Genomic DNA, 144,179 nt, shown 5'->3' with positions numbered 1-144,179 from the left:
AAAAAAAAAATAAATAAATAAATAAAAAAATAAAAAAATAAAAAAATAAAGGAATGGAGAAATATACTTTATTCAACGGCATACATATATATGACTCAATATTGTTAAGATGCCAATATCCCCAAATTGATCTACAGATTTAACATGATCCAAATTACAATCTCAGTCGGCTTTTTTATAGTAATTGAAAAATTGATTCTAAAATTCATATGGAAATGAAAGGACCTAAAACAAACTTTTATAAAGAAGAATGAAGTTGGAGGCCTAATGCCACCTGACTTCAAGGTTTATTATAAAGGTACAGTAATCAGGACGGTGCAATACTGTCATAGAGATAGAAAAACAGATCAATGGAACAGATGCACTCTGGGGAGAAAGGATAGTCTTTTTAACCAATGTTGCTGAAGCAATTAGATATCCCTATGCAAAAAAAAAAAAGGTTCTTTAATCTATACCTCACACAATACAGAAAAATTAACTCAAATGGATTATAGGCTTAGATATAAAACCTAAAATTACAAAACTTCTAGAAGAATACGCAGGAGAAAACGTTTATGACACTGAGTTTGGTAAAGATTTCTTAGATAGATACCAAAAGCACTATGCCTTAAAAAAACATATTGGTAAATTGGACTTATCAAAATTAAAACTTCTTTTTTTTTTAAATTCTTTTTTTTCTTTTTTTTGTGAGGAAGATCAGCCCTGAGCTAACATCCATGCTAATCCTGCTCTTTTTGCTGAGGAAGACCGGCTCTGAGCTAACATCTATTGCCAATCCTCCTCCTTTTGTTTCCCCAAAGCCCCAGTAGATAGTTGTATGTCATAGTTGCATATCCTTCTAGTTGCTGTATGTGGAACACGGCCTCAGCATGGCCGGAGAAGCGGTGCATCGGTGCGCACCCGGCATCCGAACCCGGGCCGCCAGTAGCAGAGCACGCACACTTAACTGCTAAGCCACAGGGCCAGCCCTAAAACTTCTTTTTTTTAGGAAGAGTGGCCCTGAGGTAACATCTGTTGCCAATCTTCCTCTTTTTATCCTTTTTTTCCCTCCCCAAAGCCCCAGTACACAGTTGTATATCCTAGTTGTACGTCCTTCTAGTTCTTATATGTGGGACGCCACCTCAGCATGGCCTGATGAGCAGTGTGCAGGTCGGCACCCAGGATCTGAACCGTCTAACCCTGGGCTGCTGAAGCCGAACGTGCGAACCCAATCACTGCACCACCGGGCCAGCCCCAAAACTTCTGCTTTTTAAAAGACACTGTTAAGAGAAAAAGACTGGGAGAAAATATTTGCAAATTGTATCTGATAAAGGATTTGTATTTAGGATATAAAAAACTCTCAAAACCCAACAATAAGAAAACAACTCAATAAAAAAATGGACAAAAGATTTGAACAGATGCTTCACCAAAAAAAGTTTCTGGATGGCAAATACGCACGTGAAAAGATACTCAACTTTGTTAGGTAATAGGAAAATGCAAATTAAAACCACAAGGAAAACCCACAACTTTTGGAATGATAAAAATATAAAATTTTGACTGTATACCAAGTGTTGATTAGGATGTGGAGGATCTGGAACTCTCATACACTGCTGGTGGGAATGTAAAATTGAACAAACACCCTGGAAAACAATTTTGCAGTTTCTTAAAAATTTGAATGTACACCTGGCATATGATTCAGCCATTCTGTTCTAGGTATTTACCCAGGATAAATGAAAACATATGTCTATACAAAGACTTGTACATGAATGTTTATAGCAGCGTTATTTGTAATAGCCCGAAACTGGAAGTAACTCAAGTGTGCATCAACAGGTGAATGGATAAACAAACTGTGGTATAAATAATACTCAGCAATAAAAAGGAATGAATTATTTGTGCATGCTGCAACATGGGTGAGTCTCAGAATTATTATGCTGTGTGAAAGAAGCTAGACCAAAAAAAGAGTACATATTTTACAATTTCATTTATAAAAATTCTGGAAATCACAAATGAATATATAATGACAGAATGCAAATCAGTGGTTGCCTGGGGAGGAGGAGGAGGAAGGAGGGATTTCAAAAGGTCACGAGGCAACTTTCGAGGGTGATGGATATGTTCATTATCTTGAGTGTGGTGATAGTGTCATGGGTATATGCATATGCCTATTGTACATTATTAGACTGTACATAAGAAATATATTCAGTTTACTGTGTGTGAATTAAAGCTCAATAAACTTTTTTTTTAAATAATTTTATTTATTTATTTTTCCCCCAAAGCCCCAGTAGATAGTTGTATGTCATAGCTGCACATCCTTCTAGTTGCTGTATGTGGGACATGGCCTCAGCATGGCCAGAGAAGCGGTGTGTCGGTGCGTGCCTGGGATCCGAACCCGGGCCGCCAGCAGCAGAGCACGAGCACTTAACCGCTAAGCCACGAGGCCCACCCTCAATAAACTTTTAATTAAAAAAAAGTAGCAAGGATAATATAGCATACATATTCCCATCATTCAGCTTCAATAATTTTCACAATTTTGCTATTCTCTTTCAAGGAATTTTGCTGTAAAGAGGAGCAGAGAAACGGGCTGTACCTAGAAAGGGATATGGGATCAAGTGAGGATTTTTGGTTTTGATTAAGGCAGGATATGCTACAGCACGTTTATATGCTGATGAGAGAAGAGAAATGGATGCAAAAGTAAGAGGAACTGACTGAGATCCTTGAGTGGGCAGGAAGGGCTGGGCTGGTGTCTTGTGTACGAGGGAGGCATGGGCCTCGGAGAAGAGGATAGCTCATCCCTAACAGGAGGGAAGACAAAGACATGGGTAGGATTTGCTTAATATGCCACAATGGCTCTTTGTTAGTGATGATGATAAGATCAACAATTACAACAATGAGAAGAGTTAGTAGGCCTCTGTATTCATTAACGAAATGAGTCACACAAATTCAGCAGTACTTGATTTTCTTTGCTAAACTTTTCAACGAGGACGCCAATGAGTATCTTGTTGGTACAGATTTTTAGGTATCGCCAGCTAAGACAGGATAATGCCTGCAACTCCAACTCTCTTGTGAAGCAATGCTTGCTTAGTCTAAAGTGGAGTAATCAACTGATAGAGATGATGGAAAGCCCTCTGCCTGTGTATTCAGAATGAAATTATATTGCCATTCAAGGTTTTCAGTGTTAGTGGTATTTTCATAAACAAAAACCTTTGTCCCCTATCTCCTGTCCCCTTGTTAGTACCACCACCATCACTCCCACCACCATTACTCATGCAGCAAAAATAGCAGTAGTTACTATTAACAAGTGGTGCTAGGCACCACTATCTCACTCCATCTTCCCAACAGCCCTATAAGGTAGACCTACTATCAGCCCCTGTTAATAGTTGTAGAAAATGAGGCTTTTCGAGGTTAGGTTATTGCCCAAGGTCACATCTCAGAAATATCAGAGCCAGAATTAAAATCCAAGTTCGTGTTAACTCCACAGTCCCACTCTTAACAAGAATTGTATATTATAACACCTCCCTCTATGAATGAGAAGTTTTACTGGCAAGTGTACATATATGCATATTTTCCTCCAATTCTAATTTATTGTAAGGACAACATTTTGACAATCATAAAGGAACTCAGAAGAATGAAAATAATTCATAGTTCCAACATCCTGTTGCCGCAACTGTTTTCATTTTTTTCCATTTCCTTTCAATCCTTATCCATATGTACAGATTTTACATAGTTGTAGATGCAATTTTGTATTCTACTTTTATGGTTAATGTTATACCAGACATTTTCCTTGTTGCTATTTAGTCTTTAATGGATGCATATTCCGTTTTGTTAAAGTGCCATGATTTAGTTAACCACTCACCACAGTGGACAAAAGTTGTTTCCAGATTTTTAGTTTTATAAACTATGCTGTAGCAAACAATTTGATTTTTTTCCCCATCATTTGTAATTTTTTTAAAGAATCAATTCCCAGGAGTGAGATTACCAAACAAGAATTTGAACATGTTTATGACTTTGATACTTTAAAAGGGAGTGAAATTAGGAAAATTCATACCTTTGATAACGGTAGTTGGATTTCATAACTGGCAAGAACAGATTAACTACATTAATTATTGTTTAGGAGAACCACAATTAGATTAGGAAGACAAATGGAGAATGACTGCTCATGGGTACAGAGTTTCTTTTGGGGGTGATGAAATGTTCTGGAATTAGATAGTAGTGATAACTTCACAGCTTTGTGAATATACTAAAAACACTGAGTTGTATGTATACTTTGAAAGTGAATTTTATGGCATGTAAATTATAGCTTAATAATGCTGTTATAAAAAATTAAAGATAAAATTTCAGCTATTCCAAATAGTTTTGACTATTGCTATCAGAGTGTTCTATATTTTTATTTATTTATTTATTTATTTATTTATTTATTTTTTGTGAGGAAGATCAGCCCTGAGCTAACATCCATGCTAATCCTGCTCTTTTTGCTGAGGAAGACCGGCTCTGAGCTAACATCTATTGCCAATCCTCCTCCATTTTTTTTTTTCCCCCAAAGCCCCAGTAGATAGTTGTATGTCACAGTTGCACATCCTTCTAGTTGCTGTACGTGGGACGCGGCCTCAGCATGGCTGGAGAGGTGGTGCGACGATGTGCACCCGGGATCCAAACCCCGGCCGCCCGTAGCGGAGTGCGCGCACTTAACCGCTAAGCCATGGGGCAGGCCCCTCTATATTTGTTTTTATATTTGAAGGCAACATATCACAGTGCTTAAGAGCACTGTCTGCCAGCATCACCACTTAGCTGCTGTGTGACCTCTGGCGAGGCTGTGGGTTGGGTCCTCTGGAAAAGGACGCTGAGACAGACTTCGGGTGCAAGGTGTTTGTTAAGAATCAGCACTTATGAAGGCAGGGCAGAAGCAGGACTAGGTGGAGGAAGGGGTGGAAGTGAGATGCAGATCTGACAGCCTCAGCCACTCCAGCAGGGAGCTCTGGACTTGTGTCCTCACTGGGCTGAAATGGCCAGGCTTTTATACACCGACCTCATGCAGAAACCTGATGTGTGCTGCCCTAGAAGGGCAGGACCTCAGGCCAGGAGCCTTCTGCAGCTGCGGCCCACCCTGAAGGAGCTGACGGCAGAAGGCTAACCACCCCTCTCTGCTCCCCACAGGTGGGCACCATGACCAGCCATCTGGGTGGCACATCCCCGTGTCTACCACAGGAAGTTGCTTTAATCTCTTTTGCCTCAATTTCCTGACTTGTAAAGCTGAGATAATAATGGTATCTACTTCTTAGGATTGTTAGAGAATTAAATGAGACAATACCTACCAAGCACTTTGAACAGAGCTTGTCATATGATAAATGTTCAAAAATACTAGCCATTATTATTTTATTATTACTCTACTGAATAATATAGTCAGTTTTGCCCAGATTGTGCTGAAGAATTCTGATGCAGCATATATACTGAGAAGGGTCTGAAGACTTTTTAATAGACTTTATTTTTTTTAGAGCAGTTTTAGGTTCATAGAAAAATCGAGCAGTTCCCATATATCCTCTAGCCCCATGCACATATAGCCTCCCCCACTATTCTGAAGACTTTTAAAAAGAGGAATGACTTCTTTCTGTGGTGGCTTGTTTATATTTTGAGGTCAGAATGGGCAGCACTTACAAGGAATGAGTTGAATGATGTGAAAGCATCCCTGCCCCAAATTTCCTCATTATCTGTCAACCCACGACTGATATTTCTATCTCATTCAATCATCCTTGTAATTAACACCTCCACTTGGTGAGCATGGGTTTATTGGATCCTTCCTGCTACGGCAGTTAGCTGAGAGCAGAACCTCATGTTAAGGAAATGACTTTTGATAAACAGATTGGGCTATGGTTGTAGAATGGGGGAGCTCCCCAGTGCAAGGGTTCAGGGGCACGGGCAGGATGTTGTACAGAGCAGAGCCTGTGCATTTTTGAGGAAGGCGGCATGAGCTCACAGGTGCCCTGCTTGCAGAGTTGCAGGGGAGGGTCAGGAGAGGAAGGCAGATGCTCAGAGAGCAAGGCGGAAGGTAGAGAGGAGCCTTTGCTTAGTCACTCACACAGCTTTCCCTAGGCCTGCCTCTGGATACAGCTCTCCTAGAGGAGGAAAGACAGCCTAGATTTTTTACTTCTTACTTTTTGGGTGAATTTCAATTTTGCCCACATTGTATAGGAGAGCATTTCTAAGTCTTGAAACAGCTCTGCTTTTTTTTTTTTAAATCATCATACAGCGAAATGGACTTTTTGTGAGAATACATTCTATGAATTTTAACAGGTATAAATTCATGGAACCACTAGCACAATCAGGATACAGAATGATTCTACCACCACATAAAATTCCCTGTGCTGTATCTTTTTCACACTTAGTCACACTAACCTCTGGCAGCCACTGATCTGTCCTCCAATACTATCATTTAAGACAGCTCTGCTTTGAGTAATCTTGTTTTTTATGCTCATGGACTTTGCAAAGACTGTAGGCTTTGGAGTGGAAGAGAAATACCACCTCGTCCATTACCGTGTGATTCTGGGAGGTTAGCTTAATGAGAGATGGAAAGAAAAGGTAACATATTTATAGGGTCTCCTCTCATGCCCAATGAGGATAAGTCGGTCTTTGCCAACTTAGTGACTGGGCCTTGCTCAACAGATCAGGGTAAAGTTAAGTGGGGGATCTAGACTAAATGAGATAATATATACAAAGTACTTAGAACAGTGCTTGTCATATGAGAAATGCTAAAAAAATACTAGCTGTTATCATTTTATTACTCTACTGAATAATACAGTCAGTTTTTCCCATCCTGTGCTAAAGAACTGTGCTGCAGCATACATACTGAGAAGGCTCTGAAGACTTTTTAAAAACAGAGACTTTATTTTTTAGTGCAGGTTTAGGTTCACAGCAAAATTGATTTACAGTGGAAAGAGCAGAAAGTTACTTGGGGAAAGAAGATAACAGATTTGGCAGGTGAAATGAGAAAGGCAGAAAGAGAAAGAGCCAGCATAGGCTGAGTTTGAAGAAAGAGTTTTGTTTTGGGGGGGAGGGGTTGAGACGCAGGGAAAAAGATTGGAGGTGGTTGAATGCTGTGATCAGTAGGGCTTTGGGCAGATAAATGCTGGTTGAGGAGGATATTATAGACATTCTATTGTGTGTTATGAGTGAAATCCTCTATGGTACTTTCAAAAGATAATATAATGATTTTAGTTGTTTTAAAATTATTTTTGGATATAATTTATTTATGTCTTCTATTTTTGAGGCAGACCATGAAACAACACAATAGTCTTTTTTATATTATTATGTTATAATTATTGTGATATATATACAGGTTTAATAAATGTGATATATATACATAGGTTTAATAAATACTATGTGCCAGGCACTGTTCAAGTTGACTTATCAACATCTCATTTAATCCTGAAAACAACCCTAATAGGTCGATATTATTATTCTACTTTACAGAAGAGGAAACCAAGATTTAGAGAGGTTGAGTAAGCCACTCAGAGCTATTAAATGGATTTGAACACAGGTTTTTTTAATGGCCGAACCTACTCTTCTAACCATTACGCTGTATTCCTGCCACTCAGACTCAAATTTCTCATCTGTAAGATAGAGAATAATTCCTAACTCATAAAATCATTCTGAAGATTAAAGGTGATCATTATAAGCTCCCTGAAGAGGTTTACTTTTATTCTTCTTTGATACCAATAGTCTATTACCACGCCTTGTACATAGAAGAGATTCAGTAAAAGCACTACCATTTTATGACTAAGCAATTCCATACTGACTCTAGGTTTTATGCAAGAAAATTTTGAGTTAATAATGACTGTGCTAGCACTGGGGATACAAAGATGACTAAGACAGTCCTTGACCTGAGGAGCTCGTAGTTCTGTGGGTTAGAAATATGCAAAAAGATCATTCCCATATATTGTGGATAAATGCAGTTGTAGCGGAAGTACAGATGTACAGACTGCCTGAAAGCTGTTTTGAAAGGTAAATTGGAGTTGAGAAGGCAGGTGAGAAGAAAAGAGCAGGCATAGGAAGGCAAGGCAGTTTGGAGAGTGGAAAACCACCAGTATCTGGTGTTTGTTGCTGAAGCATAAAATGCCAAGCAAGTGGCAAGAAATGGGTTGGGAGGTAAGCACCCTGTGTGCCATGTGGAAAAACTTGAACTTCATCTTGTCAGCCAGTGTTTCCAACACATCTATTGCCCACTCTCTTCAAATTTTTGCCACATCCATGTTGTCTCTCTAATATTATTTGTTTAATATTAAAATCAGCTCACTTTATACCTGATCTTGGCCTGAGCAATAATATTCTTTAAATCAGTTTTGTTATGCTCATTTTATTTTTCTAATACAGGTTACAATAAATCCATCACAATTAAAAATTGAGAAAGTATTTATCCATGGATCACTTAAAATCATCTCAGATACCAACGAGGGTATGTGTATCATACTTGTTCAGGTAAGCAGTGGGGAGCCCTTGAAGGATTTTCAGCAGAGGAATGATACAGTTACATTTACTTTCTTTACAGAAAATAGAAATTTTAAAATTTTACTCAGGAGAAGAATCAGCAAATAGGCATTTCTCATTACAAAATGTCCTCTGTAAGATTTAGGGTTTATATTCCCCTCCCTATTCTCTGCCTCCCAGAGAAAAGCTAGTTTGCCAAGTTGAGCCACAATATTCCTTTTAAGAAAGTCCAAATGAAGCATTTGTTTGTTTTTATAAGCAAATGCAAAGCATTTTGGAAAACCCATTTTGCTAGTCTGTGTGATCATATTGTTTTTAATTTCAAGAGTTTGCTTTTCTCTCTTACTTTTATTCAATTTTTTAAATAATCATTTCTAATAATCAAAGTAAAATCTACAAAACAAAGTATGTTCAGAAAAATCTAGTTTCTACTTTTCACCTCTACCTGGTCCCTGAATCCATCCTATAGTGAATAATTTCATTTATTTTGTGGTTTTCCTTCTATTTAGAAACATATACAAGATATATTTCCATCTTGCTTTATTGACACTGTATTCTGGAGATCATGCCATAGCAATGTATAGAGATATTTTTCATTTAGAGAATGGTTTTGAGGAGAAAAGTGTGGAATGCAGGAATTCATACAAAGTATATTTTCTAATCACATAATAGAGATCAATAACTGAAAGATAATCTGGAAAAAACTTCAAATATTTGAATATTAATCAACACTCTTCTAAATAACCCATAGGTAAAGAAGAAATCAAAAAGAAAATGAGGCAATATTATAATTTGAATTAAATTGATAATACAACATATCAACTTTCTAGGACACAGCTACAGCAGGGCTTACAGGGAAGTTTATAACATTAAAAGTTTATATTGGAAAGGAAGAGAGTTCTCAAATTATTAACCCTAAGTTTTCACCTTAAGAAACCTGAAAAACAAGAACAAGTTAGACCAAAAGCAAGCGGAAGGAAAGAAATAATAAAAATCAATAGCAGAAATCAATGTACTAGAAAATGGAAAAAATAGAGAAAATAAATAAGACAAAAGCTGCTTCTTTGAAAAGATCAATAAAATAAACTTCTAGCCAGACTGATGAAGAAGAAGAGCAACAATAACAAAGACACAAATGAGCAATATTAGGAATGAAAGAGTGGCATCACTACAGATCCTACAGTTATTAAAGGGATGATAAGGGAATATCATGGTCAACTTTATATCAATAAGTTTGATAGTTTAGATGTAACGGACACATTTCTTGAAAAACACAAACTATTAAAGCTCACTCAAAAATAAACAGATAACCTGAACAGCCTTCTATTAAAGAAATTTAATTAAAGAAAGGAGATTTGTAGTTAAAAATCTTTCCACAAAGAAATTCCAGACCAAATGACTTCAATGGTGAATTTTACCAAACGTTTAAGAAATAAATGGTCTCAATTCTACACAAACTCTTCCAGAAAATAGGCCAACATTGCCCTGATACCGAAACAAGACAAAGACAAATGGAAAAAAAAATACAGATTAATATTCCTTACCAACACAAATGCAAAGATCCTTAACAAAATATGAGGAAATACAATCTAGCAATATGTAAAAGGAACAATGTATCATGACTAAGTATATTTATCCGAGGAATGCAGGCCTTTTTAAATGGTTGAAAATCAATCAATGTACTTCATCACACTGACAGATGACAAAAGATAAGTCATACAATAATCTCAATAGATGCAGAAAAGACATTTCACAACATTTAACATCAATTTATTATAAAACAAAAACTAAAATTCTCAAGAAACCAGGTATAGACTGTAACCCCCTTAATCTGATAAGCGGCATCTATGAAAAACATATAGGTAACATACTTAATGGTGAAAGTCTGAATGTTTTACCCTTAAGAATGAGGACAAGGCAAAATGTCAGTTCTCACCGCGTCTATTCAATATTGTACTAGAGATCCTGCCCAAGACACTAAGGCAAGAAAATTATATAAAATGCATATAAATTTGAAAGGAAGAGGTAATAGTGTCTTTATTCACAAGTTACATAATCATTTGCATAGAAAATCCAAAATAATCCACAAAAAAGCTTCTAGAACAAATAAGTGAGTTTATCAAGATCACTGTTACCAGGTTATAAACAATTGGATATTAAAATAAAAATCATTTATAACATTATCAAAAAATGAAATACTTAGGAATATATTTAATGAAAAAAGTAAGACGTACATAGAAAACCACAAAACGTTGCTGAAATTAAAGAAGATCTAAATAATGTTCATGGATTAGAATACTCAATATTGTCAATTTCTCTCCAAATTCATCAATAGATTCAATACAATTCCAGTCAAAATCGCAGCAAGCTCTTTGTCAAAATTAACAAGCTGATTTCATATGCAATGAAAAGGACCTAGAATATCCAAAATTATTTTGAAAAGGAGGAATAGAATTACAGAACTTATACTCACCGATTCAAGACATTATAAAGCTACAGAATGTAAGACAATGCGATGTTGGCATAAAGATAAGATACATAGACCAATGGTACAAAATAAAGAGACTTTCAATAGACCCACACATATATGGTCAATTGATTTTGATAAATGTACCAACATAATTGAATTGGTAAAGGATAGTCTCTCCAATAAATGGTGTTCAAAAAAATGAATATCCATAGGCAAAGGAGTAAACCTTCACCTTCACCTTGCACCATGTGCTAGTTAACTCAAAATAGATCATAGACCTAAATATAGGGGCTAAAAATACAACAAAAAACAAAAACAGGAGAAAATGTAAGAGAAAATTTTTGCAATGTTGGCTTAGGTAAAGCTTTCTTAGATAAGAAATAAAAAGGAGGAATCATGAAAGAAAATAAATTGCACTAATCAGAATTAAGAACTTCTGCTCTTTAAAAGACACTGAGAAGAAAGTGAAAAGTCAAGTCATAGATTTGGAGAAAATATTTGCAAAACACATATCTGATTAAGGACTTGTATCAATAGTCAAAAGATCAAGTACCCAATTTAAAAATAAATGAAAGATTTGACTAGATAATTCACTAAAGAAGACACATGGATAGCAAATAAGCACATGAAATATAGATGCTCAGCATCACTAGTCGTTAGGGAAATGCAGATAGAAACTGTAAGGAGATACCACTACATACATATTAGCATGGCTAAAATTAAAAAGACTGGCAATATTAAGTGCTGGTAAGGATGGAGAGCAACTAGAACTTTTATTCCTTGCTGGTTGGCATTCAAAGTTAGATAGCCACTTTGGAAAACAGTTTGAGAGATTCTTATAAAGTCAAGCACACACATACATTTTCTGTATACCCATAACCCCATTCCTATGTATTCGTTTAACCAAGAGAAAAGAAAACCTTTTCATACAAAGACTTGTATGTGAATGTTTCTAAAAGCTTTATTCATAGTAGCCCCAAACTGGAAACACCTCAAATGTCCTTCATCTGGTGAATGGATAAACCAACAGTGATACATCCATGCAAAGGAACACTACTCAGCCATAAAAAGGACTGAACTCTTGATACACACAGCAGCAAGGATGAAATCAGAAGCTTTACATTAAGTACGAAAGTAGCCAGATACCAAAGGTTACATACTATATTATTCCATTTCCATTACACTCTTTAAAAGGCAAAACTAGAGAGAGTAAAATCAGATTAGTAATTGCCACAGTGAGAAACCAGGGAAGGGGACCGACTAAAAGGTCAAGAAGAACTTTTCGGGGTGAATGGAAATGTCACTATCTTGAGTATGGTGGTAGTTACACAACCATATACATTTGTCAAAACTCATCAAACGGTACTTAAAAGGAGTGAATTTTATTTTTGTATATTACACCTTTATAAACTTGACTTTAGAAAATATAATAAAGGTAAAAAAGGAACTGAAAAAAAGAGTGAAAGACCAATAAGAAGACTGAAGGAGGGATGAGGCTTAAACTGGGGCAGTGCTTGCTAAAGGAGAGGTACAGGGTTTAAGAACCGTAGTCTTTGGAATCAGGCAGACTTGAGCTTCAATACTGGCTTTGCCATATACCAGTTGTGTGATCTTAGGAAAGTTATTTAACCTCTGTAATGCTGTTTGTTCATCTGTCAAATGGGGATGAAAATAACAGTACCCATCTATGATTGCCTAATACATTGTCTACAGAACAGATCACTATTGTATTATTTGAATAGTGTTTAAAAGGCAAAAGTGATATGATGTGGTGACTGATCGCATCTTGGAAGTAAGGGACTAGAAGGAGGTAAAGGTGATTCATAGGTCCTGATCTGGGGGACTGAGTGCCACCAGCAGACATACAGATTTGGAGGGAAGACAATGAGTTCAGGTTTTAATAAGATGAGATTAAAGAGCTGCTCTGACAGACATCTTGGTGAGCCTTCTACTGAGAGTTACATACAGATGTCCAGGGCTCAGTTTAAAGTGAAAGGCTATAACCCATATTGACCTCGCTTTTAAAGCAAAGAAGTAAAAAATATTCACAACATAGGAAATGAGTATTTTTAGTTCAGGCTTATGTTGAATATATATCTCTGGGGTTCCCACTGATAGTCCACTGGTTAATTTTATTGGGCTGATAGCCAAGCCAACTATTGTTATCATAACTCCCTGTGTCTTAGTGCTTGAAACATGGTAGGCACTCGACAAATATTTATTGAATGAATCTGTTGAATATTTCCTCTTTGCAAAGTATTGGAGGCTTCCGGAGTCCCTGGACTCTGACTGGATATAGGTGGGCTTAGGATGCAAACTCAGAAAGGGCTGCATAACTGAAGACTCCTTTAAGTTCATGGTGTCTGATGGAAGGATGGGAGGAGTTGGTGCTACTTGCGTCTTGGTTTCAGTGACTTTGCACCAAACTGATGGTTTCTTTTTGTCTTTTCTTCCAAAAGTTTGTTGTAAATCCATCTGCAATCCTCCCCACCCCCCCTTTTTTAATGATTAATAGAAGATTTATTTAAACAATAATACATGTAGTCATCATTGCCAGACTTAGTATGAAATGTTCAGTGTTCGATCCAATTTTCCTTCCTGGATAAGTGTTTCTTTCCTATCTCTGTCAGTTTTGAAAACATAAATTAAAAAAAATTTTTTTATTGCACTGGCAGTTGGCACCATGTAGGAAAGACCCGAACCTTCTCTAAAAATTGTTTTTTTGACTTTCCTTTTGTGACTTTGGCAACAGGGCCTGGAAGTGTCACAGGGAGAATAGGTTTGAGCATCACTACTTTATGGCAGAAAGCCATTTTCAGTCATTGTTACAGGCTCAATCTGGTTTGGGCACCAAAGTATTATGTTCTTAATCATGCAGGAGCCTGTGAATTTAATTAAAATCTGGTGTGACTTCCTGAAAATCACCAGTTAGGATGACTGCATTCCCTTAACTCAATTGGGCAGGATGGCACATGTCCTAAAACTTGCTGTTGTCTCTTATTAGCAGCTATTTCTTGCCACCTGGAGTCCAAGAAAAGAGTCCTCACTCTGTGGTCATTATTTCTTCTGCAGCCCCTTCATTCCCACTGTGTGTTTTCTCAGCATCCTGTGCATGGAGCAGGTTGGGTTTGAATGTTATGATTATTGAGCAAATTTGAAAATAAGTGGGTTTGTAGGAGTCAGAGCGAGAGGAGTAGCTGGTCTGGTGAGAGGAGTGGGAAGTTAACGGACTGTAGAAGGGGTGAGTCATAGCTGCTCTGAGCTTCAGAAACAGCTCAGCCTGCCCAGCTGTGGGCACTTGCCTCCCCATTTTAGCAAGTGAATCTATCTGTACTCCCCCAAATGGGGTGGGACAGGACTGAGTTGGGAAGTCCTGAATAGGAAACTCCACATTTAAAAACTGTACCTTAGTATCTCGGTTCCACACAGCAAGAGTCTTTGAGGACTGGTCATCAGGCTGAGCTCACAGGCGCGACCTGAGGAGGAACTGTCAAGATGACAGAGGCTGGAATACACAGAATCTCACTTTTTTTGGTAAAGTTAAACTGAAAGATCTGCTGATATTGCATATTCAAAACTAGGACATCCCTAATGCTACATCACTTTTCTCAATTCTGACAAACATAAAGTTCACATGTACATTTATGTACCACACCCTCAAATGTGTTAGAGGGAAAAAATTTGTAAGAATAAGAAGCTGAAAAAAGCAGTATAGCAATGTGGTTAGGTTCCATTCGTACCACCCTAAGACTAGTGATTTCACTGGAAAGAAGCTCAGAGATGTCAGAGATGTAGAGAGAAGAAAAGGTCAGTAGTTCCAGGTTGGATCAACCATTCAGTATAACAAAGGCATCTTTAAGCAGGAGTTGTCGTGAGAGACTCCTGGATCTCATAGCTCCCAGAAGGGTGCTGTGGCCCGAGATCTTAGTGAGACTATGACGTTAGGTACAAAGGAAGAGCGTAGATGAAGGAATGTTCACTGTTGCGTCTCCATTGCCCTCCTTCTTTCTTGTATCCTCTTAAAGGATCCCGAATTGTCATTCCCTTCATGGTTGAAGGACTCTACTGTAAAAGCTCTTCAGCTGTTGGGAAAATGCAGTAAGACGAGGATGCTCTACACATGCCTCTAAGCCACAGCTCTGAGTTAAGACATTTGCTCTTGGGATCCTGGTGTCCAAATCTGGGAAACCCTGCAGGCTCCAGTATCACCGTGCCCTTAAGTTGCTCAACACTAAAGGAACATAGAGAGATACTATCTAGCACTCACATGAGAAAACCCAGCAAAGCTGGCTTTTTCAGGCCCACGATTTGTTTCCTGTGGACGTGACAATATGAGAAACCCCAGGGTCTCTTCTTCTGAGTAAGGTCCTCAGGTTTGGGACAAGGAGAGAGAAAGGGTCAGCTGCAGCATCTCTGTGCACCAAACCTTCTTGTGTAACCTTGTATCCTGGGCCCCAAAAGTCACCTCAGTCAAGGACATCTTGGTTCTGTGGAAAGTAAATATTTTTCTGACAGTTGCCACCTTGTCACCTGGGTCCCATCTGGGAGGAGAAAAATTAAATGAAGACACAGGACAACTGAGTGGCAAAAACAAGCCTGTGATATTTTGTTTCTATTCTATTTTCATGACAGAAACAAAAGCAAGACAGAGGGATTGAACAGATAATAGAAGAAAATGACAATCATACCCATTATTTTTTGTTTCTAATTCTAGAATCTATCATCTTTACCCAAACATTCCTCCAGAACACAACTAAATACCATTGTTTTACACTTAGTTTTACAGATATTTGGTCAAGTATTTGGAATGTGACTAACTCTAGTGTGGTCAGTCCAGAAAAGAAAAAAAGTGATAGCCTAGCAATAAACCAGGGTCTAGATAATGGCTGCTCCTGAAATACGTGGATAGAAAAGAGAGAAAAGGAAATCTTCTCTAGAGCTAAAATGGTATTAAGATTAGATTATTCACTAATTAATCCATTCAACTAACATCTATTGTGTATCCACCATGTACATTACTTGTTAGGCATTCACTTCTTCTAGGTGTTGACCGTTAGATAAGAACACTGAAAAATCCACCAACTTTTCTCTCTCATTTTGCCCAGAGGGAATGAGGGCTTTGCACTCTCTCTGCATGCAGGTGTTTCCTTATTCAGAAAGAGGGTTGAAGGCTGCTCCAGTCAGAGAACTTTGTCATCTCAAGAAGGGCTTTTTTTAGAGCAACTCTGCGAACTTGCAGTCCCTTTCTTCCCACATTCAAAACTGGCTCTGTAGGTCTGGACCTTAATTGGAGACATATTTTAAATTCCACTGATAGGTGGCCCTTCACTGGTTCCTGGAAGCGGAAAATATTTTGCTTTGGTCTGAAGCAGCTCCAGGGACAATGCACAACATTCAACTTTTTGTACCGAATGTTCAAACAGCTGCAGGTTATTACAGGAGCTGGAGAACATTCTGTGTTTAAAATGAAATCTCTACACCTTTCACCAGCTGCAAAAGCATCAAAATAGTAGGGAAAAATGGTTCCCATGAACAAGGGCCTTTGAAATGTGACACACCAGGACAAAGCCCTCCTGCTGTAAGGCAGGGTAAAATTTGCCCGCATCCCACAATCATTCCATGTGAAATCTCTAATTAAATTTACTTATTTGGGTCTCCAAATTTTCTTCTCCAAGCAAGTACAAGGCCATCCGCCTACTCATGCTTTTGAAAAGGCCGGTCACATGATGAACCATAACTATTAATGAAGATACTCATTAAATAAAATAATACATATTTAGAATATTCATGCCTGCTGAACTTTCCTACATTAGCATCAAAATGGTTGGAAGGATAAAAAGCCATAAGCATTCCAGATAGGGCTTTAATCCTAAAGCATCGAAAAATCAAATTAATTAGATCCCCAAGGCACTTGAGGGCATATTTCTCTTGCCCAGCAAACACATAACCCCCGTCCCTAAGAATCGTATACAGGTGGGATTTAATTTCTCTTGATTTAATTAGATGCAAGAAAGGAACAAAAGCCACACTGAAACGAATGAACCTCAATGCCTAATTATTTTTGTTGCACATTCTGGGCATGTTTTCCTTACATTTGTGTGACTTGCAAAGTCTTTCACAGTATTCTAACCTACCTTATCTTATTTGAATTTCACAGCAATCTTGTGAAAAAAACAGGTGACAAAAGTGACTGTCACCATTTTGCAGATGAGGAAACCGAGGCTCCCAGAGGTCTCATGGGTGAGAACTGGCAGTGGAGCTCTGCACCAAAAGTAAGGATTTAATCTTTGCTGCTTTCTAGAAGGAACTGAGGCAGTTTGTCAGTACAGCTAATATTTGTGTATGAGTACCACGGATTAAGTATAGGGGGAAAGGTGGCCAAAAGATTAAAAAAGAAGAAAAAGACATGGAAAATGGACTAAAAGGGGCTGAGGATAATAGTTATATAGTTATGCTGAAGTGTGGTTCAGTACAGCAAAATCAGCCCCTTGTGCCAGAGGATGAAAATATTAAATGAGCAACTATAATATGTCATGATTTCTCAAAATATGGTCCATGAGAATTCTTTGGTTGGCACCCAACCTAGTCACTAGGCATTGCTTTTAGCAGATGCTGCAGTCAGTAGACAGGGTAATGCCGAGGTGAAGTCAACCTCTGGGACTAAATGAGGAAGCATCTAAAGATACTGAGTGAAGTCAGACCAAAGAATAGTCAGTAAATTATTGACTAAGGAGATAGAGATGCCCTAAGCTAATCGATGTGTTATCTCAGGACATCTGCATGAACTTATCTGAAGCTGAACAAAACAGGTGTTATTGGCCTGGAGGAATAGGAATCAATTGTGTTTGCTTTATGTAGGGAAGAATGACTGTCAATAGAAGCGGGATGGCTGCACACGACCCTCTCAAGCAGGGAGCTGGACAGCAGGAATTCAGCAGTGGGGGTGGGGAGAAGGAAGTAACTTGCAGTCACTGAAATCCCCTATTGTGGGGCAGGATGTTCCATGAGGTGTCTCAGGGCCTGGGGATCCCTGTGCTCTGATTTCATGCTCATCATGCAGCTTATAAGGGACCTGGATACCTGGATGGGGCTGCTGAGGATGGAGTAGATAGTCTTTGGAAAGACCTATTATCCCTTATAAAGTAATAAACTGGCATTCTGGTTTATATTTCAGGTCTTTGGGGCTAGCTGGTGTGAGTCTGTTCTCCCATGAGGCAACCAATTTTGGAGTTTCTGGATCAGCAAAGCAGACCCCTGATCTTTAAATGTGATGAGCATGCCAAGACCTTTGGCCCATTTTGACTGTCCTGTCTGGTGGACAGCCAGTCTCCTTGGACCACAGCTCTGCTGATCTCCCTTAGAGACAGTGAACATGGTGCTTTTTACTTTAGTTTAAATGAACAATTTACTTGTGGCATGTACGGCAGTCGTCTGCTTCAAGGGCAGTATCAGCCCCGTATTGGGACTGGAGAGGATAGAGTTTCTTGTCTTGGTGTTATTACTAGCCACATCTTTGATATTTCAAGCTATTTAACCCGTGTAGGTTTCCTCATTCATGCAGTGAAGGGATTTCATTAGATGATCTTTGTAATTTTCCCAAGGTCACTTAGCTGATCAGTGACAAATGGATATTTACCCCATTACTCTTCTCCTACTTTACTCTACTTCTCCCATGTAAATTTGGGAGTAGAGCCTGAGTTGGCAGGGGTCCCAAGTGAATAGTAAGGTAATTTGAAATGGATTTCCCTTCTCCTTAACCAGGTTGGAATCAAGGTAGATTATAATAGACTTTTGTTACCTACATAAAAGCTTCATCAGGAAAGACTCAGCTCAACTACAACCCAGTTTCCCAACCTTCTCCATCTCACTGGACACACATAGAAAATGATAATGATGGAAAATGATATTTGTATATTGCACGCTGGGGTACCAAGCACACTGGCTAGAATGTTCTGTCACAAGCCCTGTCAAACCAGGGTGCTACGAGGATTAAAGCTAGATTAAGTTATCTCCTCTTCTTGGGATCTATCTCTGATTGGTAGAATAATTTCTTCTCATCCAAAAATAGAGATGCATGTCCCAACCTCCCTTCGTCCTCCATTATGCAGTGATGGTTTATTGTACAAGGGCTACAGGTAGGAAAGAATCGCTTCTTTGGTTTGGTGTCTTTCTGTAAAGTGAGGACACATTCTGTAGACTGTTGGTTTCTACTATATTGCTTGTTTTGTTGTTGCTTATCTCTCCACCTATGATGATTTCTTTCAGCCCGATTTATTTAATGGTAGAGTATGCTTTGTTTCTTAATGATTAACATCCTAACAGACGGTCAGGAAGCCAACTTCCATCATTCACTGTGTTCTACCAATCTTCTTGTATGTACCATAGAAAACAGAGTCATCTTTAAAGAGTCTTTTCCTGTAATACACTCAAACTTTTAGGTCCCATCTCCAAATCTCACAATTTTACGTTGTTAATAGGCAACAACTTAATTGAATGTTACTGTTCTAACAGCAGAGGCATAAGATCAGTATACATTAGTCTATTTAGTACACTTTTTTCTTCTTCTTTAGTTTTTAGAGGAAGGAAAGATTACATACAGAAAGTACTCATACATTTTTTGCGCACCACCTTGGCTGTCTTGGAACTCTACTGTGTTTGTATGCCTTTAGCAGGTATTTTCAGCATACCTCTCAAGTAGTAGGGACTGTACTCAGTCTTCTTTCTCCTCATTTTCTATTTCTCACCTCATGATCTTCATCTCTTTCCTCCCTATTTCTCTGACCCTAAATCTATTTTTTCCATTTTCTTGCTCATTTCCCTTTAATTTCCTCCTTTCTCTTATTGTTTCTTTTCCATTTATTATTTATTCTGTATTTGTCTATAACATTTCTTTAGATTTCCATAATGTGATACTTCAATTATAATAATTACACTCATTACTCTTCCCCATTTTCACAAGAGGTTGCTAAGCTTCTGATCTGTCTAGGCTTAATATTCCCACCACATGACAAGCCCTCCTTCCTACTTTGCTGGTCTCACATTTGATGGGTGAGGTTACTGAGGATGAATCTTGGAGGCAATCCCAGTGTCAATATCTGGGGTACGAGATTCCCTAGTCAATGAGGAAAGTGTAACTTACTAAAGACCAAGATGAGGAATGTCAACCACAGTGTGAGAACAACAGTGTGGGGAAACTTTAGCAACCAATATGTAGGGCTGGTGGTTCCAAGTGGGAGGTAGGACAATAGATTTGGAGAAGGTGAGAGCTGATGAACAAGAAATTAAAACAGCTGTTTTTGTGGTCCCTGTTCTAGTTACCTATTGCCATATAACAAACCACCCCAACTTGAGTGGCATAAAACAACAAAAATCATTTTTTATTATTATCTCTCACAATTGCGGGCTTGATTTGGCTTTGGTAGGCAGTTCTTGCTTGGGGTCTGTCACGGGGTTGCAGTCAGGTGGTGGCCAGGGCTGGAATCTGGGGTTAATGCTGACTGTCAGCTAGGACTTCAGCTGGGCAGTCAGTCGAGACGCCTACATGTGGCTTCTCCATGTGACCTGGGCTTCCTCCCAGCATGGCAGCTGGGCTCCAAAAGCAAGTATCCAGAGAAAAAGCCAGGATGAAACTGCATTGCCTTTTATGATCTAGTCTCGGAAGTCACAAAGTATTACTTCTGCTATACTCTGTTGGTTGAAGTAGTCACAAAGGTCCAGCCAGGTTCAAGGGGAGGAGACATAGACACCACTTCTTGATGGGAGATGACAAGATCACATTGTCAAACAGCATGTGGGTTGGGAGATACTGCTATGGTCATCTTTGGGTGATATAGTCTGCCCTCTGGCCACAATGACTCACACCCCTTCCACAAGCAAAATACACTCATCCCCTCCCCAAGACCCCCAAATCTCACTGCTTTATGGCATTGAGACAGGTCAGGAGGGAATGAAAACAGAGGATTTCCCCTCCTCTCTCTGTCATGCAGGGACTCCCGCCCCCATTCTTTTGATCAGAAAGAGAGGGTTTCTCTTGGATCTTTTTCTGTCCTTGCCACTTAAGGAGTTTCAAGTTTCAGGTGGTCCTGAGTCTATGCCAAGAGATATGGAAGAAAAAAAACCCAGGACACTCACCATCTTATTGGTCTTTCCTGGAGTCTGGATTTCCCTTCCCAACCCACTTGCCATTATTTCCCTTCAGAGTCCTCATTACTTGCTTTATGTATTCTGTCTAGGGTTTTTAGGTGTAATCAGTGGGAGAGAGACCATGGAATCTGCTCACTCCACCTTTCCTGGAACCAGATCCGGAAGCCATTTCTTAATTTTAGATTTGTTTGCCATCTGGGAATGAGAAACCATTTTATTTCCAAACTCAGCAAATCCTGTCACCTTTATATCTGTTTGTTCCTTAGCTTACCTTTATACTCCCTCGTTTTATTGTAGGCAGCTGGAAGAGGCCAGGTGGCACCTGCCACACCATGCTGGAAATTTCCTTAGCTAGATCACACAGTTCATTGGTACATTTTGTATTTTCCAAGTTACCGTGGGTGTCAATGTTGCTAAACTTCCCACCACTACATAAAAATGTCTCCTTTCTTCCAGATTCCAATAATATTTTCCTCATGTTTGTTTAAACTTTCACTGATAGACTTTTCAAGGCCAGTCCTAAAGCCGGTGCACATGATTTAGGTTTTTATTACAGCAGCACTCACCCTGGTTCCAAAATCCGTATCAGTTAAACTTCGATGCAAGAAGCAAAACCTTTAAGTGAAACAAGGAATTTACTGTAGGAGTTAGAGCGTACATGATTCTGGGAGCTGGTTAAGCAGTCCGTGCAACCTGTCATCCCCATGTCAAGACTTGGGCCTGAACTTAGCAGGATGGATACGCTTCATGAGGGGAAGATGGTTGGGGAGTGGAGATGTGAAGAGAGCAAGCACAAACTGGAACTTGTATGGACGAGACGGAACCCACACGGACGAACTGGAACTGGAACCCACATCTCCCACATCCATCTCTCATGCCTTCAATCCTCCAACTTTGGTGATGAAGGTGACCTGAGGAAGAGGTGGTGCACTTCGCCATGCAGTTACTCACAGACCTAACCAGGATTCAGAGAAACTGAAGAAGCAGTTGGAGGAGCTGTAGGCAGAGCTGCTGCCTTACATCAGCAAGGCGAGCCAGCAGATGCACAGCGTTGTGTGTGAGCTGCAACAGCGCCTGGCCCTACACCGACCTTCTGACAACAAACATGGCTGCCATTTCACTTTTGCTTTCCAGATGTTACTCAGATTTTCTGGGACACATAGTTCCAGCTTAGCTACACTGACATTGTACAAAGCCACCACAGTCCCAGAGCCCCTGTCCAGGGATTAGGAGAACAGCCTGAGAATGCAGAGTAAGTGTTTGTCTATCTGTAATGGCGGAGACTGGCCATTTGAGGATTTGTGTGAATCAAGTGCAAAGAACTCATGCAAGTATAGGGAAAGTTAGTGCTTATAAAGCAGTGATACAAGATAACTAACAAATAAAAATGAATAAATGTCCAGAATAAATTTTAATAAAATAGTATTGAAATGGTTAACATTATTCCAGCATATCCCAAACTGATCATTAAAATATTAATAGGTTTCCTGCATTAGTTTGCTAGGGCTGCCATAACAAGGTAGCACAGACGGGGTGGCTTAAAACAGAAATATATTTTCTCACGGTTCTGGAGGCTGGAAGTCTGAGATAAGGTGTTGGCAAGGTTGGTTTCTTCAGAGGCCTCTCTCCTTGGCTTGTAGATGGCCGCCTTCTTGCTGTGTTGTGTGTTCAAACGGTCATCTCTCTGTGTGTGCACGTGTTTGGCATCTCTCTCTGTCTGTGTCCTAATCTCCTCTTCTTATAAAGACACCCATCATTGGATTAGGACCCATTCTGGTGACTCCACTTTAACTTAATCACCTCTTTAAAGGCCTCATCTCCAAAAACAGTCACATTCTCAGGTACTAGGGGTTAGGACTTCAACATATGAAATGGGTGGGTGACAAAATTCAGCCCACAATATTTTCTATAGTACAATAAAGTTTGAGAAATGTTATATTTTCTTCTTGGAAGATATACACGTTATATTGGAAAATATACATGTTATATTTTCTTCTTGGAAATTCACAAAGTACATTCGTCTATGAAAGATTATACAAAGTCTTGAAAAATATCCAGTATTCATCTTTTATATGCCCCGCTCTTTTATACATTATTTATTGATAATCCTAAACTGTCTTTTGTCTTTTATACATTGGCTGGTAATATTGAACTATTGCATGGTAATCTTATCTGCTGGCTGGTGCTGGCAGTCAGGAAGGGAAGAGTGACGCGAGGTGGAGGAGAGTAAGCAAACTGGAACCAGGGGCTGTCTCTCATCAGATCTCTCATCACCACCTCCAAACCTCACACTTTGAATATGCTTGCTGAGTTGCTGTAGAGATCTATGCTGAGAGATTGGGTTTGTAAGTGGGCAAGAGGGTTGGCCCTTGCCACATGAACTGCCCCTTCCATCTGTGCCAAGGGGACCTTCCCGAGTGCCAGGGGCCTGGAGTTTCCTTGTTCACCTACAGCTGCTGGCCAAGGTGAGTGGCCTCTTGCCTGGCCCAACTCTGCTCCTCCCTTTGCTCTCTTGTTCTTTGCAGGTGAGCAAAAGAGCAGAGCTGCAGACGCCACTGGGGTGTGACAGGCAGCTGGGCAAGGATCCATCCAGGAAGGTGTGGACAGGTGTGAGTGGGTGTGGATGGGAAATAAGGGTTACTGGCCTTGCACAGTCAGCTAGTTCTGCAGTGGCAGCAGAAGAGCGCCCTGCCACGCCCTAGCTCCAGAGAGGCCACATCGGTCATCTAGGTGTACCACCTGCTCAGGCCTCTCCTGGCTCATGGCCTACTTTCTGCTTCCCACTCTTACCTTTCCAACCTGATGCTCAGTTCAGCTTTTCTAGCTCAGAGTTTGGCTTTCCTTCTTCGCTACAATTAGGCTCTTTCCCTAGGCCCTGGACCCCCATTCTGAACAATTCCTGTGGTTCCGGCCTTACACAAATGATCTGAGTCAGACCCCAGACTCACTTTACTTTTCAGCCAAGTGAAGATCCTCACTGTTACCTTAGCACTTGTGGAAGCAGATGCTTCTGTCTATTCTTGTAGTGCTCTTACCTGGAATCACCTCCAGGTACCCCGGGTAGGATGTGTCAGCTTCGAATATCAGCCATGCTTTAACACTGGTACCTTTGTAGCCTAGTGCAGAGCATATTATTTCAACAAAGTGTCCATCTCTATAGTAACTGACCGAGCAGGTAAGAACAATAACAGCAGCTTCCCTTTGAGCAGGGCACATGCAAGTTGCTTTACATGCATTATCTCTACTCCTTGCAACAATCCTGAAAGATAGAGCATATTGTCCCCATTTTACAGATGAGAAAACTGGCTCCCAGAGGGCAACTTCACACAGCTAGAATGTGTCAGAGCCTCGACGTGGACCCATGTCTCCTGACTCCAGGGCCAGGGCCCACACACAGGCCTTAAAGGAGACGTCAGTTAAGGTTACAACCAGCCCTTAGCCCAGGATTGTCCTCACTCTCTAAGGATTTGCTGCATTTTCCTCCAAATCCCAAGTCAAAAGTTCCCTCAGTAGCCTCTGTCAGAATGCTCCCTTTGGTATTCAGTACACTCAGTTACACTAAAACAATTCCTACGGTGAACCCATGCACAGAATTGCTTTGGGAAATATGTTGTTTCTAAGTTAAAACTGCCACGTAAACGTGAGAGGAAGTATTGATGCCTTCCTCTCCGGGCTTGGCCTTAATCTGTTCTCTCTGAGGCTTTCTTTTTCAGAATCACTCTTTCTCATCTCTGCCCCCTGCATCCCTCAGAACGTATTTGCATTTTAAGCCGACATCCCTTAAAATCTTATTCATATCTTTTCATTATATATTTTACAAACAAAATAATGCATTTAAGCAAGTACCAATTTAACTAAATAGTCTTAAAATATGCGCAAAACTGTGGGAGTTGTCACAATGGCATTTATTAAGCCAAATATGGCACCATTGTTTCATGGTATTAAGGTGAGTGAAATACTTTATATTTCTTTAAGACAGTTTACAAAGCAGTTTTACCAATGTTTTCTCATTTGATCCTTAAGAATCTCTACAAGGATTAGGCAAGTTGGTATTTTTACAGTAGAGGAAACTGGCTGAGAGCAAATGACTCGCCATGGTCCTGCAGTTGTTATGGAGAGAGGACATGTTCTGATCTAAGATCTGTGCATTTCTGCTACACCAAATGCTAAATTTATTTACTTTTTATCCAGAGGATGACTGACTTCTTCTGTGGACCGAAGGAAATGAAGGAAAACTTCATCGTCCTTTGTAATTGCCATGTCCACAAATTACACCAAGAATTCCGGGCTGTGCGCACTGCTGTGCTGGCTATAATGTGATGGAGATGTGGCTGGAATGACCATGAGGAGAGTCTCTGAAGCCTCTCTTGTTCCCTCGAGTCTGGGGGATGGAACACAGTCTCTTCCTCCAGCTTCTTAGTCTTCTGGGTGCAACAGGTGAGGAACATCCATTCACGCCAACTGCAGAGGGAATCACCAGGTCTATGGAGTTCAGAGCACACTCTGGCCTCCAGAAAGCTTCTCGTTTCCTCACCTCTGCCAGATAGGAAACTTAAATCCAATCTCTCTATCGAGGGATTGGAGAGTGATCCTTTCATAGGTAAGAGATACATTCTGATAGTATATGACCTTCTGCTGGTTTTGTCCATATTAAGTGCGACCTTATGAGAACAAACCAGCTGTGCAAAGAGCTGAGGAAGAACATTCCAGGAAGAGGGAACAGGAAATAGAAAGCCCTGAGGAGGGAATGAGCAGGGCAAGTTTTAGAAACAGAAAGGAGACCAGTGTGACTGAAGCAGGGTTCAGCAAACTTTTCTTGCAAAGGGCCAGCTAGTATATATTTTAAGCTTTTGTGGTCCATTCTATCTTGGTTGCAACTACTCAGTTATTGTAGCACAAAAGCCGCCCTGAACAATATATAAACGAACGAGCATGGCTACGTTCCTATGAAACTTTATTTATGGACACTGAAAGTTGAATTGCATATCATTTTCACGTGTCACAAAATATCATTCTTCTTTTGATTTTTTTCCCAACTGTTTAAAAATGTAAAAACCATTCTTAGCTCAGGGGCTGTACAAAAACAGGCAGTCAGATAGATTTTGCCTGTGGGCTGTAATTTGCTGACCCCTGGACTGAAGAATAGTGAGTGGGGAAGAGAGCTGGGCCCGATGAAGTGAGAGAGAGTTAGGTAGGCGAGGGGCAGACCACATGCAGAGGTTTTGTAGGTTTTGTAGGCCATTGAAGGGAGTGTGGATTTTATTATAATTGCTATGGGAAATACCTGAAGGGCTTGAGGCAGGAAAGTGACATGATATATTTTAATAACACTCTGGTGCATCTGAGTCCAGATGGACTGTCAGGAAACAAAAGTAGAACAGAGATGCCAGTAAGGAGTCTCCTCCAGCAGGGATGATAAAATACTGAAATGGAAATTAGATCCCCACCCTCAAACGGAATGACCTATTGGGGTGATTGGGTGTTTAAGCATCCAGCAGAGTGCCTGGTACATAGTATGTACTCAGTAAATGTTTCCTTCCTTCTTTGGTGGTAAAAAGGCTGGGAATATTGGTTTGGTCCAAATCTCTCACCACTCTTAGAAAAATGGGTCATTCTACTAAAAATAGGTCAGAAAATATCATTAAAAGTGAGTGGACATACGCTTAAGCTTTGTTAAGGACTCTGTGAAAAGATATGTATGTGTGTGTATGTGTATTCATATTTGTGTTGAGCCACAGGAAATAGCTGTAATTTTTCTACTGATTAAGCTTTATCAAGATAACTGGCCTTATTGTTGCTCTGAAAACACATTTAGTTTTAATCTATGTAGTTGTCTTCATTGAAAGTATTAACATATTATAAAGACTTTAAAAAAATATTCTTAGGTATAGAGAGAAAAAAACAAACCACTTGATCATTTTGCCAGAAGTAACAAACAAAAAACTAGTCTTTTTGTGTCATTCCGTTTTCTCCCAATCTCTTGATCTCTCCTGCCATTGAATAGGAATAAAGATGTAAAAAAAAAAACCAAAACCAGGAATTTGCCTGATTTTGGCAAGTTATCAACTTGGAAAAGGGGATAAATCACCCAGGACCACATATTGGATGACATAGGACCATGAAGTTGAGAGGAAGTATAATAAAAATCTAACCAACCCAGAATATGAGTGTTAATTGAAATAATGTGACAGTTATTGGGTTAAAGATTTTATACCTACTTGATTTTTGTGAACTTAGAAAGATAAGGGTAGTTAATCAATAGTTATTAATATTATATATACAGCAAAAGCATAAACATGACCGTAGTTCTTGGCCTCAAAGGCTCTGGGGAGAATCCTTTCTTGCCTCTTTGTTTCTGGTGGCTCCATGTGCTCCTTGGTTGCAGCACCATCACTGCAAGCTCTGCTTTGTCTTCACATCCCCTTCTCCTCGGTGGGTATGTCTTCTCCTCTTCTGTCTCTTATTAAGGATACTTGTCTTTGGATTTAGGACCCACCAGGATAATACAGAATGATCTTGTTTCGAGATCCTTAAGTATGTCTGCAAAGACTCAATTTCCAAAAAGGTCACATTCAGAGGTTCTGGGTGTCAGGACATGGATAAATCTTGTTGGGAGCCACCATTCAACCCACTACAACAGTGGACTCTGTCTGTGTTAAAAGGTTACTTTAGGGAATTGGCAGCATAATTTGCCTACATACAACATGCAAGTTGATACACTTCCCTAGAATTATTTCCTAATTGTTTTCAAATCCTATCTCTTTAACTAAGTTCTAAGTTTTATGCCCAGTATAGGGCTTTTTAAATTGAATTCATCAATCTGATTGTTAACTAGTATCATTCCATTGTCTTCTGGGCTTGCAAAGATTCTGATGAGAAGTCTGCTGTCATCTTTATTTTTGTTCCTCTCTATATAATATCTTCTTCTTTGGCTGCTTTTAAGATTTTTCTCTTTATCATGTGTTTGCAGAAACTGGATTATGATACGCCTTACTGTGTTTTATTGTTTGTTTGTTTGATTATTCTGCTTAAGGTTTGTTGAGCTTCTTGCATCTGTGGGTTTCATCAAACTTGGAAAACTTCTGGTCACTATTTCTTCGAAGATTTTTTTCTGGCCTCCCCTCTTCTCTCTTTCTGGGTCTTCAATTATATATATGTCAGGTTGCTTTGCATTGTCTCAAAGGTCATTCAGTCTCTGTTTAATTTTTCTTTCAGTCTTTTTATTTTTATCTCTGTGCTTCATTGTGGATAGATTGTATTGCTATGAGTTAGTATTCCCTGTTTTTTTGTCTAATCTGCTGCTAATCCTAACCAGTGAATTTAAAAAAATAAACTTTTATTTTAGAAGAGTCTTAGATGTACAGAAAAATTGCAAAGATAGTGCAGAGAGTTCCTGTATACTCCTCACCCAGTTTCCCCCACTGTTAACATTTTACATTACTGTGGTACATTTGTTACAACTAATGAACCAACACTGATACATTACTGTTAACTAAAGTCCATACTTTATTCAAATTTCCTTTGTTTTTACCTAATGTCCTTTTTCACATCTAGGATACCACATTACGTATAGTTATCATGTCTCCTTAGGCTCCTCTAGGTTGTGAGAGTTTCTCAGACTTTGTTTTTGATGATCTTGACAATTTGAGGAGGTATTTTGTGGAATGTCCCTCAGTTTTGGTTTGCCTGATGTTTTTCTCATGGTAGACTGAATGTATTAGTTTTTTATTGCTGCAGTAACAAATTACTACAAACTTAGTGGCTTCAACAACACAACTTTATTACTTACAATTCTGTAGGTCAGAAGTCTGAAATGAGTCTCCTTGGTCCCAAATCAAGGTGTCATCAGCGCTATGTTCCCTTCTGGAATCTCTGGGGAGACTCTATTTCCTTGCCTTTTCCAGCTTCCAGAGGCCATCTACAATTCCTTGCCTGGTGGTCCCTTCCCTCAGCTACAAATGCAGCAACTCTCTCTGACACTTCCATCCCTCTGACACTTCTTCTATTGTTACATCTCTCTCTGTCTCTGACCACAGAGCCAGTTAAGGGTCTCCACTTTTAAGGACTCATGAGATTAGATTGGGTCTACCTAGAGAATCCAGGATAATCTCCCCACCTCAAAGTCTATATCCTTAATCTCATCTGCAAAGTCCCTTTTGCCATAAGGTAATATATTCACAGGTTCTGGGCTTTAGAAGGTGGACATTTTGGGGGACATTATTCTGCCTACCACATTGGAGTTAAGGGTTTTTGGAAGAAGACCACAGAGGTAAAGTGTCATTCTCATCATATCATATTAAGGGTGCATGCTATCAATTTGACTTATCACTGATAACTTGGATCACTTGGCTGCAGTAGTTTGTTGGGCTCCTCCACTATAAAGTTACTTTCCCCCCTATTTCTATATGGACTCTTTGCAAGGAAGACACTTAAGGGGTGGGAGTTATGCTCTGCCTCCTTGAGGGAGAAGAACCTACAGAAAATTATTTCAACTTCTTCTATATGAGTTATTGTATGTATTTATTTATTATCATTGATTTATATCAGTATGGACTCATAGATATTTATTTTATACTTTGGGTTATAATCCAATATTTCTTTCTTTCTTTCCATTTTTTGTTCAAATTGTTCCAGCATAGGCCTTTCGGTTGGCTCCTGTGTCCCTTTGACATACCCCCATCATTTTGTTTTTTGAGGACGTCCTTACTTTCTGGCACCAGGCTCATCTCGTATATGCCCTGCCCCAGCCCTAGAATCCATCATTTCTCCAAGGATCCCTGGTTTCTTTTGTTGGAGAATAGATTTAGAAACCAAGACCTGGGTCTGGGTTCATCCAGTTAAACTTTCTTTTCGGATGGTGTATTTTTCATCTTAGAAATTTCATTTGGTTCTTTTCGATATCCTCCATTCATTTCCTCGTTAGGTTCATGTTTTCCTTTAAATATGTGTTCGCAACTATAATAGCTTTAAAAAAATTCTTATCTGCTTGTTCCATCATCTCTAGCTTTTATTTGTGTCTGTTCCTATTGCTTTTTTTCTTCACTGCAGGTTGTATTTTCTTACTTCTTGGCATGTGTAGTAATTTTTTATTGTATTTTAGATACTGTGTTTTTGATGTTGTTGAGTGTCTGGATTTTTTTTTTTTTTTTTGTCTTACTTTAATGAGGTTTTGGTTTTGTTTAGGCAAGGAGTTTTACTTTCATATGCGCTTTATTCCTTTAAGACATCTTTTTAATTCTGCTAAGACATATAGTAAGTAGCCTTCACTCTAGGGATTGTTTGCCCTACCAGAGAGACATAAGTGGATGATCAGTAAGGCCTCTCCATTCTGCCTGTTGGGAATCTGATCAATTCCAAGGTCTGTGTGAGCTCTGGGAATATTTAGTTTACCATGCCCCAGTCATTCTTTGTCCAGTATTTTGGAGTACTGGTTTCCACGTGCCTGGTCCCATATTCAGCAAACTCTAAAGGGGACCATACAAATTCCTAAAGCTCTTTTTCTGCATAACTACCATTTTTTGATAACTCTGCCTCAAAACTCCCAGCTGCCTCAGCCTCTCTGATTTCTGTATCCACACTCCCTTTCCTGGTTCTATTTGGGTCTGCCCATCACGGCAACTGTGGTGTGGAAACTGTCTCCAACAGAAAGCACAGGGCTCACTTCATTTCCCTTTTCTCAAAGATCACAGTCCTGTGCTGCCTATTGCTCAAGGCCTGAAAACAGTTGTTTCATGTTTTTTGTTTTTGTTTTTTTTTTTTTTCTGGTGAGGAAGATCAGCCCTGAGCTAACATCTGTTGCCAGTCCTCCTCTTTTTGCTGAGGAAGACTGGCCCTGGGCTGACATCCGTGGCCATCTTCCCCTACTTTATATGTGGGACGCCTGCCACAGCATGGCTTGATAAATGGTGTGCAGGTCTGCGCCTGGGACGTGAACCCGTGAACCCCGGGCCGCAAAAGTGGAGTGCGTAAAGCCAACCACTACACCACTGGGCCGGCCCTCAGTTGTTTCCTGTTTTGTCCAGTTTTCTAGTTGTTTTCTGGAGGAGGTCATGTCTGGTCCTTGTTACTCTTTATGGCCAACTGTCCCTTTATTTCTTAATTGTGGTGATAGTCTTGATATAGATCTTCACATCCTATCTTCAGTCACATACGGTGCTAGACATTGGGATGCCTTTTAAATTTGGAAAATCATGTTCCTCAAAATTTCCTGATCTGACCATAATTTTTCTCCCCCATTCTTAAGGAATCAAAGTATCACAAGGAAATGGTTTTCAATCTATAGTTTTAGAGGCTAAAGAGACGTCTCAGAGATCTTATTAAATGTACATATTTCTTCCACATGTTGGATCTAGTTGTCTCCCCCCACCCCCTCATCTCCAATTTTTAATTGAAAAAACTACTTTCCTAACTCTACCAATATATTTAATGGATAATTCAACAAAATTCCTTTGGCCTAAAAACAGCGCTGGCTTGGACTACAGGACCAGATGAGTTTGTTAGATGGGTGTTCTTTGTGGGATGAGAGGGCACTTTAAAGTCTGAAAGCTTCTATCAAGGCTTTTTAAAGCTGGCTATTAACTACACACACACACACACACACAAACACACACACACACACACGAATATATTTTAACCCATTCTTTAAGATAGAGCTCAAATCCCGCTACCTATGGGAAGCCTTCTGGGCCTTTCTTTTGGTAGTCCTTGCTATGCTCCGTTGTTTACCATCTGGAATTGTTTACTTTGTGCTTGACTGATGAAAGTGTCATGTTGATGTAATGAACATCTATCTCCTGGTGAATAATTCTTCAGAAGAGGTACAGAGAAAACTGGACTAAGGTACCCACTTTCCCCGGGGCCACTGAACTGGTGTCATGGGCTTACCAGTGGTACTGAGCAGAAGTGTACACAGCACTTTCTTAAAGTGTATTCAGTGGGCCAGACTCCACCAGCTGCTCGCTTCCTTCCTGTGAGTACATCCAGCCTGCCTGGAAGGAAGCCATGTTCGTTCTTTAAGATGATGTAGGAGAATTCATCAGTATAAGGCAGAGAACCCTTAACCGGCGCAGAGCTCATGCTGGCATAAAAGCAACACTCCTTTATTTTCAGTTTTACACTTTAGGAAACTCTTCCTTACCATTTAGGTAGTAGAGATACACAGACAGGGCTAAGATGGGCCTTTGCCACAGGGGAGCAGGCAGATCCCACAGGGAACTGAATGCCTGCCTGCTTAAAAGTGTCCCCATCGTGGGTCTACTGGGTGGCTTTGGGTTAAAGCACTCTTTTCAGAAGGCTCCTGAGTTGACATAAACATAGTGACAGTCAAGAAAAATCATTTATAATTAATTATCCAGGGAAGTTCACACACACACACATACACACACACACAATACCTAACAAAATAGAAATCAGAAATCAAAGTGATTTTAATTTTTCTCTTTAATCTGTTCTGTATTTCCAAATTTTCATTTTGTTTTAAAATTATCATTTTTTCCTCAAGACAAAGATAAGTAAAGAAAAAAGTTGGTAACCTACCTGTCTTCAAGGTGACCAATATTAACAGTTTTGTGTATACATCTTTATCCTTTTTAATTCAAATGTTTTTTTGGGGGGGGGTCACTGTTGTCTTTGCAAAAAGGAGATCATATTATGAATCTTTCTTTGCATCTTTATTTTTATTCTTCTAATACATCCTGGTCCCCTCTCCAGATCAAGACATTCTTTTTCTTTTTCTTTGCTGAGGAAGATTAGCCCGGAGCTAACATCTGTGCCAATCTTCCTCTATTTTGTATGTGGGATGCTGCCACAGCATGGCCAACAAGTGGAGTTGGTCTGTGCCCGGGATCCAAACCCGTGAGCCTGGGCTGCCGAAGCAGCGCATGTAGAACTTTAATCACTAGGCCACGGGGCCAGCCCCCAATAGACATTCTTAATTTGTTTTTTTTTTTTTTTTTCGGTGAGGAAGATCAGCCCTGTGCTAACATCTGCCAATCCTCCTCTTTTTTTTTTTGTTGAGGAAGACTGGCCCTGGGCTAACATCTGTGCCCATCTTCCTCCACTTTATATGGGATGCTGCCACAGCATGGCCTGCCAAGTGGTGCACCGGTGCATGCCCAGGATCCGAACCCGCGAACCCCGGGCTGCTGCAGTGGAGCGTGCGCACTTAACCACCTGTGCCACCGGGCCAGCCCCTTAATTTGTTATTTTTTATTGGTGCATAACATCCCATAGGATGATCAACCATAGTTTATTCAATCCTTCAGTTGCCAGCAGACATTCAAGTTCTTTCTGATTTTGTCACTACAAATATGTCTGTATTGCTCTAATATTCTACTAAAATCATGTATTATTTATATTAGAAAATATCATTTAAAATATAAAAAAGAGAGAGATTACTATAAAGTCAAGAAACAGACACTGAATGAACAGATAAATGAATGAATTACAATGTTACCTGGGAGTGGGGCTGCATACCATTTCTGTCTTGAAATAATCATCTTTTCTTTGTGGGCCCCGTCTCCCGGTGTAGACTGCACATGCCTTGAGATCAGGAACCAGGCCTCTTTCTTCCTTGCCTCCTCCACACTGCTGAGCACAGCTCTGTGGAGGACAGAGGGTGGGCAGTCCCAGACCCACACAACCCAGTGTGCTCTAATAGTTTCTTTTGAAAACAGCTGTTTAGATTTCAGAACGAAATTCTCCCATGTGTACAACGTTATAAAATGGTGTGTTCCCAGGCCAGACCACAAACTCTTATTTTAACCTATAATGAAGGTAAACTATATACTTATACTATTATAGTTTCTTATTTCTGTGGGAAAAAAATGTTCTGAATTCCAAATGAGTATCTGCATGCAGAGAACCTTCCTCTACTGTGTGTGTGTGTGTGTGCGTGTGTGAGAGAGAGAGAAAAAGATAGAGGACCTTTCCTTCACTGCTCTCAAATGAGATGTTTTCTTTTCCCTTCTGCTAATCTGCTTGTATGTGGAAATTAAGCAAGCAAAATAGGAAATATGATGACTAAATATGAAAGTGCCAGAAAGAAGAAAGGCAAAAAGAACAAATTTCACATAAAAGTTTGATATTTTTCTTAGAGTCCTCATTCATGTTTGAGATCTAAGAATTTGAATTTGATTGCTAAGAATATACTAACTGAAATTTGCATGTAAGTGAAATGAAAATTTACAATTAGAAAAGATTTTTTAGTTGTTATAGATTTCTCTTAATTCTTAATCTTTTTCAAATAGCCTACTTAAAACATGATGTGAATCAAAGCAAAAGATTATTTAAATTTTAATAGTGATCACGGGATGTATCATTTTTTAATAGCTATTGATCTGGACACAAGTTAATTTATAAATTTGTTCTTATATGTTCCTTTGGCGAGTCAATATTTGAACTGCTAAGATAAAAACACAAATGTGTTTTAAAAATGAATATTTTGGTAAAAGACTAGGAGAAACTATATAGCATTTGTAGGAAAAAATTATCTTCTAGATATACAAAAGGCCAACAGGTACATGAAAAGATGCTCACATCACTAGTCATTAGGGAAATGCAAATTAAAACCACAATGAGATATCACCTCATGCCTGTTAGAATGGCCATCATTAAAAAGATAGGAGATAAATGGATGTGGAGAAAGGGAACGCTGGCGCACTGTTGGTGTGAATATAAATTGGTACAGCCGCTAGGGAAAACAGTATGGAGGATCCTCAAAAAATTAAAAATAGAACTATGATACGATCCAGCAATTCCACTTCTGGGAATATATCCAAAGGAAATGAAAACACTAACTGAAAAAGATATCTGCACCCTCATGTTCACTACAGCATTATTTACAATAGTCAAGACATGGAAACAACATAAGTATTCATCGATGGATGAATGGATTAGGAATTGTAATATATATATAGATAGATAGATATATATAATGGAATATTATTCAACCATAAAAAATGAAGAAATCCTACCATTTGTGGCAACATGGATGGACCTTGGAAGCCATTATGGTAAGTGAAATAAGTCAGACAAAGAAAGACAAATACTGTATGATCTCACTTATATGTGGAATCTAAAAAACACCAAACACCAAACTCAGAAAAAAAGATAAGACATGTGTTTACCAGAAGCAGAGAGTGGAGAGAGGGGGAATTGGAGGAAGGTAGTTAAAAGGTATAAATTTCCAGAGAAAAGATAAATAAGTACTAGGGATATAACGTACAACATGATGACTATAACTAACACTGCTGTATGATACATAGGAAAGTTATTAAGAGAGTAGATCCTAAGAGTTCTCATCAGAAGGAGAAAAAATTTTTTTCTTTTCTTTCCTTCTTATTGTATCTATAAGAGATGATGGATGTTAACAGAAGCTATTGTGATATCATTTCACAATATATGTAAATTAAACTATCATGCTGTGTGCCTTATACAATGATGTATGTCATTTTTTTCTCAACAAAACTGGAAGACAACTATCTTCTATGTAACTCAAAGAGACATAAATTTAAAAATTCTTAAACGAATGTAGTGTAAGATATAAGATGTATTAATCAATGTTTTCTTTTTTGAAGTACTATGGAAGAAACTAGCTAAAATTTACATGTAATTTATATAAAAATACAAGCATATCAAGAAATAATTTTCTGAAATCACCTATAAAATATTATTTAAAATTTACTTTAATAAAAGTAAAATCTATTCTTAAAAACTTTCATTTTTCAATAGGAAAAAAAAAATCATCCACAGTTCCATCACTCAAAGACAACCACTATTGGGCCAGCCCCATGGCTTAGCGGTTAAGTGCGCGTGCTCTGCTGCTGGCGGCCCGGGTTCGATCCCGGACGCACACCGATGCACTGCTTCTCCAGCCATGCTGAGGCCACGTCCCACATACAGCAACTAGAAGGATGTGCAGCTATGACGTACAACTATCTACTGGGGCTTTGGGGAGAAATAAAAAAAAAAAAAAAAGACAACCACTATTAACATTTTGATGTAGTTCCTTTTGGTCTTATTTATGTGAACATTTTGGGGTGGTCAAACTGTACATATAAAACTTTATTTTCCTTTTGCCTTCAATATAGCATAAATATTTCCTACTATCATACTTACTTTAAGTTCAGCATAAGCAAAAATACCAACAAAAGGAAAAGTGTTTATGTGGCAAGATATTTATAAGCATTGTGAAAGATGACAGGGTTAGGGATAATGTTCCTCCAATTTCTCAATGAGAGAAAAAGATTTGTCCATTGGTCATAAAAGCATGACATTAACTGCGCACGTTGTGAAACAAGTGGTCATGATTCTGTTGGTTCTGCATCGCTGAAAAGATAAAAAGTTCTCATCAAGATAGGAAATAAAAACAAAGCAATATGGAGACAATTCGAGCAACTCAAGTGATGCTGAACCTATAATGTTGGTGTTCTACTGTGGCTGGCTCTGCCTGGCTACCCAACACGAACCAACTCAATTATGTCAATGCTCGCACAGGCTTCGATTGCTTGGTGTCCGTATTTCTTTCTCTCCTTCAATCTTAAGGGTTTTTCACCCATGGTTGGTTGTGTTTTCTTTCCTATCTCCAATTATATGAAAATGAAGTAAAACTAACAGCCAGTATTTGTGGCTTTGATGTTTTTCCTATTTTTTTAAGCAACAAAACCTTTTACCTAAATGAAATCTTAATCAGAACCTCAATATGTAAAACAGAAAAAAGTGGACCTTTTTGGGTTGTCAAGAGAGGGGTGTTGCCGAAAACCAGGATCCATAGCCTGAGGCTGAGAAAATACATGATGGGCTATTTAAACCAATATTTGCTTTCAAATTACAAAACAGTCAAGGCAAATCATGGTTTTTCTTACGCTGATTGTTCTGTCAACAAAAATTCAGTTTTGTGGAAACTATTACACAAGGAATTTCTGATGGGAAAAAATCTGAAAATTTTTAGAAATCAATAAAGTGAAATACATTTGAAATCATTAAATTTTGGAATGAATATTGATTTTGTGGTTACACAATCTCTGAAAATGATCACTGTTCACTCAAAACAGTCTGAGGAAAATAGTGTGTGCCTGGAATCCACAGTTGAATATATCTTGTTTTTTTTTTTTTAAAGGAAAGTTGTTTTGGGGGAGTAAAAAAAATGAAGTAAAAATTTACTTCATTTGTGGAGATGAAAATCAGAGAGAAAGCTAAAGAGAAATAAATATTTTAACTTAGGAATTCAAAAATGGAATAAAAAAGACTTAACTGTTTCATAATATCATACATGCATTATATTTCCTCAGCAAATTCATCAGGAATGAACTCAGAGAGCAATAAGAAAACAGTTGCAAATTCCTCTAAGAAATCAACAAATTAAGAAATCCTCTCATTTCATTGATGTTGAGGAAAGAACTGGGAAATTTATAGGGTGAACTTTTAAAATCACAGAACCCTTCAAAATCTTCCCACTGATCTTAGAATAAATCCAAACTCCTTGATCTGGCCTCTGCCCACCTGGTTTCTGACCCTCACTCACCTTCCTTCAGTTTCCAGAATATGCCAGACGCTTTTGCTTCGTAGGGCCTTTGTCCCCACTCTTTCCTCTATCTAGGGGCTTCATAGCTCAATTGGTACCTGTTACGGGTTGAATTGTGTGCCCCCCTCCAATTCATATGTTGAAGTCCTGATTCCCAGTACCTCAGAATGTGACCTGATATGGAAATAGGTCTTTGCCAATGTAATTAGTTAAGATGAGATCATACTGGAGTATAGTGGGCCCCTAATCCAATATGACTGGCATCCTTATAAAACAGGGAAATCTGGACACAGACATACACCTAGGGAGAACACCATGTGAAGAAGAAGGCAGAGATCAGAGTGATATGTCTACAAGACAAAGAATGCCCAAGATGGCTGGCAAACCACCAGAAGCCAGGAGGCCTGGAACAGATCCTTCCCTCACAGCCCTCAGAAGGAACCAAGCCTGTGGGCACCTTGATCTTGCACTCTAGCCTCCATAACATGAGACAATAAATTTCTGTTATTTAAGCCACCTAGTTGGTGGTACTTGGTTACGGCAGCCCTAGGAAACTAATACAGTATCGTCTTATTCTTTAAGTCTTGGCTTAAATGTCATTTTCTGAGGAACTCTCCTTGACCACCAAATCCCCCCCGTTTTCTATCGAAGCTCTGGTTATTTCCGTCAGAACACTAATACAAATCTGTAACCATTCTACTGGTTTGCTTGTCTGTCTGCTGACATCACCCCCACTGGAGTGTAACCTCCGTGAGAGCAGGGGCTTGTCTCCTTCTTACTGTCTTCACAGCAGCTCTCAGAGCGCCTGGAGCATCGTAGTGCTCTATAAACATGAGCTGGAAATGTCACAGAGTTGCAACTGGGGTCAAGGAGGCAGTGCCAACAGCTGTGTATATGAATTGTCAGGCACATTTTGGATTTAGTGGAGATGAGATTTTTCCAAGAAATGAGAGAATTTAAAAATACTCTCAATCCTTTGTTTTATGACATTCTTCCGTCTTTCTGATTGGCAAATTTCCAAACATTTTCAAACAGAATAAAGGTGTATCATTCAAAACGCTAGGAAGTTTGGGGAGAAAGAGGACACGCTGAATGCCATCAAGCTTCATATGCTGTGAGCGAGGCACTTACAGAGAAATTGTGGAAGCTGTAACAAAAAATTCTTTAAATATTCAGATCCAGTGAATCACGGGGTTTGCTGAATTTACATTACAAATTTGAAATTTATTTCTTATTTAAAATATTTTGAATATTCAAAACTATTATAGTAATTGTTTCTAAAGAACTTCAAGGCAAAGCTATAGGCACTTTTTCCTTCTGACTTTAAAAGTAAAAAGGCTCTCCTCCATGGTACTATAATTCAGGGGTTATAAAATTATGGAAAATGAGTGTTCCATGCTTGCCAGAGCAGTGGGCCAGTACAGAGCCATAGATGCCAGTTCTGCGTTGCAAACTGGCACCTTAGAGAAATAATATTTTATTTTATCACCTTAGAGAAATAATATTTCAAAGCCATTTGGGATGGAACAGAGAAATTATAGCAAAAAACAGTTTATTAAGTTTTCAAAGTTGAAAGCCTTCCTTTTGGACAAGAAAAACTCTGTCGCTCCCTTACACACACACACGTATATCCTGGCAATTTTAAAGAGTATTTTTTCCCTTACTTCATCAGAAGAACAGGACAAAATTAATATTTATTACTAAGGATTGGGCAACATATTACTCAATTTAACTTTGTTATTTTCAGAGAATAATTGCAACAAAATGAACCTCATTTCAGAGTTTCTGGTAAAACGGGAAGAAACCATTACATGAAGTAATAGTCAAGAATTTCACCAACTTGGTGCCTATGTTCCTTGAACTCTGATCGAAGGCTTTTTCAACATCTTCACAGTTCTATTGTCTCCACTAAAATCTAACTTGGCTGTATGTTTCTTCAACATGGACTTCACAATAATATCCTTTGCAACGCAGAACTGGCATCTATGGCTCTGTACTGGCCCACTGCTCTGGCAAGCATGGAACACTCATTTTCCATAATTTTATAACCCCTGAATTATAGTACCATGGAGGAGAGCCTCCGTGGCCAGGACAGAAGTGGTACTGGTGATACTGTGGAGAAGAGTGGGGCATCAACTGACAGACTGATGAGGGGCCACTGATTTAATCACAGCTATAAATACCTAACACTTCAGTTAGTATGCCATCATAATCTACATTCTTAACTTTAACGTCCAGTTCTAAAGGCTGTGATTGTAGATGGAGGTGATGTGGGTGCAATTACTGGGATAATACAATGGAAATTAACATGCCAATATACTAGACTGTAAGAAAACTTCTTGGAAGGCAGCGATTTTCATTCATTTTGTGCACTGCTGTATCCCAGTGCTGAGAAAATTTCTTGGGCACTTAATTAATGTTTGTGACTTGAATGATTATTTTATGAAACTATTCTCATTTATTAGAAAAATAAATAAGAAATCCATTTGAAAGGAGTTAACCTTGAATGTATCTTTAAATTTTTTCCTTAGTTGAGATCCATTCATGAAGACATCCATCACTACATGTCCCGGGAATCTGTCCTTACTTGACTCCCCTGAAAAGAAACTGGTCCTGATGCATCCAGGTGGGTCTTCTTTTATGATGTTCCATTCCACAGGTAAAATACAAGAATGCCTCACTGAGGAGACCACTCTGGTTTCATTATACAAGACGGTTCCAACAAGGGTGTTTGTATTAGACCAAGGTGTTTGGTCAGGTTTCTTTGGTATGGCAAAGGTTACTTTTTCCAGAGACTTTCAAAAAGGTTATATTTTGCTATCTTGATCCATTTTCCACAGAGATTTATGACTATATGCATCTCATCAAAGGGCTAACAAATATTTCTTGACTGTGTATATAATACCATGTGGATTTTGGGGCTGTATTTACAAGGTCTGCAGTGACATGTCATCAGGGGCATGAGAAGAGTGAAATTCAATCTATGCTTTGTGAGTTTAGGGGCATGGAACATTGGAAGCAATACTCATGCTTCAGGGAGCTCCAGGGGCCCAGGAAAGGCAGGAGTCCGTGATGCCTCCCCGTTTCCTGGCTGGTTAATGAAGTGACAAATACAAGGTTGCAGGGAAAGGTGTTATGAGTGTAGTTTTAGATATGTTTAATTTGTTGCACCTAAGGAACCTCTAGGAGGTAATGCATCCAGAGCTCAGAAATGACAGATTCTGGAGTTACCACCAAACAGTGATCTCTGAAGCTTTGGGTGTGGGTGAGAGCACTCAAAGAGAAAGCATGTAGAATGAGAAAATAGGAGGGTTGAGGATAGAATGTCTGGAAACACCATAATTTAGGGGGATGGCAGCAGAAGAGGAGCCAGCCAAGAAACAGAACAGGACACAGGGATATCACCCAGGCATCATGGAAATGGCAGCACAATGGGGGTTACAAAATGATAGAAAGATTGAGCAGATGAAGACTGGAAATGGCTCTTTAGAAAAAACTACTAGGAGGAAATACATAAAAATATCAACAGGTCTGTTCCTGACTGGTGAGATTTCAGGTGGCTTATTTTCTTCTTTCCAGTTTTCTGTCTTCTGTATAATAAGTATTGATTACATTTATATTAAAAAATAAAATACTCTGATAAAGTCTAAAATATTTTATGAGAACAAAGGGCAAGTAATTATTAATTCACAAGTATTTGAGTGCCTACCTGCCAGGCACCATGCTAAAGATAAAACAAGCAAGAGGATGGCTCTGTTGTTTTACGAAGAGGAACGGCAGCTGGTTTGACAAGGGAGAGGTGGACAGCTTGCGTGGCACCGTAGCAGGAGATGAGGCTGGAAAGGTAGTTTGATGCCAGATTATAATGGACTTTATATGTCTTGTCAAATAAAAGGGACTTTATTCTTAAGGCTGCAGGGAGGTTTTTGAGGGGTGGAGTTAAGACTGGAATTGTGCTTTACCTGAAGTTAATTTTCTACTGAACTTGAAAGTAGTGTGGCTGCTGGCTCGGAGGAGGCCAAGTCAGGACACAAGGAGCACAGTGACGAGCCACTGCTGGAACCGAAGGAAGGCAATGCGGTGGGGATGCAGAAGGGGCCAGGTCCAGGGAGATCTGGGACTAGCATCAACAGGTCAACAGGATACTACTGATTGGAGTATGTTGTGGGGAAGGAAGATGTCAAGGACTACTGGGTTTTTAACTTGGGTCCATGGGTGGGTAAGGAGTGACAGCAATCCTACGGAGTTTGTATATAGTGACTCTGATTGCTTTATAGTGGTCTTTGCTACAGGAAATAAGAAAGTGAGTGGCTGTGACACATAGTATTCTACGAGACGGATAAGAAAGAACGTGTGTATGTGAGATCTATCTCTGAGGCTGCAGCCACAAAATAGAATCCTAAACCTTCAGCTCTCTCCTCACGACACGTGCATATTTGGATACTTTTCTTTTTCTAGTTCATAGAATTCAGTACTTCTGTGGCAAAGAGGGGTCTTGGAGTTATGTTTTTAGGAAAGCGTTTACACATAAATAGCTATGGCCTCCCAGGAAGGGAGTTTCCCTGTTGGGTAGAGAAGTTTGGGAGGAGGCTGATGAAGCTGCCTGTGGGGGAAGAAACAGGTATAATTAGATGAGAATCCATCATTTTAAAGCATGGGACCAAAAAGCAGTAGGTCCCAAGTGAATTGTATTAGTTTGAGCTTGAAGGTGACAGGTGCTGTACCTGTATTCTTGCATTCTCATTTAGCCCCACTTCACAGAATTGAAAACTGAGGGCTCAGGTTAAGCAACTTGACCAAGGATGCCGAGCTTGGAAGTTAAGGAGTACAAATTCGAACCCGGCTGGAAGTACTACAGGGTAAAGCCTCTTTTCTGGGCCAGCCACGGCCAAGACATCTTTAAGTAAAATCACATCCTTGCCCATCTCATCCTGGAGCAAGGTAACTCTGTTGCACTGGAGTGTGCTACTGTTGACGTACTAGAGGAAGGCCTTCCTTATCCCGTGGCTAGCCCCCAAACAGGGCGCCAGGTGGTGTCAGAGATGGCAGCAGCCCCTCACATGGTTACACCCTCAACTACTGATAAGGGTTCAAACGAGGTTAAGGATGCAAGTCACTTGGCCCAGTTCTTGCATTAATATCTAAGTAACGCTGTCTTGTCAGTTAATTATTCCTTATATTTCTTTGAGGTGGGCAAATTCATTCTGAAGACAGCGGTTCTAAACACCTGCCCTACCCACAGGATAGCAAGAGCCCCTTTGCTTCCCCGGACGCCCTCCTCCTCCCTCCCGCCCAACCTCCAGGTAACCCTTAGGATGGAGAGGCAGGTACCCGCTTTCCTCTCCTACAGCCATTAGCTTCTGGCCTGAACCCGAGCTTGCGCCCCGTCACCCCCAGACCCCCGGGCCCCCCGAGTGTTCGCGCGGCGCATGGGAGCGCCCCGGTGTGCGAGAGACAGACTCACGAGCAGCCGCTTGTTGCTCCCACTGCCGCGACGTGGGGAAGTGAAAATGAAATTGACTTTTCCGAGAAATGATGACAGCGGCGCTGCCTGCCAATGAACGGCGGCGGCGAACTTCCGCACCTCCGGGCCGGGCCGCGCGCGCCCTCCCTCCGCCTCCACCTCCCGGTTGCACAAGCTTGAAACAAACACTGGGGAGGAAGGGCGGAGGGAGGAGGGCGGAGGGGGGAGCGAGGGAGGGAGCGAGGGAGGGAAGCAGGAGGAGGGCGGGGGGTGGGGGGATTTCCAGCCTCGGCTCTTCGCAGTTTCCTCTCCTTGTTTTGCTTTCGATCTGGACTGTTCTCAGGCAAGCCGGGGAGTAACTTTTAGTTTTGCTCCTGCGATTATTCAACTGACGGGCTTTCATTTCCATTTCATACACCCTAGCAACACTTAAACCTTGCGGAATTGTATTGGTAGCGTGAAAAAGCACACTGAGAGGTAACATTTTTCAAATAATAGTTGTGACTGTGCGTGTGTGTTTTTCTCGAGGGCATGTTTATGAGGACCGGAGGGGAGATGTATGCGTGCGTGTCCTGATGGTTTGACACGATGTTTTGCAGACGGAAAATGCTGAGGTTCATAAATATTAATACCGATTTTTGGAGGAACAGTCGGCGCTGTTATGGATCATCTGATTTTAGGGGAAGCAGGTTCTGCTGCTGTTGCTGTTGCTACTGGGGCTGCTGAGGCTGCAGAGAGGAGGAGGAGGTAGAGAGGGAGGAGGAGGAGGAGGAGGAGGAGGAGGAGGTCGGTGGAGGTTTAATTTCACTTTTGGATTTGCAGATGCGGAGAGGTGGCTCCATGGACACGGACCTGCTCTGTGTGATTCTGCGCCCCAGGTGTTGTGTGTGGGGGTGCAGGTCCGCTGGAGTCGGGCCTCCTTTTTAAAACAAAATTGTCGCGGACATGTGTGTGCGTGTGTGTGTTTACAGATGCCGTCGCCACCAGATCCGAAGGAGGGGAGCGGGTCCTTCTGGGTGCCCGGCGGCGGCGCCTCTCTCCAGGCAGCCTCCAGCGTAAATAAGCAGAACCCGCTGCCCGCCGGGCTGTCTGCGCCCGCGCCCCGGCCGGGAGAGGCGCCTCCAGCCGCGGCGAAAGGAAACTTGATGGTGCGCCCCGCGGCGGTCCCAGAGCTCGCCCGCCCCTGGGGCTCGGGGAAGGGGCGCAGGCGTCGGGTGCCAGCGGCCGGAGCCGGCGGGCGGGCTCGGAGCTGGGCTGGGCGCCGGGCCTGGCCGGCACGCCCGGCTTCCTGGGGGCTGGGCCGCCGCCGCCGCTCGGGGGGGACGCCGCGTCCTCCTTCCCGCCGGCCAGCGCCCGGCCTGGCCCTGGGGCTTTGTCACTGCACTTGTCCTGGCGCGCGGGGGGCTCGGGCGGCGCGCCTGGGGAGGGCGGCGCGCCGAGGGGTCATCTGCCCCGGCCGCGGCCTAGCCGGGCGCCTCCGGGTCCCCGCGGGCGCCCCCGGGCCGGCCTGGCGCGCTGGGCCTGACCCGCCTCGGCTACGGAGCGGGCGAGGTGGGGGCGGGGAGCCTCGGGGGGCCGAGCGGCGCCCTGCTGGCAGGCGCGGGGGCCGGCGTCCACCGGGGGTCCTGGGGCGCGGGCTGCCGCGGGGTGGGGACGTGAGTGCCCGCCCCGCGCCCTCTGACCCCGCTCTGGGCGCCGAGTGGCATCTGCCCGCCGGCCGAACATGGTTGGTGCAAAGCCGCGGCCGCCACTTCCTTTCCGCCTGGCCGGCCGGGCTCGCCCACCGAGCGCTGCCCGCCGCGGCCAATCGTGGCGCCCGCCCGCCTGCGGCCGCTCTCAGCGCCACGGCCTGGGCGCCGGCCCCCGAGGGGGCTCGGAAGCCTTTCCAAGTTCGGAGGGCGCCAGGATGCCCCTCATCCTCCTGCCCAGGACGCATCGGCATCTCCCTTAGGCCCCAGGTGTGGGTGCGTTTGCCGCGCTGACCCCCTTGCCCCGTTAGAGGCGGAGAAGGGAAGGAGGCTGGCAGCCCGAGCCGGGCGCAAAGACGGTGTTCCGGGCACCAGGTGAGGCACCCGGGTCAGTCGGTGTAGGCAGGACCCTTGGTCATCAGCTGTAAACGTGACCTCTGGGACTGGCAGTCGAGGTTGCCTTACATTGGCAGCGTGGCCTTCACCCATCTTTAACCCCATAGGATAGTCCTTGGAACTTGGGGACATTTTACCCGCTCCCTCCCTCTTCAGCCTCTTCCCTCCAGTGTGGGCAGTGGGTAGTGCTCCTCGTCCTTGGTTGCGGAATAAGAAAACGCGGAGTCGTTCTAAATGAGGAATAGTGCTGGCGTTTGCCTCCTGCCCCTGGCCTCCTTGTTGCTGTGACTCGGTCTGCTTTTGATGAATGGCTCGGGAGGGTGGAGGATAGTTACATTTCCTGTTGTGGATTTTCAGGAATCACCAAGGTTGCTGTCAAGCCTGCAGTCTTTTATTAGTTTTCAGACTGACTGCAAATAATTGGAAGTTAGCAGCCTGCACTTTTTGGTGCTTGAGGGCAGGTGCAGACAGGGGTCTGGTGACAGACTGAGTATGGAAGGTGGATGGTCTTGATGTTCCACAGATGCGCGCTCCCTTACCACGACCTCTTGGGTGATCCCTGTTTAACTTCGTCGTGCACACAGATTCAGGATTCTCTAGTTTTCTCAAACTGCTCCCCTCCCCCCAATCATTCTTTTTTTGGAGAGGGAAAGGATGGAAATAGAAACCTAAAAAATCCTGGAGAAACTTGTCTTTTTTAAGGAAACTTCCGCAGATGGAATATTTAGGACTTAATATGGCATTTCTAAGGGGTAATTTTGGAACATTGATTGATTGAGGTGGCAAAGTCCGGAATTTCACTGTAATTAGTGAATGATTATAATTTATAACTTAGCCTGTTGTGTAAGAAGTTAGATTTTGGCCTCTAGATCCCAGAGTTCTTGTCTGTTATGATTTGTAGCTGCTTCTTAATATTAAACATTTACATATTTCATTCTCAATGAGTTGTCTCTTTTTCTGCTGACCTTCAAAAGTTAGAGATAATTCCACATATTTCAGACCCACCTGTAAAAATGTCATCATAATCAAAAGTAAGGGTTTGTAGTTAAATTGGAAGCAACTTATGGCAAATGGTTGTCCTCAAGTACTGAAAACTCTATGAACTGTGGCCGCACTTTTCTCTTTCTCTGCTTTCTGAAGTTCTTTATTAGGCACGTATTCAATATACCAAAGCTAGTTAAAGATGTTTAAACTTAGTAGTGAAAAATTTGAAACTTTGGTTGTTTTACATTTGATGTGCATCGATTTTCCCATGTTGCCAAGGAAAGTGTACTTTTATTCTTAGTATCATTGAGTATAAGCTCTAGTTTTCAGAGCATTTTCACACAATTTCCTTTTGATAGAGAACAGACCACTGAACTCTAAATGGGGTATCTGGGACATGGTTCCATTACATGCTTTATACCGAAAAGGTCTTGAAGCAGACAAGGGACTTTATTTATTCATTTCATAAATATTACTAGAACATTCACTATGCCCCAGACACAGTGCTGGGCTCTGAGGGTTCAACTGGGAACAGGAGGACAACTTCTCTACCCTCGAGGGAGATAGTGCATTCTAGTTGTTGAGCTGACAGTACACAACTGAAAAATAAGTACAGTAGCTGCCTGGTGAGGTTAGTTCTATGGAAGGTGATAATAATACTTAACTGTGTATCTGATAGGGTTGCTTTTGGGAACAAATGAGATACTGCATATGAAAGACGGTTGCATAAATTACAGCAATCTACCAATGTTTGAGACATTAACTTTCAGAATTCTGTCAGATTATTAATTTTAAAAAGCCAGGGAGGCATGACTGTGGATTAAACACTGACTTTGTCATATGGAATTTTCAGCAAGAAAGGATTTTACTTCTTCTGAGAGTATATAGATAATGCAAAGGAATTAAACACAGAATAACTATGTAAGTTTATGTAAAGCATCAAAGTATTTAACAATGAAATATTATATTGTCAGTGAATTTTTTTTCCTGTCTGAAGAAAAGTTAGATGGTATCCATGGAGACCAAATGATATGGAAATAACAATGATTGGACCCATGTCTTTTCCCTCTTTATATCAGGAAAAAATCTTCCTAAGCTCACTGTGCTTTAGTTTGGATTTTCATCATCATTGCTTCTGACTCTTCAATTCATTATGTGTTATTACAGGTAGGCCTTTAACTGGTTTTGCTATTTTTTTTTATAACATCTTTAAAAGGACTCAGTTAACTTGCATTTATTGAATGCTTATTGTATACTGAACACTTTATATGTGAAAATAATATGTGATAACATATGTGAAAATAAATATAATAGTATATATTTATAATGTATAACAAAAATACATAAAGTAGTATATAAAAATAATATAAATTGCTATGAAATGTCAGTTATTATTAATAATAAAGTCAGTTCTTCTTTTCATCTGTATGGGACACTGTGTTCCTTCCCATCCAGGGGTAAGAGGTCAGGGCTCTCTGCCCTGTTTGCCCCATTTGTGCCCTACTTTTGGCCTGAGTGTGAGCAATATTTGGTGTGTAATGTCTGCCCAGGGTTGAGGAATGGCCCTCGTGCGGGGGGTGGCTGGTGGGAATGGGAGTAAGGAGGTTTGATAAAAATCTTTCTTTTTAAACAAAGAATGATAAATTGTCTTTAGGGTCCAGATTTAAACCTGAAGCCAATATTTTCTATAAGATACCAAGGGAAATACACAGGCAGGAAATCAAGACCAGAGACTCAGATGCTGAGTTGTAACCTGTCCCAAGGACCCTGCCCGGCCTCTGGCGGTGGAGGGGGGATGTGTGCAGCAGGCCCATAGTCGCTAGCATTTTACTTTCAAAGATCCCTTTAAAATGTTTTTCCCCCTCACTGGATCTGAAATTACCCCAGGATCCCTCACTCCTGACAGTAACTTTGAGTTCTGCTGGGGATCCAGGGACCCCAGGGTATGAACCATTGTAGTAACCCAGGCAATTATTTTGTTAAATGAACACAAACATTGTGCCCTTATTTTGTTTATTTATTAAATATTTGTTGACAGTGAGCCATATACAGGCTCTGTGTAGTGGAAGGTGCATGAACTCAAGAGTCCAGAGGCCTGGAGTTGACTTTCAGTCTTTTATTTACTCTTCAATCGCTTCCCCCTTGTGGACTTTAGTTTTTACATCTGTAAAATGGGGCTGCATAGTTCTTTTATCTTTGGGGGATGGGACTTATGTGTGTATCAAAATCACCTAGGGGGAGTGGGCTTTTGGAAACCACACAGGAACCTTCAGATTTGAGAGCCCCTTCCCCTCCTTGCCCCTCCCACCCTAAGATCCCCTCACCCCCATGGTAAGCCTCTAATATTCACCAGAATGTCCTGGGTCTCTATCCCTCAGGTGTGTGGGCCAGAGCAAAAGGTGGAGAACCACTGAAGGGAGGATCTCTTCCCAGGGCCAAATCGTTTTATTTTTTTACTGGCTCAGAGGCCACGCTATGCAGGAAAGCAAGGAGATGGAACCTGTTATCCACATTGTAGACAGTGCCTTGAACAGGGAATCTGTGGCCACTCTCTATTGGCTCTGCCCATGTTGACCTGGCTTGTCATACAAAAATGGTATTGGTGTTATGATTGTGATACTTTGAATTTTCCATTCTGAAGAGACAAGAAGGACATTGTCTTATGGTATGTCTCTTTGTCTAGGAAGGCCATAAAGAGTTATGGGTTTGTTTTCTGTTTATTTCTGTTTTGGATTATAGTCCTTTTTCTCAGTTTAGCATTCAGCTTCGATAAGCAAGGAAAAACTAGAGTCAAGCAAAAAATGTCTCCATATGTCTCTTGCCCCATGTACATGCCTTGTAGTCTCCATTTTTATGAGAAACAGAAGGCTGTATGGTGCTTTCTGATGATGGATTTTAAGCATTTTTATCTCAAGGGCAAGACCAATTTAGTTCAACAAAATACTTAATTTAGGATTTTGTGTGATAAAATCCTGTCCAGTTTTCATTAAACAAATACTTTTGAGAGTTAACTACTTGCTATGTAATTTCCATAAATAATTTCTTTTCAGGCGTATTTAGCAATCTGTTGCTATCTGTGTAACAGCGTTTGATACTTGCACACCTCATGCGATCAAAGGGAAGGTGACTTTTCGATTTCGTTTGTTTTTATTGAGCTTGTGAATATCAGGTTTTTTGTAGGATACAAAGAAATATTTTATAGAGGGACTATACCATCCTGGCCCCATAAGCTTAGAATCCTACTTACTTTCCCATTTCATGAGGTTGACATTTTGAGTGAGAAGGAACCACATACAAATTGCTTTATTTCAAGTAATATCTAACGTGTTATTTTGGAAGAGAGCTTTTTCGGTTCCCCTTACCCTAGAATTATTGAAGATGATGAGAAGAATGATGGTGGTGAGAAGACAGTGTCCTAACACCCAGATAGGGTGTTGGTGGGTGTGTGGAGTGGTGGATAGGAGTGGGGGGCATTGGAAGGTGACCGTTGGGGGATGAGGTGATGAAAAAAGAGAATAAGGTAGAGAGTAGAATAGGGCCTCCGGCATTCCTGAGTGGGAGAGAGAGAAGAGGGAGTCAGGTAGGTCCATTTTCTGTCTTGCCACAAAAGTCATTGAAGGTGTTTCCGAGGTGGTGGGAACAAGTTGGTGGTTAATTGAGAGTAATTCAAGGACAAGTTGAAATGCTGGAGGACCCTCCACTTCTGACTTTGGACTTAGGCCTTTTTATCCTAGGGAAGAATAAAGTCTGACGAGAAAGCTTTTCTGCATCAGCTGACTTTAGACAAGTAAATAGGAGCTTGTGAGTGGTTATCCATGGGGCATGGTTGAAGCACCTTAGAGGGGGTAGTGTTGGAGCTGGAGAGGATAGCGGAATGGGTACCCCCACCTGAGGCCTCAGACTCCATCCAAAATGGCCCTTGGAGGCAACCAGGAGCCCCTAAAGGAAGATACATGTCGATGAAATTGATCAGAAATACTGTCTTGGCTGTCTTAGGCCCTCCTCACTTCCCCCATGCTGGTTGTCCTTCCTGCTGTTTTATTTTTGTCAGGTTGTAGGAGGTAAATAGGGAATCAGGAAAATGGAATAGGCCAATACTGTGTTTCCCTAAAGAGTGGGGGGCACAGGTTAAGATTGAATTATGAATGCTGTAACTGGGTCACTGATTTTGAAGGTGAGCACTCCATATCGTAGTTGGGATTGTACCTTGAAATAGACTTTCTGGAATTCAATTCCATGTTATATATTTAAAGTCTTAAAAATGTTCAACTCTCTGTTCCAGTAATTCCACTTCTAGGAACCTACTTCAAGAACCTACTTCACGTGAAGTGAACAGAGACGGGGCAAATATTTATGTACTAGGATGTTTATTGAATTAGCTTTTGTTATAGTGAAAACTTGGAAACAACCTAAATACCCAACAACAGGAACACATTTAAAAGAATTATGGCACATTCAGACAATGAGTATAGATAGCTTATAAAATTCATGTTTTTGCATTTAATGATGGGAAAATGTTTGTGATATATGTTGAGTGGAGAAAAAGAGGATATTCAGTTGTGACCCTAATTTTATTTTGAAAATGTGTGTGTGTGTTTGTGTATATATCATGTAAAAAACAAACGTGAAAGAAAACATTGGATGGTGGGATTGTAGGTGTTTGGCTTTTTTTTCCCCTGTTGAAACACTTGTATTTTCCAAATTTAATACAACAGCACAATTACTTTTATAACCAGAAAAAATATTCTCAAGACAACTCTAAAGTGTCCTTTCTGACCTCACCTCTTGTAAATATAAGATTAGGAAAAGTAAATTGGATGTTGCTGAGGAGGATGTTGTGCATGGACTTGGCCATTCGTGAGTTCTTTCTCCGTTGATGTATGGAGCCAGGCTCTAGAATCAGGGCTTTTGTTGCCAGTGCTCAGAGATGCCATTGTCCCCATTCAGCTCTTACCTCTTGAAGACACTTAGATTGATGGCTCCTTGGTGAGGCTGGGACGTGCTGTTTTGTCAAGAACTGTGGACGGTTTGAGATGTTACCCCACTTCGCAGATATGTCCTTGATATATGTGAATACTGAGAAACGCAAGACACTGAGTAGGAGAAAAGTTCATTATTGACCTTTATAACCAGGTCAACAGCCAGACTGATGTTCAGTGTTGGTCCCCCAAACCTAGACCCTCAGGCAATGCCATGCGAGTTGATGGACCATGGATGTGGATTGCGCTCTGAAGATGATGGTCAGAGCAACCATCCCTTTCCTCTCCCAAAGGAGAGAGAGAGAAAAGAAACACCTTTGCTCCTTCGAGACAGGATGGAAATGACCCAGGGTTCTCATCCTGACCTTTTGGAATGTAAGGGTTTTATAACCTAGAGGTGTCCCTAAGGTCTGGGCCTCATCGCTTTTGAAATGTGCGTGCTTAGAGAGAGAGGTCTTCCTGCCACCCAGGGAACTTAACCTAGGGACCTAGTCCAGGCTGCAACCATTTGGCCCGCTTGAGGAGATAAGAGAAATTTAATTATCTTTTTGGATCAGAGCAATTAATTTAGACAAATGGCTGCAGATTCAGTTCTTGTGGTACATGAGGAGTAAAGTGTTTCTAGGGGATGTTAATGCAAACATTCCCTACCTTTACATCATATAGATTCTCTATCTTTCTGTGGTATAGATTCCTGTGTCTCGGTGGCTCAGGTGTTTCATAGGAGCACTGGGGAATTCAGGGAGGTTTTATTTTCCCCATACACCAACCGTTACAGGTCCCCTGTTGGAAAATGACTTAGTATGACTCAATCAGAGTGTGACTTCTGACTTTGCACAACAGAAGAAGCCTCCATATCCCTGATTTGTGTCTGAAAAATTTTAGAATAGTTTTGATCCCTTGATAGCTACTAGAGACATTTTTGGATTGTTATGAAACTAGGGTTGGCTGTAACCATTAGAAGTTCAGAGGCAGAATGCCAAAGCACAGCCAAAAAAAAATATTGATTAGGGCAACACTATCCAATACAAATATAGGGTGAGCCACATGTATAATTTTTAATTTTCTAGTAGCCATGTTAGAAAAATAAAAAGAAGTCGGTGAAATTAATTTTAATAATATTTTTTAACCCAGTATGTCCAAAATATTATCATTTCAACATGCAGTTAATATAAAAATATTAATGAGATCATTTACATTCTTTTTTTCATATGGAATCTTCAAAATCCAGTGTGTCTTTTACACCTGCGGCACATCTTAATTCAGCCTGGTCACATTCAAGTGCACAATAGCCACATGTGGCTGGTGGCTGCCTATTAGATGGTGCAGGATTAGGAAATGAAGCTAGGTGTGAAGAGAAATGTGGGGAAAAGTTGTAGTACAGGGACTAAACCTAAAAGGACCGAAGGAAAGCAGAGTTAGAGTGGTCTTTTTGGTTATAACTGTATGCATCTCCCTGTGCCTCCTCCCACAAACCTTAGCTGATCTCTTCAGCCTAGAATACAGTCATGTGTCACTTAACAACAGGGATACATTCTGAGAAATGCGTCGTTAGGCGATTTTGTCATTGTGCGAACATCATAGCATGTACTTACACAAACCTAGATGGTATAGCCTACTACACATCTAGGCTCTATGGTACTCATCTTATGGGACCACCATCATATATGCGGTCTGTCATCGACAAAAAACATCATTATCTGGTGCATGACCGTAATAAATGCTCTGAATTTCTTCAGAAGCAACACACTGTGTGCCATTCCTATGGGCGATTAATCACAAACATCTTAAGTCTTTTCTAGCCTCTTGAGCTGTTGTGAAAATCGTTGATTCCTTGGATTTTTCCATTAGTAACACCTACAAGGCAAGTTATTTGAGAGCTAGGATCGTGTTGTATTTCTTTGCATTCCCCACCAGTACTTGATCCGCAGTAAGAACTAGATAAATATTTGTTGATTTGATTTTCAGCCCTAAAGCAAAGGTTAGCTCAGAAGGCTGAATTCCAGCTTGAGATGGATGGCGCGAATCTACTTTGTGTTAGAAACCTAGTAGTATATGTATTAAGCACATAAACGTTGGGATTTGTCACTTTGCATTAGGATTTGTCACTTTGTGTTAGGGGTTCAACATTCAGAAGGTGAAAAATTGTTTGGTTTTCTCCTTTGTATTTAGGTCTTTAAAGAAATCTTGTCAGTCCATTCCTTTGACATTTAAGTTCCAGTGGTGATACTAACTACCTTCCTGTACATATAAATAAGCTATGTTTGCTCACAAGGCAGAGATACACTTTTGGGAACTGCTACTTTCTTGGTGGGTTAGTTATTAACAATAACTTTGTTATTAACAAACACTCAGCTCGTAACATACATGCAGTGAAATTCTTTTGAAACCAAGTGCGGTATTTTACTGTTACCTTTATTTGTTCTCTTGGACTGTAATTGTTGGGTTGAAGCAACAGACTTATCCACAGAGCCAACGCAATTTATTTTTACTGAAGCCTACCTAAGAACTGCTTAGGTAGCTTTTCTCTGCAAGATTAAATATGACCTTCACTGAATCATGTTAGCAGGGCTAGCAGTTAGAAAAATAAAGACTAAACCAAACCTTCAGCAAAGAAATTCCCAGCTGCTCAGTGGGTCAGAGCTTTCCTGATTGCTTTCTTCCAATGAAAACACTGTAGATTAGTTTTAAGTGAATTCTAGTAGGTTTGGGGCTTTGCAACTGACAGAAGAACAGGAAAGTATAATCTCACTTTAAAATAGTAATCCTGAAGGTAAATCTTTATTGACTCTTTTCAGAGATGTTGGGATTTTGTTTGTATGGGAAAACTTAACTCATGTGCACTGTTTAGCTGACCTTTAAAGTTAAGGTCCTTAGGGTAGAATGGGACAGAGAAGTCAGATGTGAGGCTGGGCATGTAGGATGTTCTAGGTACTCCCAGGGACCGACACAGATGTTCTGCTCCCCTTTCTTCTCTCCATTATAGAATGAAAGTGGAAACTTGGGGAGCCTGGAAGGGAGGCCCCAGTAGGGAATGTAGGTGAACTGCTATGTCCACATTTGGGTGTGGTCATCCTGGTGATTTGTGAAGTCAGGGTGAATTTAAAATATTATAGGGGAGGATTTGCATCTCTTACAGGTGCCTTTAACACATTAAGGCTTTTATTTTGTTTTTCTTCAAAGTCAAGTTGTGATTTGGGAGATGGGGTAGAGAAGGGCACTCAACTGAAGAAATGGACAATTTTGATCATTCAGTCCAGTCATTCATTTATTTAGTGAGTATGTACTCAGTGCTAACTATATGCAGAGGGAGGAATAAAAAAGTAAAAATGTAATCATCTTCGATTTGAGTTAGCGAGATAGATCCACATTCTCTACTAGGGCCTTCCTCGCAGGCTCCCCAAGTTTCCACTTTCATTCTCTAATGGTTCTGCTCTCTAAGGGAGCAGAACCATCTGTGTCGGTCCTTGGGAGTACCCAGAGTTCCCCACATCCCTAGTGCATCCTCTTGGGGCATGATGACCTGCATTCCTACTAGTTAGGCGCCTAATTCATACAGCTGGATAAAACAGAATCAAGCCATTGGCCAACTAAGACCACAGTTCCAGAAGTGATTTTAGATATCTGTGAATCCCTTCTAGAGTTCTCCCATGGGCCACATGGGGTTGTCCCAGATTGTAGGGGAAGCAACAGTGCTAAAACGACAAATTTTGGGCCAAGTGTGTACATTTTATTTTCTAAAAGACTGATTCTTAATAAATCATGTAATAGGCATCAAACAACACATTGTTTTGTGGTTATTGCTGTTTTTCTACAATTCTTCCACATTTGGTTTGGCATGTAGAATTCAGTTGTCTTGTGTCTTTTGTCATTCTGGGAAGCCGATGTGGGTAAGTCCTGATGGTTATCTCCACTTTCTGCTTCCCTTCCCCTCAGGGTGGACTGTAGCAGTGCCCCTAATAAATGTGACTGCTCTGAATCCTTCCCTGGAGGGTGATGTTGGGAGAATCTGGCCCTTTCCATGTCCCGGAGAGGCTTTCTCTTCACATGGCTTGAGATGACATCGCCAGGAAGGGGAAATTGGCCCTTACTTAATTTTGAAAATCCATCATTTTCTTGTGTGTATGTGCGTGTGTGCGTGTGTGTGTGTGTGTGTGTGTGTGTTTGGCCAGTAAATACTTCAAGTTGCCTAGAATTAAAGAATAATTATCATCTGTGACAGGACTGAAAGAAACAGTGGCAGCAAGTAGTGAATTCATAAATGCATGTCTAGTCATCTTTTTTTTGTTATGGGAAAGTTACATAACATAAAATTTACCATTATAGTCAGTCATCTTCAAGTATACAATCCAGTGGCATTAAGTTGGCATTAAGTACATTTACAATGCTGTGCAACCATCACCACTATCCATCTCCAGAACTTTTTCATCATCTCAAACAGAAACTCCGTACCCATTAAACAGTAACCCTGCTTCTCTCAGCCTGGGCCACCACCGTTCTACTTCCTGTCTCTATGAATTTGACTCCTGTAGGTATCTCATATAAGTAAACCATACAATATTTGTCCTTTTGTGTCTGGCTTATTTCACTTAGAATGTTTTCCAGGTTCATCCATGTTGTAGTGTGTATCAGAACTTCATTCCTTTTTAAGACAGAATAATATTCCCACTTTTTTTAATCCATTCATCCGTTGATGAGCTCTTGCATTGTTATTACCATTTGGCTAGTGTGAATAATGCTTCTATTAACATTGGTGTAAAAGTATCTGTTTGAGTCCCTACTTTCAATTATTTCAATCCAGTAGATCATATGGTAAGTCTATGTTTAACATTTTGAGGAACCACCAAACTGTTTTCCACAATGGCTGCACCATTTTACCTGCCCACCAGTAATGCACATGGTTCCGATTTCTCCATATCCTCACCAAAATTTGTTCTTTTCTTTTCTTTTGATAATAGCTATCCTAATTGGTGTGAAGTGGTATCTCATTGTGGTTTTGATTGGCATTTCCCTAATGGCTAGTCATGTTGAGCATCTTTTCATGTGCCTCGTGTGTATCTTCTTGGGAGAAATGTCTGTTCCAGTCCTTTGCCTGTTTTTGAATGGGTTATTTACTTTTTTTGCTGTTGAGTTGTAGGATTTAGTCATTCTTTTTGTGGGTTCCAAAATGACCTACTAGTATGATCTGAAAACTAACAAGGATTCTCCCTCATACAGTATGTGTAGCAGGCGGCATGAGACCATTTAAAAAATTTTGAGATGTTGTAAAGCAATAAAGCACCTATTGAGGAATTAAATGATACTGAATGAAGTGAATCAGAGTGGATTGGTAAATGGGGAATCAGATAAAAGTACTTAACTTTCTCATAAAATACTAGAATTGGAAATTTCCCTAGAGATTATAGTATGCCCCTTCATTTTTTTTAGCTGGACAAATCAGGTGACCTGTCAGGGTCTTGCAGCCAGACTAAGTACTCAGTGTGTTTTGTTGAACTCTGTAGTAAAAAATTATTTTTTTTCTGTTGTATTTTGAATCCTAAAATTTCTAATGAGAGGAAAAAGCAGTGCTTGAGTATGGTAGTGAATTAACTGCAGCAGCTGCTCAGGTGGTACCTTCAGTACTTGGGGTCTGTGAAAAAGACCATAGGGTTCATCCTTTTTTTGGTTTTAGGATAAAAGTGAGTAAAAGCAGCCTCAGAATAACATTTAGGGGCATGGGAATTTAAACATAATGCATTCAATAATGGTTTAATACTGCTAGTTGAGTGGATGAAAAAAGGTTTATTGCTGTAATAACAGATCTGTTAAGTAAAGAGAATAAAACCATCTGTGTATTTACTGTGAATTATGGATAGAATGAGAAACCATTTATTTATATTATTATTTATTTATAATATTTATATTATTAATTATTATTAATTAAATAATAATTATTATTTATATTATTATTTATGTATTTTTATATATTTTTATATTATATATTTTTATGTTTATTATAAGAGCTATAGTTGATGAAAAATTCGGTAAAATATCACAGCTTTACAGTAGCAGATTTGTTGTTGGTTTACTTTTATAGTCTGCTCAAATTTTTTTCACTCACTCCTTTTGAGAAGTTGGTCTTTATTGAATAATATAGTCTGGCAAGATAACATATGGATTGTAACCAAGAGTGCCTTGTAAATAATTGGGAAGAAGATACATAATGTCTGTGTTTGACATAAGGCAGAGTGGTAAGAGGAGTTGCAAAAATTTGTATTTCCATCAGGCTTGGGGCCAAGGCTAAAAAAAAGTGCTTAAAATTAGCCTCCAGTGCTATGAAAACAAATATAATAATGATGAAATTAAGTTGAAGACTCTTTGCTACAAACAAATATTTTAAATAAAACTCTCAGAAGAGTTAACTCCTTCAACAGACATTTTTGAACTGCTGTGTGTGAAGCCCTGTGCTGTGGAGATGTAGTTGAAAATTTCACGTTCTTGAAGAGCTCATCATTAAGTTAGACAGGCAGGTAAACAACCCTCCATACTAACAAAAAGAACGAAATGTGTGCTTCATAGGAGCACAACCAGCAGAAGGCTAGGGCAGAGAAGGGGAAGGAGCTGTCTCTTTGACCAGAGAAATTGGAGTGTGCTTCACCGCCGACTTCCCACTGGCCATGAGGAGGAAGGCAGTGTCAGCTGGTGGCAAATGAGTAAGCAGGGCGTCTTTGGTTGAAAGAACAGTGAGAGCAAAGACATCAAGAGTCGAAAAGTCTCTACGCCCTTGGTGCACAGAGGGTTCTCCGGTGTGGTGGGAACAGACAGATCAAGGGAGTGTCAGGGTCATTCCTGGTGGCCACAGCGACCTCAGGGCACGTGTTTCTGTTTCCCAGTAAGAAAAGGCTTTTGTTCTGAGGAAAGGGCAAGCTTTTTGGGTGGAATATTATTGAGGACTTGGAACCGTTTTCCCCCTTACGTTTAGAAAATATAGATAACGACTCTTAGCAGCTGGGTGTGGCAGAGCTGTGCGCCTGGCACGTTTCAGAGGAGATATAGGGGGTATGCATTCGTCATTCACAGACACGATGGGCATTGCAGAACGGCCTGGATTGCGCTTTTGATAATAACCAGGCCTGCCTTTGAGGTGCTCCCCACGTTTCTAGGAGGAAGTGATGCACAGGTACAAAAATATTTTTTTGTACTCTCTTTTGTTTGTTTTGATTTGGTTTATAGAGTGAAGTGATTATGAACAGGTTTATAATACTCAAGTGAGAGGAGATGTATTAAAGATGTAAAGATGTAAAGATTAAAGATGTATCTGTATTAAAGATGACGTCTTTAATACAGATAAGAAACCCAGTTAGAGAGCCAAGAGACTGAATGGCAAGGTGCCCGGAAGCAACACCTGAGCACAGCACAAGTTCTTAGGGCAGGGTATCCTACTGCCTTAAAGAGTGATTGGGACCTCGGTGTCACCTCAGCAGTGAGATGGGCCATTGGCATAGTAGGCTCCTCCCTGCCAGGCATAAGGCGCCGTTGGCCATGTTCTCTTGAGTGATGCCCATGGAAGAACATGGAAGGGCAGGTTCTTGGAACCTTAACGGTGGAGCCTAAACTACAGAGACTCAGGAAACCCAGAGGAAGCCAGTCGTCCAGTAGTCTTCCTTATCTGTGGGGGATACCTTCCAAGACCCCGAGTGGATGTCTGAAACTGCGGACAGTACCGAACTCTACGTATACTATGTTTTTTCCTAACTAATGGGCTAACGGGGATGTAGGGTATACAGCGTGGATATGCTGGACAAAGAGAAGATTCAGGTCCCTAGTGGGACTGAGGGGATGGCATGAGATTTCATCACGCTACTAGGAATGGTGGGCAAATTAAAACTTATGAATTGTTTATTTCAGGAATTTTCTATTTAATATTTTCAGACCCCAGTTGTCCTCGGGTAACTGAAACCCCAAAAGCAAAACCGGGAATAAAGGGGAGGAGCAGTGTATTGTCTGCACCATGTTAAGGCTTCCTCCCATCTGCATCCCCAAAACATGGCTGAGGTGAAAATGGCGCCACCATCAGGTGTAGAGGCCATCTCTGCTCGGTTGACTGGCTGCACTGATAGCACTGAATAGTTATTTGCTGGGCTCTTCACATCCTTGTAGGGATGAGGTCTGAAGGTCTTATTCAAAAGCCCTAGATATTTCTGTTATATTTCCATTGTATTTCCACGTTCTACATCTGTTATCAATGATTGCCTTCTTGACCTGATTGTAAATTTTGGAGTGCAGTTATTTGTTCCTCACAGGGCTCAGCAAAATGACTTACATATACTCAGTTCTCAATGAATGTTGGTTGAATTAAATTATAATGATTGACCTCGTTCTCCTTTTGTTATTTCCTGTCCAGACAACAGACCCATCCATAGCACCTTAGAACTAACAGGGCTCGGGCGCTGTTTTCCCTTATGGAATGTGACCAGACAGCAGGTGGAAAGCCCTGTCAGTATGTTTCCGGGGGTATTGGGGGTTTCCCCTCACCAGTCCACAGGGACTCTGGTTAAGGTGCAAGGACGAATGGCTCTCTGTTAACCAGCCAGCCTTAGGCAAGCCTTCCAGCTGTTTCTCCACCACAACCACCCATGTTCCCTGGGGCACAGCTTCTCCATGTTACTAATATTAACACGCCATCCACACTCCCTCCCTCTTGCCTTTGTTGTTATTCTTCCTTTTGTTTGGAATGTTTTCCTTCTCTTCCACCTGAAGGTCTCTTACCTTTCCAGGCCCAGTTCAGATGTCCCCTCATCTCTGAAGCCTTCCAGAGTTCTCTCTTCTGGGCTTTTACATAATATAATAAAACTCCCCCAAAATGCCTTCCAAAAGATTCACCTATATAAAATGCAGGGTCACCTTACTGTGAGGCTAATGAAATGATGGGGGTGAGTCTGATACAGAGAATGAACCAAGAACCCATGTGTCGAATGCCCCAGTTCACCTATCATGGGAGGTGTTATATATGAAGTGTGTCATCAAATGTTTTATCATCCTCAGTTTGTTTCTCTAGTATCACCTTCAGGACAAGAAGCCTTGTTTTAGAGTTGGTCGTTTGTGTGCCTGCTTCCCTCATTGCAGTGTAAACTCTCTGAGGACGGAAATCATATCCTCATCATCTTTGTATCCCCTGCAGAGTAATGCTTGGCACATAGTGCTTTTCACAGTACTTGGCTCAATAAGATTTTTTTGAGTGAAATGTAGAATAATGTAATTTAAAAATTTGTTAACATACTTAGCTCTATTCACCTGGAAAATGTCACGAAAATAGTAAAATTATTATTTTTTTAGATCACATGCTTTTTGCAATCATTTTTTCCCTTGCTTATCACTTGTTCATAATAAGTTTTATCCATCACAACATATAGTTCATATCATCTGCCTTTTCCGTCCCACCCCCTCCCCCCAGTGGGTTCTCCAGGAAGGATTCATCCACTTTCTTATCAATAAATAATTACTATATATAATTATGTGCAAGGTACTGTGTTTGATATTTTGGGAGGTTTAAAGATGAATAAGATGAGTTTCCTGCTCACAAGGACTTTACACAGAGATATGCATGTTTACAAGCACATGAAGCTGTGAGCTTTCGTTGTGTTAGAAGATGGAAGAAATCGGTGGGATGAGAAGTCAGAAAGGTGAGTTTTGGTGGCTAGGAGTCCATATTTTATTCAGTGGGCATTGTGGAGCCTCTGAAGGATTTTGAGCAAGGTGATGTCATGTTGCATCAAGATGTTTAGGAAGGTTAAGCTGCCCAGCACTGTGCAGGGTGGAGACTGCTAATATTCCAGGAGATGGACTCTGGGTACCCTCCTGCTCCTTGTGAGAGAATCTGCCTCTGTCCACTCTGCTATTGGGTGGAATACTGGCTCTACTATTTGAAATTTCATTGGGGAAGTCTTAGGGGAGATCAAAGCAATCATCTCATACTTTTCCTCCTAATATAAACTTCCCTTGATCTATTTCTTTTTCACAGTAGCTCTGCCAAGTTGCTATTAACATCTCTGTTTATAGATGAGGAAACTAAGATTTGGAGAAGTTATAGGTTGAGTGGTGAAGTTCGAATCCAGGTGTACTTGACACCAAACCTGAGCTCTCTCCAGCATATTCTGCTTCAACAAGGTGAGAGAAGGTCCTGGAAGGGATTGGCAGAAGGGGGAAATGGTGACAATACAGTCAAATCCAACTTCCAGGTACCATTTGGAACTTGTTTAGTGGCAGTAAGTATCTTGTAAAAATATTTGAAGACCATTCTACAGCTTGCAGAGGAGAGATGCATTCTTGCTTCAGAGGTATTCCTATACTTAGAGTGGGTAGCAATTTTGGCTCTCTTTTCCAGTTAGATTCATTTGTAATCACGTTGTCATATCGCAGGAATAGAAAAAAACTTGTGAAAACTGTAGTGTGTAAGTTTATAGTTTGTGTATTGGATCTCAGCCTGATTTGAACATAAAGAGTTGAATTGGGTGGCTCTATAATGATAATAATAATGGGTAACCTTTATTGAGAGCTTACTAGCAGAGGGGACAACTTAAAGGAAATCCCAAAATGAGAAATGGCAGCAAGGAGGCTGTCAAGGATACCCTGGTGGATATGGCGTGAGGGAGGGAATCATTTATTTTCATCCAGGGGAAAAGATAGACAGTACCCTTCAAGGTCAACCTTTCACAGAGCAAATTATTTTCAGGCAACTGTCTTTTGGGAAGACGTTGGTTTTCAACACAGTCTGCCAGTAATGGATTTGAAATTAGATGGCAGCAAACAACTTTGCTGAATTTTTATGCAAATAGGTTTTCTTAGAATGTCCCAGTATTCTGGCTGTTCTAAGAATCTCTGTTTTTTGACTTTTCAAACTTAAATACTGAAAGCATTGCCATCTCCTCTTTCCTCACGTCCCCTTGTCTTTTCTATATTCCCGGTGGGACAAAACACACCCATTGTAAGTCTGTAGAATGTGAAAAGCAAGTGGAAGGTATGCATTGACTTGCCTGATATAAACAACTCAGATAATTCAGGTCCTGCCTGTTTCCTGCCAGGCTCCTCCTCCCCAAGCTAGTGTGTGCGTCTCATGTATCCACTTTGTTGTCCACACTTTTCTCACATGCACCCTCTTATTTGACTTTTTCTGTACTTTCCCGGCGTCCTGGAGGACGGTTTTCGTACTGCTGACTTGGATGGATGGCTCCAGGGACACCAGCCTATTCATGGAAAGAGGGACAGTCTTAAATGAACTCTTCACTTAACTCCCAAAAGGAGAAGCTATGCCTTTCAGAGTGCTTTACCTCTCCTGTTCTGCAGAGGCAGTGCTCAGAGGACATGCTGATTAAGGGAAACATAGGGTCGCTTCTTTTCCCATTTTCCATATGGAAAGAAGGTTTGAACGTGCAGTATGAGCCTGAGTCCATATGCTTTGAAATCTGTCCATGAGTCTTGCCTTGCTGAATTGCAGAATCTGATGCCATCTAGGTTCTGGAGTCTGGGGCCAAACACGCCCAGTGGTCCCAGCATGATTTCAAATTTATGAAATATTTTTAAAAGTCAGTCTACCCTTTTAGATCCTTATTGCCTTCTATGAATTCTATTAGAAAACTCTTTTAAAAGGTGATGGATTAAAAGAATGCTTTTAGTTTTTCATAATTTAGATGTTTCTAGAAAGTAATTTATCTGTGCAACTTCACATAGCTTCCTCATCTTATTTTTTTACAAGAAAGAATATTACATTTATATCTGCAACAGATTTAATGATCACTGTAGAATTTTTTTTTCTTTTAGAAAACATGTTTCACACATGATTAAATTCCTTGGGAAACATTCCTAGAGGTGACATGGCTGGGTCAAAGGATGTCACTTAAAATTTTTGATATCTGTTGCCAAGCTGCTGTGTGGAAATTTTGTACCTATTTATACTCCAACTTATAGTACATGTGAGATGTAAACCACTATTCAGGAAGTTTTAATATTTCCTCATCTAATCCTTGCAAAGCTCCATGAGAACAGAGAGGGTCAGTAACCTGCCCAAGGTCACACAGCTAATAAGTAATAGAGCTGGAATTTGGAAGCAGGCATCTCAGCCAGACTCCATAGTCCCACACTGTTGCCTTTCCTGCTCTGTTACTTCCGTAGCAGCTAGTATGAGAAAATTAACAAGGGCATGCTGTGATGAGACTCCCATTTCCTTCTGTGAGTCCCTGGGTATGGATATGATCTCTTCTTTAACCCTCATTCTTGATGCATCAGATAGGACAGATGCAGAAGGATTTTCCTGAGGCAAAACCTCTGATCTTTACATTCTTTATGAAACTGTATAATTCGGAAAGTGTTCTTTAAGAAAGAAGCAGCAGTCACTTTGGGGAGCCGGCCCCTGTCCTCAATTCTCCTTGCTTCCTGTTTTGCTGGCTGCAGGCTAAGAAAGGCAGGAGACTGTTAAATCCTTTAGCCTCATAACCCTTCTTCAAGTGTTGGGACCCATGCCTGCCTGTTAAGGATGCCTGTTGTTGCCAACATCACCGAGGGGAGATGGCAAACAGAGGTGTGAAGGTTTTACAAAGTTTGCCTTAGTTAGGGTCTTCAGGTTGTAAACCTATGCTTATGTTTGCTGCTCGATCTGGTGAGATAGATCTCACACACACACACATACACACGCACACACAGTTTGGCTTAGTTATTGTCTTCAGATTGTAAACCCATGCTTATGTTTGCTGCTGGATCTGGTGAGATAGATCACACACACCCACACACACAGTGTTTTCTTCACACACACACACACACACACACACACAGTGTTTTCTTCAATGCAGCCCTGGGGTCATGCAGGGTCAAAAGACTTCCTCTTTTAGGAAAAGCCCCAGACAGCTCACTTATCTTCTCATTTGTCCTTGTTTGTGGGTAATTGGTATTCTTAATTGCCCCTCTCTCAGAACAAAGACCGAACAAAACAGAAAGTGCTGGGAAATGCCACAACAACACTGGCTCTGCATTTTCTTTTTTTTTTTTTTTTTTTTTGTGAGGAAGATCAGCCCTGAGCTAACATCCATGCCAATCCTCCTCTTTTTGCTGAGGAAGACCAGCTCTGAGCTAACATCTATTGCCAATCTTCCTCCTTTTTTTTTTTAACCCCCAAACCCCCAGTAGATAGTTGTATGTCACAGCTGCACATTCTTCTAGTTGCTGTATGTGGGACGCGACCTCAGCATGGTGGGAGAAGCGGTGCGTTGATGCGTGCCCGGGATAGGAACCTGGGCCACCAGTAGCAGAGTGCGCGCACTTAACCGCTAAGCCACGGGGCCGGCCCCAGGCTCTGCATTTTCTTTCTGATCTGTAGGCCTGGGGGGACTCGAACGCTCGTGTTCCTGAAACGTTCTTGACATGAGGAAGCAACTGTCTGAGCTAGTGTGGTGTCCAAGTAAAGCTCGGGAAAGACACCTGTTCTCTAGTGTTTAGGTTTGAGGACCCAAAGGGCACGTGAATACTGTCCACTCAGGGCTGAAGCTTATTTTTGGATGCGTGGTTCTCATGATAATGGGGCTCAGTGATGGAGAATCAGCTGTGGCATGGGCTAAGCCACAACTTTCTCTTCTTAAAAATGGAGATAATAGTAGTACCTACCTCATAGGGTTAGTGTGAGGGTTAAATGAGATAATGTCTATAAAGCATAGAGTTTAAGACCAGGATCATCAGTGTGGTCTGTGGACCACGTCAGGTGGTCTATGAATAGTCATTGCCATCATCATCTCTAGCACCATCATTATCTCCTGAGGAATCAGGAGAGCATTTTTCTGGAGGCAAGTTTTGACTTTTTTATGCGTATATTTATATTCAAATCAGTGCATGGAAATGGAAACGCTGGTGTATGTGTCTTGGCCTTCAGAGTAGGAAGGTCTCTGGGGGCTCCTTCACCTTGACTGTCTTTAGCTTTAGTCTGTTTTCTTTCTTCACACTGCCAGGAGGAAGTACTTGCCCAAGGATCTCTGAACTGAATTTCTAGCCCAGCCCCACAGAACCTGAACAGTTCGATGTATATTATACTTCTCACATTGCAATGATATATCTGCCCTTTCATTCAAAAAAAAATTTTTTTTTTTTTTTTTTGTGAGGGAGGTCAGCCCTGAGCTAACATCCATGCTAATCCTCCTCCTTTTGCTGAGGAAGACCGGCTCTGAGCTAACATCTATTGCCAATCTTCCTCCTTTTTTTCTTCCCCAAAGCCCCAGTAGATAGTTGTATGTCATAGCTGCACAGCCTTCTAGTTGCTGTATGTGGGACGCGGCCTCAGCATGGCCAGAGAAGCGGTGCGTCAGTGCGCACCTGGGATTGGAACCCGGGCCGCCAGTAGCAGAGCGCGCGCACTTAACTGCTAAGCCACCAGGCCGGCCCCATTCAAAATTATTTTACGTGATAAAAAAATGGAGGCGGTAAACTTTCCAGACAATTCCTTGCATAAATTTGCATTGTGCCACTATATATATTTGGTCTTTTTGTTTCACCCGATGGTTTCCACAGAGCAGTAGGGCTTATATTAAATAGGCGAGTGGCCCATGTACCCATTTCAATGGATGATGCAGTTCTCACTCATCCTGCATAAACAATAATAAACAAACAAATAAATAAGCTTGATTTAACTTGATACTCATAAAAGTATTCTTTGTAATAAATTTAATTTTTGAAATCAAATATTTAAAATGTTATTGGAGAAAGAACAATGTCATTGTAAAAGAACCCTAAGGAGGATATTTTAAAGAAGTTTTGAATCTTAAAAATTTTCTTATTTTATAAATACATGTTTTATGTATTAGATTGGTAAAATAAAACATGTATACAATATAAACACATATACATATTGTTAGGTAGACCTAATGTAAAGGCAATAAGAATTTTTTTTTTTTTTTTGTGAGGAAGATCAGCCCTGAGCTAACATCCATGCTAATCCTCCTCTTTTTGCTGAGGAAGACCGGCTCTGAGCTAACATCTATTCCCAATCCTCCTCCTTTTTTTCCCCCAAAGCCCCCCAGTAGATAGTTGTATGTCATAGTTGCACATCCTTCTAGTTGCTGTACGTGGGACGGGGCCTCAGCGTGGCCGGAGAAGCGGTGCGTTGGTGCGCGCCCGGATCCGAACCTGGGCCGCCAGTAGCAGAGCGCGCGCACTTAACCGCCAAGCCACGGGGCCGGCCCCAGCAATAAGAATTTTTAAGTGGCTACTTAAGATTTCAAATTTTATAAAAATATTCAGCAAAAGTATTTCCCACTTTTTAATATGCAAAAGCAGTTTGCATTAAACTTTTTCGTTTCAGGGCTAAAAATGTGCTGTTATTCACTAATTTAAGCACAGTACATGCCAGATTAATTTATAATGTTAGTACAATTTAAGGAAGAAGATGCTGATTTCCTTGTATAACATGGGAACAATAATATATTCCAAGGATAGAAATAACTTGAAATTAATTACAGATCCAAAATCCCTTATTTCCAATCCAAAAAGCTCTGAAAATTGGAAGTTTTTATCATGACTCATTTGGCTGTAAAGTCTGCCCTGCATTGGCATGAAGCTATTCATAGCTTTTACTAATCCCAGTCAGTGTGAGTGTTCCTGTTTTACTGCAGAAATATTACTGTATTGGATTAAGGAGTTCTGCTGTAGATATTGCTGGGGGTGATATGATCTGTATGGTGTAGGCACCCTGTTATTTCTCTAAAATCCAAAACCTGCTGAATTCTCAAACATATCTGGTCCAAAGATTTGGAATAAAAGAGCAACTATCTCCTACAACCAGAATACTCCCACATCCTGGGTTTTCCAGGGACAGTCCCTCTTCTGTTCAGAGGCAAGGTATAATTATTAATAAAGCCTCATTCACACTCAAAAGTGTTCCATTTTGGGCACTAAATGATACGATCACCATACTGACCATCTATGAGTTCTTGGTAATGGACAACGCAGTGCTGATGGGCGTCAATAAGTTTCTAGTAAGTTCTCATATATACAGCTTTGAAATAAACAAGATTCCAGATTATATCTTGAAACCCTGAAATAATTTAACGCATTGTCTATAAGAAATAATTTTTAAAATGTATACCCCACTGCTTTCTTAGAATGCCCCACATCATTTATATATACCTTTTTTTAAAATTGGCAAATCATCATTTTCCTCATCGTAATTGCTTGTGTATCAGCCTTCTTTTACTAGGCTGCAAGCCTCCTCTCTCTTACCCCTTTGACTATCATTGATGCCCTGCATACATGGTCCGTTCATAGTTTCTTTATTAAGCATCAGCCTTGGCCATACTAGGCCCTGGGAACAGAGTGGTGAACACACAGAATTGGTCTTGGCCTCATGGAGATTCTCGTCAAGTGGGGCAGACAGATTCGGGGGCCTGGTCTGGCCTGGGGAGACTAAGGCGGCTGGCTGAGGAAGTGATTTTGAAGCTAAGACCTGAAGAATGTTAGAGTTAACGGGGGTGAAAGAGGTCATTCTTGAGACAAAGGAACAACAGGTGCAGAGGCCTTGGGGCAGGCCCACTGGCTGGAGTAAGGGCAGGGAGGGACATGGAACCTGAGCCAGCGCATGTGACAACAATGGGCTTTAGGCAGATGATATTTGTGCTTTTAGCAGAGTATTGTGGCTGCAGGCAGATAACAGATTGGGGCTGGGGGTGGGGAGAGCAGTCAGAATGGCCGCTTGATACAGGCTTTGCTGAAGGAACGAATTGTTCCTGATCCGTGGGTTTCGCTTTCTCTTCTTCCGTGTTAGAGTTATTCTCTTGGAGGATAGTAGATATGTGCTCTGCTTGTTCTTCCGGGGCCAAAGTCGTTACTGAAATCTTCAGCCAAGTTGGAGCAAGCAGAACTGAAGGTTATTCAGGCTTCCGAATTCTACAAGTTGAAGAAAAGTTGTAAATGAGAAACAAAAAGCAAAACCCTTACTCATGGTGGGTCTGTTTTGAGCCAAGTGCTTGAAAGGCTGTGGGAGTAGGAACTATTGTCATGAAAGAAAATGAAACTATGCCGGGAATGCCAGCTTTGGGGGCTCTGGTGACAACTTGGAGCTGGCCTGAAACGTCCCACAGAGAATACTGTGGTGTGGGGCCTCCGAAGGCTGAATATCTAAAAAATGTCATGAGTGGCAGCCCAGGGAGGGGTGCTTCTGACTTCTTTCCTTTGCTGCCAACTTGACCTATGAGGTGAGGCCGTGTCACTTGGAAACCAACCTTGTGTTTTAAAATTTAAATAACTTCAATTAAATATTAGTACAGAAGTTTGTCTGGAGGTGAATCTTTGACGCTTAAATCTGAGAGCCTTCTCCAAAATATGCAGGCGAGCTTTTGGTAGGCTCACTTTTAGTTTTCTACACAACCTGCAATTTAAATGAATTATGGACCATCCCTCCTCAGCATCCCCAGGAAGTGAGCTGCGAGGCTCCTTGTTCAGATAATTGTTGCTTGATTACTCTGCCCCTTATGGATGGACGGATAGAGTGATTGATGGGTGTACTTAATACAGTCGCGGTGCCTGCGTTAAGAAAAAACTGCCAGCAGTTTAATTTAAGCACCACAGAGGGAATTTTCTCAAGTTTGTTGTGTTTGCAGAAATGCTCTCGTTTCCCTCTCTGGACCGTAAATTACTCATGTACTTTGCTATTGTCTTTCCCGCCAAGTCTTTTCCTTTGCAACTAATTTCAGACTTACACTAAAGTTGCAAAAATAGTACAAAGAATTTTTTTTCTGAACCTTTGGAAAGTAACTTGCCAGTATGACCTCCCGTCACTCTTAAATACTTGGATATGTCTTTCCTGAAAACAAGGACACTCTCCAACATGACCACAATGTGACCATCAGAATCAGGTAGTTAACATTAGTAGCGTCTAATCCACAGACCCCATTCAGGTTTGCCAGTTGTCTCAATAATGTCCCTCCTAGCAAAAGAATCTGATCCAGGCTCGGGGGTCATACCTCTTTAATCTTTCCTTAACTTCCATGAACTTGACATTTTTGACAACTACAAGCCAGTTATACAATGTCCATCAGTTTGGGTGTGTTGGTGGTTTCCTGGTGATTAGATTCAGGTTATGCATTTTCTGCAAGCATATCACAGATGTGATGCTCTGTTCTTCTAATTGCATCCTCTCAGGTGGTGTATGACTTCAACTTGTGCCTTTATTGGTGATGTTCATTTGATCATTTGATTAAGGAGATATCTGTCAGGCTTCTCCATTGTAAAGCTACTCTTTTTCCCTTCGTAATAAAAAATATTTTATGGGACATGCTTTGAGACTTTGTAAGTGTCGCATTTCTCATCAATATTTCACCTACTGGTTTTAGCATCCATTGATGTTTCTTGACTGAATAATTACTACTTCGATAGCTGCCAAATGGCGATCTTCTAGTTTTATCATCTTTCCACATTTATTAGTTGGCATTCTACTTTATGGAAAAGATTTGTCTTGTCCATGTTTACTTTTTCATAGATCTCTATTTTGTTCAATGGGGTATGACACGTTTTTATTACTATTTTGATGCTCAGATTGTCTCAGTTTTGGCCGGTGCGAGCCCCTTCAAGTTGGCTGCTGTGTCCTCTTGACGTGTTCCCAGTGTTCTTTGAGCACTTCCTTACTCTCTGGCCCCAAAAAATGGCTCAGGCTCATCTTTTGCTTCACCTGCCCTAGCCTTGGAATCAGCCATTTTTCTAAGAAGCCCTGATTCCTTTTAGTGGAAAGTGGTATTTGGGCGCTACCTGCTCTCATCACCATTGGCGTATTGCTGCCCCCAGACCCTCTTAATGGACTGGGTTAGGGAATATATGTACTGTTTACATATATACTGACACATACACATACTTTATACATCGATATTTATTTCTGTATTTATTGAGATATATGAAAAACCATAAATTCAGTCCTATTCCAATCCAATAGCCAGGGTTATTCTAGTTTGCTTTCTGTATTTGAACTTCCTTCTCCAATAGTGAGAAACCTGGCTCCCTTAATGTATTAATTAATTTAATCAATTGCGTGTGTGTATCTAATCTCATGTCCCCGTGGCCACCCCATCACAATGAGGATGTCCCCCTCATGTCACTCCTTGGGCTCCTACACCCTGGACAGGACTGCTGCCCTCTTGTATGGGAGCCCATTTGCTCCGATTGGGCCCTGACACCCCACTCTGGGCTGCATCTATCTCCCTCCTGCATCCATCCTATCTGCCCCACATGGGCTTCAACACTCCACAAGCCAGGTGTTGCTGCCTCCTCCCACCCAAATGGACACCTTCTTTATGCCAATACCCCATACTGGGATGCTTCTGCCTGTGCCACTAATGTCTACTATATTAAGTTTGCTAGGGCTGCCATAACAAAGTGCCATAAACTGGGTGACTTAAACAACAGAAATTTATCCTCTCGTAGTTCTGGAGGCCAGAAGTCTGAAATCAAGATGTCGGCAGAATTGGTTCCTTCTGGGGCCTCTAAGAGCGAATCTGCTCCGTGCCTGTCTCCGCACTTCTGGTGGTTGCTGGAAATCCCTGGCCTTCCTTGGCTGTAGACACATCACTCCCATCTCTATCTCCATTGTCCTATGGCCTTCTCCCCTCTGTGTGTGTTTGTGTCCAAATTTCCCTCTTCTTGGAACGACACCAGTCATGTTGGATTTAGGGCCCATCCTAATCCAGTATGACATCATTTTAACTTGATTACATCTGCAAAGACCCCATTTCCAAATAAGATCATATTCACAGGTTCCAAGTGGACATAAATTTTAGGGGAACGCTATTCAGTCCAGTGCATCTGCTTTGCTAAGTTCCACCTCATGGGCTTTGGGGCTAAATCATTCATAAATGGAGGGAGGGAGGAAGAAAGGAAGGGTAGAAGGAAGCTCTCTCAGTCGTTTTGAGAAGAATGTTCTCTATTGCCATATTGTTCTTATTTTCTAATCTAAAATTACAGCACTCTGCTGACATCAGGGCTCTTGGAAAACTGAGGACTTGGAGTGAGCACAGGATGGCACTCATTTTGACGTTGTAGAACTTTACTATTCCTCCTGGGGACCACACCCCTCAAGACACCCCATGCTGTAAAGCGTTGCAGCCCATTACTCGAACTGTTCAGGAAGCTTCCTCACCTGATACGGTGCAGCCAGGGTTGGGGTGCTCCCCGCCCCTACCACCCTGTTCCAGACCAAACAACTGTGTTTTGGTGCACGCTGTCAGTCCCGTACTAGGCGGTGCTGGCCGTCTGCGAGAGCCAGCTGGAGTGCGCGTGTGGGGTGAGCTCTGACTGTCATCAGCACTGTCCAAGAAGAGAGCACTGTGTCAGCGCTGGGACTCAACAGCTGTGGGGAAGCCATCCATGGCCCAGCGTGTCCTAGAAGTTTATGATGGTTGAAAATTGACCCCTACTCTCTGCTTTTTTTTACTTATTAACTTGAATTATATTCTGAGCTATGTTAATTTATATATTACTTCTATAGAATATATAAAAATACATATATAGCATATATAATTATACATATTAACTATATTAACATATATATTCTGAACATTTTCTCATACAAATAAAATATTCTTGTATAGTTGCAATATTCTGTTGAGTCTACCACATTTTATTTAACCATCTTCCTACTGTTTGGTATTTGGATCAATTTAAATTTTTTGCTATTATAAATAATGCTCTATCAAACATCCTTGGCCATAAATTTGTGTCTGTGGAAACTATTAATTATTAAATATCCACTATTGATGAGATTGTAGGCTAGGCACCTTACACACCTTATTTGATCCTTACCACAAATGCTGGGGAAGTTATCCCCATTTTACAGATGAGAAAACTGAGGCATGAGGAGCTTGGGTTCTGCGAGCCTCTGCATTTGCTTCCTGAAGCAATCCCCTGGGGAGTGGCCATGGAGATGCTCCCAAACCTGAGTGGCTCCTACAGTTGTGGAGAGAGTGGTAGAGAGTTTAAGGGATTTCTGAGTTTTTAGGGGAATGGCAGGTTGATTTCTCATTTAAGGTCACAACTCCCCAATCCTAGTCTCATATAAGGTATGGTGATAAAGAAGTGGCACTAGCCACAGGCTCACTCCTTGCTCAGTTGTGGTGGACACAGGCCTTCCCTGGTGTCCACCCTGCCCGTGGATGGCCATGCTGTCCTGGAGTCATGGTGGCTGTCAGACCCCAAGTGATGTCCTGCATCGTGCCCACCATCCTACTCGATGATAAGTAAGGGCGGTGGTAGGCCCTGTGGAGATCATAATCATTTATTAGGAAGTTCCATGTCAAATGAATTAGCTAAGGGTCAGACAAGATCCGTTATCGTCAATATCCAGATATTTCTCAGGGCTGTCGTATCAGTTCGAGCAAATGGTTGTTGTTGTGGTAATAGCTGGATGTACGTTGGTCGGGTGAAGCTGTTTTGGAAGGGTGGATATGAAACTGGCCCCTTCGTTCCCAGAGAGAAGTGAGTTGGTGCAGAGTGGTGTAGAACACACAGGGTACTGAGCCATTCAAGCAAGTTGGAGTGGAGTTTGCAGGCGTAGGGGTTTGGCTTTCCTTAAAGGGCCTGATACTGAAAATGAGGGAAAAGCAAATGGCCTCATAGCCAAGAGTTTGTTCTTAAATATACACGAAAGGGGGTGGAAATTGATGAATACTCAAAATGCTTAGCACTTTAGCAGTTTTCAGTACCTTACAAAAATGTTAATGTGAAGTTAACATTAAGGTAATGGAGCATCAGTCTATGGGGCTTATTTGTGCTCCTGAAATAGTTCTCCAGGTTGATCGGTCATAGGCTGGGTAGGGAGCACCATCCTCTCCCCTGTTTTCAGAAGACCCCTCCAGGACCCAGGTGGCCATGCTCTGGGCCAGGGGACCCTGTTATGGCAGAGGCAGACACTGAAATGAAACAACTGGAGAATACACCCAGTCGCTCAAGAAAAACATGCACCCCCTGGTTTTTCCTGTCACTTTCTTAAAGAGGGGATGGAGCTGAAGGGGTGGAGAGTGGAAAAATATTTTTATTTTGGAGTATGGGAATGGGAAAATACTGTTTTCCTAGTACAAATTACAAAAATAAAGCCCTGGCAGGACAGGATATGCAGTAGGTCTTGCTGATTTCCACCAGCCAGGAAGGTACTAAAAGGGGCAGGAAGCATGAATTAATGTGGTGGGGGGCATGGGGAGAGGAGGTGGGGAAGCTGCTCTCTATTGATCAGGCCCAGCTGGTGCCCTTCAGCAGTGCTTGGGGGCTCTCCCGGCCCTGGCTAGGGGCCCCTTCAGCACGGGCTCCCAGTGCAGACGCTGCGTCAGACCTGGAGGCATTGGGCCCTCGACGCCTTTTTATATGGACCCCAGTTTGGCCTCATCATCCAAACTAAGTAAGAGACTAAGACTCCGTCTGTTTAAATCTGAGCTCTACCACTCAGCAGCTCTGTGACCTTGGGCAAGTTACTTAACTTTGTGTGTCTTAGTTTCTTCATCTATAAAATGGGGATTTTCGTAGCACTTACCTTATAGGATTGTGATGAATCAAGTGAACTTCAAACTCATAACGAGCTTAGAACTTGCCTAACACCATTAAGCACTTAATACCTGTTAGCTATTGTTAATATCATCATGGTGTAGCATGATACCCTGTGCTCTGTACCTGCCAGCTGGTGGTGTTTCAAGGGCTTGCAGGTCTAGACGGGGATAAGGATTACTCACACAGAAGCTCCTCCGCTTACCAACAGGTTGCCTTCCAAAAGGTGATTAAGCTTGCACAGTGTCAGGCCTTCTAAAACTAGGCTTTTCTCAAAATGGAGCAGTTTCATTGTCAGGTGGGTAAGCTGCCTCTTCAGGAGCCCCACAGGGGTGTCCTATGAAGATGCTTTGTTTTTATCAGACACCTGACCACTCACTGTGATTTGGAAAGATTAGAACCGGCCTTGAAACTGTGTGTTTATCTTTGGGGACAAATGGTTCCTCATTCACACTAGCCGCCTTTCAGGTGACTAGTTGCTACCTTGGTGGACTGGGTGGATATGGAACATGTCCAGGATTGCTGGAGAGGGCTGGTCTATACGTAGTGGGTGCCTGCTGGGTGCAAAGGACAAGACTACTTAGTTCTACATATTAACTTATGTAGCAATGCTAACATAGGTTTCCAGGTTTCCATCTCTAGAGGAGCATTTGTTTCAGTGGAGTAAGGCATGTAAAAATGAAACAAAGACTGTAAGGCAGCATAAGATACATATTAGAGGCAGCGTGTTTTATGAATTGAAAAGGAGTTTTGAGTCGGCCAGGATAGGCTTGGTGGAGGAGGTGGCATTTGAACAATCTGTAAAGGGACGATTGGCTATTTCCAGGCTGGACCTTTCTGCTGAGCTCCAGCCTCATATATCTAAATGCCCACCCAGCATCTCTTTTTGGATATCCCAAAGATATCTCAAATCCGGTAGACCTGAAACCAATCTCAGTATGTCCCCTCTTAAACCTTGCACATTCCCTGTTCCGGAGAGTGTGGCATTACCACCCCCCCGGTCTGAAGAAGGAAAAAAGGTCACAGAGGTCCAGATAAGATTGAAGGGGGAAGGGAGCCAGAAATTCAGAAAGAAGAGCCTGGTGGCTCTGTTTTTCTCTCTGAAGTTGGAGGCAAGATCCTTTGCTGGGGTTGATGAGTGTGAAAGTGAATCAGGGAGTATGAGTGTGGAAGCTCTGAAATCGCTCCTGTGGGGAACGGGAACAGGAGCTATGAGGGAGAAACAAAACGGTCTGCAGAGACTTCGAAAGCTCAGGTGAGGTGATAAACCATAAATGTATCATGGTATTATTTTTATGACTTGGTATTATTCAGCCCGGTCGTGAATTTTTGCCGCATGATCAGACAAGAAGAGAGAGGTGGTGAGAGGTGGTAGGGCAGCTGTGTTGGGAGGAGAAGGGGCCAGAGAGCAGCCATTCTAGGGAGAGGGAGGGAGCAGGGAAGCAGAGTTCGTTGGGCGGGGATGGACTGTAGGGTTCCGAGCCCTCTCTCGGAAAAGGCACACAACATAGACATAACATGTTCCGTATATTTCAAGCCTTACTCCCTGGATAGAAAACTCCTGTTCTCTTTAGGCTGCATTGAGAACAGTTTCCTAGAATGACCGTTGGGTCACCTGTAGTACTGAGAACCAGCTATATTTTGGTGCCTTTCGAGCACACGTGGAGGCCATAAGTCAGTTTCTCTGTCAGCTTGGGGTTGCAATGATGCAGCACAAGTTACTATCAGAGGCCAAATCGCCCTGTTTCAGGTACCACAGTAGTTTGTGGTCAGAGACAGGGAAATTTTTGTAAAGTGGCTATGGTAATATCTTCTAAAAGGGTATAGAAAACATGCCTGATAAGAAAATTGTGGGTAGAATGGCGAATATGCAAAACTATAATCTGGATGATTCTCAGAATGGGAAACTTGTTCTGTGGTATTTAAAGGCATTTTAGAATTTTAATTTCATATGCATTTATATTCCATTCATGATGAAATCTATTCACCATTGGCCTCCCTGTTTTCCCATGACTCAACTGGAGATGTTTATCAAACATATGGGATCTGGAAGGCCATTGGGCTAATGGGTACTAAATGGCAGTGATACCTACTTAGCTGCATATCAGAATTACCCTAGGATAGTAAAAATAATTCCTGGTTCCTAAGCCCTAGAGATTCGTATTCAGTAGGTCTAGGATGGGGCCAGGGAATCTTTTTTTTTTTTTTTTTAATTCCCCAGATAATAATGCTGCACAGGCAGTTTTGGGATGCTGGTATAGGTGACTAGAAAAGTATAAAAAGTGTAACTATAGGTTATGATATATTGAGGGTAGCCATTTACAGCACTCCTGCCACATCATTCAAGGTTGAGTTCCCGAAAAATACACATAGTTGGAGAATTCGTGGTTGAATTGCTTAAAACCTTGAGAAAAACTGGGCTAGAGACTAAAATTCTTAAATACGTCTATGACATGCATCTTTAAAGATCAATAAAATAAAACAATAAATGCGTGAAATAAGGATTACATCAATGATACAATGGATATCATACAATTGATTTCCATTGCTTACTAACTCACCTGAAGTTTAACAAAACTTTTAAAAATTGGATTGCGTTGATGCGGATAATATGTCCACTGAGAGGCAGGCTTTTTTCTGTGTCTGGCACTCCATCCAAATGTTAAATGTCTTTTTGATTTTGTGACTCGTTATTGTTGACTTCATCCTCCAAGGTCCCACCAGAGTACGTAGAGTGATTTGAATACTGTAGGCAGAGAAGTATTAAGTATAGCCAAATGGGTAGCTCTCAACTCCCCACCATGATATACAGAGTCATATTATCTTCCTTCTGAACATGATATTTTCATGCCAAGCACATGCTATTAAGCTTCTCTGATGCACTTCAAGTCTGTCTTCTGGGAGTTGGTACAGTTCTAAGCATTTGCTTCTTCTCGTCTTCCTGTAGCCTTCTCTTCTGCTTTCTACTTTCCACTGTCATTTCCCCTCCATCCACCACCCACATGCTCACACACATCTGTACACACACCTGGGAAGCAGTTCAGCCTAGTGCAAAGCTTTTTATTCTCTTTTGACCATAGTACCAGTATAATATAATATAAGATTGAAACAAAAGTTTAATAAAACAATGCTTATTCTGATTTTGGGGACTCTCATAGTTTCTGTTCTGTATTCTCGAACATTAAAATTGAAGTGCTGATCTTCATCTAGTCATGCTGATCTTAATCCAGTAAATTGATTTCATGATCCTCTAATGGGTTGCTGCCATAGGTTTGGTTTAGAGGTTTCTGGCATATGCTTCGGAATCAGGCAGATCTGGATCTGAATCCTTACCACTTACTAGCTCTGCATCTTGTTAAGTAGCTTCATTCCCTCATCTGTGTAATGGAGATAAGATACTATACCTCAGATAGCTTGTTTGAAGATGAAATGATATAGTGCATGAAAAACACTTGGCCTAGTGTCTGATTCCTAGTAAGCACCTGAACAAATGAGATGGGGATAATGATGATGGTGATGATATGATGATGAGGATTTTCAATTTCCAACTCCAGCTTCCTCTCAGGTCGCATGATTTTGAGCTGAAATTCTTGGTTTTGCTGAAAAGGTACACAAAAGTCAGTGTGAGGAGTGTAGAATGTCATGTAAGAGGAATTTGCATTTTGGAAAAGATTGCTGTATGTCCAGGAAAAATTACTACTAAAAATCGCTATTCTGTTCCTACAAGTGTATTGCTACCTGTGGTTTTTTTGTATGTTCCCTTAGCCGCCATGCTGGACCAGAGCAGTAGCTTCTAGCTTCTCCCCTTGCCTCTGTGTGCCCCTGTATAGAATGCTGCTTGGTTCGTGATAGTGAAACGTGGCTATTCTCGTGTCACACACTCAGAAGTTTTAGTAGCTTCTGTGAACAAGCTCAGTCTCTAGCTGAGAAAGGCCTGAGTTTGAATCTTGGTTCCTCATGTAGGGGCTTGGGTAACTTGGACATCATTTCTTTCTTTTTCTATTTACCCTTTTCAAGCTACACTTTTCCTCATCTCTAAAATAGGGATAATAATATTTAGCTGATTAAAGGCTGTTGTGAGGGTTAGAGATGATTTATGTAAAATATCCAGTCCATGCCTCTCACATGCCAGCTGATTCCTACAAAGCTCCACCCACGTAACTGCGTAAGTCAGTAGCTCTGCCCACATCAGCAAACACAGCTTCCTGAGTCCTGCTTTGGCCTTTATACCAACTTTTCCCCTTGCCTGGCTTGCTTCCTATCTTCTCTCTGCCTGGGCAATTCCCCCCCATCCTATAAGCTCTTCCTTTACCATAAAGCTTTCCCTTAAAAACCCATCTAATAATGATTTATGTATTCCTTAGGAAAGTTGGCAATTAATCATAGACTTTCTTCTAATCTCTATTGCAGTCTTTTGTATTATAATATAATATTATTAGGTAGTTTTATATGATTTATGTCTCATACCCCAAGTTAACTTATTAATTCCTTGAGGGTAGCAGTGTCTTACACGTCTTTGAATCCTCCATAGCACTTAGCACAGTTCCTTGTAATAATTTGTGTTTAATAACAATTTGTTGATAGACTGGATGACTGGATACTGCAGACAGTACATGCCATAGGAGAAGAGGGTCCAGTAGGTATAGTTGTGAGAGGAGGTTTAATGGATGAAAATAGATTTGAGCTAGCTTTTGTTGGGAGGGTAGCACTTTTGTAGGTTGGTAAAACGGTGGGCATGTGGCTGTTGGGAGGGCTATTAGATGACAAGAGCCCTCACAGGCACTTTAAAACAAATGATGCACCTGCAGAAGAGATGGGGCCAAGCACTGCTGTGGTCAGCTTCTGCGACACAGACTCAAACTTAAGCCCTGTTCTTAGCATCTCAGTTCCCATACATTTGCTTTCACTTGCCCAGTTTTGACCTATTTCCTGTGACTATAGCTGGGAACTGATGAGCTGTGGGGCTGCTAGGGGAAAATTCTCTTAAGTTTTTCTCTGATGCCTTTATTTCCTCTTCATTCCTCAAGGAAATATTTGCTGTATATAAAATTTTTAAATAACAGTTATTTTCTTTCAGTACCATAAAGACATCTTTCCATTGTCTTCTGTCTTCCATTGTTTCTGTTGAGTTGTCACTGTAAGGCTTCTGGGATTTTTTTGTTTTTTGAAGGTGATGACTGTTTTTTCCTCTGGCTGTTTTTAAGATTTTTCTCTATATTTTTGGTTTTCAGCAAGTGTACTACAGTATGTCCAGGTGTGATTTTATTTGTATTTGTCCTTTTGGGGTTTGTAGGACTGTTGTGTATCTCTTAACACCAGGGAAACATTCTGAGAAATGCGTTGTTAGGTGATTTTGTCATTGTGTGAACAACATAGCGTGTACTTACACAAACCTAGATAGTATAGCCTAGTATACACCTAAGCTATATGGTACTAATCTTATGGGATCACTGTCACATATGTGGTCTGTCATTGACCAAAATATCATTATGCAGCACATGACTATAATTATTAAATCTGTGGTTGGAAGATAATTGGTCATTGCCTCTTCAGATATTGCTTCTGCCTCATTCTTTATCTTGTCTTCGTGGAACTTCAAACTACCCATACTTTGGACCTTTTTAGGTCGAAAATAAAATCTCCAGTGGATTTTATGTTTTTTTTTTACATTTTCTACCTTTTGTCTCTAAGGGCTTCATTCTGTTTATTTTCTTCTGACCTGTCTTCTGGTTCACTTATTGTTTTTTTCCTGTGGTGTCTAATCTATTGGTAGACCCATCCATTGAGTTTTTAATTTTAATTATTTCTCCTTTAGCTTTAGAATCTCTATTTTTTTAAAGTCTCCAGTTCTCTGCCAAATTTTCCATCTTTTGTCTTTTACTTCCTTGAACATATTAGGCATAGCTGTTTTAAAGACTACATCTGAAAACATTTGCTATCTGTACAGTAGTTCTCCCTTATCCACAGTTTCACTTTCCCGGTTTCAGTTACCTGTGGTCAACTGCAGTTCAAAAACATTAAATGGAAAATTCCAGAAATAAACAATTCATAAGTTTTAAATTGTGTGCCGTTCTGAGTAGTGTGATGAAATCTTGTGCTGTTCTGCTTCATCCCAGGGACGTGAATCATCCCTTTGTCCAGTGTATTCACACTGTACACGCCAGCCACCTGTTAGTCACTTAGTAGCCTTCTCGGTTATCAGATTGACTGTCACAGTATTGCAGTGCTTGTGTTCAAGTAACCCTTGTTTACTTAATAATGGTCCAAAAGTGCAAGAGTAGTGATGCTGGCAATTCAGATATGCCAAAGAGAAGCCATAAAGTACTTCCTTTAAGTGAAAAGGTGAAAGTTCTTGACTTAATAAGGAAAGAAAAAAAATCATATACTGAGGCTGCTAAGATCTAGTTTTATCCCTTACAAAGCTTGGAGGGAGTGGTTTCTAGGACTTTCCTTACCTAGCTGGGTCCTCATCTTCAATTCTGGTCCCACTAGTCACCCTAATGTGTCAAAAACTCTGCTCAGCTTCTATTCTCTGCAGCCTCCTCTTCTGGAATCAGCAGCTGCCTCTAGACTAGGAGAAGAACTGTCTCAAATGGCAGGCTTGACCTTCCTGGGTTTCTTTTTTCTCCCAGATCTTGCCTCCTAGTTCTTTACTACCTTGTTAGTTCTCTGATGCTTTTAAACATATTTTTAAAAACATATTTTGTCCGGGTTTCTTAGTTATCCACCATGGGAGTTAGGTCTGAATTACCTATTGTGCTATTACCAGAAGAACCCTCCTCTCAGCCAAGGGTTTTATTTATTTTATTTTTTCCCCCCAAAGCCCCAGTGGATAGTTGTATGTCGTAGCTGCACATCCCTCTAGTTGCTGTATGCAGGACTCGGCCTCAGGATGAACGGAGAAGTGGTGCCTCGATGCGCACCCGGGATCGGAACCCGGGCCACCAGCATCGCAGCGCGCGCACTTAACCACCAAGCCACGGGGCCGGCCCTCAAGGGTTTTTATTATCTTAAATCCGGCAGGGATGTTTAACAGGGAACGTTAACACAATTTAAGTAGTATTTTAGGAAGATTAATGTGTCAGTAGAATGCAAAACAGAGAGGGAGTTGGGAAAGGCTCAGTAAGCAGAAGAGTTAAGGCCGTCATAACTGAATGCTTTCTAAAGTGAGCTGAAAGCAGAGGTTAGGGGTTTCTGAGCCTAGGCATTTCAGACGGACCTGGATGAGCGTCGGCTCCCCTACTTACCAGCAGAGTGCCCTTGAGCGGTTCCCTAACCCATCCTCTCATCTGTAATATGCGGTAATGAACTCCCGACCTCCTAGGCTTGTAAGAGTTAAATGAAAAACTCATAGAAAACACTGGTTTTAATGCCTACCATATAGTAAGTGCCCAGTAAATAGTAGCCATTGCTATGACTATGCCAAGATCCAAACTTCCAAAGTTATTTCTGTTAATATTGAGGATCACTGTTAATGACACTAATCAGGACCACAGCATTGTCAGCTTCGTGGGGGACATGATTTATGTCCTGTGAATCACGGTGAACAGCTTCCATGCCATTATGCAGCATCCCTGGCACCAGTAATATTCTAAATACCCGCCATGTACTGAATTGATTTATAGCCCCGTGCCATGGTTTTGAAGATGATCCCAATCCCAAATCTCAAAGTTGTAATGATAGCTGATTTTAGAAAGTGCCTTTTGTCAGGCTTGAAGGTAGATGCTTCATATTTTAGGTTTATAGAACCATAAAATTTTAACATTTAACTTTCAAAACAACCGCACAAGAATAGAAGCTTACAAAAAAGGTAAATCGGCTTATGAGCCTTCATGTTACAAAAGGGTTCCTAGAATCATACATAACCGCAGAAATTATCTTTTTGAAATCTCTCATTTTTCTGGATGATCAAGGTCTGGACCAGAGAGGTTGAGTGACAGCTCAAGGATACATGCTAGTGATGGCAAAGTCAGGACTGGAACACAAGTGTCCCGATTTCTGGTGTATTTTGGTTCTCTTGGCGAAAAGAGCACCTCTGTGTCTTCTCTACCTAGTTCCATGCCTTCTTCAACTCTGTTCAAGTGTCCTGTGGTCTGGGTGTTGGTGACTGTGGGAAACTTGCCTTACAGAAGGAAGGCCAATCTATCACTTTGAATTTCATTGATGGAAGCTAGAAAATCATGCCGCGTAAGCATCTTTTCTCAGTACTCAGTCCTCTCACCCTCTGGGACTGTCATCCCAGCTTTTTAATCTCTGGAAATATAATTTATTTTTAGCATCAAACTAAATGACGAGTTTCTGGTGCTAGGTTCAGTGCAGAATTCCACTTTTGCTTTCTTTCACAGAAGTAAGGATGCGTACTCAACCTCTGATGGTCCTGAGAAATGTATGTCAAACAGCAACCTTTTTCTTCTGTATCATGTGGCAAGACCACTGGTAATTCATTACCTGTTCAGTGTGTGGGAGGTGGGGCCAGGCCATAAAATCAAATGAAAAAGCGGAAGTACCTTCACATACCAGGGTTAGCTTTTCATTGTGTATCATCCGGGATGTCCTAGCTATTTAAAAAAAAAAACATAGAAGCTGAAATAGGTGAAGCCCTTTATAACAGAGTTTGCCCTACTCTGATAACATACTTGCTATATTTGCTTTTCCTAAGAATCTGCTTATAATTAAGGACTGCCCTGATTAAAGATGTAGGAAACTTTTTCCATGTGTGATTTCCATGGTATTTTGGCTAGGTAAGCGATAAACTTTGAGATTTGGTTTTGTTAGAAAGTCACAGTATGTAAATAAGAATGGACCAACAATGATGCAGCAGAATCTGACACACTGAGACTGATGGAGGAGGTCTGTCTGTAGAATGACCAGACTTTGCAGGAGGTCACAGAAGAGCCAAGTGGCACGGAAAAATGAAAGTTAATCCAGAGCCTCGCTCCCCACAATGTGGACCTAGGAGCTTGTTAATCACAGGGCTCACCTAGACCTACTAAATCGAGATTTGTATGTACATTAAAGTTAGCGAAGCACTGGTCTGGATTTTGTAATCAGCTCTTACCTTTATTATTAACAAAACTGGCCATATCATTCATTTGCATAAATCGTCAGTTTTCTCTTCAGTCTTGGGATGAAGGCCAAAATCCTGGGCATGGTTTCCCAGGCCCTCCAGGGTCAGCCTGTCTCTGGCATCCTCCCTGTTGTTGACTACCTTCTAGCAGCTGGTCCTTCTGCCCCGGGGCCTTTACAGTGTCTCGTCTTCTTCTCATGCCTTAGGATGCCTTCCTTCACCTGTAGTCTAGGTTGGGGCCCTGTTTCCTGCCCTCAGAGTACCTTCTGTATTAGTTTCCTGGGCTTAAACAACAAAAATTTATTTTCTCACAGTTCTGGAGGCTAGAAGTCCCAAACTGAAGTGTCCGTAGGGCTTTTCTTCTCTGAAGCCTCTAGAGGAGCATCGTTTTATGGCTCTTCAGCTTCTGCTGGCTCCAGGAACCCCTTGGCTTGTGGCAGCATCACTCCAGTCTCTGCTTCTGTCTGCACATGGCTATCTTCCCTCTTGGGTCTGTGTCTTCACACGGCGGTCCCTCTGTGTGGGTCTGTGTCCAAATTTCCCTCCTTATAAGGACATTAGGGTCCCATTAGCCTCTAGTCACACTTTTATCAATCAATACATAATCTTGTTTTATGTTTCTGTTTAAAGACTCTTTGTTATTTATTGTTGTTTTGTTAACATTGAACTCACAGCCGACAACACTGTAACTCACGCCTGAAAGAACCTTATCTAACACACGTATTTTCTCCATAGGGCACACCCTAGCTTTCTTGCGTTTAGGAACGCTAGGCTGCACTTCAGACACACCACTCTGGAGGGCCATTTTAATCAGCAAAATCGCCAACAAAATGCACAAAAATTCAAAAAATGTTGCACTAAATAGACCATAAATAGGACACTTGTTTACAGTGTGAGAGCTGAAATAAGAAGGCAGAATGTCTCCTTGTTCCACCTCAGCTAGGAATGTGTACATTGGACGACTCCAATTTTTCCCCTCTCTGTGCATGTCTCTGAATGACCATGAAAGCACCCCAAGGATTGGTCTGGGCCTTACAAATAAATTTCAGTGAGTAGGTGAATTTGCAAATATGGAACCCCCAAATAATGAGAGTTGATTGTATCTACCCACGTAGGCTCTAATTTTAAAGACAGGAAGCTTTTTGAAATATTTCTGGTGACCTTTTTTCCAAATGAGTTGTTTGTGAAAAAAATATGGGAGGAAATATCATATTATTATGATGACAAATGGGAAGCAGGGCCATTTACGCATCCCCGTTGTTTTTTCGTTGCTAAGTTTAGGCAGAGCAGCAATGGTAGTGACCCGTAGCAGTTCTGCTTGTCATGTTGTCCCCACAGAAGAGCTCATGACTACGTACCTATTCCTACTTCTGCCCCTCCCTCTACTTTCTTTACTGCTCCAGACTTAGCTGCCCCCTCTCTGTGTCTTGAGATCTTCTTAAGAGGGAGGATCTGACTGGGTTGGTGGTCACCAGCCTGTTGAGTAGAGCCCTCACAGTGGTCAGTCACCCAGTGGGGTCTTCTGTGGACAGCTTTTCCCAGCAGCCCACAACTCTTCTGTAACTCCTTATCATTCTGTACATAGAACTCTTCATGTGTTAATTATGTTCTTTCCTGTCTCCTATTAGACTAGGAGTTTCTAGATGGCAGGGAGTGTCTTACCTTTTCCTCTTCCTGGAATATCATTCTCAATGAATGATCTTTGAATGGGTGGCTGAATGAATGAGTGAGTGGAACGACTTGAGAACCACTAAGAGCAGCTATATTTGGGGCTCCTTGTGGCCGTTCCATGTCCTTTGGACTGTCCTTGAGGTTCCTATTACTCGTCTCAAAGAATGGTGGCCTGAAGCCACCAGATGAGTGGACGGAGCCAGCCTGCAGGGGTACCCACCTTGGCTGATCTTCAGAACTGGCCTGGTTCTTGTGTTGAACGTCTCCTGGGTGGAAGGCTGCATTTGGGCTTTGTAGGATTATGAAAAGACCTATAAGAGGTGGAATTCCCACTGTTGAAGAACTTACCATTTGGTTAGAAAGAGAGGGTGTACACAGCTGAAAAGTTCATGGTTAAGGTGAGAGTTAGATAGGAATAAAGACAGTACAGAAAGCTGCCGTAAAGCACTGTTTGCTTTTCAAATGAGCAGAATAAGACCAATGAGTATGGTGGGAGTTGGAGGAGGAGGATTCATTCGGGCTGGAGTGGTCCGGGAAGGCTTGTGGAGAAGGAGAGTGGAGGCTGGGTCTTGGAGGATGGGTAAGGATTGGCAAGGCCCAGGAAAGAGGAGCAGAGGGCACGGGACGAGCAAGGAGCAGGAGGCGTCTGCAACAGTGAGTGGATCAGAAATGGGCAAGATGCACAAGGGAAAGGCGGGTTCCAGAATTTAGTTCTAGAGTTTAATTAGGCTCTACAGGCAAAGGGTGCAGCCCCAAGTGGTTCACGTAATGATGCTTGCACTCTGGCCTGAGCTGGGGGCAGGGCATAGAGGAGAGGGGAATTCCTTTGCGGGCTGGAGGAGAGAGTTATTGAGACTTTGATCTCAGCCTAAATTCATCTGAATAGAATTTTCAGAGCTCATTTTTGGGGGAGGAGATGAGTGAAATAAAGAAGAGACAGCTAAGGGTTGAAAAGAGGATTATGTCACACTGTCCATGAAGTCCTATGGAATGGAGGCTTGAATCGATATCATCTTGGCTTTTGAATCCCACATTAAATTTAAATTTACGCATAAATAGCATGAAGATGAGTGGTAGACAGAACTTTGTTAGTGATTCCACTCTGGATATACTTAGGTGGACAAGGGAAAGACCATCTAGAAATGTATCTGGAAGGAGGGGAGAGGCATTATGTGCGCTGGTAGAGGAAAAGTGTTTAGACTGTGAAATGATTTTCAGAGGGAAAGTAAGTTAAAGGAAAAGGGAGGATGATGTCATGTCGGAGGGGGAGGGTGGCAGGGAAGAAAGATCCTTGAGGGGGTGAAGAGAATGCATTGACGGAAAAGCAAAGCTGAAGTCAGAGCTGGGGGCTGGTGCGCTCTGAAGGGAGATAGAAGGTCAGGAGGGAATGGCTAGTTAGTGAAAGACCTTGGAACCAAATGAATTGATTCCTTTAGAGCTTTAAAGTGCCAATATTGGGGGGTTCAAAGCACTTCTATAACCCAGATACGCAAAAGAAATGAGTTGGTTATAGTCACTCTTTCCCACAACTGTTTTCTCTGTCCACCTTGGCTATTGGAAGGATGATATCCAAAGGTACTCTGAATGCCTGATACATTGAAGGTGTCTGCTGTAAACACAGCCAGGTCAGGAGAGGGTAGACCTAGCTTTAGGCAAGGTGACTCAGAGGTGTCTGGGCCCTCTGGCTAGATGAGATTCCATAGGCCTCCTATGTCCATGGGACCCTCTCAGCCCAGAGCAGGCTTGGCCTGTACCATTGCTCCACTGAGGCAGCTCCTCAGGATGAGCAGAGTGCTCAAGATGGGGCCGGTGGCTCTAGGGCAAAGCCCCTCAACATGCTCCCCTAGCCCCCCAATCCCCATGTGCACATAAGCTGTTGGGTTTTGAGGACAGGAATAATGGAAGAAGCTCAGGCTGGGGTGCAGAACTTGATAGTGCAGACCTGACAGTCGGCAGCAGATATGCCTAATGTTGTGTCTCTCTTCTGCAAAAGGGTACAATGCCAGTGGAAAGGATGCGGATGCGCCCGTGGCTGGAGGAACAGATAAACTCAAACACGATACCAGGGCTAAAGTGGCTTAACAAGGTAAGTGCACTAGGTGCCTGTGAGTGTCTATATACGTGTGTGTGTGTCGGGGGGAGAGAGAGAGATCCTTACTAGAAACACAAGCACGCGGACCGCCAAAAGTAAAACTGTTCTTGGTGTTCAAAATCTTATGCTTGTTAATTACAAAACTCAACCAACCAAAAATGATGGTAAAAACGTCAAGTTATCGTATAAAGAAGGCTTTTGTCATCTTCTCTGTAGCCTCGCCCATGAGTTGACAGTTGGAGCTCACCTTTGGTATTTGGATGACTGTTGATGAGAAGCTTCTTGCTGTGTTTTTCTTTAATGACTCCTGCCTCTTCCCCTCTGAGTACTTTCTTGCTTCTCCTGGCTTTCTAGAATGAGAAGCCATGGCAACTCTAAGACTTTCTGTTGGCAATGGAGCCTACTGATTTTCTTTTCAGTATTCTCTGTGTAAAGAAAACTTTCGTTTTCATTTAAAAGATGTCTTCTCTTTATCTTTATCGTGGAGCCCTGTTTGTGTGCCTACCCATCCTAAAAAAGTAGTAGTTATCATTTACAAGCACCTACCTCCCGCCTCCATATATACATAAATGCTCTCTTACTTTATCAACCCCTAAACTCTCAATTTAATTGAGCCTGCCTGTTAGGTGTGAAACAGGAAGATAGTGTCTGTAAAAATGAAGAACTCCTGAAATATATGGTTGTAATCTAGGAAAGCAACTAAATATAATATATCATGCCTTCTTTAAGAGGGCCCAAGAGAGAGGTTTCTTTCCTACTACCAAGAAGATTATAATTCTTCTGGGCATATTTCTTTTTCCTCTTTTACCTTCCCCCTCATTTTTAATCTTAAGGACACGATGAATAATTTAGCTGGTCAGGCTTTATCTTTGTATCACGTGCTCGAGAGCTTAGAGCCAGATTGTGGCCCGCTTCTAATGAGTGTACAGAATATTGCAGCATAATTTTTTTATGTTATATATCACTCCTGGCTTCATTTTATCTTTTCAGATATCTCTCAGATTTTATTTATTTTTGTGATTTTTCCTTCATCCACTTATTTTTAAATTAATGTTATTGTATTTGAAAGTATCTGTTTGATTCCTTTCTGAAACAAGGCAGGGTACGAAATAAATAGAAATAAGTAAACCATGTGCTCATTTCATGTGACTTGTCATATATCTTAAGGTCTTATGGCAAAAAATATGTTTTTTCTAGGCTTGCTATATCTATAGTATTTTGTATTTGTATCCTGGAGGAGCTTTGTAATTAACCTCTTCCAAAGAAACAAACAAGAAATCAGGTTGCACCTTCGCCTATTTGGTTTCCAGGGATGCATGTGGAGGTGTAAGAAAGGGGAGATGATAGTCAGGGAAAGTTGAAGAGACATAGCATACTCAATAACAATGATAATCATAATCGTAATCATAAAACTAATATTTGTTAAGTGCCAGGTACTCCTCTAAGCAGACACATGCATTAACTCACATAATCCCCTCTATGGGGTAGATACTCTTATTTTTTCCATTTTACAGACAAGGAAACCAAGGCACAGAGAAGTTAAGTAGGATTATATTTTGAAGAACAAGATAACATTGCCTATATTGATTTAGAGTATGAAATTAAAGCAGGTGTTCTTGAATTCTGAAGAGAAGTAAGTTGTTTGTTTTTTCTTTTTCTTTTTTTAAAAACACATCTACCCATTTTGGCTGGCTTGATGCTGTGGCGACCTTACATCATTGTGTCTCCTGTACCGAGTAGGCACTTGATATGCTGCAGTTAGTTTTCCTCTGTCGTGGGTTGAATTGTGGTCCCTCAAAGGATATATCCAGATCCTAACCCCCAGAACCTGTGGATGTGACCTTATTTGGAAAAAGGGTCTTTGCAGATGTAATTAAGTTAAGGATCTCCAGATGAGATCATCCTGGATGATCCAGCTGGGCCAAGCCAATGACAAGTGTCCTTATAAGAGACAGAAGAAAAGACACACAAAGAGGAGGAGGCCATGTGAAGAAGAAGGCAGAGATTGGAGTGATGCTGCTGTAAGCCACAGAATGCCTGGAACAGCAGAAGCTGGATGAGGCAAGGAAGATTCTCCTTAGAGCCTTTGAAGGGAACGCAGCCCTGCTGACATATTGATTTTGGATTTCTGACCCCCAGAACTGAGACAGAATAAATTTCTGTGATTGTAAGCTGCCCAGTTTGTGGCAATTTGTTATAACAGCTCAAGGAAGCCCTCTTAGGGCTGTTTCCTTACTGCGACTCTCCATTGAGACACCTTTTCTTTATTTTTCTGAAAGTAAATGGATTCCTCTTTGTGCAGGTGACAACTTAGCTCCTCTCAGGTGGCCCTTACTGCTGAGCTTCACTCAACTGGCTCTTGGCTCATGAGTTGTCTTCCCTAGCAGAGAGGAAAAGGAGACCCCTCCGCCATCTTGTCTGGCTCCTCTGCTAGCAGTGGGCATGAGCCAGGCTGAAGGAAAGAGAACGCGCCCTTGGCTGTAGCAGATGGTGCCTCTCAGGACAACACTGGCACAGGAGTCCATGGGCTGCCTGAGGGGCCTGGTCAAACAGGCCTCCGACTGGGCCTAGCCAGAGTGGGCATGTGGCCGTGTTTGTGCCTGCGAGCAGTGCTGCCACTGACACTGTAGACCTTGGATGGGGTCAGGACATTTTCTCCATACCTATACTCCCACAGGGCATCTTCCTATAAGTTTCTGCTAACTTAGGCTTGTTGGCATTCATCTGTTCATGTAAATACTTAACTGAGCCTCTAATATTATTTCCTTCCCATTTATAAGCATTTTGCCTAAGAATCCCTGTTTGTATTTTGAGTAGTTCGAGGTCATTCCAAAATCTCTTCTCCCACTAAAGACTGTTATAACTCTTAGAAAATGGCCACTGTCCGTGGGGCTTTGCCATTCACTTATCCCTTAATTGCGTTCAGAATGTGTTGGTGTTTGTGGATGTACTCCAGGCTGGAAGCCCCCTGAGGGCAAGTGCCATGGCTGTCTTGATGGTTACTGCAGACTCGGTGCCAGGCCTAGTGCCTGACGCTTGGGAGACACTTGGCAAATATTATTCTGTGAATAAATGGATGAATGATGCATACTTGAAGAGGAGCAACATTGGTGGCTGTGTTTTTGTTCTGTTAAGTTAATTAGACTTGTGAACCCTGGCAGTGTGATATGTCTCCTCAAACGGATGGTCCGTCAAACCCAGTACATTCTTTGTAAGAGACAAATAGGTGGTTAGTTACTGCCTTAAATTTATTTCTATCTCCTTTTTTCAATAAACTTGGAGGAGGGTGGTAATGAAATAGGTGCTTTGGATTCCTCTGAAGGAGCAATGAGGAAGTCTGGCAGAGCAGCATTATAAGTAGCTCGTGAATGGGGTCTTGGCTTGGGCCAGTTACTCTGTATTATGAGTATTTGCAAATATACATAGTATGTTTGAATAGCCTAATGACTAAAAAGAATAGTACAGCAAATTCCCATCTAGATGTAAAATTTACATCTATATTTAACAGTTTTTAACATTTTTTTAAATCTGTATGTGTGTATGTGATATTTTAAAGCAACTCCCTGACAGCGTACATCTATAAGACTTAAGAATATTTTCTTATATATTCACAATATCATTATCAATTGGAAAAAATTAATCATGATTTTTAATATCATAGCTGCCCCATTCATATTCAATATGCTGTGAATATTCCCAGAATATCTTTTTACAGCTGATGTGTTCAGTCAGACTCCAAGAAGGTCCACAGGTTGTATTGGTTGTTCTGACTCGAAGTCTTTCCTGATTGTAAACAGTAACCCTTTCCTTTTTTTCTTCTTGCCACTGACTTGTTGAAGAGACCAGGTCAGCTCTGGATCTGTCCAAATGCTTGCTTTGGTTTCCCTGGGCCATTTCTTGAGGGAGGAAGGAGCCACCTCCAGGTTCATCATTTCTCTCTTAGCTCTGATTGATTCCCACTCTGTTTATTGATGTTCTTATTTCATGTTGGAGAACTGCCTGGACCCAGTTGCCAAGGCCACTCCCCAAGCACAGGAGATCATCAGGTAGTTCCAGACCTTTCCTTTCTGTTCAGTTTGAAAGCAAGCTTGTGCTTGTGTAAATATCAGGCCATCTCAGAACAGGGTAAGGAGTCCAAACAAAAATAACATAACTAACTTGGACCGTCTTATAAATATTGGGAGAAAGAAGAGGGAGAGAGAGGGAAGAAAGCTAGTTTCCACTTGAGGCCAAGGTGTATTTGTTCTGCATTGCTCAAGATAACCTTCAATGTTCTTCTCAACTCAAGCCGTGCTTATCTCTCCTGCCCTCGGAGGGGCAGAGTTCTCTCTGTATATATGTAAACATGAGTGGACTTTGGTACGTGCCGCCCTTCTGTACACAGTGTATACAGCCACTATATGTGTGGACTCGGCATTCAGGGCTTCTGATGGTGCATACTGATGTCACAGACACAGGGCAATGCCGTCACCCTCCCATAGAGCACGATGATCTATGACTAGAATGTTTACTGGTCAGAATCTCTTTTAGTTTTAAAATGAATTTCTCCTTCTTTACCTTTCAACATGGTCTTTTTAAAAATACATATGTATGATGCATTTATTAGTATTTCTTTTTTTTTTGCAATATGAAAAACTAGTTAAAAGTTACATGTAGCTTTTTTTTTTTTTCCAATTTACTATTTTAACCATTTTAAAGTGTACCATTGAGTGGCATTAAGTACATTCACAATATTATGCAACCATCACCACTATCTAATTCCAAATTTTTTCATCACCTCAGAAGGAAACACTGTACTCATTAAGTAGTGACTCCCTATTTCCCCTTCCCCTAGTTCATGCCAACCACTAATATGCCTTCTGTCTCTAGAGATATGCCTTTTCTGGATATTTCATATAAATGGAATTATTCAACATGTGGCCTTTTGTGTAAGGCTTCTTTCACTTAATGTTTTCAAGGTTCATCCATGTTATAGCATGTGTCAGTACTGCATTCCTTTTAGTGGCTGAATAATATTCCATTTTACGCATATACAACATTTTCTTTATCCATTCATCAGTTGATGGACATTTGGGCTGTTAGCTAGAGCTTTTGGCTCTTGTGAGTAGCGTTGCTGTGAACATTCATGTATAAATATTTGTTTGAACACCTGTTTGTAATTCTTTGGGTATTTATCCAAGAGTTAAATTACTGGGTCATGTGGTAATATTGTGTTTAACTTTTTGAGGAACGGCCAAACTATTTCTCACAGCAGCTACACCATTTTACATTCCCACCAGCAATGTATGAGGGTTCCAGTTTCTCCACATTTTCACCAACACTTATTATTTTCTGTCCTTTTTTTTAATTCTAGTCATCCTAATGGGTGTGAAATGGTATCTCATTGTTGGTTTGATTTGCATTTCCCAAATGATTAGTGATGTTGAGCATCTTTTCATGTGCTATTGGCCATTTATTTATCTTCATTGGAGAAAGGTCTGTTCAGGTCCTTTGCCCGTTTCAAGAGTCTCCATGGTGGATAATTGCTAGGTTCAGTCATTACTTTTGTGGTTCCATGATTTTGGCGTGGTTTCTGTGAGACCAGGTTTGGTAGTGTGTGTGTGCATGTGTGCATGCGTGCATGCGTGCCTGCTCACGCAAATGCTTGAAAAGATCTACTTATCAGAATCAACGTTGTGTCTTATGAGATGGATTTCAGATTGTGTCACCCCAGAACCCTTTGATCTAGAAATAAATACAATAGCAAATTCTTAATGTCTGTATCTTTAAGCATAAACCTTTAGAATCTGCTTGTGTACTTCAGGAAAAGTTCTTTTATCGAAATAAATTCATTTTCATGTGAACATCAAAAACTGCATTAAGTGATTTTGCTCTCTGATTTTCATCTACATTAAAAAATAAAATTTCACTCAGCCCCTTTGTGGTGACTGCCCTTTTGAAAATGACTCACCTGAAACCCTGCTCTCTCGGTGGGTGATACAGAATGAACAAGGAGGAGTTTGTGGAAAAATCTCTTGCTTTCAGTTCTTCTTAATTAACTGAGTTTTAAATACAGTAGAATTTTCCCTTCTAACAGTTTTTGGGGAACTCTCAAATGTTCTGAAATATTTTTAGATCAGGCTTTGTAAGTGGCTCTGTGGAGAGGCACCAAGCCCTCCTTTGGGTCAGTTGGGACCCTGTCTGTCTTTCATTGTGTGAGACCAAAGTGGTGAAAAATCCCTACTGGCATTTTCTTTCCTTTCCCAGTGGATTGTGTAGGGATCCTCATACCTGGAAATTGTCAGATCTACCTTGAGAGCTTTAAAAAAATACAGTTTTCCTGGGCTTTAATCTCCACAGAATCCAAGTCAACAGATCTGTCATAAAACAGGAACTCTTCTAAATCTAAACACGGGGAGACAATGTGTGATGTGATTAAGTGATTGAGTATGGGCTCACATGACCTCGGGATTGAATTTAGACACTTCTTACCATAAATTCCTTGACTAAATAATTTAATTCCGTTCGTCAGTCTCCTCAACTGTAAAGCGGAAATGATGACATATACGTAACTCATTAGGTTGTTGCAAAAAACAAAACTGAGACCATGTGAATGTGTGCGGTCAGATGTAAAGTGCCACGGGACCTTAGCAACCGCTGGTGTTGGCAGGAGAGCTGGTTGAACCAGGTTTCACAAATGTAGTTTTACTATGAGTGTGATTTTGTTTCCAAAGCACTAGTTTCTAATCTTGTGGTTGCCAGGGTCAATTTAAGCAATTTTGAGTTACCTCTTGGGCTGTAAGAGAGATGGAAAGTCTGGTATAAGAAGAATTGTGCTGAGGGACTTTTCTCCAAAAAAGGAGTATTATTTCCACATACTTGATACATCTTTGTTTGTAATTCTTGCTATTTCATGCAGGGCAGTAGACACATAGGAGTTAGAACATTAGACAAAGTCTTCTATTTCTATTGGCTACACAAGCAGATTGAGATATTTGGTCTCTGTGATAGTGGCCTCAGATACCCCTGACATCTCTTTAGCAGCACAAATGGATGTTATTTTGGAAAGTTGCCTAATTTTTAATTTACCCGAGGTAGCTGGAGTTCCTCTTTACCAATGATGGAAATAAATGATAAGACTAAGCATTTGAAGTTGCAGTAAGTGGCCAGTTATCTGTGGTCCCATAATAGAGAAGTGGCCCAGATAACAGAACACATTGGCATATCCCAAATCATCCCCTTTGACCTTGGAATACATTCCTGTTCTGCCAGACTCTGCACGACTCTGAATCTTACCTGGGTAGACTGTCAAGATTTGGAGCCCAGTGGGGAAGTGGGTTTGGTTTATAGTAGATTTTACTGTAGACACTTAACAAACCCAGTGATACTTAGTGGAGAATCTTAAGAACTTAAGTTCTTATTTACTTTCTTTTTCCCCCAGGAAAAGAAGATTTTTCAGATCCCCTGGATGCACGCGGCTAGACATGGGTGGGATGTGGAGAAAGATGCTCCGCTCTTTAGAAACTGGGCAATCCATACAGGTATTAAAACCCCTGCATTGATTATAGAGGCAGGTGCTTTTGTTTTTTTGTTGTTTTCCTGCCTTCTTTTTTTAAATTGAGGTATAATTGACGAATGAAATTATAAGACATTTAAAGCGTATGACGTGATGATTTGATATACGTACGTATATATTGTGAAAAGATCCCCCCCCGATACCGAGTTAATTAACACATCCAACACCTCACATTTTTATGTTTGTTTTTTTTTTTTTGGTGAGAACATTTAAGTTCTACTCTCTTAGCAAATTTCAGTTATACAATACAGTATTAACTATTGTTTATTTTTGTTTCACTACACATATAAAATCTCCTGGCTTATGGCCTTATGAGGATAGCTCTGGAAAACCTGTGACATGTCCCCAGGCACATCCAGAACACATGGCGTACACACTTCATCACTCAGAAGAGAGATGCTCCACCCATCCCGTAGAAACTTAGTCCTTAATTTTCCTGCAAATGTGGTATTCTGATTAAGTTCCCCATGTATGTACTAGGGGAATATAGAATTTATTTGTTCTGGAGCTGTAAATAACTGTCGAATTTATCTCCCCAAAAGGTAGTCAAGAATATATTCATTTATAACAAAATTTAAGTAAGGAGTTATGTACAAGAATGGACTTTTACTTAGTATTTGAGAGTCAGACAAAAAGGAGATAATTCAATCATCTGTGCCTGTCAGCCTCCCAGCCTCCCAGCTTTCTCTGTTACTTACATTGATTCTCCGTTCTTCTGCCATTCTTAATTTTCTCTCAAGCTGTTTGGTAGAGCCAGGGTGACTAGCTTGTCCCAGTTTGCCCAGAACCGTCCAGATTTTAAAACAAAAATTCCTGAATCCCAAGAACCTTCTCAGTCCCAGGCAAACCAGGACAGTTGGTCACTACAGGTGTAGCCTGGAATTCTGAAAGGATTCTCTGCACTCCCTGGCCAGCAATCCTGTTTCCAAACATTTTTATCCACTATCTAATTTTTTTCTCTCTTTTCCATAACCTTAATTCTTTTGGCTATTTTTTTTAGGAAAGCATCAACCAGGAGTAGATAAACCTGATCCCAAAACATGGAAGGCGAATTTTCGATGTGCCATGAACTCCTTGCCTGATATTGAAGAAGTCAAGGACAGAAGTATAAAGAAAGGAAACAACGCCTTCAGAGTGTACCGCATGTTGCCCTTATCTGAACGACCTTCTAAGAAAGGTAGACAAAGATGTTTACTGATTAAAATATGATCACTCAGTGTGTATTGTAGTGCCTTTGTCATTTCTTTATTTCTACATCTGTAGTCACACCAAGGATAGAATATCTGTTCACACTGTGGATGATAATTCTGCTTTACCTGGCTGGGGAAAATGACTCTCAGGTCGCCAAAGGCATTAAAAGAAGCATTTGCAATTTTGACCATGTACAGATTAAAGGTTCATTGAGAGTTTCAGAAAAAATTTAACTTAGGGGAAACGTTTCTCTGTATGTTCTTCATGAATTAATCCACAACTATTTTTTTGTTGCCATAGGAAAGAAACCAAAGACAGAAAAAGAAGACCGAGTTAAGCACATCAAGGTAATCTTTGGTTGTTCAGAGAGAAGGCCAAAGTTGTGACCATATTAATGATTCATATTCCGTCTCCTAAAAACAAGTAATGTGAGCTCTGTGAAGTATTTAGTCTTTTTTCTTCCTCTATTGTGTTTTATGTGCTTTACATGTCTCCTCTTTGGCATGTACCCACTTGCGGACTCAAGTACACATATCCCCCGCTTCATCCAGTTTCACTGAGCAATTTATGAATGAAGTCACAAGTTCACACGTAGCTTGACAGGCTCAAGCCTCCATCTGGTCCCCACAACTGTTGCCAGCTGGTCACTGAGTTCCAGTTGAGCTCCAGCAACCAGCTACTATCTCATAATATTAAGTATATTTTCACGCTATTAAATATATTTTAAAGTATATTAAATATTTTATACTTATATTAAAATGTTTTACCTTCATTTTATGTATATATATTCCATGACAGGCCATTAGGTTGGGGACATGGTGGTTAGTTCAAGCACTCTCTTAGCATGGGTCTCAGTAGTTTTTTTCTGCTCCACTATAGAACCAACTCTCCTAACTCACAAAGGTTTTCCATAGGGATGTGTTGTGTGTGTGTGTGTGTGTGTGTGTGTGTGTGTGTGTGTGTGTGTGTGTGAGAGAGAGAGCTTTTCAGTAGGTATGTAGTCGGAAATCCCCTGCAGTGTGAGGATCTTTGTGTGTAGATTGAGTTGCCCTTGTTAAACAGCCAGAGAATAGCCAAATATCCCTTGCAAAATTGAGGATGAGCTTCAGTTGCTAAGTGAAGAACAGACAGTCTCAGACCCTTTGTTAAATAGCCAGAGACTAGCCAAATATCCCTTGTAAAATTGAGGATGAGCTTCAGTTGCTAAGCAAAGAACAGACAGTCTCAGACCTATAAACTATCAGAGAGAAGATTGTCTTAAGGTTTACTGAGCTCTGTTTGCAGATGAAGAAACTGAGGCTCAAGAGAGTTGAGTGACATGGGCCCCAAGGGCTGTGAGACACGTGGCCAAGGTCGCGTGGTTATTTAGAACTGAACTTAAAGGAGATGCCAAGTATCCTGACTTCTAATCTAGAATAACTGTTGAAGTAAAAACAAAACTGTCCAGACAGCACAATGTTTAAAAACAAGCCACTTAGTCAAAATAGTTGGAAAAAATACAACGAAATTTACTACAGATGTAAAATTAGACTTGGGAAGGTAGTTAGAGTTTGAGGGAAAACTTAGATGAATTGGTAAAGTTTCAGGCATATTTACATCTGCAATGGAAAATGAATATTTTAGGCAGAGTGTTTTAGCAACGATAACCTCTGGTTTCATTTTCAATGTTTTTAGTTTGTGACTTATTTTATATATAGCACAGTATTAAGGTCTAATTTTGTTTTAACTTTTTATTGTGGAAAAATTTTATGCATACAGGAAGGAGACAAATGAGTAAAATTTACTCCATAGACCATCACCCCAATTTCAACATTAATCAACTCATGGTGAATTTTATTTCCTTAGCACCTCCACTCACTTCCCTACGTGCAATGTGAAATTACAGATATTCAACCGTTTTTGACTTACAAAAACAATTTCATAGTTCAGCTCAATATTTTGAAGCAAATTCCAAACATCATATCGCTTCTTCCATAAATATTTTAGTATATATTTTTAAATCATTATTGCATCTGAAAAAATTAACAATAATTCCTCAGTATCATCAAATATCCCATCAGTGTTCAGCTCTCCAGTTGTCTCATAAATGTTACAATTTTTTACAGTCTGTTTACTTGAATCAAGAGCCATATAAGGTCCACATATTGCACTTTATGGATATATCTCTTATGTTTTTTTTAATCTATAGGTTTCCCCTACATCATTTTTTTAAAAATTTATTTTTTTTGCAATCGAAAAACCTAGTAATTAGTCGTGTCAAATTTCTCACAGTTTGGATTTTTTTAGGGCCTACATTTTGATTAGTATTGTTTAGGCAGAAAAGTATAACTTCCCCAAAAATATGTGATAACTGCCCCACAAAGAATTTGCTATAATCTTAAGTATGACTGTATTACACAGCATCTGGCTCAGTGCCTGGTACAAAACAGATAGTTAATACTTATTGATCGCTGAATAGATGCATGAGTATTTGTTGACCAAATAGATGCATAAATAAATATTATATGTTGGATGGGAGTGGGGGGTTTGACATTAGAATGCAGATTCAATTTCATAATCTCAGTTAATAGAGAAATAAGAATGGAGTAATGGATGTTCACTTTTTAACAAACTTTGCTCAGACATATCCACCATACTTCATTGAATATCAGGTGCCAATGATTATAAGACACACCCATTATTTTATGTATCTTTAAGCAAGAAAAACTGCTTGCAATGAGACCATGACACATAATTGATTATAAGACACATCCTGTTTGAGAGGTGTGGAAATGTGCATCTTAGAATTGATGACGTGGTGTTCTTGTGAGTAAAGGCCATCTGTCACATCAGCAATGGCAGTCACACGGCCTCTCAAATGGGCACGTCATGGAAAGTACAACCCTGGGTGGGGCTTGGCCATATTGGCCCAGGGAAGCAAGTGAGGGTTTTCCTCTTAGGTACAATCATACGGGTCAAGTTCCATCCTAGCAATGTGTACATTGTGAAATCCTCCTATGATGAAGATATGGTCAATACCTGAAGCCTGTCCCTCAGAGGGACATTATTCCTTCAGCAAAAGGCAGATGGTGCTTCAGAAAGAAGCACAGCCTAACTTCTGAATTTAAATCTACTCGGATCTGTCCTCCAGTGTAGCAGCAGAACGTGAATAAGGCCATTAGGCTTCCCAAGTTCTGTGGCTCATGACTGCTAACGCCAGAGTGTTCACTTGATGTTTCTGTAGGATGTTTCCAAAATTAACTCTCCAGCTCGTCTGGAATTGTATAGTTAAAAGACCTTCTCCCTACTGAGCTATTAATACATGACTTTTTATTGTATGTGGAAACACCTAAGCTCTGAATTAATATGTCCTGTGCAAATATGCAACTGGGTAGACTGGGTAGGTGTCTTCCACTGAGAAAATTTGACTTGTATATAGTAACTAGGTATGAAAATTTGCTGTTGAAACAGGCTCTTCCCAATCTTTATTCAATTCAACTTGAATTAAAGTTTTAACTAGCAAAGGGTGCTTAGAACATGCAAGCCAACTGTCGGCATTTTTCTTGGGTCGCTCAGGCGATTTATCTCCATGCTGTACGTTCCCTCAGCAAATAGCTTCCCTGAGACCCAGAGATGCAAAGCCTGTGGGACACGCAGTAGTTATGGAAATGCTGCCTCAGTATTCTCTGATGTTCTCTTTGTGAGTATATGCTATGTACTCAGTGAGCCATGTTTTGCATGATGTAAGCCTCACCTGTGTGGAGGTAAACGGCTATCTAAGGAAATAAGAATAAGAAACACAATAGTGAGCAGTACTAGGTGGCATGTCATCAGTGTGTATGTGTGTTTCAAAAAATGTCACAAGGCCAAGATCAATAAGGATAGAAGTAGGTAAAGCAGAGCGGTGGTAGCTGACATCTTTGAGTCCCTACCAAGTTCTAAGCTCTAATTATTACTTCATTTAGTTCCCCCCGTGATGGGCGGGTTATCTCTCTTTCGCATATGAGGAAATGGAGGCAAAAAGGAATTGAGTAATTTTCCCAGGGTTGTACTGCTTCATCCAGGTTGGTCCATCTCCAGATCCCATGCCCTTTCACCGCACTCAGTGCCTCTCAGCCTTTCAGAAGCTGTGGGATCTGAGCCAGGCCTGGAGGGACGGATTCAGTAAAATGGGGGTCATTCCTCAGCACCAGGAGCATCGTCAATGAAGGTCTGGAGGTCAGAGTTGCTGTCTGGTCTTCACTGGATGAGCCAGGAAACTGGCTTAATGAGAGCAGGAGTTTGTGTGAGGCAACAATGGGAAACAAAGACGTGTAGGTAGGGAGGATTAGGGATTAATACTTCCTGCCTCCTAGGATTGTTTGCAGATGAAATAGACTTGCTTTGAAACTGTGAGGTGCTTCCAGATCAAAGCATCAGTGTTATGATAGAAAATATAATCAAGGAGGGCCTCTAAATTCACTTGGTAAAGAGTCAGCCTGGTCTGTATTAGTTCTGCATGCAGACCTCTACCTCTGGGTAGAAGCTACAGAAAAGCAAAGATATTGGTTCAGCAGAACTTTCTAATAGAGCTGTGGGATTAAAAAACCTGTTCTCTGTCGCTGTCCAAAGACGGGCCAAATGACCACCTGTCAGGGCTGATACTGGAGCAATCCCTCCATTGGTTGAAAGAAGTCTTCAGTTTTTCAACCTTAATCAGATGAAAACACATGCCAGGGACTCACTTGAGAAACAGATAAAATCAGAGCAGCCCTGGATGGAGCAAGTTCAAGGGCTTGCCCTGCATGCTCTGGTGCCTCCCTCCCCTCCTGGCAGCTCTTGAGGGGACTGCTCAGAGCACAGTCTGAAAACTGGCTGGCTTAATAATGTCTATGGATGATTTTGTGAAAAAAGGTGCAGCTGAACTCCTTGGGGAAGATCTGGAGCATGATGGAATTGATATTTAAGGGAGGTCTTTCTCACCGTGATGGGAAGGAATGAAGGGGAGGAGAGACTGCAGTGGAAAGTTTAGATGAAGATGGTGGCAGCTGGAACGGGAGGAGGAGACATTCCTCTGGAGAACGGAAGAGGACCTGGAGGGTGAAGACAGGAGGGGATCAAAGAGGAGGCCCTGAGTTTTCAACCCTCATAGAGGGGAATGTCGGGAGTGGAGTGTGTTTTGTGGAGAAGAGGGTGAGTTTAACTTTGGACATGTTGAGTTTGAAATGAATGAGAGCCTCTAAAGCAAATGTTGGGTAGAAAGTTGAATCTAATAGGCACAGAGGTCAGGCAAGGGTTGGAGGGCAGATGTGTGGTCATTTACTCAATAATGATATTGAAGTCCCCAAAAACAGATGCCTTCTCCAAGAGAGAAGCTATATGAGATGAAGACAGAGACCCAAGGAGAAGACGAAGAGAAAAGTGAACCCAGGAAAAAAAGTCAGAAGGGAAGTTGCAGTGAGAGTAGGGAGGAAGAGAATGAAGATGCTCTAGTTCCAAGGAAGGAGGAGGAAAGGAAGGAAAGTGTTTGTAGGACTAGGCAGGAAGCTTCAGCCTGCTTTACTAGAGCTCATGGCCTCTGTGATGTGGAGTGTGCAATTCCCTGAGCTACTTTTATGAAGCCCAGCTGTCACCCTGAAATTTTTGTTAATAGAGAGACCTAGAGATGCCCTTAAATTTGGCTTCGAGGAGACTGGCTTTGCACAGATGAATTATGAGATTTCTGGGGGTGGAGGGTTGGGTTGGGGATGGGAAATGGTCTTTTGGCCATTATATTTGGTCTCAAGAGACATCTAGATAAGGGAAAATGGCACAGGGATGAGACAGAATGGGCTTGAGCAGAAGGATGGGTGGTTCTCTGTCTCAGGACTACCCCAAACCCCTCCAGCAAGCATAACTTTGAGACCAACGAAAGATATTATTTTAGAGGTCTAAAGCAGGCAGCCCCTGCCCCTGAATGCTCTCTTGTGTCAATTTGCTTTCACCTAAAATTCCTTAAGCTATAGACCAAACCTTGGATTCTGTATTGACAAAAACGGTTCTTGGGCATGAATATTTGGCAGAGTAAATGCACCATGGAGGAGCCTGAACCCAAGCACAATCTTGTTTTGGTTTTCTTGGGGCAAGATGAGAGAAGTAGAAACCAAGACTACTTGATTACACAAGAGCCTATGTTTAAAGTAAGGAAGGGAGCAGAGAGAGGAGGCTGGTTCAGGATTAGCCTGGCCAGGTTATGGGACAGCAAGGTGGGGGACAGGGCAGGAGTGGGTACCCTGGAGGACCAGGAGATGCTGTCGGCAAAGGCCGTTCATGACCTGTAGGATCTCTATGCACATGTTCCATAGAGAACTATTCACCTCTTTTCTTAATTTGGGTTCCTTGCTTTTAAAAAATATATATATAGGTTTAGATATTCCTGTTTTAATCATTTCAAAAATTTCGACTGAGTACAGTGAAGATCCCTGTTGTTGGATGGAGACCTTTCAGGGAGATGCGCTGTATTTCACCATACACTTGACTATATGGTCCTTCCTGAGTGATAGTTCCAGTGAGATGATTTGCACTGAAGACTTTGAAATCAACAGGTTATTTTTTTGAAGTGGGGATGGGAGGAATAAAACAATGTTCAAAATAATCTGACTTAGTCTTCATTGGTAGAATATACTGTTCCATTATAGAAGTGGTGCAGGATACAAGGTAGGGATGGGGGCAGTAAAACGATGTTGAAAATAGTCCTGTCTCAATCTACATTGGAATTAGTGCAGGGTACAGGGTTTATTAAGACAGAAAACGCTGGAATTGAACCATGCTGCATGACCAGAGCCTGAGATCATCTCTCCTTCAGCTAAAAGTAGTGTGATCTTGGAAAATTAATTTAGTCTGAGTCATAGTTTCTCAAGTGAAAAGTGATAAAAGTATCTCTTGCTACTAATTAAACTGTAGATCATGTGAAACAGAGTTCTTCTATTGAGAAATCAGAATAATTTAGGTTTTTAAATATATGCAAGTCTGACTACCTCATTACTTTCATAAGAAACCTAGAAGCAGAATGAGTGAAAAATAACTTAACAAAAGAAACCCATAAAAATGAGCAATTATTTCCATAATTCCTTCAAATGTTCTGTACTTAGTTCCTTTTGAGGGAATTGAGGGAAAAGAAGTGGAATAAAGAAACGTGGGGCATGATTGGGGAAGGGGAGATGGAAGAGGGACCACTGAGGAAGCCAGCAAGAAGGAAGGTGCCATCAGGAAGGTCGAGAATTGCAGCAACGTCAGATGGTTCGGGTTGTCAAGAGGGAGAGTACAGGCCTTCCTGTTGGGTGTCAAAGGTTGGGGTTGAGGGAAAGTGACTTGAGGAAAGGTCAAGTCCCTTTCCCTCAAGTTCCCTCAAGATTTGGGAGAGCAGAGGTTTATTGGTGACATTAGATAATAGCGAGCATTTATTTAATAATAAGTGCCAGGTGCGTATTTATGTTGTTTCATCTCCACATCATCCCTATGACATGGGTGCTATTATTGTCCTCAGTTTACAGCTGCCTGCAGTGCCCTAACAGAGGCTTAAAGAGGTGAAATAAAATCCTGCAACTAGTGACAGGCATTGACCTCAGGTCTGTGTAACTCCAAAGCCTGGCCTGTCTTACCACCCCTGGGAGCTGGGAGCTTGATTCTGCAGGTGGAGTGGCAGTGGACTGGGTGTGGTGAGGAGGTGAAGGTGGGAAAAGCAGATACTGGTTCAGAAGTTTGGCTCTAAAGGAGGAGAAAAGATGGTGACTCAAGTTACAGGGAAGTGAGTTTTTTTTCCCCGAAAGAACAGACTTCTTTGGAACTTGTAAAGAGGGGAAAATGCAAGATGCTGCAAGAGAAGGGGGTAGAAATTCTGCCCAGTGGGGCTGTCCTGGGCCCTTCCTGTGTTTGCCCTTTGGGACATCTTGTCAACCCTGCAATGTGGGAGTTTTTAGCACTGAGCTCTACGGTGAAATGATGTCTTTGAAGTCATGGTTATCACAGTGGGAGTTTGCCAGGTGGGATCATGAAGGAGGAGGTAATTTTTCTTTCCTTCCCTAAGATTTTTGAGAGGCTCATCATTGATTCCACATAGCAAATAAAATAAATTGATAAGAACACCCTGCGTGCCTTAGAGGCGTCCACCAGTCTGGATTCTTCACAGCACAGTCATATCTACCTCACATGATCTTCTGCTCCCGTCTTGTGTTTTTTCCACTCCTCTACCCTCCTGTCCATTTTGGTTCTCTCAGGAGGTGTCCTGTGTGGCTTTTTTTGTCTGACTCAATTGCTATCATAGACACAAATGCAATCTTACCTTAAGGAGATGCTGTCTCATCAACATGCTGAAGGTCGATATGTACCTCAGGACTGGCTCGGCTGGAGTTGGTTGGTGCTCTCAGAGGTTGGAGGGTTCTAGTGTGCTTGAATAAAGCAGAATTGAGAGCTATACTAAGGAAAGGGAATTTGTTCTCATTGTTTTACTAGTACCAATGCGTAGCCTCTCAGGCTTCATGGGACATTCAGGCACTCAAAAGGCATTTATGTGAAGCCATGGCTGTGGGGTTGCTTGACTGGACTCCACCAGGGGAAGGAGGCTTCAGATGTGAGTCTGGCCCATGTTATCGGCCACCCACTCAGTGCAGGATGCTGAAGTGGCCAGAGTCCAGGATAAACCATACCTGAGAAGAATTCATCCACAACGTCCTCTGGGTTCCTGCTCTTGGGCCAATGGTTAAGGCAGAGCTTTGCCTGAAAAATAATTGTAAAAGGGGTGCCATGATTCCTCCCTCAGAGAGGAAGCCAGGAGTTGACTCTTTGAGCCCTCCCTCCCTCCAAGAAGGAAGACTTGGAATCTAGGCAGCTCCATACTTTACATAGACACTTACGCAGCTCTGCTGAACCCCAAAGCTGTTGTCTGCAGGTGTAAGCATTTCAGAAAGGCAAGCCAGATGCACAGATACCATTTTCTCAAAGGAAAATGAAAGAAACCAAATACCCAGCAGTATACTCTACACAGAAATGTGCTTCATTAGCTCCTGGCTGATTTAAAGAAGTAGGGAATGCATTTGGGAGATGAACATGACGCTGGCATTAAATAAAGTAGACAGAGTGTAGAATTTAAGCTAAGAAAAGGGAGGGTAAAGGAAGTGTTCTCAATTCTTTTTTCTTTTCTTCTTCCTAGCAAGAACCAGTTGAGTCATCTTTGGGGCTTAGTAATGGAGTAAGTGATCTTTCTCCTGAGTATGCGGTCCTGACTTCAGCTATAAAAAATGAAGTGGATAGTACGGTGAACATCATAGGTAAACTGTTTTGACGTCTCATTTCTTATACACACGAGGAGCCCTCTGGGGTCTAAAATTTATAAGTCATGATTTGAAATAACATAGTCAGTGGGAGGAGGTCTTGGAACCATCTCAAAATGCAAGTTCCAGCTCCCAGATTTTAGGGCTAAAAGATAAAGGCCTTTGAAGATCAGGTAAAGGAACTTTAGATGGGTCAGCCTCAAGAAAAGTGACTTCCCAGGGGAGTCCAAGTAGATGAAATGTTTTTCCCCCCCAATGGCTAATGATTAGCAGTTCTCAATCTCTCAATAATTGGTCACACGGACAAATGTGTTATTTATATAACTTGGGAACAAGGAGGGGGAGACTGTCCTCATGAGTCATCTCACCACCTGCTCCACGGCAGACCTGCCACATAGGTGGCACACATCTTGCAGATGAAGAAACTGAGGCACAGAGGCATATTGCTAAAGGGCACACTTTGATTCCACAAAGATTTCTGTGTACCTTCTACATACCAGACCCAGTACTGTGAGCAGGAGATAGATTGGGGAATAAGACAGGCCATGGAAGGAGACAGCTAACAAACAAATAAAGCTACAGATAACAACAGCATTACCATTGATGATAAATGCTGCAAAAGAGAAGAGCAGAGAGTTGAGAGAGAATAACCAGGGTCTGGATTTAGACTGGAGGCCTCTTGGAGGAGTGACGTTTCCCCTGGAGCCGACGGGTGAGGAGGAGCAGCGTGGGGCAGGCAGCAGAACTGCCCAACATGGACCCCGATGTAGGAACACCCTCGGAGGACTAGAAGGAAGCCGGTGTGGGTGAGCATAGTGAGCATGGGGAGAGCTGCATGAGGGTCTCCTCAGAGAGGGAGGCAGGTCAGGGTGGTGGGGGCCTTTGCAGGCCATGGGAAGGAGGTTCTCAAACTGCTGGAGGGTGTGTTTCAAAAACATTTTTTTTTAATTGAAGTATAACAGACAGTAAAATGCATAAATGTTTCTCACACACACACACACACACACACACACACACACACACAATATAAACACCACCTCTTCGAGACTTTTAGGCAGAAGGAGGACAGTGTGCATTACATCTCAATCAAGGCCTGCTGGGATGCTGCGGTGAATGGATGGTGAGGCCTCTGTGCAAAAGGGCAGGCCCAGCCGTGAACTTGTATTCCAACTCTAGCCCCAGAATCCAGAACTGGGGGCTTCTTTGCCCTCAGGTACCTTTTGGTCCATTAAACTTTGCTCCATTTTGTAAACACTCAGGGCTTCTGATGCTGGAAAGAACCAGACAGATCAAGCAGAACTACAAGAGCAAGCCTCATGTCCGGGTCCCTCCATTTCTGGATTCTCAGTTGAGTAGGGACAGGAGGCCGGAGCCACCGCAGATGTCAATCACCCCTCCTTCCCGTCAGTTTTGGAATTTTGGAAATAGAATCATGTAGCAGGGACTCTCTTCAACGCTGAGGTCTCTGGCAGGGTGCAGTGTGAAGGAAGAGTGAAGGTTATGTTGAGTGTGTGCTGTATCTCAGGGCAGATACAGCCTCGCCTTCCTCCCAGTGCTCACATCTGGAAGGGCGTGTGAGCAGAGAGGCGGTTTGGTTTGTCCCACAGTTGTTTTTGAGCCAAGAGAGGTCTTTGAGATGAAGTGTTCTTCTCGCTTTCCCTCTGGGGTGAGGGAACTTGCCTGACCAGAAGCCCAGCTCTCCTCGCTCCTGGGCCCTTTTTCCTGAGGCCCGCACTGCTTCCCTTCCCTCCCATGTGTTTGCTTATCCTCCCTTCCTCTGCAGGCAGTCCCTGGAAAGCCCATGTACATTGAACCCTTTAAAAAAGGAAGATGTTTGCCCAAACTCCAAGCACTTTTTCTTAAAATTCAGCTTATTTTGAGTGCGCTGGTTGGTTTTTGGAGCTCCCCTTCATTTATGGGGTGAATTCAGCCCCAGATAAAATGCCAAACAAAAGCCAGAATTGTACTAGAGTTTTCTTTCTTTTCTTTTTTTTTTTTTTTTTTGACATTTTGGTTGACTCTTCAATATGTAAATTCTCTGTCAAGTTGATTGTTCTTTGTCCTTTGGTATGGTTGGTGCTATAATAAAATAATAATGGATGGCAGTAAAATGAGTTTGAATATCTCTTTCTAATTAGTCAGTAGCCCTTATGAAGGTGTATAATTATATATGAAGTGGATCATACAAGTATTTTAAAGAAATGGGTAGTTTCTGATCTTTGCTGACAATGGCACTACCTCAGATTTTAAACCCTTCTCAGAACTTTAGTCTGCACTCTCCCATGTGACCATTAATTAGCCATTAATTAGTCTCTGTGATTTGTGGGTAGAGATAAGAAATAGGGATTCTGATTCCAAGGCCATGGTGGAATGTGAGACATTCTCATTCCATCTCTCTTTACCTTTTAAAAATGCTTTCTTTAAAAATGACATCATTTCTTGTTTTTAGTTCATGTGCTTCTAAACGCAGAGTTCATTCCAGTTTTGTACATAGGCACCAGATGAAAGCTTCAAGGTGTTTTCATTCTACTTTTATAAGCGTTATGTTGTAAGATTCAAGTTGGGAGCCAGAATGAGTACTTAACATGATAGTATTTTTTCATGCTGTCTGGAGGCTCTGCAGCTAGGGAGATAGTTTGAAAATCAATAACTTAATCCAGTGGAGGCCAACCACCTAGGACACCTTTGTTCTGGACAGGGTGGCTGTTTTGTAAGCAAATCCAGTAAGTGTGCAAAATGTGAAATGTACTGTTGCCCTGACAAATGAACTCTTGCTGGATTGCTGCTGTGTTTTACTTTTATTTTTTGCCACAAATCATAGGAAAGCAAATGCACACACACACATGCACACACTCGCGGTTGGCAGCGGGCTGCGTCCTCATCTTACCTTCTTGTCCATAACAGCTGAGTGTACTTCCAGATGTAGCTGGCTGTGCACACCAAAAAGGAGTGCAGCGTCTCACTACTTAAGACATGTCATGTAACATTCCATCTCTCCTGTGTGGTTAGATGCACAGTTTAGCGCCCCCAAAGACCTATCCCTGCTGTCCCTTTAAGGGGAGGGAGAAAAACCTCCTTATTTTTATTTTTACTTTTCTTTAGCATTGCATTATTTTGTGTGTGTGGTGACTTCTGTTTTTAGGAAGCAGAAGAAGCCAGCAACATGTTGGATTGTTCTGACAGTACCCCACTGGCATCTGGCCCAGTCTCGCAATGCTTTGGCTGAGCTGTGTTGAAATCATCTCCAGGCCAGTGTAAAAAGTTCGCAGGTGCGGGCATTCTGTCTGACTAGCCTAGGCAGGGCTCTATAACCCCATTGTGTTTCTTGATAAAAGGTAACCCCACCCTTCAATAAAGCAAAGATTGCTACAAAACGAGGCTGTTCATGACTCTGAAGTCAATCAACAAGATGTATAGCAATTAGGAAATACTGTAATTTGGATTTTGTCTTGATTTCAGCTGCCCAAAGTGCACCTTCTGGGATGTACTTTTTTGGTAATCCTTCCAAATTTGACTAGCTTTATCTAAAGTAAACCTTGAGTAGCTTTTTTAGCCAAGCTTAGAAACTTGGGTATCAACGGGGAGGCCTGAAGGAGCAGAACAGATTCACAACTTAGAGACCAACTCTAGGGTCCCCATGAGGGCCTCGTGGTTATGACTCAAAAGTCGGCAGCCACTGGCACCAGAATTCATAATGATTTGAGGATGGCCGAAGGCAATGCTAGGCTGTAGAACTATGTCTTTATCTTTTGCCAGCTCTTTTATTCCTTGTTCTTTTTGCCATTTTTCCTGGTGCTTAAGATATGAAAAATTCCATCTACAAGATAAGAAGTAGCTTTGGGGTGGGTCTTTAGATGGAAGGCACCCCTCTTAAGAGGGAGCCAGTGAAGGTCTTCCATACTCATTCTCAGTGGGCTGTCCGCTGTGCCCCTTCTCCTGGGAGGGCTGAGCTGTTCACCCCTCAGGAGCAGGGGCCAGAGACAAGGCATCTGATTTTATCAGGACCCCTAGGAAACTCTTAGCAACATGAAACTCCATGTGAGATGTGAACCAAGATGTCACACTCTACCCACACACAGAATCGATCATACATCTTATTTTCCTTAAGCGGACCAGACCCTGGAAAGCCAGGTCACAGAGGTGAGACGGCAGGGGACCCACTCTCAGTCACCATGTGCCACCAGGAGCCCTGGGCAGTGGAATCTGGTTGTTGTTTTTTCAACCTTAAGAAGTTTTTATTTACCCAAGAAACCTGCCGTCTTTTTATGAGGCTGTGTGTACTTTTCTCCTTCCCCTCTCCCTTGCCACCTCCACCTCATTTATAATTAACCATCAAATCTTCCTGTCTTTCCTCATTGTATTTCTTAAATCCGTGCCCTTCTTTCTGTTTCTGATGCTCCCAGTCACCTTTGCTTTCACTCGAGCTCTGATTCCATTCTACCCCTTCTCCATTCATTTTCCACTCACAATGATTTTTATTTATTTATTATTTTATTTTTTTTGTGAGGAAGATCAGCCCTGAGCTAACATCTGCCAATCCTCCTCTTTTTTGCTGAGGAAGACGGGACCTGGGCTAACATCCGTGCCCATCTCCCTCTACTTTATATGGGACGCCGCCACAGCATGGCTTGACAAGTGGTGTTTCAGTGCACACCCGGGATCCGAACCTGCGAACCCCGGGCCACAGAAGCGGAGCACGCACTTAACCATTGCTCCACTGGGCCGGCCCTGATGAGCTTTATTCTTGACCCTGCAGCTACCTCAGTGACCTTGGCAATTTTCCTGACCTCTCTGGGTTTCAGCATTTTTCAGCTGTTGAGTGGCGGGACCAACCCACCTTTCCATTTCTGATCGTCTCTCCTTCCAGGAGCTTTCTCTGAGGCATGGGGGCAAGTGTTTTCTCAGGTGGAGCCTTATATTAAGTCAACAATTGTTAATAAAGTGAGAATGACCTTTTAAGGAATCAAACCGGTTCATCAGTAACCAGCCATGAATAATGTTGTTGTACTTCTCAGCCACTGGGTCTAGATAAAATGACATTCCTGGGGATGACTCTTCCTAATGCACTGACCTTAATAAGCTGGAGCAGCTGAGTGGCTTTCCAGTGCCTCGAACCATTTGAGAGTTTCCTTGGCACCCAATATAGAGCTGTTGAAAAGCAATTTCACTATTGGTTATGGGCCCAGAGTCTCATTAAGGTGAGATTCGAAAGTTTTTATCCTGAAAGGGGCTTAGAAAGCCAAGAGTAGCTCAGTTTGGACTTCATTAACTCTTTCTCTTAGGGAGACCATATTGCAAAGTACTTGAGTTAAGCTTTGGGGTCAGGGAAAGCTGCATTTGAGTCCTGGTTCTGCCACTTACTGGCTGTCTGACCTTGAATTAGTTATTTGACTCTCCATGATGCCTGTCCTCGTGTCTAAAATGGGGATGATAATTGTACCTTCCTCGCGGGGTTGTGAGGTCTTGTAGGTGGGAAGTGGGGGCGGGGGGTGAATGGGAAAAGCGAAGGTTGGCGCTCGGGAAATGTTAGGTTTTGTTCCTGTTATCTATCAATCGGGGTACTCTCGCCACTTGTGACCCTATTTGCTGTAGCAGATTGCTGCAAGTGTGCTGTTCTGTGTGCTTTCAGTTGTCAGGAGTCAGTGTTGCTGTCTGTGTGGTCACTTGGGGCAAAGTTTGGTGGTTCAGGGAAATCAGTTCTCCTGGCGTAAAAAGGAGAGAGAAAGAGATTGATTAGGGATGGTGCCTGAAGCAGATCCGGAGAGCATCTCAGGAGCGGGTTTCCCTGCTTCTCTCTTGGGCTTGCGACTTGTGAGTTGGAAAGTTCCTAAAGTGCCCCACTGATGTTCACATGGAGAGAAGTGGTCCTCCCTGTCCGAGGTGTAAGGCAACGTACTCCTATGGGGGACTTTTGCCTTAGAGATAATGTGATTATATTAACTGGGTATCCACATTGTAGCCCGGAAAACAAAAGCTTATTTTCCTATCCTGGTCACCAGCATTGAGGAGACACTTAAAATTTGAATAGAGGTACTTATCTACTTTTTTTAAAGTCCTATATATTAAGTGAAATACAGTAAAATTAGCCCCTTTTAGGAGTACAGGTCTGTGAATTTTGACAGATGCATTCAGTTGTCTAACTACCACTATATTCAAAACATAGGACATTTTTATCACCCCAAAACATTTCCTCCCCCTGGCCCCAGCCCCTGGCAACTACGGCCTGCTATGTCTTGATCATTTCATCTCGGTCTAAAAAAGCCCACTTGCCAGAAGTCTTGAAATTTTCTAGAAAACATTCATTGCTACATCCAGTATTTGCAAGTGGTCGTAAACTACAGCAGGACTCTGGCCCAGACAGCGAACCTTGGTCTGTTCATTTATCTGTTTGTTCAGCAGAGATTTGTTGAGCTGCTCTCTGGCACAAGCCGTGAGCATGAGCTATGACTTGAGACAAAAAGTTCTAAATGCAGGTTCTCAACTCTCTCAGGAGCCGTAATTTGCTGGGGAGATGACACACATAAAAAGTTAAATAAATATACATACAGTTGAGCCAGGCCTGATGGCCTAGTGGTTAAAATTCAGCGCTCTCACCGCTTTGGCAGTCCGGGATCGCTTCCCGGTCACGGAACCACACCACCTGTCTGTCAGTTGCCATGCTGTGGTGGTGGCTCACATAGAAGAACTAGAAGGACTTACATCTAGAATATACGACTATGTACTGGGGCTTTAGGGTGGGAAAAAAAAAAAAGAGGAAGATTGGCAACAGATGTTAGCTCAGGGCAAATCCTTCCCTGCCAAAAAAAAAAAAAAAAAAGATATTTAGAGTTAACTTGCAATGTGAGGCAGAAAGTCAAGAAAGGTCACAAGGTTGTGTCACACTATAGTTTTGGCTGAGCAGTGGGGACAGTGAATGAGAAGCACTCAGGAAGGAGAGGTCAGTCTGTTCTGGGGTGGTGAGGAAAAGGCTCCAATAAAACAGAGGCATGCTGAATTCTGAATACTGCTTGTTGCCCACCACCCCCACCCCCAATGCCCCGTGTTACCACCTCATTGAAGCCTTTGATTCCTTGACTGAAAAAAAATATTCCACTTCCTCAGTTCTCATCGTGTGGCCTCTCTCCTCCACTTCTATTTCTTTTCACTATTTACTGTCCTAAACTTATTCTCCAGATTATTATCTGCTGGCCTCTAGCCCTAATAGACTTCTTACAAACCAGATCCTTGACTAGGCTGATCTTTCTCTGCCCCTCTTAGTACTTGACAACAAGGTCTTGTACAAAGTAGGTGCTCAATAATCCTTTGTTAGTTGAATGACTGCATTGGGCAGTATGGGGAAAACAGTGAGGGAGAGAATTCCTGGTCAGAACAAAGGGATATAATTGGAAGATGCTTGAACTGCTGCCATGGTTTATAATCCTAGCTAGCTTACTGTCTCTCTATTTGGAATGACAGTGCCAGAGAGAAATGAATTTTGGAGTATTGGAAGTTAAAGTGGCTTTGATTTAAATCAAATTTGTGTAGGACCTTAATTGCCTTAGAATGCAAAGTATCGCTTGTACCCCCCCCCCTCGTCACACACACATATGCACACATACACATACACACACACACACACACGCCCCATTTGGTTTCTGTCTCCACCCACGACTTGAGAAGGGACAGGACATATCTCGTTTTCCTGCCGTTTTATTTTACTTGGGAGAAGAGGGAGAAAAAACTTGAGCGAGGTCAATGTCGTCTCTTGGTCTGTGTCTGGCGAACTGCATAATTGATGCTCTCGTGCTCAAATAGGATAGTCCAAAGGATGAAATAAGAATTTGGGAGTCTGCCTGCCATATTTAGCCAGGCTGGCTTTTCTTTAATTTTATCCCCTCCAGGGGATAAACCTAAACAGCATCCAGTTCCCTTTTCATTCTGTCTGCTGTGGCTTTGTGGACTCTTCGATCACATCCCGAAATCTCTTTTCCCAGCCTCTCTGGTGCCTTTCCTTTCTTCCTTACAGAACTCATGAATTCTTGCTCCCTTTCAAACCTTCCCTGAGTAGAAATCAGGAATGTTCTCCCTACCTCATCTAGTCGTTTATCACCCCCCAAAAAGCAGTTAAAACAGGAACCCATTTATAAATAAAAATACTTGAGCAATTAAAATACTTTGAGCAGTGAAAACAGGAACGCATCCACGATGGCCAGCTTCTCAGACTGGAATGTGGCCACCTTCCTGCCTCACCCGAACGTTTTACAGATGGCCCAGAAAGTGTCAGGGACATGGAGCGCTGCATGTAATCCGAGTCACTCTCCTTCTCTGTGCCCGAGTTTCTTCGTTTATGACAGGGTAATGTTGCTTTCCCTGTCATTCTCGTGGGCTGGAATGTTGAAGTAATTTACACAGCCGTGAGCAAGACATTGATTATGATGGCAAAGTGCTTTGAGGCCCCTGGGAAAACATTGTTATTCCTATTTGTTTATGGGTGCTGGTTTTCAGGGATATTCCACCTCATCAGTTGCCAACAGAAGTGTAAGGTGAGCTCTGTTTAAAAGTTGCACAGGGTATTAGGAGCATTCAAATTAAAGCCATGATGAGATATCGTTACATACCTGCCAGAGCGGCTAGAGTGAAAGAATAGTGACAACACCAAAAGCTGGTGAAAATGTGCATAAATTAGGTCATTCATACATTGCTGGTGGGAATGTAAAATGCTATAGCCGCTCTGGGCAATAGTTGGGCAGTTTCTTGTAAAACTAAACATGCAATTACCATGTGATCTAGCAGTTGCATTCTTGGGCATTTATTCCAGAGAAATGGAAACTTATGTTCATACAATACATGTGCATGAATGTTCACAGCAGCCTTATTTGTAATAGCCGAAGAATGGAAACAACCCAGAAGTCCTTCAGTGGGTGAACAGTTAAACAGACTGTGGTACATCCATATGATGGAATATTACTCAGCAATGAAAAGGAACCAACTGTTGCTACACACAACAGCGACTTGGATGAATCTCTAGGGAATTATGCTGAGTGAAAAAAAGCCAGTCTCAAAAGGTTACTTTGTGAGTCCATTTATAAACATCCTTGAAATGACAAAAGTTATAGAAATGAGGAACGGATTAGTGGATGTCAAGGGTTAGAGATGAGAGGAGGAGGCTGAAGGAAGGTGGATATGGTTACAAAAGATTAACATAGGAGATGCTTGCAATGATGGATCCATTCAGTATTTTGACTGGGGTGGCGGGTACATAGAACCATGTATGTGATAAAATTGCGTAGGACTAAGTACACACAAAAAACACTCGCCACACAAAGGAGGACAAGTAAAACTGAGGCAATCTGAACAAGATGTGTGATTGTTATCAGTGCCAGTATCCTGATATTGTACTATAGTTTGCGAGATGTTACCATGGGGGGAAACTAGGGTAAAGGTCACACAGGATCTCTGTATTATTTCTTCAACTGTATGTGAAACTACAATGATCTCAAACTAAAAAATTTAATTAAAAAAAATTGAGGCAGGATGCAGAGCGACAGTGGTCAGAATTCATCTTATCAGTGTCCTGAGGAGTTGATGCCACTAATGGGTGTGAGAATCGGGAAGCCATTCTATTCCATTGTTCTGATATTTCATCCGGTGGTCATGTTGCCTGCTGAGTAGGAAGAGGGCTGGGAGTATGAACAGAGCACCCCATAGCTAGAAATGACACAATGCGGGTAGATTTTGGTGGTCCTTCCTCCTTGATAAGATTTGCTAATCTCTCTCTGGACCCCAGAACCCAGAAAATAGCACATCAGCTTCCTTCGGGGCAAGAGCAGAGAACAGAAATGGGTCAGATTCAAAGCACTGTCTGTCTGTCAGGCCCTGGGGCTAGGTCTGGATGCAGCCTCTGGTCCTGCAGCCGTGGCTGTAATGGGGTTCAGCTTGGGACACTGCCACATGTAAGCACCATTGGCAGGCATGCTGGAAATAGCCCTGGGGAGCCAGGTTATTGGCAAGCTGCTTCTCTGGAGACATTAACCCAAAGCTAAGGCTTGTTCCTCTTCCATGGCAGAGGACATTTGGCGACCGGGAGTCTGACTCCTGGCTATTCGACTCTTTCGGAGAAGATCTTTCTTGCGAGTGTGTGTTAGAATTGTGAAGTCAGGTGACGTTGGTGCATGATGGCTCTCTTTTCTTTGAAGTTGTAGGGCAGTCCCATCTGGACAGCAACATTGAGGATCAAGAGATTGTCACTAATCCGCCAGACATTTGCCAAGTTGTGGAGGTGACCACTGAGAGCGACGAGCAGCCAGTCAGCATGAGTGAGCTCTACCCTCTACAGATTTCCCCCGTGTCTTCCTACGCAGGTAAGGGGGCAGGAGGGAAACTCTGGAACCGAGCAGGGAACAAGGGAGGGCCGTCCTTTATGTGGGGTCACCTGTTTCACCACACAGCAGAGAGCCGCTCCTCGTCCTAAGAATTATTCTGCTGGAGTTATTCTTGCTTTAATTTTCTCGACCAGCATCTTCTTGTTCTCGGTTAGAAGACAAGGTCCCGGCATTTGTTTACTTGATCACCCATAATGTTTTCATACATGACTAACAAATAATAAGATTTCTTTGAGGAAATAGTTCATCTGAGTCTATTTTATTTGCACACATTATCAGAAATTCGGGAGAGTGTCTTTAAAGGAATCTCCGTTTGACCACGCTGGATAAGATCTTAGGGGTCATCTCTTCACGTTCCTTCATTTTTGGAAGTGAGGGGACTTGCTCAAGGTCACACAGTCAGTAAGTGTTTGGACCAAGACTTGAACTAAACCTTCAGACCCCAAGCCCCATTCCATCCCACCAAGTTCACTTGTCACTTCCACATATTTTCCCCTTCTCTTTTGATTTAGTACAGCTTCCAATTGGGCAAGACGACTGAGCCCGTTTCTAATTCCCCAGGATTGCGGGAATTGGCCCAGACAGTCACAGGATTAGAACCAGAGTCAGCTGGTTCTCCCATCCTCATGGAATAAAGAGATGACTCCTTTTTCTTACCAACATTACATCATCTTTTACTCTCTTCCTGATGATCTCCACTTAATTTTGGGGGGACTCAATCATAATTATGCAATATAAATTCTAGTCACTGTTATTGCTTACAAATATTAAAAACAAAAAGCAGAGGTCTCATTGTGATTCAGCTCTAATAAATGGTTCGGGAATTCTTCCCAGTGTCTTTTGTGTGCTGCCAAATAGAATGTCCTTCAGTTCAGGTGCCACGTCAGCAACTGGCACAGAATCGACATTAGAATTAGGTTGATTCAGATGCCAGCTTGTTTGCGAATTATCAGTCACTAAACTAACCTTGTATTTCCTGAACCCCAATTTCCTTTTTTTAACTTTTTTTTTTTTAATTGTGGTAGAATACACCTAAAATAACATTTACCATTTTAGCTAATTTTTTTGGTGAGGAAGATTGTCCCTGAGCTAACATCTGTGCCAGCCTTCCTCCATTTTGTATGTAGGACACCGCCACAGCATAGCTTGATGAGCGGTGTGTAGGTCTGCCCCCGGGATCCAAACCCACAAACCCTGGGCCGCCGAAGCGGAGTGCACAAACTCAACTACTACACCACCAGGCCAGCCCCTACCATTTAAGCCATTTTTAAGTATACATTTCAGTGGCAGTAAGTGCTTTAACATTGCTGTGCAACCATCACTACCATCCATTTCCAGAACTTTTTCATCTTGCAAAACTGCAACTCTGTTCCCTTCAAACACTAACTTCCCATCCCTCCTTCTGCCAGCCCCTGGCAACCTCCATTTTCACCTCTGTCTCTTTGAGGTCTTAGGGACCTCATACAAGTGGAATCATAAGGTATTTGTCCTTTTATCCTTTTATGACTAGCTTCTTTCCCTTAGCATAATGTCCTCAAGGTCCTAACTTCTTTTTGTGCTAAGAACATAGAAGGAATATGAGAGCAAATCTTGGCTACAAGAAACTTATAATCCGTCAAACAGGATAAGCTTGTCATCAGTTATTTATTCATCAAACGTATTTTGAACTCCTACGTGTACCAGTCGCTCTTTGTCCTTAGCCGATCCTCAGTAATGATAACTACTCTTTGTTGCATGTTTCTTGTGCCCTGGGAACTGTGCCCAACGCTTGGAATCAGTTGATTTAATTATCATGAGAATAAGCTTGTCAGCTTGGGTATCATCATTATTCCCTCTTTAAACACTAGGGATCTAAAGCCAATGTGAGTAAAGCAACATGTCCAGGGAGAGACAAGTGGTAGCACAGTTAGAACCCACACGTAGCTGATGCCGAAGGCCTGTTTTTAACCCTTTCACTATAATGCTGCCCTGGATAACTGCCCAGGGCTCTGCCATTCAGAACACAGCCGCATCCCATGATCTCAATGACCCACCAAAGGAGGCAGAGCAGAATGTTTATGCCTTAATTTTACAGTTGAGATAACTGAAGCTTGAAACACTAAGCTACTTTGCTTATATTCACATAGCTATGGCTAAAAATGTGTGACTTTCTTCTATATCATGCTGCTGCAGGCCTTATTACATCCCATGTGGGTTTTTTCTTTTAAGGGGCTGGAGCTTTAGAATAGACTTTTCTGTTTATCTGTTGAGTAAGACTCTCTGAAGTCTTCTTGGGAATTCTGGAAAGACCTCTTCTTGCTGTTCTGCCAGCAGTGGCATTTTGCTTTTGCAAAAGAATCCTAAGAACAGCTGATCCATGCAGAGGGAAATAAAAATTTCATTACCCTTTCCAGGATATTTGCATACATTTGAAAAGAAGGATTTCAGGACCAGGCTGGCAGGCAGTGGGGGGTTTGTTGGAGCCTGGCTTTTTAGTCTTGCCTTTGGTTCTTTCCCTTGTTTTCATTGTCTGAATTCTCCAGAACCTTTTGGAAGGAAGCTTAATGGATGGAGCCAAAATGTTTCATCACTGCTACTTTTCTAGAGCTTACAGACACGTAATTCATCTGTTACTGACCCTGACTAGCTTCAGTCTAATTTTAGTCGGGAATTTTATAGCATGCTGCTAGGAAGGACAGCTTTTTGGTTCTACTCACCCTGCTAACTGTATGTTCCCCAATAGAAGAGAGGCTGTTTGCCTGTTTTTCATGACAGGGTTCCTTTGTTTGGACTGTTCAACTGAATTTCAGCTTCCTCTAACCACTTCATTCCCTTGTTTAGAAAACTGGTACTTGGAGGCTGCTGTTTGCTATTTTTTCCCCTACTGATCGTTGAAATATGATCCCAGTCGGATTACAAAACCACGTTCAGTTTTGCAAATCGGTCTTCTCTATGGTCTAAATATTATGGTGAGCAAGAAAAGAGACAGTTTCTTTGAGTGAAAGTACTTGCATTGGATGTTTTAAGACGTCAATTTCTAGTTGGATTCGTAAAAATTTCACTCTGGGGAGGGATGTCCCCAAGCCCAACCTTGGGAAACTCTAGAGGAGAATCATTTTCTTTTTAAAGGTCTGCCATAAAGTGGCCTCTGGCCTGATGTGTGGCACCAGGATTTTATTCGGTTGTTGATGGTTCAGTAAAAGACAGCCACACTAGTATTTTGGAGAAGGCTGGATGAGAGAATGGAGATTAGCTGGAGAAGAAAGCATAATATCAAGGATTAATTGGTTGTAACCGAGAGAATGGAGATTGCCTACTGACCAGCGACCAGCAGTCAAGACTTTGGGTCTTTATGGAAACCATGGCAGTCTTGCATTTTGTTGGGTGGGGCAAAGGTAAAAGTGCTTTGAGATGAAGAGGACTCTGATTTGAACCTTTTAATCAAAACTTCTAGTGAAAGTAATTGAGGAAATGACTGAAGGAAAGAAATCCTTGCCAATCTTATTAATAAAACTTGTTGAACAAGAGCCTTCCAGAAAATGTACCAGGATGTTAGAGTGCAAGAAGTCTTTAACATATTGTCTTCCTCCCACAATGTTCCTGTGATGGTTTGACAATAAAAACTGAGCTGCAGTGGAGTGTGGACCTAAGACGAGCATCCTTCTAGAACTATAGCTCTGGAGGAAGCAACTTTGTGATCATCCAATCCAAACCTCCCCTTCCTTCTGACCCCAGTTGCTTTCAGGGACACTGAGACCAGAAAGATGAAACAAACTACTCATGTACCTGTTATTACTCTGTAAACACTTAGAACTTATTCAGATCATGCATGTTAGAGAAGCAACTTCAAATTTTTTTGTTCCATTGTACTCAAAGTAAAGAAAAAACCAAATCCAAACTAATCAAAAAGGGGAAATGAAATAACAACTTATGTTGATATTTCAGCAGTAACTTGGATCTGGAAGCGGCAGCTGCAGTGAACTCATTTGTCATATAAGAGGGATCTTGAAAATGGCAATGGTGAAGTAGAACCAAGGAAACAGAGGAAAATGGGCATGACTACATCCAGCAAGCACTTTGAGCCAATGATTCAGGAGTGGCCGGGAGAACCACTGTTATTCTAGAAGGATCTTGGGTCCTCAGGCTGGAGCTTCAAGCATCTCCTGCTCCTAGGCTGAAGGCGCTCAAGGCCAGGCTTTAAACAGTAAAAATTAGAAATCTCAGTGTGCTAATATGGACAGTCTTCATAACTACTTTTAGAAGTAGTTCATCTTAATTTAGAAACGATGCTCTCAACTAACATTTGTGTCAGCTGAAAACATCAGTTCAGAACATGTGTGTCTTTTCTTGTCTCAAACAGTTTCCCCGAAGTTGAAAACTGGGTACTTAAGGGCAGTTAACATTCTGATCCTGTTCATGCCCTGTGCAAGGTCTTACCAAGGAGTCGTACCCAGGGTGGCCTTCCAAATTCTTCGGCACTGGACTTGGACTGTGGTGGAATCCTAGAACCTTGGCATTAACTGTTCATTTTCCCATATTTCCAGCCCCCCTGGTGGCATCTGTTTGCTTGTTTTTAGTTGAAGGGGAAAGGAACGGAAAATGATGGTATTTATGAAGAGTAATTAGGAGCGGAGGGGCCTAGACATATATGAAAGGAAGAGAAACCTTGGCTTCGGAGCACAAAGAAAGCTAAGCATAAAAATGGAAAGGGGATCTTGAAATTGCGTCAGAGACCCAGCAGCGGGAGTGCTTCGGGAAGCAGATGCTGTGTTCAGGGCACAGCCTGGAATGAGAAGTGCTGTTTTGTTTTCTCTGCTCTCTGCTGACTCAGTCCACAACTTTGGCAGGTTTCTCAACATCTCTGTTCCTCATTTTTCTTGGGAGTGGCCATCCCGATTCCTGCTTGCTCGGGATACTGAGCTAGCCTGAGGGTTATGTGAGGAGGGGAGTTTTCCTTTTCTGCTGTTTGTAATTTGTGTTTGTGTGGAAACGTTTCTCGTGTCTGGCTTGGTCAGCTTGTCTGGGTAGCTAGGGTCGCTGTCAGCCGAGGCTGAAGCCTTCTCTGGGTGTCTGTTGCACCCAGTCAGGAATGCTTTGGGGATGCCTACTCCGTCTGAAGAGAAGGGAAGCCCATCCTCTACATGCTCGTGGTCAGCCCTCGGCTGTCACTCGTGCCTGGGTGAGGTTACTGGAGGGCAGTGGCCAAGAAACGTGCGGAAAGGCCCCAGGGTGGGCCCAGTGTGGTCAACGTTCTCCCCTTCTTTGTTTGGGGAACGAACCCGTGGCTCAGTTTTTCCATTTGTTCTTTAGCCTTTAATTTGTAAAAAGCCTGGTCTGTGGCTAGTGATCTGAGTGGTCAAAAAGGTTTACTGTGGGCTGGGAGCCATCTGGTCCCAGCAGTGCCACCAGCAAGATGTGAGACTGGGGGCCAGTCCCTCAACAGGTTTGGGATGGAAGTGGGTAGAAGGCCACATGAGCTCTTCTGCATGATGGGGGGATGATGGGAGCTGCTTTCCGACTCAGGATCCTTGTGAGAGCTAAACAAGACCGGCGTGCAGAGACGCTGGCCTAGCACTGGTACTCAGCCCTCCGTGGATGTTCACTATTACGGTTCCTCTTTCAGCCTTGTCTGTAAAATGAATGCCCGAGACTCAGAAATCTCTAAGGGTCTGTGTATTTTGGAAGTTCTACCCTCCGTGCTTTCATTTCTCAGTGCTGTGAACACTGAAGAACATAACACCGTCAATTTTTTACTCAAAAAAATCAAAATGTTTTTACTTCAAAAAAATCAAGGGCTGACTCTGTGGCATAGTGGTTAAGTTCAGTGTGCTACGCTTCGGTGGCCCGGGTTCACGGGTTCAGATCCCAGGCATGGACCTACACCACTTGTCAGCCATGCTGAAGTGGCGATCCACATACAAAATAGAGGAAGATTGGCATGGATGTTAGCTCAGGGTGAATCTTCCTCAAGCAAAAAGAGGAAGATTGGCAACAGATGTTAGCTCAGGGCAAATCTTCCTCACCAAAAAAAAAAAAAAAATCAAAATTTTTTTACTTCAAAAGATCTAATTTTTTTTACTTCAAAATATAAATTTTTTTTACTTAAAAAAAATCTTGCTTTATATGGATAGGTGATATGTAACCACTAGCTATTGACTCTGACTCTGTTAATCTAGCAGGTTGTGCAAATCCCATGTTGAACAAGGCTGCTGAGCTCAGGACAGAGGTGCACCAACATTTACTGAGTGTGAGCTGTGTGCCAGGCCCTGCTCAGCCTTTTCCCACACACCCTTGGACTCAGTCATCAATAATCCTCTTTGGAAGGTGTTCATACTCCCCTTTTACAGATGAGGAAACTGCAGCTCAGGGCATGGAGTTAAGTACCTTGCTCACGTTTCACAGCCGGCAGTCTGAATCAGGATGGTTGCCGGATTAGTTATCTATTGCTGCTTAACAGTATAACCATAAACTTTGTGGCTTAAAACAACACACATTTGTTATCCCACTGTTTCTGAGGGTCAGGAGTGCAGGCATGGCTTAGCTGGGTCCTCTGCACAGGGTATGCCCTGGACAGATCTGCAGTCAAGGTGTGGTCCAGGGCTGCTGTCTCATCTGTGGATCGAATGGGGAGGATCTGCTTCCAAGCTCACGTGGTTTGGGGCGGAATGTAGTTCCTTGCAGGTTGTCAAACGGAGGGCCTCAGTTTCCTGCTGGCTGTTGGGTGGAAGCAGCCCTTAGTTCTTTGTCATGCAAGCTTTCCCAACATGGCTGCTTGCTTCCTCAAAGCCAGCAAGAGAGAACGTCTCCTCATAAGACAGGTTTCAGTCTTACATAATGTAACCACGTACGTCCTGTCACCTTCCCTGTGTTCTGTTGGTTCAGAGCAAGTCACAGGTCCCACCCACCCTCTGGAGGAGGGAATCTCACAAGAAATAAACACCAGGAGTTGAGGATTATGGGAGCCATCCTTGAATCTGTCCACCCGCAGTAACCCAGGTGGAAGATGCGACTTTATGAATCCAAGATATCTAAGTGCTAAAGGGATATGAGGTGAAGGAGGAGCTGAGTAGACTGGGGGTGACCTAGGAAGACTCTTAATTGGGACTTAAATGAACTAATGGTCATGGATTGGAAAAGAGGACCAGTGTGGGGCATTGTGGATAGAGCAGCATGACGAAGGGGCCTGATGTGGAGGCAGGAGTGAGCCCAGGGCATGGAGAGCAGAAAGCAGATTGGCTTGGGGGGACCCACACCATCCTGGGATGTAGTGGCCGTGAGTAAACATAGCCTGGCCCTTGGGAAGTGAGCTCCTTCTCAACCCTGAATCCTTTCTCTGAAGGGCCCAAATGAGAGCAACCAAATGCCCTTTAGCATCTCCCAAGTACAAGATTTGACCTTATAGAGGGGACGGAATTATGAGTTTAGTTACCCATTTCTCTCTTCTGAGAAAAGAAGTGCTGATATGTTTTTTAAACACTGCCTGAGCCTCAAAACAGTTTGAGTGGCAGAAATGATGGCCTTGTGTTTTTCTCTCTATGAACAGAAAGCGAAACTACCGATAGTGTGCCCAGCGATGAAGAGAGCACCGAGGTAAGCGTGGCTGCCAGCCCCAACGGGCGCGGGTGGTGGCCGGGGGACAACCCCACCAGCTCTGTGGTCTCCTTGCTGCCAGTTACCTTTCTTTTCTTTTGATCACCAGTTTTACTTTTGGATTTGTGTGTGTGTGTGTGTGTGTAGTAAAATATACATAATATAAAATTTACCATACTTTTGGATTTTAAATTTTAAAATGAAGTTTTGGGAACTGAATGGGAGGAAAGGGAGCAAGATGTCACCATAGAAAGAGAGGCTGTGACAGCAGGAAAAGGAAATTGAAGAGAGGGCAGGAAATGTTGATATTCTTAACCACTATAAACATCCTAATTCCCTAGCAGAAATAGAATGTTCAAGTGGCCCAAAGCGATGACCAGAAGCAAGTGTCAGAAAGTGCAAAGTAACAATGTCTCCACATGTACCTGGGGCCCCTTCCCTCTGTGCTCCGAGCCCAGAGGCCAGGCGTGTGTTCGGTCTTGATTCTGAGTGACCTGCTTCCGATTTCTCTCCTCTCGGCTGGGCTCACACAATGGCAGGAAAGGGCCGTAATGGTGATGGACAGCATTCCTGCTGACCGCCTGCCAGCTTTGTGTCTGTGTTTGAGAGAGAGGGGGAGACGGAGAGGCTGACTGACTAATGGTTGTTTGACTTAGTGATTTCCCAGTGTACTAAATACATTCAAGTATAGTCCAGGCATTCTGAAAAGACAGTGGATGTAGATGCTTACATTCTGACCCTGTTTCTTCAAGGTCAGAATTCCAGCTCCTTCTCTGAATGAAGCCGCCCTTGAGGCCACCTATTGGCCGTTATTGAGTTTCTCACCTCCCTCCCTCTGAAAATGCAGACTGACTCTAAGATCGGATTGGGCCGTCAGTGAGGAACCAAGTCACCGTGACAAACCAGCCCTCATGGCCTGAAACCTACCTAATGATCAGGCTGGGCAGCCAGAGTGGAGGGGAACTAGAAACCAAGTTGCTGCCTTGCTTTCCTGCCTTCTTAGAAGAGTCTTGGCTACATTTCTGGGAGGTAGCAAATGGGAATTGATAAAAAGGGAAGAGAAACCATCGCTTGGGGTATGGATTTCAGTTGAGGGATGTGGAGTTACCAAGCTTCTCTTCAATCCACGACTCTTAAGAAATTCAGTCAAAACACCAACATGTGGGAACCGTGGTGCATTTTTTAAAAGCCATCCAATAGAAGGCAAAGAGAATATGTGTCTTAATTATTTTCTTTGACAGGGACGACCACACTGGAGGAAGAGGAACATTGAAGGCAAACAGTACCTCAGCAACATGGGGACGCGAAGCACCTACCTGCTGCCCAGCATGGCGACCTTCGTTACTTCCAACAAGCCTGATCTCCAGGTCACCATCAAAGAGGAGAGCTGTCCAGTGCCTTACAACAGCTCCTGGCCCCCTTTCCCGGACCTGCCCCACACTCCCTCCGTGACCCCAGCGCCCAGCAGCAGTCGGCCGGACCGGGAGACTCGGGCCAGTGTCATCAAGAAGACGTCAGATATCACCCAGGCCCGAGTCAAGAGCTGTTAAGCCTTTGACTTCCCCCGGTGGTTGTTGGGCGTTCTCGGCTTTGTTTTGTTGTCTGTTTGTATTTTATTTTTCTCTCTGACATCTATTTTAGACAAATCTAAGGGAAAAAGCCTTGACAATAGAACATTGATTGCTGTGTCCAACTCCAGTACAAGGAGCTTCTTTTTAACTCAGGACTCCAGCCCATTGGTAGACGTGTATCTCTAGAGCCTGCTGGATCTCCCAGGGCTGCTCCCTCAAGTTCAAGGACGTCATAGGACCAACACCCACACGGGCGGTGAGGTGCTGCGTTGCCTGCGGTCAAGGCCAGCATGGTGGAGTGGATGTCTCAGAATGGATGAGAAAATGTGAACTAGCTGGAATTTTTTATTCTTGTGAATATGTACATAGGGCAGTACTAGCGACGTTGCAGTCTGCTTCTGCACCTTATCTTAAAGCACTTACAGATAGACCTTCTCTCACCTTGCTCTATTTCACAGCACAGCACATTGAGCATCCCCCTTTCGTGCCCTTCATCCTGCCTCCTGTCCCATCCCACCCAGTTCCTTTCCTCCTCTTCCTCCCCTCAAAGGCTGTATTCCACATCCCTGAGGAGGAGAAGAAGAAAATGAACTTCTCCCCTGGTGTCCCATTGTAAGACTGCTTTAAAGAAAAAAAAAAAGGAAAAAGAAAATCTTTCTAATCTGCTACGCTTGAATGCCACGCGGTACAAAGGAAAACTATCATGGAGATATTATGCAAATTCCCAGATTTGAAGATGAAAACACTCTAATTCTAACCAGAGCAAGCTTTTTTATTTTTTATACAGGGGAATATTTTATTCAAGGTAAAATTCTAAAGAAAATATAATTGTTTTTTATCTTTTCTACAGCAAATTTATAATTTTAAGATTCCTTTTCTTGTTTATCAGCAGTTGTTATTACACCCTTGTGGCACATTTTTTTTTTTTTAATTTTGTAAAAGTGAAAAAGCTTTTATGAGCTCATGTAGCAATCAAATTATCCTGTGGATTGATAATAAATGAATATGATATATAGTTAAATTTTTAATGGGCGTCATGCCTGGCTTTGTCTGTGTCTACTTTAGAACACAATCGTGAGACAGGACTGACAAAATAATTTCTTTTTGGGGACCAAAACTTTTTCCCTTTTCTACCACAAGAAACCCTGGAGAGTTCCTACTGTGAGGATACGAATGGCTTCCTCTACTAAGTGTTCACCCTGAGCCAGACTCGCTGCTGAATGTCTTACATGAGTTACCTTCTTCCCGCATCCGTGTGTGCACAGCATAGGGATCTATCGCCATTAAACATGGAGGAAACAGAGACTTAAAATGAAAAGACTTTATGCAAGGTCACATAGGTAGTAAGAGTCAAGGGCACAAGTTAAGCCCAAGTCTGGTGTGACTATGAGGGGAATCTTTTTACCCACTTCACTATTCTATTTCTCTACTCTGAGCAAATGCCACCCATCTCTGTGCTTCTCCTGTTGTCATCCATAGGCTATGTGTGTGACTAAAATTTTGTGTTTATGTCACATACCAGGCCCGTGGATAAGACATTTTCAATGACAGGAAACATTTGTTGGGTTTCTACTCTATGACAGTCTTCTTTCTAGGACCTGGGGCCTTAGACACAGAACCTGCCCTCAGAACTTAGGGCATGTCTTCTCAAGTGAGAAATGTGAATTCAAGAACCCCAGACTCCATCGCCCATTTGGTATTTCAAGGTATTGTCCTGATCTTGAGGAAGGCCACTGCACTAACCTCTCCAGCTTCCCTGATGTCTTTAAAATCAGAATAGTAAGACTCAGCTGCCTACCTACTACCTCTGGGGGGTTGTGGAGCAGATGGCTAAGTTAATATTTGAAAAGGTTCCTTCAATGAAAGGACAAAGGGCTATTTTTATGCCTTTCTTCATGTGTGGCTGCAGGTATACTTAGTGGTCATAAAATTATCCAGCCCTGAACAAAAATTAACCGAAGCATTTTCCTGGTTGATGTGTTGTAGTTGAAATGCTGCATGTTGATGGTTGACTGCTTCTGTGAGGACCTCTTTGTTGACCATGTTTTTACCTCAATTTCTCAGGAAAACCTCACTTTCTCAGTGAAAAGAGCTGTCACAAGGAGGAAAGAGATGCTCCTGGCTTCCTTAGCACTATGCTCTTCGGTTAAGACTGTTAAAAAGAAAACCACAGGCCCAAAATGGCGTCACTCTTGCTAAAGCCTGTGCTTCCAAACCTGGATTTGATACTTGACCTAATTGCAGTTTCAACCCCTCCCAGAAATGTAATCTTAATCGACCAGTCTGGAATTTTCTGGTCTAGTACCAGTCAGGTAATCTGTCACATGGGCCCTCTCCATCCCCCAGAAGAAGAAGAGGCAATCTGCATGATAAAGCCCTCTGCTGGTGCCTTCCCCCAAGAGGAGATGGCCTGGCCTAAAAATAATCCTTTCTTTTCTTTCCCTAATAGCTCCCTTGCCCCACTCTTCTTCCTATAAAAACCTTCCATTTTGTATCACCCCTCGGAACACCCTTCTACTTGCTAGAGGAGATGCCACCCAATTCGTGAAAGCCAATTAGATCTTCAAATTTACTCGGTTGAATTTTGTTTTTCAACATCACCTACTCTTCTCCCAGGTCCCAAATAAATGAGCCCAGTTCTTTGTGAATTATATCTAAATATTTTTATTTAATGTTTTGTTTTGGGGGGCAAATTTATGCTCAGAGACTGAGTTTGTCTTTGCCAATATTTTATTTAACACAGGTTCACTGTGGGATTTATAATAGTTTCACAAGCCAATAGCACACAGGATAATGTCTCTTAATAAGCCAATAAAGAAATAACATACTCCAGAGCAATGACAGATTAGTCACACTCTTGTTCCAGGCAAGGGGAGATAAAAGGAATAAAGTCCAAATTTAATCGAGGTGTCCCTTTTCATACGAGTAGGCAAGGGCTAACCCAACCAAGAGCTGACCTCCAGCTGCCAGCATAAAGTAAGTCCCTTGTTTCTAGAGCACGTTGCCAGGGAATGATGGCACTGGTGTTGGAGGGTAGGCTGATCTCTTTCAAGGGGGCCAGTGTGCGGTTTGTCACCACTCCCAATAAGAGAGTTGTCCTTATGGTAGGAGCTAATGCCCCCAGGTCGTCAGAGAGTTTATTTAGGCCAACAAAGTGTCGTCTTGCCCAGAATGAAACTCAAACAATTCTTACACACTCTGGGTATTTCCAGTCTAAATGTCTCCTTGCTATAGTTGCTTCTCCACATGTTCTCACTGATAAGCCCCCAGCAGTGTTCTTATCAATGACAACAGATGAGATGATAACATCCCCACACAACTTACTTCATTCCTATATCAAAACAACTTCACCTCAACTTCATTTGTTTGTCTTTGTCATAAACAAGTGGATTAAAACAACTTCACTTAAGTCATAAACAAGTGGATATGAAATCAAACCAATACACAACATTTAGTCATTGTGTTTTAAAATAAATTAAAAAACAATCACAGAAAGTGCCCCTAAGTCACATGGCCTGAGGATCCTGTTCCCTGTCTCCCTACCCTCTTCCAAACACAGACAGAGCACCCAGCTCACTTCCTGCCCCTTTCAGCAGCTTACAGGTCCCACACACCATCCTCACTTGCTTCCTCCACTTCTGTGGTTGTAACCAGACTTACAGAATCTTACCAGGTGAAAGAAAATTCAAGATTTGGAAATGCCCAATGGAAGTACTAAAGATCCATTGCCAATAAGTCCATGAAAAACAGAATCATGTTTAAATTATTTCTGAGAAAGGCTGTACTGTTTCTAGATATTACTTGCCAGTAGTGGAGGAAAACAAGCTGGTTACACAATGCCTAGGATTGACATGAGGAAGAAAAACCAGTGAGATGGGGCATCTCGTGGACTCAAGCCTCAGACTTTGTTGTCAGTTAGAGGAAGTACCAATGACACGTGCTTCATTTGGTTGGCATCTGTGTGTGCTGATATGCTTTTATGATGGGCTTGGGGGGGGGGTGTGTGTGCGTATTTAAGTAGCAAGTCCAGTGCAACAACCTTTGGAACAATTCTCTCTATTCTCTGCAGCCAACACCTGGTTCACTCCCTTGATAGCCAGGAGCATTGTACAGCTGTGAACTGTGAATCCAGTGACAGGAACTTCCGCCCAGTCAGAAGGTTGAGAGAACCCAGCACATCGTCAAACCCCGAAAGACTTCCAGAACACCATTTGCAAGTCTCTAAATAAATCCGTGCTCAGCCATAGCATTTTTTCCATGTTTTGATGAAGTAACTGCCAAAGGAGGTGTTTAGTCTATTTAAATATATTTATAGAGAAGAAGAAATATACGTGGATAAGAAATACACACAAATCCATCGGACCTCAAAACCCCAAAATAGCATCCCTTTCTTTCCCCCCAAATCTAAAGTGTATTAAACTATCAAGTAACCACTACCGAGATAAAAATGTGAGGAATGAGGAAGATTAGTGATTTGGTTTCAGGATTGTGAGTTTTCCAACTTGTCCTTTTGGAAGTATTTTGCCTGTGAATGAAAAAGATGTTAAGCCCCAAATGGCCTCCTGCCCTCAGCCAGAGAGATGGAACATTAGACATTCCATTTGCCTGAGGCCATTCTTTGACCGTTACATTCATTAGGTTTTAAAAGACCCTGTTATTCTAGCTATGGACAAACAGATCCAGATAAAAGGTGAAAATAAGAACCCTATGATTCTGCCAAATTTCTACTGAAGAAAGACAAAAAGCATGCTAGGAAGAGACTGGCAAACAGGCAGCCAAGCTAGGTCCCTGGCCGTCAGTGTTGGCTATCCAATGTTGCAGGACCAGTTTTGGTTTGGAAAGAGAATGGAGGCAGAAACTGGCTTTTACGTAGTGGTGTTCAGCTACTTCGTCCTGAAATTTCATCCTGTGGCATACCCAAGGCCAGGATGGTCAGAGCCAATAGGACCTGAACCTGGCCAGACAAGGGGGCTGGGAGCCAGTTCTCCATCTGTTCCCAGGCTGCAGGAGACCCGTCCCCCAGGGAATCACAGTCCACGGGACTGTAAGCTTCTTGAGGCTGTGTCTCAGTCACCTTTGCATTCCAATGTGTGGGACGAGGTTAGCTACATAGTAGGCAGTCACCTCCAAGATCTCCCCCGCCTTCCCTGGGATCTACCATACCAGTGTCAAAAGAACAGGGCTGGGGGGCCGGCCCGGTGGCATAGCAGTTAAGTTTGTGTGCTCTGCTTTGGCGGCCCGGGATTTGCAGGTTCAGATCCCAGGCGCAGACCTAGGTAGGCATCGCTTATCAAGCCATGCTGTGGCAGGTGTCCCACGTATAAAGTGGAGGAAGATGGGCACGGATGTTAGCCCAGAGCCAGTCTTCCTCAGCCAAAAAAAAAAAAAAGAGGAGGATTGGCAGATGTTAGCCCAGGGCCAGTCTTCCTCAGCAAAAATAGGAGGATTGGCAACAGATGTTAGTTCAGGGCTAATCTTCTTCACCAAAAGAAAGAGAACAGGGCTGGGCCCCTTAGCTGCGCCCCTTAGGAACGTGGCCAGTCACAGACCTGGAGAGGAGTGCCCCAGGTTGTGCAAATTGGGTCAGGAGATGCAAGAAGATGGTGGGTCAGATGTTCCCTCCTGAGGCTGCCTAGCCTCTGGTCCCTGACCAGCCCCTCTGGACAGTGATACCATCCCTTGCCTCGGCTTGGGCATCGCTGGCCCTGCTGTGTGGACAAAAGAGGGTTTTGTGGAGGTTTCCTTCTGTGGCTGCACTAACAACAGGTGCAGGGGCTCTGTGTCTCTGCTTCTGAAAATAGTGCCTGAAGGAAGGAAGTGGCCAGGCCTAATAGCCGGTTTTAGCAAAAATGTGAAGTCTGTCCAAGAACTTGAGTCATGCTGTGGATCAAGATGCAGGACATTTCCGAGTTCACACAGTCTGAAAAGAGCATTTTCTGGAGTCCTTTGACCAATGTCTTAAGAAGAAAAGCAGCATGTGCGCTTCTGTTCCCCTAAACAAGCTGCCCTTGGGAGGTTTGGTCAGTTTCTCTGTATCTGCTTTATAAACACGTTCAAACAGAGATGGCTGGCTCTGTGGAATGTATTGTGCTGAGATTGCGCAACTGCTGCCCGGTTAACCCCTTACACACGTGGCTGGAGAGACACCACCGTCACACGCAACAGCCCGTGCAGCAAAAAACAGTTGATTTTAAAACAAAAACAACTGTTTTTGCAGCAGCAAAAATAATTCCAGGGTGATAGCATCTCTAAGTTTCGGTTTTGGTCGAGAAGAACGTTTTAAAATCTAAACACTCAAACATCCATCCGCATGAATCATCAGGGAACAAGAATCCCCAAGAGGTTCCATCTGTCCGAAGCTTGGGTTGTAGATCTGAGAGTGTTCGTATTCCCCAAATTCTCTCTAATGCACCAGTTCTAAGGTGTTGACATTTCAAATCCACAAGTTATGCTTGAACTCGCTGTCTGAAGTTTCAGGATAAGGTTAGCAGCTAGAGGGGGCGAGTTCCTTGTGGTTAGTGATGGCTAAGCCTTTATTCACTCTTAGAATTAACACTGATAAATGTTCTCTGCAGAGTTCACTCTTCTGTCTCCCAACGAGATTATAAACTTAGACTTCTGTTGCCTTCTCTGCGGGATCTAGTACTATAAATGCTGCAGTCTTTTCTCTGGGAAGCTCGTGTATCGTGTTTTTTTTTAAAGCTTCAGTGCATGGTTGTGTATCCTAGTTGTTAGTTTAGTTCTCTATGTGAGCCACCGTCACAGTATGACAACTGACAGATGGGTGGTGTGGTTCCAAGACCGGGAAACGAACCAGGGCCGTGGCAGTGAAAGCACCAAATCTTAACCACTAGACCACCAGGGCTGGCTCGTTGTGTATCGTGTTTTTAATGTAACTATGAAATACAGAAGAGATTTCACAGGCTGAGCCCTGACATACTCAGGGAAGAGACGAAAAAGAAATTTTAGTAAAAATGTAAGGCCATTGTCCAAATTTCATCTGATGGCTTCAGGGATCACTTGCAACATGGCTGTGACATGGGAAGGAAACCTCAGGCTGGTTTAACAGATTCGTGTTTGTGAACTTTTATTTGCAAGATTGATTGAAAGCAACGTAGTTCCAAATGCCTTTCTTTAGCACCTCATGAATTTAATTAGGGTAACCGATCAGCTTGCTCTGCCAGGGCTGAAGGCATCTCAGGATGTGGGACTTTAGTGCTAAAACTAGGAAAGTCTCAGGCACACTGGGAGGAGTTGGTCACCCTAAATTTAAGGTTGAGATCTGGAGAACGCATGTCATTTTGTGTTCTTTGGGGCTTTTCTAAACCCAGGTGAAAGCTTCATGAGGAGGTGTTATTGAGGGTGTATTATTGATGAGTCTGTTCCTAATGCATTCATTTAGTGGTGTTCCATTAAGAAAAGTAGATATATCCATTCAACACTATTTATTCAGTTCCCACTGTTTGCTGGTACTGTTCTGAGTGTTGGAGAGCCGTACAGAAGTGAACAAACCCAAGTCCTTGTTCTAATGGAGCTAAAATTCTAGGAGAGGTGGACATTCAACCAAGAAGTAATCTTTGAGTGACAATAAATACTATGGAGAACAATAAAGCCAGGTAAGGGAGATAGGGATGGAGATATTCAAAGCTTTCATTTTAGAGCTTAAAGGATCACGTGAAGGGTTGGCAGTTACAAAGACCAGCAGTTAGTGGGAAAAAAAGGAAAACAGTGTGTATCAGCAGGGTTCAGTCGCAGGAAGCAGAAACCACGCTAGCTATTTTAGGCAGAAAGGCATTGAATAGAGAGAAGCAGGTGTTTACAACATTGGTGGGAAGGCTGGAGGAGCCGACTCTAGGGCTGCTTCTATCTCTGCCACCACCGTGAAGGTCGGAAATCAGGAGGCTGTCACTGGAGGTATTGACCGTGGGAACATGCTTCTTTAGCTGAAATCTGAGAATCCGGAAGTGCTTGTCACCCCCACCCTAACTCTCTCTTGACACTCATTAAATTAGCGACTGAACAATGAGACACTGCTTTAGAAAGTCCCAATGTCTCATGACCACGTTTGCCAACGGTTACAGCCAAATTAGTGGGAAGGTGGCTTTTGCTTCAATTCTGACTTCCAGTCTTATGCAAGTGCATACAACTAGTTGAACCTAATTCACAGTTAGAAACCCTGCAAGAAAGACTAGAAAATATGGTTCTAGATTTCCAACCTCTGCAGTAGAGGAAGGCACACTAGAAGGAGGTGGGAATGGGTACCAAGTACCTGTGTAGGACATCCATACACCTTGAGGAAACCATTCTTTGCCAAGAATTCCAGGGGGAGTAAAAAAATCCAAGGTAAGAATATCAAAAGAATGGAATGTTCATCCAAAACACTCCAGTGTGGAGTGGGAAGGCAACATTGTGTAGTGGGGAAAGATTACGTTTTGAAATCAGATAAACCTGGGTTCAGTTCCCACTTACTTGCTGATCACTTTGAGCGATTTCTTAATATCTATGCGAAGTGGTTTCTTTGTGTATAAAATGGGGTATTAACATCTTACTTGCAACGATGTTGTCAGAATTAAATAAGATAATGCTACGAAAGTACGGGGCTCATTGTACACACAGTTTTATTAACCGTATAATCTGTATATAAAATAGCTAAGATCCATATTGTGGAGCACTAATTCCAAATTACCCTTCGCTCCTAGACTCACATTAATTCAAGGATTCACCACTGAGGGTTCCAAAACTCAAACATGTGACCCCAATTTCTATGTAAAATTAGTGGGTCTCCCCCGCCCCCCAGATCTTGGGCCATCATTTATTGGGCAAGTCTAATTCTATTATTGAGTGGGCTTAAAAGAAGCTAAGAAAATACTGTATTCCTTTCTGGTAGAAGTGGAAGGGGATCAGAACCTGCTGGCAGTTACTTTTATTTATTTATTTTTTTTTGTGAGGAAGATCAGCCCTGAGCTAACATCCATGCTAATCCTCCTCTTTTTGCTGAGGAAGACCGGCTCTGAGCTAACATCTATTGCCAATCCTCCTCCTTTTTTCCCCCAAAGCCCCAGTAGATAGTTGTATGTCATAGTTGCACAGCCTTCTAGTTGCTGTATGTGGCACGTGGCCTCAGCATGGCCAGACAAGCGGTGCGTTGGTGCGCGCCTGGGATCCGAACCCGGGCCGCCAGTAGCGGAGCGCGTGCACTTAACCGCTAAGCCACAGGGCCGGCCCGTTACCTTTATTTTTAACAACATAGGCTCAAACAAATTTTTTAAATGCCTTATAAAACCACCAGGTGGAATTAAATTAACTTTCGATTATTGAGGTAATTCTAATTAGCTTCACTCAGGGTCAGCAATATAATTCCCATTGTAGACCAGTCTGCACCGTAATTCCCACCAGATTCATGGACTGCATGACATTTGACTCTCTAATTTCGAAACTAGATGAGTTTCAACATACTTATAAAACAGACTAACAAACTATTAAGCTTGTGTCGCTTTCTTAAGATATTCCTACCCTCTCCTAGAATCTTATCCTAGCTCAGGAACGGACAAGGGAGCTTTTGTGGCACGTGCTTTGTCAGAACTGAAACGCCGGGTGTGAGTATGCTCTTCCAGGGCATCTGTTTGCCTAAACTGATTAGCACAGGGGCTGAGAGGCTCTTGGGAAAAGAGCTAGAAGAGGGTGTCAGAGACCAGATTCTGGGAAGACAATCGAGCCTGAGGATGGGACCAGCTGGAGCCAATAAGACTCTGAAAGGAGCAGGAGTTGTCCTCAGTAGTGTCACGGATGTTGCTTGAGCCCATAAAGATGCCTGGCCACCCTTGAGGGGCGCACACACCCTGGGTAGAGAATGACTGAGGGCAGGTAAAGCTGCCACCTCAGGACTCTCTCACCCTCCTTAAACGGAGGTTTACTTCTTATGTCCCTAGCTATTCCTTAGTGGCTGGATGAGCAGGGGCCTGGGGCTGGGTGGCAGATCAAGTAGAATGATGCGAACCACTGGAGAGGGCAGAGGCAGTAGGAGTTCCCAGACATTCTGGAGTAGGATTGCATCAGTAGAGCATGCGGCAGCCTTAGCCAAGGAATGAGAATTTGGCTAAAAGCAGCAAGGGAGTGGAGCTGGCAGCAGGCCCAGGGAAGCAGCAGCTCCGAGGCTAGGGACGGAAGAAGTGGACTTACACACAAAGCAGAGAACCTAAGATACTAGAGGTGGAGGGGACCTCGAAAACAGGTGGTAGCAGTGGCAGGAGGTTCTGCTATTTAATTTTTGAGGTTGCATAGGTTGGACTTTCAAGTTTAGGACAGCTAGTATTTACATTAATATGGCATCATTTGTACCTATAGATTGGGAAACGTTGGGACATTCAAATTACAATTGGATCATAAAAACAGAATTTTTTCACTATAGCGTGACCACTATGACGTAAAAATGTATTTCTTTCATTTCTTCAAGATTCTCAAAATTTCCCCTCTCCTCTCCTTCTTTTCTTCACTATCTGCAAGGAGCTCCACTGCTTCTCTATGTATCTGATTCTCCGCCAGGAGCGATGCTTCTCTGAGGCCGCTACCGTCACTCACCTTGAACACCCCAGGGCGAATATATACCACACATACATGTCCTTCTAGAGAATTCTCTTGAAGGATGAGCTGTATTCAGCAAAAGATAACTGGGGAAATTTCAGGAAAAGGACTGATGATGAAACCGTCACTCACCTTGAACACCCCAGGGCGAATATATACCACACATACATGTCCTTCTAGAGAATTCTCTTGAAGGATGAGCTGTATTCAGCAAAAGATAACTGGGGAAATTTCAGGAAAAGGACTGATGATGAAACCGTCACTCACCTTGAACACCCCAGGGCGAATATATACCACACATACATGTCCTTCTAGAGAATTCTCTTGAAGGATGAGCTGTATTCAGCAAAAGATAACTGGGGAAATTTCAGGAAAAGGACTGATGATGAAAATTTAATGTACTTAATTGTATAGCTAAGACTAAAACAAGGGTGGGGATGTGATTGAAGTAATAGTATGTAAACATTTTACGTTCTGGCAAAGTGGAAAGAACGCAACTAAATGACATTAGGAGAAGGGAGAGAGAAGGGGCAACTCTCTCCTTATTCCTTATTCATTCTCTCATATAATTATATTGTTGATATAATGAATAATATCAGTGACAATAGAAATTGGGTGTGAACTGAATTATACTACTTAAAATGGATAGAGTAGACAGTAGAAAAGTTAAGTAAGAAAAAGAGAGGGCCAAGGTATTACAAAAGGTATAAATTCAGAAGTGTCAAAATGTTTCTGTGTCAAAACAACTATGACAAAATATCTTGATCCAATATTACGGCTGCTGTAGACTGCATGCTTGTGTTTTTCCAAATTCATACGTTGAAGCCTATTTCCCTAATGTGATGGTATTGGGAGATGGAGACTTGGGATTTGATAGGTCATAGCATCGACCCCTCATGAGTGAGATTACTACCCTTATAAAAGAGACCGCAGAGAACTCCCTCCTCCCTTCTGCTATATGAGGACACAGGGAAAAGTTGACCGTCTATGAACCAAGAGGCGGGTTCTCACCAGTCATGGAATCTGCCAGTGCCTTGATCTTGGACTTCCCAGCCTCCAGAACTGTGAGTAATAAATTTCTATTGTTTGTAAGCCACCCTATCTATGATATTTTGTTATTGCAGCCCAAACTGACTAAGACAATGGCTCTGGAAATTACTCAGTTCAATGATTTGGAGGAAAGGATGAGGAAATATTTACACATCAGAATCTGGGGAGGGGAAAGTGTGTGTCTAGAAAGAAAATGGTACTTTGTCTCACTGCCTTGATTTGTTTTTAGTTATACTATTTCATCTATTTTGAGTTTTATAAACATTTTAATAGTGTATGGAATTTTCATGTGATGAAAAGAGAAAATGGGTTCAAAAAGATTAAGAAACACTAATTTAAGGGAGTTTCCAGGTTTGGAGGATAAGTGTAGCCACCTGAAATCGAATCTCTTCATACAACCCTTTAATTCAACAGGAGCACAAAAAAACCACACACGACCCATGTCTTCAGTGTTAACAGAAGACAGAAAATGTCACAAACTTCAAATTACCAATAAGTAGAGAAATCAACACCAAATTCCAAGAGAGGTCCTGTCACTTATCTCTATAAGCTGGGTACAGAGTGTGAGAGAGAGGAGACTTAAAATCTCCAGGAAAAAGAATAAAGAGGCGTGAAAGACTTAGATGTAGCATAGACGATATCATCCACAGAGAGTGTAACTTTCAATGCTAAGTGACACATTCACAGCACCGTTAGAGAGAAGGAGCTTGAAAGTGAACAGGACCAGAAGTAGCAGCTTCAAGGAAGCATTGCTTCTTGGAGAACCAGATAAACCAAGAAAGGATGGTGCCCCTTACAGATTTTGCAGTGAAGAGAAAGAAGGAACTAAGGAGAAAATTGAGGATCTTGCAGAAATGAAAGAGAAATAAGACATGATGACTCCTCTCTCCTTTACTGTCCACTAAAGGCATTTCACTTCACTGCACTGACAGGAGAGGGTATTCTTGAATTAGTAACTCTGTCCACAAATGCTAAGAAAAGAAAAAAAGAAAACACCTAACTCCATAAAGAGCAACTATTAGAAGAACACAGAAAATGAGAATCATAACAGGTTGATGAAAATTTTCCACCCGAAAACAACCACAAAACAGAAGAAAACTGTACAACCACATTCTAAACTGAAGTCGTTATGTTCAAACAATTGGAGATATTTAGGAAAAAAACCCAGATCAGAAATTTAAAAGCTAAGACCCTACATGGGCACAAAATAGGAAAAAATGAAGCAAGAGTTGATTGACCTAGCAAAATAACTTGAGGAACAATACAAAAGCATTTCAAAAATGAAGAGTAAATTACAAGGTGCTCGAAGGAAAATAGATTTGAATGTTGAACAATTTTGACATTGAAGAAGAGCAGATAAATAACCAAGAGAATGAAAATGAAACAAAGAAAGATGCAACAGAGTTAAAGAGATGTGATTGAAATGGAAGAGAGGCAAATGTAGTCCAACATACATATAGTAGGATTTTCTGAAAAAGAAAAACAAAGCAATGAAACATAACTATAACTGAAGAAAACTCCCCAGAAATAAGTGAAAATGCAATCCACATGTTGAAAAGGCCCACTGTATAGCCAGAAAAAATTAATCTAGAAAGAGCAACTTTGAGATATTTTCTAGTAAACTATGAAACTTTAAAGACACACACACACAAACACACACGCACACAAAATCTTCAGGGCCTGTGTTAATTTCCTAGGTCTGCTCTAGGAGCTTACCACAAACTTGGTGGCTTAAAACAACAAAAATTTATTTTTTTACAGTTCTAGAAGCCAGGAGTCCCAAATCAAGGTGTCAACAGGACCATGCCCCCCGAAGGTTTTAGGGGAGAATCCTTCCATGCCTTTTCCAGCTTCTGGTGACTCCAGGCATTCCTCGGCTTGTGGCAGCATAACTCTAATCTCTTCCTGTGTCTTAACATTAAAAAAGAGGCCCCAGAGAGCTCCCTCCTCCCTTCTCTTCTTTAACCTGGGTGTTCTTCCACTGTCCCTCTCAAATCTACCTCCCTGTGCCTTTCTCTTATAAGAACACTTGTCGTTAAATTTAGGGACAACCTGGATAATCCAGGATGATCTAATGTCAAAATCCTTAGCTTAATTACATCTGCAAAGACCTTTTTTCCAAATAAGGTAACACTCACATGTTCCAGGGATTTGGACATGGACATATCTTTTTTCAGGCCTCTATTCAATCCATTACAGACCCTCCAAGCAAAACGGTAAAATTACTTATAAGGGTTAGAATATTAAACTGGCATCAGACTTCTCATGAGCAACTTATAAAGCCAGTCAATAATGGGGCAGCATTCTTAAGAGACTTAAGAACAAAGAGTGTGAGCCAAGCTGTCCTTCAAGTACCAAGGTTAAAGGAAAGAGTTTCAACATGCAGTAACTCAGGGAATACTGTATACGTGTGCAGTAGACTCTTCTAGAGGATGAGCTCTATCTAACCAAGAGATAACTGGAAAAACTAGCAATAGGACTGGTGGTGAACATGTATTTTATGGTGTAATTTTTTGTAATATATTATTACATTATATTAATTAATTAATTTTATATTATTTAAATTGTAATATATTTAATTATATAGTTATGACTAAAACAACGGTGAGGACATGGATTGAAGAGTAGTATCTACATATTATATATTCTGGAAAAGTAAAAATAACAGAACTGAAAAGAGAGAGGGGATGGGAGAGAAACTGGAAGGTAGAAGAATAAAATTGGCAGTTGTATAGATAATAGGTAAAGGAGAGGAATACAAATGGACATACAGGATAGTAAAGTTTCAGCAAGGAAAGAAAAGATATTAAATGAGATTTATTCCATTTTATGGAATAAATGGAATAAATACAAAGACAACCACTGGAACAAACATATAAACATTCCAAAATGCCAAAAGAAATGAAAAAATAAATAGCAAAGAAAATATGCCAAATAAAGAAGGAAATACATTAAATATGACACATGCAGTAATTACAACATAAAATAATGTGACAGTCTTTAGACCAAATATATGAATCATATCAATAAATGAAATAGATTTTGCTGATTTCTTCTCTTTTCTGGTTACAGTGACAAGTGAGCCAATTCTCAAATTGGGTCACAAGGCAAAATCTGACCCCATGTTATATTTAATAGACACACCTCAAACACAGTGATTGAAAAGACCAAATATAAAGAAATGGACAAAGATATACCAGAAAAATAAAAACAATAAGAAGGCAGGGTAGTGATTCTTATATCCGGCAAAGTGAATTTAGGGCAAAAAGCTTTAAGTGAGACAAAAAAGTGAACTAGATAAAGCTGAAAACCACAATTCACAATGAAGGTAAATTATAAACATCTATGCACCAAATAATATAGCAACCACCAATATAAAGCAGAAATTACATGAGATGAGAATAGAAATAGATAGAAATAGAGTAGTAATGAGAGTCTTTAATACACCACACCCAGCATGGCAGGTCCAACTGAAAGAAAATAAAGATATAAGTGTTTTAAACAATTTAGTAAATAACAAGGTAGAATGTATGCATATGTATTCAACACTATGCCCTAATAATAGAGATTATATCTTCTTTTAAAATGTAATGAACATGGATCATTTTGAAAAATTGATCAATCATACATTCATATTTATGGTCACAATAAATTAACCTGGATAAGATTGGTAGACCTCTGCTTTTATTGTAGCTTTTCTGTGATCTTATCCTCTAGTGTGAGATGCATGTGCAGGGAGAACTATTTTCACTTTAACATGTATCCCTGACCCTTTCCAGACACAGCGTAACTAATATCTCCTCTTCAAGGACAGCGTGTGGGATGCTTAAAATAAAATGCTTTCAGACACAAATGTCTAGGGATAGATAATTGCTTCAAGTCTCCAGGCCTCTGGAGAGGTATTTGATGCTGCTGCCCCTGCAGGCCACTCGGTGTACCAGTCAGTTGTGTCTTGTGGGCTGTGCTATGGCCTGTGAGATGCTCAATGTCATCACATTGCCATTCAGCAAGGTCAGTGGGAAACCTGGGAAATTATACATTACTTGTGCATGAAATAGGTGCAAAAAACAAAGCTGAGCACTCCTTCCATAGAGCATGCACAAAGTACCCTGAATGCTCTTGCTACAATGGTTTTGCCACTTATTGTATGGTCTAAATCCACAACTATTTATTTTGACAACAATGGGTTTTTTAAAAAGGGCATGCTTAATGAAACAATTATTGCTATCTTTTTGATTCTCTAGGAAGTTGATGATGAATATATAATTTGCACAAAATGATTGTAGACATCTACCATCCAGCAAGGGACTCTGCTGATGTCATTGACCACAAAAAAACATGTAGACAAAATCTGCTAAAGTTAGTAGTTGTTTTAAGAAGATTGTGCTTGAAGATGGCTATTTAACATAAGCAGATGCAAAAGATGCATTTATGTATCATTGTGAAGTGGTAGTGACTTTTTATTTAGATCAAATGTCTGTTTATCTAACTGAATTGTTTCATTTTCAACAGTGGTGCCCCAGTGAAGGGCCATTGGTTCTAGCAGGACTGCACTGCTGCTCAGCCTGTGCCCTGCCAGTGGGTGGAAAAGTCCAGGTCCTCTGAGTGATGCATAAGCGACAAGCAATAGGATATACTGGAGTATATGAGGAAGCCATTTGGTTTAAAACTAATTCAGCCTGACCTTGTTTTTCCAAAAAGGTCTGATGTGGCCTGTTGAGCCTGCATTGTACATCTGCTTTAAACATTCACAATGTCCCAAAGACAAGAACGATGCCCTTAAAGATAGGGATGTAGCCTCCCCCCATATTGCCATTTCTTTAAGGATAAGCATCTCTTCCTAGAAACTGAGGATTAATTACCAACCTGCTGTGCTCACCTTGTGACCACTGACCTGCTGACCACTGACCTGCTGTGCTAGCTAAGCATCTCGTGACAGTGGTAAAAGAGACATTCCCGTCATATGTGATGGATGCTCTTTGTTCCAAGACAGTATATAACCCTCTGTACACCCCACGTCTTTGGTGCCCTTCCTTCTTTGGGGAAGGAAGCCCCCAGGCTATAGTCCTCAGACCTGGCTCATAATAAACTCACCCCAATTTTGATTTATAGATTGATTATGGATTATTTGTGTCGACACAGGTGTGCCATGCAGAGACAGTCAGTGATGGAAAATGAGGCCTTTTCCCATACAAAAAAATTAACCTGAATACGTAAGATATATCTGAAAGCTTGCGTGATGGGTGAGGAGAGAAACTGTGGAGGATTCCATGGCCAGAAATGGGAGGAATGGGTTTCTAGCTGCTCCAACAGAGATGTTTCTCTTTCCGGTCCAGCAACCAAGTGCTGCTTGGCAGGGAGGAGGGGTGTGGAGGAGCAGAGGCCTGGGGTCCTGTTTGCTTGTCTTATGGCTCAGGGTCTGTAAGGCTGCAGGCAGCAGCAGGGGCACGTGGCTACTCAAGACATACACAGGGCACATTCATTCTTACCCTGGGGCTAGCTTTGAGTGAGAGGGGCACCGAGTGACTCTTTCTCCCAGAGCTTCATGTAAATTCCTTCCACACACCTGCACCTTGGCTTGGTTTGGCTTTGCCCTCCGGTGCAAGTTCTTGTCTCGTATTTCCAGATGGGAGAACTCACTCTTTCTTTTAAAGCTGGGAAGTTTTTCAGAGGCAGCAAGGCAAGGATCTTACTGGTAAAACAGGAAGGGAGGGGCTTTGCTGGGTGAGAGCTTGTTATCACAATTAAAAGGTTATTTTGCTTGACAACTTTATTAAAAAGAAAGAAACAAAAAACACCCAAAGCAAAAATAACCACATACATGAACATACAAAATTGCAAAATACTTTTATAGGATTAATTTCTGGTTCCTTTATCAGATGTGAGTTAGGGTTTCACAATAGCCACAGGTCCATCCTAATTCAAATGAGGTTCAAAGCCCTAGGAAAGGGAGCCTTCATATCTTAGCACAGCCATGAAAATACACATTTGCCTATGAGACTTCAGGAAATGAAGTCTGATCTAACAGAAATTAACCTAGTGGTAGTTCTCACAGGAAACTTAAAATAAGCATAACTATTGTCTTCTTCTTCCTTTTTAGATTGGTTTTCCCTCCAAGCTGTGATTTGAACTCTATTATCTCCAGGGTTGGGGCTGGAGGAGGAGTCAGGAAGACAGAAACTGTAGAGGTAGACACAACTTTTTAGCTGGTGGACACAACTCCAGCTCTACATGCTAAATAGAATTCTCGAGGTCTTGTGATTTTTGAAAACTGCCACATTTCCTCTAGACTCACTTTATTTTTCCATATGTTAACATTTATGAGCTTGGGATCTGTAATGCCAAATGCTGGGCAGAGGAGTAAGGTGCCAACATGGTTGACATTGCCTATGGCCACACAAATTTAGCCAGCGTAGAATTATCTCTTTACCCACTTTGCCACAAATGTGTCATTATCTGCATTGGTGGCACCACACAGTGTTAACTTAGATTTGTGTCCCTAATGGTCACTGAAAATGTCTTCACAAAGATTACACTGCTTTCCTGAATTGAAACAAACACATGTCACCCTGTGTGCATACGAATGCCTAGCACATGCCAAGCATTACAAATTGCTTCGTCACAGAGTAAATTAAAAAATTCTCAAAGCTAGGGGAAATTGTGGTGACCACTTCATGCATCATAACAAAAAGTGTTATTCAGGCTCCAAAATATATCAAAAATTTCTAGTGATTTTCAATAGAAGCTGCTTAATGTTTATCTTTAAAAAGGGAAAAACAAAATTATAAGTTTAACCAAAGAGGAAATGCCAACAAACTCTGAGGATTCTCCGTGATGTCTTCAAATTACATTGTCAGTCTTAAGTGTGCTAAAGAGGCCAAACTCCGAAGCACGGCTGAAAAACAGCATGTTCCCACAAGGCTGTGGATAACTGTGGGTGTCCAACATGATTTGGAAGAATATTTAGCCTCCGATAATGAAATAAGGAGTTAAACTTTGGTAATGAAAGCAGCATAGGCTTGTGAAGGGTGTAAGTTCCGTGTATTTTTTTGCATGTGGATATTCAGTTGTTCCAGCACCATTTGTTGAAAAGATTATGTCTTTTCTCCATTGTATTGTCTTTACTCCTTTGTCAAAGATCAGTTAACTATAGAGCCAGCCCTGATGGCCTAGTGGTTAAAGTTTTGCGCTCTCACTGCTCAGTGGCACGGGTTTGTTTCCTGGTTGCAGAACCACACCACCCATCTGTCAGTTGCCATGCTGTGGCAGCGGCGCACATAGAAGAACTAGAAAGACTTACAGCTAGGATATACAACCATGCACTGGAGCTTTGGGGAGAGGAAAACAAAAAAGAGGAAGATTGGCAACAGGTGCTAGTTCAGGGTGAATCTTTCCCTGGAAAAAAAAAAACATCGGTTAACTATATTTATGGGATCTGTTTCTAGGTTCTCTATTCTGTTCTATGGATCTATTTGTCTATTCTTTCACCAATACCACACTGTTTTGATTACTGTAACTTTATAGTAAGTCTTAAAATTGGGTAGTGTTGGTCCTCCAACTTTGTTCTTATCCTTCAATACTGTGTTGGCTATTCTGGATCTTTTGCCTCTCCATGTAAACTTTAGAATCAGTTTATCAATATCCACAAAATAACTTGCTGGGATTTTCATTGGGACTGTGTTGAATTTATAGATCAAGTTAGGAAGAACTGACCTCTTGACAATATTCGTCTTTCTATTTATGGACATACAATGTCCCTCCACTTATTTAGTTCTTCTTTGATAGCTCCCATCAGAGTTTCGTAGTTTTCCTCAAATAGATCTTGTACATCTTACGTTAGATTTATACCTAAGTATTTTATTTTGTGGGGTGCTAATGCAAATGGTATTTTTAATTTCAAATTCCACTGTTCATTTCTGGTATATAGGAAAGCAATAGCAGCATATAATTGCATAGATAAATGAATACTAAAGTCATTTAAGGCCATGCACAGTAAATTTAGCTTCTCTCTCTCCCTTCCCCTTCCTCCTTTCTTTATAAATTCTCTCACTTCCTTCTTTCCTTTCTTTCTCCCACCAAAAGGCTTCTATTCATTGATAGAGCATCTTACCATTAATGGCATCTCTGAATTGAGGGAATAGGGTGTTTTTCAGGCTGCTTGAGTGAACCATTGAGGGATGAAGGGATGGGGATGATTTCAAACAAGTGAGATTATTGGGTCTCTTCAGAGAAGATGCTGAAGACATGGAATCACCATAGCAGAGTCAAGGGTGGATAAACATAAGCGAAGTTCAGATTCCTCCAACCTATTTGGAGTGGAAGGGGACAGGGTGGGTCTTGGGCTTGTGAGCATGACAGCGGTCAGATCAGCAAGTGGCAATCTCAAAAGAAGAGGAGGTGGTGACGTTTGAGTATTTAGAATCCAAGGTTCAAGAGGAAGAGAGTTGGGTCACATCCTTGGTGAATGCCTTCATTTAACAGATGATGAAAACGGGCTCATATGGCAGAAATAGTCTGCAGAGAGGGGACCAGCTCCCAGCTGTTCAACACTCTGTTCCAGGAATTGTCACTTGGGGAGGTCAGG

The 144,179-nt window shown here is 41.8% G+C and overlaps 1 protein-coding gene and 1 long non-coding RNA gene across 6 annotated transcripts; one reads left to right on the top strand and one right to left on the bottom strand.

Moving 5' to 3' along the window:
• Nucleotides 1–38,971: 38,971 nt before the first annotated feature.
• On the bottom strand, nt 38,972–43,171 carry LOC147913329 (uncharacterized). Its single transcript, XR_015548819.1, has 3 exons — nt 43,051–43,171; nt 41,549–42,189; nt 38,972–41,422 (listed from the first exon to the last, which is right to left on the bottom strand). It is a non-coding gene; the product is annotated as an uncharacterized LOC147913329 (long non-coding RNA).
• A 183-nt stretch (nt 43,172–43,354) lies between these two features.
• On the top strand, nt 43,355–124,992 carry IRF2 (interferon regulatory factor 2). Of its 5 annotated transcripts, none has more exons than XM_004428735.3 (9): nt 43,355–43,527; nt 86,353–86,445; nt 93,872–93,971; nt 95,007–95,183; nt 95,498–95,544; nt 104,343–104,460; nt 114,639–114,803; nt 122,347–122,393; nt 123,635–124,992. In XM_004428735.3, exons 2-9 carry the CDS (start codon nt 86,359–86,361, stop codon nt 123,941–123,943), a joined length of 1,050 nt encoding a protein of 349 aa, XP_004428792.1. In that variant the 5' UTR covers nt 43,355–43,527; nt 86,353–86,358; the 3' UTR covers nt 123,944–124,992. The 5 variants fall into 5 exon arrangements, with proteins under 5 accessions (XP_004428792.1, XP_014641729.1, XP_087274467.1 ...); XM_014786243.2 differs by lacking the exon at nt 43,355–43,527 and adding an exon at nt 43,872–43,928; XM_087418341.1 differs by lacking the exon at nt 43,355–43,527 and adding an exon at nt 43,952–44,198 and having other exon boundaries at nt 114,645–114,803.
• Nucleotides 124,993–144,179: the final 19,187 nt, after the last annotated feature.

The sequence above is a fragment of the Ceratotherium simum genome, chromosome 28, assembly GCF_057802395.1.
Source record: "Ceratotherium simum simum isolate JZ-2026a chromosome 28, ASM5780239v1, whole genome shotgun sequence".
Taxonomy (NCBI): Eukaryota; Metazoa; Chordata; class Mammalia; order Perissodactyla; family Rhinocerotidae; genus Ceratotherium; species Ceratotherium simum.
This window is presented reverse-complemented; position numbering and strand designations above follow the sequence as displayed.

Coding starts and splice junctions, on each gene's coding strand:
- IRF2 (XM_087418340.1), top strand. CDS start 44,022: ATGCCGTCGCCACCAGATCCGAAGGAGGGGAGCGGGTCCTTCTGGGTG. Junction 86,446..93,871: donor GGCTAAAGTGGCTTAACAAG/GTAAGTGCACTA, acceptor TTTTTCCCCCAG/GAAAAGAAGATTTTTCAGAT. Junction 93,972..95,006: donor AAACTGGGCAATCCATACAG/GTATTAAAACCC, acceptor TATTTTTTTTAG/GAAAGCATCAACCAGGAGTA.